General features: G+C 41.2%; 1 long non-coding RNA gene across 1 annotated transcript; it reads left to right on the top strand.

Annotated features, from left to right (window-relative positions):
• The first annotated feature begins 30,829 nt into the window (after positions 1–30,829).
• LOC104670217 lies at positions 30,830–104,341 on the top strand. Its single transcript, XR_004055623.1, has 6 exons — positions 30,830–31,018; positions 33,152–33,240; positions 89,338–89,459; positions 102,500–102,556; positions 103,138–103,166; positions 104,223–104,341. It is a non-coding gene; the product is annotated as an uncharacterized LOC104670217 (long non-coding RNA).
• The last annotated feature ends 39,838 nt before the right edge of the window (positions 104,342–144,179 follow it).

Below are 144,179 nucleotides of genomic sequence, written 5' to 3'. Positions count from 1 at the left end.
ACTATACAGAATCACATGTCCTATAGATGAGACTGCAACCGGTCCTATACTTATTGACTGTGTGGAGATGCCTGGAAGAGGGTGGCAGGGCTGCAGCAGCTCACATTCTCCACGTACCTGCCCTGGCAGGCAGCCTGGGATTGGCACATGCACAATCATATTCACAGATGAAGAAGGCACCAGGACTTCCCCTGTGGTCCGTCTTTTCTGATTTTTTTTTGAGGCAGAGTCTCGCTCTGTCACCAGGCTGGAGTGCAGTGGAGCTATCTCAGCTCACTGCAACCTCCGACTCCTGGGTTCAAACAATTCTCCTGCCTCGGCCTCCCGAGTAGCTGGGATTACAGGCGCCTGCCACCACGCCCGGCTAATTTTTGTATTTTTGGTAGAGATGGGGTTTCACCATGTTGGCCAGGATGGTCTCGATCTCCTGACCTCGTGATCTGCCCACCTCGGCCTCCTGAAGTGCTGGGATTACAGGCATGAGCCACCGCACCTGGCCTCGTTTCTGATTCTTGAAGTCGCTCTTAGCATTTTGCCGAGGCTGCTTGTTAGCTTAGTGGTTTCCTATTCCAATTGTATCTGTTTTGACTTTGAAGGGAAAATGATATATTTGTTTGGTCAGAAAGACATAAACCAAATAGTGGTGTGCAGTTGGTTTCCTCCACAAAGCAGAGCCTGAGATGAAGGCTTACAAGTGGGCTGTTTGTTTGAAGGGACAGGATTGTGGGACAGAGGCATAGAACAGAGAAGGAGGGAAAGTTGCATTAAGGTGTTGTCCAGTGGGGTACCGTGGCAGGCAGCTGATGCTGTGTCCAACCTGGATTTTCTGAGGAGCCATTTGAAATATGTCTCAGAACAGTCTTCTCCAGGGAATTGGAGGCTGGACCCCACGTTATGATCATGCAGGTGCGAATACCAGAATGTGCTCCAAGGTGCCTCCTGCATGGCAGCCTCCATCACGCCCAAAGGCAAGAAAGAAGAGGTGTGCACAGGTGTGAGATTGCACCTGTGAGAAGCTGTCAGCGCCCTCAGAGAGGCAGAACTTGAGCACTGTGAAACGGCATGCAACAGGTGCCCAGTTCAAGTATTTACTCAGGAATAAAAAGTTTGGACATGTTACAAATGATTTATAACCACCTCCTAAATTATTGTAGCATTATTGATGGATTGGGTAGGTGGAAAAATGTGGAAGCTTGGCTAAGCCTGGGAGTAAATAAAGGTGGGTGACGTTTCAGCCTTTATAGTCTATAAAAGAGTATCCCCACTCACACTCACTTTTTATTATCAGTGTGCTACTAGACTCTGACTTTAGCAATTTTGTTGTAAATAATAGTATATTTAGAAATCTATTCTTGAAACTAAGACTATGCATAAAAGGTTCCTGGGAAACAGAAAGTTATCATTTATTTGGCTAATTATGTCTAACTAGGTAGCTAAAATGCATAGTAAGAATTCAAATAGCATTTTCCCACAGAGGGGGATTAATTGAATAATTAATAGCCTTCTCTATTTTGCATGAATAATTAAGAAGTCTAAAGGAAGTACAAGCTGAATTCCATTACAGCAAAAGATTCCCAGGCCAATAGCAATGGCATATTAAAAGCAATATTCTATACAACCAAATTGTAGGACGTACAAACCCTGACAGCATTCTCTTACAGCTTGTTACAACAAGTTTTGACGCTGAGCAATAATCACTGGATTTTTCAACATTGTCATGTAAGAATACATTTTGTAGTCAGTTTGTTTCTTGCCCAGGTGAACAAAACATGCTTTTTCCAGGAGGAAATCAATGGCTTCATTGTTAGTATGGCATTTGGCAGGGAGGGAGAGTTACCATTGTTGGCTTATTTGTCACACATACTTCTGGAGATTATCCACTAGTTTTAAATAGGAACAGGACATGTTAAATGCAAAATACACTGGACTTTCTCGACAATGGACGTTTCTCCCTGTACAAGTTTCTCTTCAGAGATTAATAGCTAAAACTCCCTCCTACAAGAAAAATGTGTTGCAGTAGTGGGGTTCCTATGTAGCATCTTAGGTGGTCTTAGCAGCGCCTTGGAACTCTTCAACCTCTGCTGTTAGCTCTCTGGAGTTTCCACGTAGAGCATCCAAGCCGGCCTCTCCCTCCATGAACACTTTCTCCTTTATGGACTGTTTACTGCCTGCAAGGAAGCAAGAGTTTCTGAGGGGCTGAATTACAAGGCAAGGGCTTTGGCTGAAATCCAAATGAAAATCGTGGTTTCTCCATTGATTACCTATCATTAAAATTGTTTCTTTATTAGAAGATCAACATTTTCCTCCATTTTAATATGCCTTAAATAAAAATGCAGCCTAGATTTGATGTGAATATTTATTATCATATTGTCTGGTGAGTCTTGGAAGCAATCCTAGCATATAACCAAGGAAACCTCATAAAAAGCAGAGAAACTTTACCACATGAATCATTGTATTTCAGTAGGGTGCATAGAGTGAGTTTACAAACAGTGAAGTTTGTTTGTTTGTTTATTTTGAGACAGAGTTTTGCTCTTGTCACCCAGGCTGGAGTGCAATGGCACAATCTCCACTCACTGCAACATCTGCCTCCCGGGTTCAAGTGATTCTTCTGCCTCAGCCTCCCAAGTAGCTGGGACTGAAGGTGCCCGCCACTAAGCCTAGCTGATTTTTGTATTTTTAGTAGAGACGGGGTTTCACCATGTTGGCCAGGCTGGTCTCACCTCCAGTGGTCTGCCCTCCTTGACCTCCCTAAGTGCTGGGATTACAGGCATTAGCCACTGTGCCCAGCCTAAAAACAATGAAGTTTAAGACAGTGGCTCTCAACTTTTTCCCCTCACCCACATCCCTCTAGGATGAGACTATGATTATGTATATTGTAGAAATGTCCCTAGGAAGGACAATTTGCTCTTCCTTCCTCCTTCCCTCCCCACATTTGTGCAACAGCTACACCGTGCCTCACACCAGGCTGGGCTTTGGTTGTTAGAGTGGTAAATGTTACAAAATCTGATCAAATTGCAACTCCCCCCACCCGCCCCCAGCCCTCTGTACTGACCTTCCCCACGTCACATTTTCCATAGCAACTGTCACCATTGTCTGGACGGAGGGAGAGGGAAACAAAGAACAAAGGTGACTAAGATGGCACACTTCCGGGTTCTTCACCACCAACTTTCCCGCGCCCGGGAAGGTGCAGATCAACCGGGCATGCGCCAGGTGACGTCAATCCGAAGAGACCAAGATTTACCTGGCCACACCTGTGGATCGCCCCCAACATGCCCGTGTCCCGCCTATTGCCCTCCCACTCCCAGAAAAGCCACTCCCCGCAGGCGCGCGGCGCAAACTTCCTCGGCCCCTCTTCATATGCGGGACCCAGGAACCTCGCCCGTGATCGCGGGAGACCCGTGAACCTCGCCTCCTCTTCCTATACATTGGCTACGTAATAAAGTTTCCTTTTTTACCTTGTCTACTTGCCTTTTCTCTGGCGCCGGCTCTGGTGGTCGCATAAAACAAATCAACCATTGCACATATTAGGTGTGTTACTTATTTATTATACATTTCTCCTGTCTCTCAGGTAAGGTCCCTGAGTATGAGAAACTTTGTTTTGTTCACGGATAAATCCTAAGTAAACACTGTTCTAAGCACATGGTAGGCTCAATACAAACAGTTTGAATGAATAACTATTAGAATGAGTAAATATTCTAATGGGGAAAGAGAGACCAATGAATAAACCAAATAATTACAGGTGTAACAAATGCTGGGTGATAAGAAAGTAGGTAATTAGGGAGGCCACCCTGGGGAGGGTTTAGAGAAATCCCCTGGGAGAAGTGAAAAGCCCAAATCCAAGGGTGAGAGTGAAATGGCACAGCAAGAGTCAGGAGTTTTGAAAGAAGGAGGGGTGGGGTTTCGTCAGAATTGTCGGGTGGAAGGTGGACAGTGAGCCTCTTCTCATTCAGGCTGTAGGTGAGAGATGTGGCTGGGAAGAGGTTTAGAGTCAATTCATGCACAGCCCTGGAGGTCATGATAAAGAGTCTGGATTTTATTTTTAAAGCAATAGGAAATTATTGAAGGATTTTTAAGTCACTCCATGAGCTATAGGATCTGAAACTTTTTTGATTCTCCCTCCTGGGGATGCATACATTTCCACTTAAGAATCTCTGGTCTAAGTCAGAATCTAGTACCCATCTCACTAATCCTTCAGTATTATGATTCCTCCTTTTCCTCCTTTGTGGCTTCAAAAAGAAAAATCCTTAGCAACATCTCTCAGGCCTTAGCAACAACCCCTAGGCTTATGTATGGCTCTAGGCTCTGTGATTTCACATTGTATGCAAACCCTTGGAACCTTGCTTGTCTATCTGCTACTTGGGGAGGGAGGTTGCTTTCTTGATTGAAAGATCAGTGCCTCTCTCTCTCCTTTTCTTTTTTAAATGACTACCCCTGAGCTAATCTGAAAACCCAGCTTTAATATGCATTGCTGCTTTCTTAGTACTCTGCTTTTTCTAGACTCCCATTCTCCCAGGTGAAGCTGGTCACAACCATTAGGCAGTCTCTATGCTAAACGTACTCCCGAGCCCATTTTTCCCTAAGAAGAATTTGCATTCCTGCCTTGCTTTAGCCCTCAGCTTTCAGGAAAACTCACTTGCTATCATCTATTGAAGCCTGGACCTTGAGGACACCTGAGTATCTCCTTAGCAACAGCTGCAATTCACCTTGCAACCAATCCTACCATAGAACCAAGGAAACACCGTACTAAAGCAGAGAAACTTAGCACACAAATCGTTGTATTTCAGTAGGGTGCATAGAGAGACTGCAAACAATGACGTTTAAGGCAGTGGTTCTCAGCTTTTTCCCCTTGCCCACATCTCTCTAGGATGTGACTATGATTATGTATATATTGGAAATGTCAGCCAGGTCAGGTATTTACTTGTTCTCTTCCTTCCTCTTTCCCTCCCCGACATTTGTTCAACAGCTACACCATGCCTCATACCAGGCTGGGGTCTAGTTGTTAGAATGTAAACATTACAAAGTCTGCTGAAATTGCAAATTTTCAGATAGTCCTGGCATAAAATTCCCCCCAAGAGTGTTCTGAGAGGCCTGGATCTCATCCTGTGAAAGCAAGCAAACAACATTTTTAGCAAGGCTTTCTGAATGCAGATTTAGCTTTATGTCATTCCCACAACAGAATTAGGATTCAGTCCTGCTGGCGATTAACTTTAGCCTATTGCAGAAACTAAGCCCAAAGCCAATAGCCAACACATGATGACAACATTGTCAGTGTAGGTTTTTTTCCCTGGATGGTATTCTAGAGACAATATGTGTAAACCAAAAATAAAATTCTAAGACCCCCAGCCATCTGAATGGACACCTCTTGGCCAAGGGCATTCCAAAGTTAACCTGAAAAACTAGTTCAGGCCATGATGGGAAGCGGGTGTCAGACATGCCTCAGTATACCCCCCTCCCTTTTGGAATTCAGGCCCAGCTGACCAGCGTTAACATTAAAACAGGTCTTAAGACTGACAAAGCAGACTCTTTGTAGCAATAGGACACCAAATTCCAGCCTGACTCTAGGATGGCATCACATAACAGATAGCAGGCCCTGAAAAAAAAAAAATCAAAGCGTATTTCTTTGACATATTTTGAAATGGCCCTGCAAAGTTGTCTCTTGTGCGGAAAATCTACATTCTGTAGAGAATCTCAATTCCTTTCCAGGTCTTTTTCCTGCTCAAGGAGAGAATCATCTCTGATAAGACACATTTACAATCTATTCTCTCTGAAGTCTGCTACCTGGAGGCTTTCTCTGCATAATGGGAACCCTGGTCTCCACAACCCCTTATCTTAACCCAGACATTCCCTTCTATTGATGCTAGGTCTTTAGACAATAACTTAACTCTTTCAACCAATTGCCAATCAGAAAACCTTTGAATCTATCTGTGACCTGGAAGCCCCTGCTTCAAGTTCTCCCCCTTTTCTAGACTGAGCCAACGTACTTCTTACATGTGTTGGTTGCTGTCTTGTGCCTCCCTAAAATAAAGAAAACAGAGCTATAGCCTAGCCACCTTGAGCACATGTTCTCAGGACCTCCTGAGGCTGTGCCACTGTCCATTTGGCTTGGTCACTTACATTTGGCTCAGAATAAATATCTTCAAATATTTTACAGAGTTTGACTCTTTTTGTTGACATGTGAGAAAGTTTCTTTTCCTTCCAGTGAGAAAGACTTTTCCAAATGTAAATAAGGGAAAAATGAGTCCATTATATGTGTAAACTTTATGACAACTCATGTTATAGAAAATCTTAAATGACTGGGAGGCCAATACACAATGCTAGAAGTTGAATGTTTTATGGCAGCATTATTTCTGCGTGATGTTCAGTCCCACTGAAATACCCTCACTTTGCTTTTCCGAAGAGAATGAGTTCCATCCTTCAAATCCCTTGTGGCTTCTGTCACTGTGTATTTACACAGGCCTAAATATCTGTGGTTTAACTGCCCATCCTTCAACCACTCACTGTAATTCTTGTTGACTAACTGTGGGTCGTATATTCATCCCTGAAAAAGTCCTCTCTGTTCAATTCTAGAAGAAGAATCACATTGACTAAGAGGAGGAATGGATTTCAATAGAAAATTGAACTGCTATTACTGAGACACAGCAGGAACCTCTGGGGCCTCCTCTGTACCCCCATCCACAATCATGGAAATAAAGGAAAATCCTGAGTTCCTTCAAGGAAAGTTCCAGGCACCTAGCTAGCCCTGAGAAGCATATGAGCAACCTAACAAACGAAAGGTAATAATAGTTTCCCTCGCTTTGTCTCACTGCAGTCCTGATATCAGTACTTGTCTTTGCTGCATGGACTGGATGGACCCAGGTTTGGTTTGGTGATATTTTCAGAAGAAGGAGGAATGAAGCCTAAGCAACCACACAATTAGTCAAACAGATGGAGAGTACACAGTACAATATCTAGAGACCAATTTAGAGAATTATTACCATTTTTGTAGGGTACCTACTACATGCCAGGCATTGTCTAGATACAATACATACACGTATATATTAAATTTAATGTTAAACTTTTAAAATTTGATCTTCTCTGGATGGGTAACTCAGAATCACAAATATCTTCCTATTCTCCAAATATTCTAGGTTACCACCCACTTGACCTAAAAACTTCATTAACTCAAAAAGATCAAAACATCGTATAATTGGGGGAGCAGCTGAATGATTAACATAATATTACAAAAGACCTGAATTATACTAGTTCTTGGCACTGACTGTAAGGAAGTTCTCTCAAATGCATACCCTCAATACTTTGGATTATAATACTGTATATGCTTAGTTTTTCTCCTGGAGAAATTCCACTGTTCATCAACCATGCTGCATTTTCTTTCATCTGCTTAGAGGACTCAGGTGAAGTTCTCCTATTCTGAAACCAGTTGGCCTGATTTCAGGTCAAAGCCTCGCCATTGATCATCGAGTCAACCACAAGATATTTCACCTCTTTCAGTTCCCTCACCTAGTTTCAGCTCCCCCACTTATAAAATGGTGGTAATGAATAGTATTCACTTCATGAAACTGTGAATCTTAATTGAATTAACACAGCTAAATAACATACAGTAATGTCTAGCACATGGTAAATGGTCAATAGATATTAATCATTACTTGTACAATGAAGATGCTAGTCAGTCAATTTCAGCAGACCTCAGAGAATTGACGAAATAGCAGAAAGTGAGATTATGGACAGAAAGCATGAATTCTCCCCTTGCTTCTGTCCTAATCAGCCTTCTGACCTTGGACACGATACTTACGTTTTCCAAGCCTCCATTTCCTCATCTATAAAATGGAGATAATAATGTCCCCTCTACCTATATCATAGGTTTACTTTTAATCTATAGAGAAATAATAAATGTGAAAGTATTTTATGATATTCACAGTGCTAAGCAGCTTTAACTGTTAGGATTTGGTTTTGCTGCAAATAAGAGAAACCTCTCAAATAGCAATTTAAATAAGAGGAAATTTTATTTATTTATCATGTAAAAGAAGTATGCTTATAAATAAGTAGCCGCAAAGCTGGATTGACAGCTCCATGACATCAGGGATTTGGACAAAGCAACATCACAAATCCTGGTTCCACTGTGTCCAGGGAGCGAACCTTCCTGGACATCAAGAAACATCTACTTACATCTTCTTGTCACAAAGGAAGATTGGACAGTCTCGTAGTTAGATGACAACTGTAAATTAGGACCCACTGACAAGAGAGGGGAACAGATAATGGATGCGTTATGGGCAATGAGGGTTCTCTGCTACAACTCTAGGGTGTCAATACCTTTTACACATAGACATTGCTTTTCACAAGAGTGAATTTGTGTTCAACATTCAGTCTCCTTTTTCTCTTCCTCTTCCCCTTCCTGTTCTCCCTCCTTCTTTCTTTTTTTTTTTTTTTCAATTCATACAGTTTTAAGTTAGTTGGTCAGTGTTTGGGTTATAAGTTGGGATATAATCTATATTTTAAAAATATTTTTCTAGTTGAAAACAAATAATCTCTTTTGGTATCAAAATGGTTACTTTAATTTTTATTAGAATTATCGCGTTAAGGCCAGGCATGGTGGCTCACGCCTGTCCCAGCACTATGGGAGGCTGAGGTGGGTGAATCACGAGGTCAGGAGTTCAAGACCAACCTGACCAACATGGTGAAATCCCATCTCTACTAAAAATACAAAAATGAGCCAGGCATGGTGGCACACACCTGTAATCCCAGCTGCTCAGGAGGCTGAGGCAAGAGAATCACTTGAACCCGGGAGGTGGAGGTTGCAGTGAGCTGACATCACACCACTGCACTCCAGCCTGGGCGACAGAGAGAGACTCCATCAACAACAACAACAACAAAAAGAATTATCGACTAAAATATCAAGCCATATGGCAGTGGCTAAAAGCCCCAAATGTCAGCTGACCACCTGAAAAACTAGTGCTACTGGTCACAACGGGAGTTAGGGGAATGGGGCTCATCAGAGCACAGTCCTCGCTGTTCCTGGCAAAGCAATTGATGGTATTTATCTTATTGATGATCCAGGGCCATCCTCTTTATGAACCAAAGACAGCACATATTGCTCCCCAGATTTGGCATACTATCTTTTTGTTTTCTTAAAGGTACTATTATTTTGCATACCTCTTTTAAAAAGGCCAAAGTCCTCAAAGATTTGAAGAAAATTGACCTCTATGTATCAATAACAACAACAACAACAAAAAAAAACAATCAAAACAATTTCTTCTTTTTCTTCTTCTTTTGAGACAGGGTCTTGCTCTGTCACCCAGGCTGGAGTGTAGTGGTGCGATCATGGCTCACTGTAGCCTGGATCTCCTGACATCAAGGAATCCACTAGCCTAGGCCTCCCAGAGCACTGAGATTACAGGTATGAGCCACTGTGCCTGGCTCAACAATTTCTCTTATCAAAATTTAAGAGATCTCATTGGAAAAAATGTTTCTTTAGTTGTACTTCATCAAGTCTCTTTCCTTTCTGGATTGAGATGCCACCATGCCATGTAACTTGTGTGTGTGTGTGAGCAGATGTCTACTCTGATTTATTCCCAAAAGGATTTCAGGTGACTCCATTGTATCACCTAATAACCAAAAGTATAGCACACACAGTAGATAAACACATGGAGTTAAAGCATTCAAACGGTTCCAGATGACTTTCAAACTAAACTTCATTTGGCTTGTTAATGAGAGAAGCATTTAAGTCAAAATCTTAAGCTTACTATCTTCAAAATGCTAGTGCTCCACATCTTTGTAAAGGGAACTAGTTCTTTCTTTCTTTTTATTTTATTTATTTATTTATTTTAGAGACAGAGTTTCACTTTGTCGCCCAGGCTGGAGTGCAGTGGTGTGATCTCGGCTCACTGCAACCTCCACTTCCTGGGTTCTAGCAGTTCTCCTGCCTCAGCCTCCCACGTAGCTGGGATTACAGGCGTGCACCACCACACTTGGCTAATTTTTTTGTATTTTAGTAGAGATGCAGTTTTATCATGTTGCCCAGGGTGGTCTCGAACTCCTGAGCTCAGGCAATCCGTCCACCTCGGCCTCCCAAAGTGCTAGGATTACAGGCGTGAGTCACTGCGCCCGGCCAGGAACTAGCTCTTTAGCTAGAGTTGTAAGGTCTTCTAAGTGGCCACTTTCCCCTCAAATGCGAACAATGCAGGAAAACGCAGCCTTGAGGATGTATGTACTTAGTGGTATCAGTCACTTTCTAACTTCACACGTGAGTGGGTTCAGTCACATATGTGCTTCTTATCTCCCCTGACAAGTTCCATGGATGAGTAACTTTTCTTTATGAGAAAGTAAGTCTCTGTTGTGTTGACTGTTACAGTGACATGAAATAAAATGGGGAGAGATGGAAGTAAAAACACTGCTTTTTCCCTGCACTAAAACATATTCTTCCCAGTACGTGATGGCCATGTTATAAAGGTTATGCTCATAGAAATGTACACTGAACTACCAAAGTGTGTGTGGTAAGTACAGTTTCTACTAAATATAAATCACTGACAAAAAAGAAGACTCATTTTACCCCGTGACACAGTTCTGATAAGTTAAGAACAGCTTTATCCCATTGAAGCTTTTGACACTCTTTAAATCCTAGGAGTTTTACCAGGGAATCTATTCGTGAAGTATAAAAATTTGTCAGATCATAGCCGGACTCACAATGCCATCAGGAATAGCAAACAGAGCCAATACGTTATGTTTTGCTTGAAGTGTTTGTTCTTAGAATAAGGCTCTATGGAGAGTAACCTGAAACAAAGATAACTACGGGCTATGGCGGTCACAGGGCTCGATTTAGTGTGTTTGCTGAAAGGGTGATTTACTCCTGATAGTTTATAGAATTCTCAAGATATATTTGTTTTTGTTTTGTTTTCCAGGATTGTTTTTAAAGTGATAAGTTAATTTTTTTTTTAATTTTTTTATTATACTTTAAGTTCTAGGGTACATGTGCATAACGTGCAGGTTTGTTACATATGTATACTTATGCCATGTTGGTGTGCTGCACCCATCAACTCGTCAGCACCCATCAATTCATCATTTATATCATGTATAACTCCCCAATGTAATCCCTCTCTCCTCCCCCCTCCCCATGATAGGCCCCAGTGTGTGATGTTCCCCTTCCCGAGTCCAAGTGATCTCATTGTTCAGTTCCCACCTATGAGTGAGAACATGCGGTGTTTGGTTTTCTGTTCTTGTGATAGCAAAGCTGGAGGCGTCACACTACCTGACTTCAAACTATACTACAAGGCTACAGTAACCAAAACAGCATGGTACTGGTACCAAAACAGAGATATAGACCAATGGAACAGAACAGAGTCCCCAGAAGTAATACCACACATCTACAGCCATTTGATCTTTGACAAACCTGAGAGAAACAAGAAATGGGGAAAGGATTCCCTATTCAATAAATGGTGCTGGGAAAACTGGCTAGCCATATGTAGAAAGCTGAAACTGGATCCTTTCCTTACTCCTTATACGAAAATTAATTCAAGATGGATAAGAGACTTAAATGTTAGACCTAATACCATAAAAACCCTAGAAGAAAATCTAGGTGGTACCATTCAGGACATAGGCATGGGCAAGGACTTCATGTCTAAAACACCAAAAGCAACAGCAGCAAAAGCCAAAATTGACAAATGGGATCTAATTAAACTAAAGAGCTTCTGCACAGCAAAAGAAACTACCATCAGAGTGAACAGGCAACCTACAGAATGGGAGAACATTTTTGCAACCTACTCATCTGACAAGGGGCTAATATCCAGAATCTACAAAGAACTCAAACAAATATACAAGAAAAAAACAAACAACCCCATCAAAAAGTGGGGAAAGGATATGAACAGACATTTCTCAAAAGAAGACATTCATACAGCCAACAGACACATGAAAAAATGCTCATCATCACTCGCCATCAGATAAGTTAATTTTTAAAGAAGAGTAATGTCCTGAATATGATGAAACACAAATATTTATGCTGAACATTCTATTGAACCCTAACTGGACAAACAACCTCAAAACTGGACAATTTTCAGGTGGAATCTTCCACTTTGCCAGGGATCATAAGTGAGTAGACATTTTCCCTGTTTGGCAGGCTAGTCCTCTAAAGGCTGTTCACAATGGCAGCTCGGAGGGGCCTTGGTCTCCTTCTAAGGTGAGATGTTTGCTTCTTGTTACTCAGGGAGTGTCTTGCTTCTCCATCTGGTCAAATAATTCTTGTTTTCACACACTAATACCTAATAAGAAATCACTCAGAAGTACTTAGCCAGGATTTTAACTCATCCTTAAGCTCTCTCCCTGTGCTGATGTAGGTTCTGTTTAGAAGATAATTGTGACTAGAGAAAGCTCTTGATTTTGATATATCCAAGAATCACATCATCTAGCTTTATTCTACTATATTAAACTATATTATGATGGAACATTTAAATATGAGTACTTACAAGCCAGTGTTAGCAAATTGAACTGAGGTCCTCCACGCAGTGCAGTAAGGCCCGAACATCCACACTGAGGTTTGCAGCAGGAGAAAGGAAGGCATTTATTTGCAGGGCACCAAACGAGGAGAATCAGGCAGCTAATGTGTAAGAGCCGAATTCTCAGATGGCTTACAGGTAAGCATTTTTAAAGGCTGGGAAGCAGAGTAACCTCTGCCTCAACCAAAGCCATAAATCAATACACAGGAGTTATCCATTGGCTTTGTTACTGGTGGCAAATATCCGAGTCACCTGGCAGCAAATATGTTACCAGTGGAAGGATCCAAGTTACCCGTGGCGGCAAATCCCTTACGGGTCTGCAGCAACCTCAATTCTTATCTCCTCAGAAGAAAGAATTCCACTGAGGGCCATAAGGCAGAAAAGAGACCAAGGTAAGTTTCAGAGCAGGAGTGGAAGTTGATTGAAAAGCTTTAGAGAAGGAAAGTACACTTGGGAGAGATCTAGGTGGGTGACTTGAAGAACAAGGGTGGTGTTTGATCTTGATCCTAGGGCTTTATAGCCCTCTCTTTTCCATGATTCTTCCCTTAGGATGGCTGCCCGCATGCACACTGCCCTCCTAGCGCTTGAGAAGGGAGCACGTGCAGTGTGTTTAGGACGTTGTATGCATGCCCACCTCAGGCTTCCTTCCCTTTGCCAGTGGAGTGCCCCTGGGAGGTCCCACTATGCCATTTTGTCTCTTAACGCACATGCCTGGGAAGTTGCTTCTCCCTGACGTTTGCGTTCAATGAACACTTCAGAACAACAGGTGTGGACCATCAGAAAAAAATGGCCTCTCCCTGGCATCCTGCCGCCAATTTAGCACTTTTAGAGAGGCAATGTGATCATTGCTGAACCATCACCCGACATTCCTAGTGGGTGCGGGAGAGCCCTCGTCTGCCCCTGCTCATGCCTGTCTAACTACCTGTAACAGTTGGACCTAAAAAGGTGAGGCATCTTGAACTGAGGGCCCACAGGTCCCAGATGGATTCAAAGATTTTCTGCCTTGTGATTGGCTCAGAAAGTAAAGCTTTGTCTAAAAGTTTGGGATCAGCAGAAAATGTTAGCTTTGGCCCCTGGGTATGAGCTCCTCCAGGCCTTTCAGGAAGAAAGTTAGAACAAAGAACAGTGCTCATAGTCGGGTCCTCAGTTCTCCCTCATCTGGGGTCTCTGTGCTAGCAGACCCATTTGGTGGGGGTCTCGGTTTCTGAAAAACAGCTCAAGAACATATGTTAAGACTTTAGTTTCTACAGAGAACCAAACATCCTCTGATTCTAACTTTCTTGGCTATTTTGGGGGCTATTATTACTTTCTTGCTCATCAAGTTGCTCGTTTACTTCTCAGCGATAGCGAGGTGCCTGGAGCTTTCCTTGAAGGAACTCAGGATTTTCCTTTATTTCCATGCTTGTAGGAGAGGGGACTCACAGGCCCCTAAGAGGGGCCCCTGCTCCATCTCACTGGTTGTGAAACGGCAACAATAATCCTGCCTGTCTCATGGCATTGCTTTGAAATAGATCATCCATGAAGCCCAGGCCAGGAGTAAGTTAAATCCTTAGCATGTATTTGGTTTTGTTAGCATTGCTAGAGGCAGCATGGCACCAGTCTTTCTGCCAAGAACAACTACACATTCTGCATAATATATAGAAATATGTATTTTAAATTGTGTGGATGAGCTGGCAAGAGTGAAGGAATCCTGAGCCAAAGATGAAAGGAAAGTGGGAACCCAGAGAGCTAAGCAAAGCAGGCAGGTTGGCTTTTGTGTTGAAGGTGTGTGTTCTTCCTTTTTTGCCTGTGTGAGTGTGTGTGTGTGTGTGTGTGTAGGCTTATGAGTACAAAAATCAAAGCCCAGGACTTACCCTGAATGATAAATGGAGGAGTATAAGGATACACCAACCCTCACCCCTGCCTAAATCTGGCACTGTAGAGGGCTAAATTTTCAATGTGAAGGTGAGCCAGAAATGTATCCTCCCCTTCCACCCCAGTAAAGAAATTTGCCCATCTCAAACCTTAGTATATTCCCATAATTCGTAACCACAAACTAGACCCCACATGTTTTGAGTCTGAATTTATATTACTGGGTTGATTTAACAAATCTCAAACCAGGGACTTAAATTCAAGTGATCCAGGATTGAGAAGGAACCCAGTCAACTAGCAAATATAAATACAAACCCTCCAGAAGAGTCCAGCTTTAATCCAGTCTTCAGAGAATTTCCACAGATAAAGGTCTGAAATATATGAGCTCACATTTAAAAATAATCATTATGTGCACACACATACACACACACACATGCTCCTGAAAACAAAGACATGGGGAAGAGTCATGGAAATCATGACCACAACTGGATCTGCACAGATTTCAGATATTATGCTTAACAGGTATAGAATACTTAAAAGTGTGTTAATATGATAAAAAAGAAGGGTTGAAAATGTGTAAACTGTACGTGCATATGTCTGTATCTGTCTATCTTTGTATATACCAGAAAACACGAGTTCATCCAGCATCCCAGGGTTCATTCTGGCCTTTTCCCCCCTTTCCATGTTTGTCACTCCTTTCTCTGACAGTGAGAAACCCAGTTCTCATAATACACATTACATTTACTCGTGTTCTCAATCTTCGTGTACACATAAAATAATTTGAGTCCTAACTCATACCTCTGTGAAAAACAAATGTACTTAGTGCAAGATCTGCGTGCAATGCTTGGAGTCTTGCGTCTTACAGTTTACAGTCAAGTTACTATTTTCCAAAGTTACTAGGTTAGTTCTTTTCCCTCCCTAGCCCACCTTTTTCAGTATAGGTATGTTTTTCATTTGTATTACTATTAGGCTCAACTGTCTGTTGGTATTCCGTTTGAGGTCCTCCCACAGCCCCTTTGATTTTCATTATTTATTTTCAGGATATGTGAAACATTGTCATGAACACATTTTGCTTAAAGCCTGTTAACGCCTGTTATTGCCATTTTATTCAACATTGTATTAGACATCCTAGCTGACATAGGGAGTCTAGAAAAATAAAGTTTACAAGGATTGTGAAACAGAACAAAATTATCATTATTTGCAAATGATATTATTGTCTACATACAGAACTCAAAAGAATCCACAGATATGTTTTTATTATTAATAAGAGAGTTGAATAGGATTATTTTATATTGCTAAAAGTAATATAAAAACCAACCATATGTCTTAGTGATGATGCAGGACAGGCAAGCTCCAAAATTGAGGCTTAGCCAGGGAGGGTTCTTGGCTTTGCCCAGGAGAGAATTCAGGGGTGGGCTGGTGGTACAAAACAGCAACTTTTACTGAAATGACAGCGTATAGCAGCAGCAGAGGTACTGCTCCTTGCAGAGTGGGGCCACTCCAAAGATGGTGTGACCAGTGACAGTTCTGCACTCGTATTTATACCTACTTTTAGTTTTGTGCAAATTAAGGGGCAGTTTATGCAGAAATTTCTAGGATAAGGGTGGTAAAACTTCTGGATTGTCGAATAGTTGCCATGGAAAGGAGTAATATAGTAACTTCTGGGTGTTGCCACGGCAATGGTAAGCTGATACGGTACATTGGTGGGTGTGTCTTATAGGGAGGTGCTTCTGCCCCAGACTTTTTTTTTTTTATTATTTTTTATTATTATTATTATTTTTGAGATGGAGTCTTGCTCTGTCACCCAGTCTGGAGTGCAATGGTACAATCTCAGCTCACTGCAACCTCCGCCTGCTGGGTTCAACCAATTCTCTTGTCTCAGCCTCCCAAGTAGCTGGGATTACAGGCACCTGCCATCATGCCCAGGTAATTTTTGTATTTTTGTAGAGATGGGGTTTCACCGTGTTGGCCAGGCTGGTCTGAAACTCCTGACCTCAAGTGATCTGCCTGCCTCAGCCTCCCAAAGTACTGGGATTACAGGTGTGAGCCACCACCCAGTCCCCAGACTTATTTTAGCTAGTCTTCAATTTGGTCCAGTGTCCAAGCCCTGCCTCCAGAGTCTAGTCCCACCTCCTACCTCAGTGACAAATATAACATATAATAAAATATCATTTTTAAACTATTAAAATACAAACTATATAGAAATAAATCTAGCAAAAGACGAGAAAGAACTTTATGAAAATGGTGTAAAACATGATGGAGAGATGTTAAAGCAGACCAAGATAAATGAAAGCATATCTCATGTGCATAAACTGGTATATTTAATAACATAAGCATATCAGTTCTCCCCAGCATAATCTACAGATTTAATGCTTTCCAGCAAAAGTCACAACAGTTTTTGGCTTTGCTTCCTTTTGATGGAACTTGGTAAGGTGATTCTAAAATGAAGAAGAAGAAAAATTACAAAACACTACTAAGAGAGAAGAACAAGATAGGGGATTTGCCCTAGTAAATATCAAGACTCAATGTATATCTGTAGCAATTAAGACTGAGTAGTATTTGCACAGGAAAAATAATCAAATAGAACAAAATATCAAGGCCAGGAACACTCCCACATGTGTGTGAAAACTTGAGTTATGACAGAGCTGGCTTTGCAAATCGACAGAGAAAGAGTGGCCTTTTCAACAAATGTGGTGTCCAGTGATTATCCAGATGGAAACAGTGAAAATGGAAACTTATTCTTCATCAGACAAAAAAAGATTAAAAACTTAAATGTGAAAGGCAAAACCATACATTTATAGAATACCAAAGGAGACTCTCTTTGTAATCCCAGGGGAAGGAAAGAGTTCTTTTAAAAACATTTTTTTATTTCAATTGCTGTAGGGATGCAAGTGGTTTTTGGTTACCTGGATGAATTGTATAGTGGTGAAGTCTGGGATTTTAGTGCACCCATCACCTGGGTAGTGTGCATTGTACCCAATAGGTAGTTTTTCATCCCTCATCCTCCTCCCACCTTCATCCCTTCTGAGTCTCCAATGTCCATTATACATTGAGCCTATGTGCCTTTGCATACCCACAGCTTAGCTCCCCACTTGTAAGTGAGAACATGCAGTTTTTGGTTTTAGATTCCTGAGTTACTTCACTTAGAATAATGGCCTCCTCTTCCATCCAAGTTGCTGCAAAAGACATTATTTCATCCTTTTTTTTTTGACTGAGTAGTATTCTTTGGTATATATGACTTTATTCATTCATCAGTTGATGGGCATTTAGGTTGATTCCATATATTTGCAAGTGTGAATTGTGCTTTGATAAACACATTTGTGCAGGTGTCTTTTTGATATAGTGATTACTTTTTCTTTGGGTAGATACCCAGCAATGGGATTGCTGGGTCGAATGGTATTTGAGAAATTTCCACACTGTTTTCCATAGAGGTTGTAATAATTTACATTCCCATGAGCAGTGTATAAGTGTTCCCCTTTCACCACATCCATGCCAACATCTGTTGTTTGTTGACTTTTTTAGTAATGGTCATTCTGGCTTGGGTAAGGTGAAATCTCATTGTGGCTTTAATTTGTATTTAGATGATGCAAATTAAATGATTAGTGATGACTAGCATTCACCTTGATGATAAGTGATGTTGAGCATTGTTTCATGTTTCTTGGCCATTTGTATATCTTCTTTTGAGAAATGTCTATTCATGTAATTTGCCCATTTTTAATGGGATTTTTGATTTTTTTTTTTTTTTTTTTGATGATTTGTTTGAGTTGCTTGTAGATTCTGGATATCAGTTCTTTATTAGATGTATAATTTGCAAACATTTTCTCCCATCCTCTGGGTTGTCTGTTTACTCTGATGAGTGTTTCTTTTGCTGTGCAGAAACTGTAATTAATTTAATTAAGTCTTGTTTATTTATTTTTGTTTTGTTATATTTGTTTTTCAGGTCTTAGTCATAAATCATGTGTCTAGACCAGTGTCCAAAAGTGTTTTTCCTAGATTTTCTTCTAGAATTTTTATAGTTTCAGGTATTATTAGATTTAAATATTTAATACAACTTCAGTTAATTTTTGAATGTGGTAAAAGATAGGGATCCAATTTCATTCTTCTACAAGTGGCTCTCCGATTTCTCTAGCACCATTTATTAAATAGGATATCCTTTCCTCAGTTTATGTTTTTGTATATTTTATCAAAGATCAGTTGGTTTTAAGTATTTGACTTTATTTCTGGGTTCTCTATTCTGTTCCATTGGTCTGTGTATCTACTTTTATAACAGTACCATATTGTTTTGGTAACTGTATCCTTGTAGTATAATTTGAAGTCAAGTAATATAATGACTCCAAATTCTTACTTTTGCTTAGGATTGCTGTGGCAATTCAGGCTCTTTTTTCGTCCCATATGAATTTTACGATTGCTTTTTCTAATTCTTTGAAAAATGATATTGGTAGGAATTATATTAAATCTATAGATTGTGGCCGGGAGCAGTGGCTCACACCTGTAATCCCAGCACTTTGGGAGGCTGAGGTGGGATGATAGCTTGAGGCCAGGAGTTCGAGTCCAGTCTGGCCAACATGGCAAAACCACATCTCTACTAAAAATATGTAAAAATTAGCCAGGCCCCGTCTCTAGTAAAAAATACAAAAAACTAGCCGGGCATGGTGGCGGGCGCCTGTAGTCCCAGCTACTCGGGAGACTGAGGCAGGAGAATGGCGTAAATCCCGGGAGGCGGAGCTTGCAGTGAGCTGAGATCTGGCCACTGCACTCCAGCCTGGGCGACAGAGCGAGACTCCGTGTCAAAATAAAATAAAATAAAATAAAAAATTAGCCAGGCATGGTAGCACATGCCTGTACTCCCAGCTACTTGGGAGGCTGAGGCAGGAGAATTGCTTGAGTCTGGGAGGCAGAGGCTGCAGTGAGCCAAGATCACGCCGCTGCACTCTAGCCTGGACATCAGAGCAGGCTGAGACTCTGTCTCAAAACAAACAAATAAACAAACAAACAAACTATAGATTGCTTTGGGTAGTGTGGTCATTTTCATGATATTGATTCTTCCAATCCATGAGCAGAAGATGCATTTCCATTTGTTTCTGTCATCTACGATTTCTTTCAGCAGAGTTTTGTAGCTTTCCTTGTAGACATCTGTCACCTTCTTGGTTAAGTATATTCCTGGGTATTTTTTTTTTTTTTTTTTTTTTTGCAGCTATTGTAAAAGAGATGGAATTATTGATTTAATTATCAGCTTGATAGTTTTTGTTGTATCGCAATGCTACTGTGTACATTGATTTTGTTACCTGAAACTTTGCTGAATTCATTTGCCAAATCTAGGAGTCTTTTGGAGGAGTCTTTAGGGTTGTCTAGGTGTATGGTCATATCATCACAAACAGAGATAGTCTGACTTTCTCTTTTCCAATGTGGTTGCCCTTTATTTCTTTCTCTCGCCTGATTGCTCTGGCTAGATCTTCCAGACAGAGATTTTAAAAACAGACAAAACGTTATAGATCTAAATGGAAAATATTGATATATTTGACTAAATTAAAATTAAAAACCGTTCATTATAAGACATCAAAAGAAAGCAAAAAGATATGCTAAAAGTCTGGGAAGATGATTTCAACACATGAACAATGAGGGTTAAATAAAGAAATCCTATAATCCCCTCTCCCTGCAAAGAGAAATTACCACCTGGAAAAATAGATTTGAAACTTGAATAGACCCTTTAAAGAAAAGAAAATGATGACCAACCACGTTTACAATCAGAGAAATAAAAATTTAAGCAGTGAGGTGCTATTTCACCTCATTTCACCTCAATCAGCCACCTGATTGCCAAAATTAAGAAATCTGATAACGTCCAAGTATTGGGCAGGATGTGGAGCAGCCACAGCCCTATACACTGTTTGTAGGAGTGTCTATCACTACAACCACTCCAGAAAACAACCTGGCATCACCTTCTGAGCCAAACTAAACACTTAAGCTCCCCAGCCAACTGAATGGAACCCCTCTTGAGCAATGGGACCCCAGAGAACCTGAAAATTTTAATTCCTGGTCACGGTGGGGAGGAAGATTGGACACATCTCATTTTACTACTCTCCTTTTGGAGTTCAGGCACAGCTGACCAGTATTCACATTGAAATAGAGATCGTAGACTGACAGAACAGACCCTTTGGCAATAAGACACCAGATTTCAGCCTGACTCTGTATAACATCACAGGACAGATAGCAGATCCTAAAGGAAATCAAAATATTTTACCCCAAAATATATTTTTTTCACATATTTTAAAATGGCCTTGCAAAGTTATGTTTTGTAGGGTAAATTTGCATCTGTAAAGAATCTCCATTAATGCAACCAGTCCTTTCCTGGATCTGGAAGAGATTAATTAAGAGTCTGACATCTTTTAAGGTCCAAAATGGGACATTTACCATCTATTTATCTGGAGCTTACTACCTGCAGGCTTTATCTGCATAGCAAAAACCAAGGCTTCCATAATCCCCCTTATCTTGACTCAAGCATTTCCTTGTTCTTCTGACTTCAGTCCTTTAGCTTAACTGTTTCAACCAATTGCCAATCAGAAAATCTCTGAGTCTGCCTGTGACCTGTAAATGTAAACCCCACTTCCCTTGAGATGTCCTCTCTTTATGGGCTGAACCAGTATATACTTTACATGTTTGATTCATGTCTTTGCCTCTAACTTCTGCCTTCTTAAAATGTACAAAACCAAACTGTAACTTGATTGCCTAAGGCACACTTTCTCAGGAGTTCCTGAGACTGTTCCCTGGGCCATGATCACTCATATTGACTCAGAATATACCTCTTTAATATTTCATAGTCTGCTTTTTTGTTAAGCGAATCTGTTAAGATGAAAATGTGTACACTCATTGACCAGGCAGGACCTACATATATGTTCCAGATAAACTTTGCACACGTACCTTAAGAGATTTGTACAAGAAGATGTATAGCAAAAAATTGGAAAGAATCTAAATTATAGACAATAGTAGAATGTATGCTTCAGTAGTGGTCTAATCATTCAATGGGTTATCATAGAGCAGGGAAAATGAATAAACTACAACTACACATGCAACACACACTGATATAGTTTGGATCTTTGTCTCCATCCAAATCTTACGTTCAATTGTAATCCCCAATGTTGGAGGTGGGGCCTTGTGGGCAGTGATTAGATCATGGTGGTTGATCCTTCATGAATGTTTTAGCACTGTCCCTTTGGTGCTGTTTTCATGATGGTAAGTGAGTTCTCACAAGATCTGGTTGTTTAAAAGTATGTGGCACCTCTCTCTCTTCCTCCTGCTCTGGCCAGATAAGATGTGCCTGCTTCTCCTTTACCTTCTGCCATGATTGTAAGTTTCCTGAGGCCTTCCCAGAAGCAGAAGCTGCTATGCTTCCTGTACAGCCTGCAGAACCATGAGAAACACACACATACATACTAGATTTCATCCCATTTACATAAAGTGCAAAAAATGTGCAAACTTATATAACATATTCTTCAGGAATGAAATACTATAAAGAAAGGTAAAGAAATGATTAACACAACATTCATATGAAAGAGGAGGGAAGGGGATGGAATTAAAGGAACTAGAGAGCTTCCAAATCAAAAGGAATATTCTATTTCTTAAACTGGGTTTTGGATACATACGTGTCTATTGTAGTTTTATTCTGTATACCTTACATACATTAGATTAATTTATATCTACTTGAGATTTAATAAAATATTAAAATATTTTTAAAAAGCAAATTGCAGAATACTATACACACCATAACACCCGTTAAGTAAATACATTCACACAGACAAAACCACATACATCTGTGAATATGTCACTGCATAGCAGAAAGTGTGAAAGCCTCTACACACACTGAAAATGGTAACTGCATCTAAGGAGACAAACTGGCAATGTTGACAGAGCTCAAGGAACATTTGGATATAGTTTTATTTTTGACTTTTCTACTAGAGAGATTTTTTATATTAATTTTGTAATTAAAATAGGTTTTATAAAATTGAAGAAAATTTTGAAGAGAATTTGAAAAGAAGGAAGAAAGAGTGGAGAGAGAGGATAAAGAAAGGAAAGGAGGGAAGTAAGAGAGGAGGAGAGAGGCAGAGAGAAAGGGGGGAGAAGGAAGGGAGGGAGGAGAGAGGAAGGAAGGAAGGATGGGAGGGAGGGAGGGAAGGAAGGAAGGAAGGAATACAGGAGAGAGAAAGAACTTCCCTTCTAACAAAAAGCAGCCCTAGAAATCACTTCTTTTCTAACAAAGAGCTGCTTGAAATATTGAGCTGCAAGCATAGATAAGGAAGCTGGAAGCTTGCAAGACGGGATGCTGACAGTGGCACAGACAGAAGGGGCTACCTGGGACCAGGCATGTCCACCATGGGGGCTCCTCTTCCCCTCTTTTGTAGCAACATGGGGTAACTGCCCACCCTACATAATAAAAGATTGAGGTGGAGGCTGCCAGAAATTCACACCTTATACAGATGACACATCTGGTCCTAACTGGCTTTTTACATCCTGTGTAGATCAGATACTGCTTCCCAACTAGCTTATCTATAAAAACCCTTGCATTTCACTGCGCATCAGCAAACATTTTTTCTGGGACCCCTCTCTGTAACAAAGAACCATTCTCTTTCTTTCACCTACTAAAATTCTGCCTAAACCTCACTCTTTGTGTGTGTCCATGTCCTTGATCTCCATGGCTATGATGTCACCCCAGACAACAAGGCTGGTTCAGAAGGAAGGAAAGGAGGAAGGAGAGAAAGAGGAAGGAAGGAAGGAAGGAAGGAAGGAAGGAAGGAAGGAAGGAAGGAAGGAAGGAAGGAAGGAAGGAACGAAGGAAGGAGGGAGGGAGGGAGGGAGGGAGGGAGGAAGGAGGGAAGGAAGGAAAGAAGGAAGAAAGGAAGGAGGGAAGAGGGAGGAAGGAAGAAAGAAAGGAAAGAAGGAAAGAAGGAAGGAAGGAAAAAAAGAAGGAAGGAGGGAGCGAGGGAGGAAGGAAGGATGGAAGGAAGGAAGGAAGGAAAAAAGGAAGCAGGGAGGAAGGAAGGAAGGAAGGAAAGAAGGAAGGAAGGAAGGAGGGAGGAGGGAGAGAGGAGGGAGGGAGGTAGGAAGGAAGGAAAAAAGAAGGAAGAAGGGAGGGAGGAAGGAAAGAAGGAAGGAAGGAGAGAGGGAGGATGGAAGGAAGGAGGGAGGGAGGAAGGAAAGAAGGAAGGAAGGAGAGAGGGAGGATGGAAGGAAGGAGGGAGGGAGGGAGGGAGGGAGGGAGGAAGGAAGGAAGGAAGGAAGGAAGGAAGGAAGGAAGGAAGGAAGGAAGGAAGGGAGGAAGGAAGACAAGCAGGCAAGCAAGCCATACCTCTGCTGGGCAGGCCTGGAGAACTGCAGAGCTGCTTCAAGTTCCAGCTCTGCCACAGATGACTTCCCCGTAAAGGAAGGATGCTCCAGCCACCTCTTGAAGTGACTGACCTTTTCTGCTTCCAAGGGCAGGGCAGGGTGGGGGTTGAGAGGTGTGTGGAGGATTTGAGTGACACAGATGCTGGGTGAGTCAGCTGGTCCCAGGAAAGGACAAAACCTCCCTCAGACTCTAGGTACAGCCACCATTTTTTTGCTTTCAGGGAGTTTGTTCATAAAGTATGCTAGTAAACTACCATGGTTTTAAAAAAATGTGGAAACTTCAACTTTCATTATCAATTATCTGTAACATAAATTTTCAGAGCACTGAGCCCTTAAAAAATGAATTGTTTTTCTAATGGGTGAGATTACATTTTTGTCTAATATTTTCCTGCGATGAAACTTTACTTCTTCCTGAGCGTTAGGATCTGTCTCTTGACTCCTCTCCTTGGCTGGTAAATGTTTTCCCCCAAGACAGTAATCAAAATCACAAACGTCATGATTTTTAAAGGCACTTAAATATGTAATAAAATAAGTCAGTCATTCACTGTTTCCAAGTACAGTTTTGGTTTCAAGGCAGATGAGACATTAATGAAGTTAGAAAGCTAATCTGTAACCCAAACACTTTAATAAATAAAGAGAACAGCTTTAAAAGAGCAGAGAAAATGCACTGACCTTTTTCAAGCCTATCTGTAAATGCAAGTATTATTTATGACACACAGATTTGTAACCATAATAGAGGATTTCTAACCTTGCAGAGCGTCTATCCTAGGAGCCATGTTCCATTTGGCTGACTTTAAGACAGTGATTTGAAGGGGCAAGGAAGAGTCATCTTTGTTTCATTGTCTGGAACAGTCCATCACATCTGTTAGAAAATTATGACAACTGATTGCTGCGTAGATTCTGTTTTAAATTGTTTTATTAGTGCTTTGTAAATGAAGCAATATATAGTAGGCATTTTAAGAATGAAACACTGTGGGGGTGAGGAGAAAAGAAAGGGAGGGGAAATAAAGAACAGAAATTGATGAGCAAATAAGAGATTCTGGTTAAATTTAAAATTGATGCCTCGACATTAAAAATACTGAATGATTTTTGCTTATTGTGATGTATCACTATAAAGCAACACTTAAAATTTCCTCCTGCATTCCAACTTGACTTTTGTATTAGAGTCCAAGTAGAAGAATTAAAATGTGTGAAACTCTGCCTTATCATTGGTCACCATTGCAGCTTTCATGGTCTCTTCCCTTGACTCATTCATTCATTCGTTCAGTAAATATTTACCAAACACCTACAATGTGCCACCGTGCAAGATGCTAGGTGTGTAGTGGAGAGCGGGGCTGCTCTCTGGGAGCTGCCAGGGTCTAGAATGTTTCTCTACTTCCCAGTTCACCTCTTCTCCATCTTCATATTAATTGTTTCAAGACCTTGTCAAATGCTACTTCCTCGCCTTTCCTGACATATGTTCCAACCTCCACCTCCATCTACCAACCTATGCACCTGTGGTCTCTCTCACCTTGGAAACCCTATAGCTTTGGTACCATCTTCCATCGCAACCCACGTGATATATTTCCTGTGGCTGAGAACATGGTGATCAGGATGGCCAACTGCTCATCCTGCAGATGGGACAAACAGGCGGCCAGGTGGATCTCAACATGCACTTAGAGTACACAGAGCTGCAGTGTTCATTATGCAGCCATTTCTAGGTTAAAAAGCCATTTCTAGGTTAAAAAGCAAGAGCTGAAAACTATCTGTGGTCAATACTAAGTGCCCTGAAGTAAGAAGCAGACACTCCAGTGTATGGAGACCACAGGAGAGGAGGTAAACTGATGATGAGCGCCCGGAGGAAGGATTCTGATCACCAGCATGTATATCCTTTATTACTCATTGTGCATAAGGATACGTGTTCTTGTAACAGGGCATAGGTTTTTTCATTCGAATAAACCCTTTGGCGGGCGCAGTGGCTCATGGCTGTAATCACAGCACTTTGAAAGGTCAAGGCAGGAGGACCGCTTGAGACTAGGAGTTCAAGACCAGCCTAAGCAGCATAGCAAAACCCTGTCTCTTTAAAAATTTGAAAATTAGCCAAGTGTGCTGGCATGCACCTGTAGTCCTGTAACCAAGTACATCCATTTTTCTAAGAGGTAGTTTAATTATTTTTTCTTCTCTTCTGTTCTCCTTTCTCTTTTCCCCCTGCTTCCTACTTAGCCCTTTTTAAAATGCAAAATAACCCCTCACCTCCCTCTCACCAGACATTCCCTAGAGGGCAAGTGCATTTATGTGTCCCAAGATGGGTGTCTCCTCCAGAGCTGACAGTCGATTTGCAGATCAGAGCATGTCTCCACGGAACTCAGACCTCCAGAAAGTCACCTTAGGAGGACATGTCAAAAGCATGGCCACTCGGCCACTTTTACAACTTATTTCTGCCCAGGAAGGCTCCGACTCAACTGCCCAGTAGAGCTGTGTGCCCTGGCTCCCTTCCCCTCTAACCTTATAAAAGTGTCCACTTTTTGCTCCTAAGGCAAAGTGGCACATTTAAGTCAGTGCACCTTGTGTCCTGCCCCCAAGCTAGCTTTGGAAATAAATTCACTTTTCTTGTACCAGGCCTCGCTGTCGTTAATCAGACTCTACATGTGGTGAACAACTAACCCGTTTTCCCATCAGTCTCAGCTACTCAGGAGGCCGAAGTGGGAGGATCACTTAAGCCCAGGAGTTCAAGGCAGCAATAAGCCAAGATGATGCCACGGCACCCCAGACTAGATGAAAGAGCGAGATCCTATCTCAAAAACCAAAACATCCAAACAAAAAACAACCCACTCTTTCATTTTCATGAAGTCCCAAGTTGAAAGAACATTTCTGGCATTAGATAGCTGAACGGGGCGGGCCCTTTGACTATTAGAGTCGGAGTTCTGACGCCCAGAGTGAGCGATTCCAGGTGAGCAATATCCTTTACGTAATTCTGTCTTATTGAATGGGCGTTCCTGAGGGAACCTTCCATGTGTGGCTTTGTGTTATAATTACCTGTGTATTTAGTGTATTTCCCCCTGATAAATGCCAACTCCTATGTAGGCAGGGCTGTGCCTGTCTCCACTTTCTATTTCCAGTAGTGCTCCGTCCCCTAATAATAGTGATGCTGTGGGTGCTGCTGCTGTTGATTTGCTAACACAGGCTTTATTCTAAGTGTTTTTCACTTATAAACAACCTTAGAAGGTGGATACTATGACTATGCCCATTTTATAGATAAGGAAACTGAGCAATGGAGAGGTTACAAAGAATATCCAGATGCTGGTATGTTTTTGGTAAATATTCACTAAATTCAATTAATTGAATTGAATTTTACCTCTTGGAAAGAGGCTCAATGACGTGAGTCTTAATCTGATTTTTTTTTTTTTTTTTTTTTGAGACAGAGTCTTACTCTGTCACCCAGGCTGGAGTTCAGTGGTACAATCTCGGCTCACTGCAGCCTCTGCTATCCAGGTTCAAGTGATTCTCCTGCCTCAGCACTCTGCCCCCGAGTCACTGGGACTATAGGCATGCACCACCAAGCCTGGCTAATTTTTTTTTTTTTTTTTTTTTTTTTTTTTTGAGATGGGGTCTTGCTCATCACCCAGGCTGGAGTGCAGTGGTGCGATCTCAGCTTACTGCAAGCTCTGCCTCCCAGGTTCACGCCATTCTCCTGTCGCAGCCTCCTGAGTAGCTGGGACTATAGGTGCCCGCCACCACGCCCGGCTAATTTCTTGTATTTTTAGCAGAAAGGGGTTTCACCGTGTTAGCCAGGATGGTCTCAATCTCCTGACCTCATGATCCGCCTGCCTCGGCCTCCCAAAGTGCTGGGATTACAGGCGTGAGCCACTGAATTTTTTTTTTTTTTTTTTTTTTTTTTTTTTTTGAGGCGGAGTCTCGCTCTGCCGCCCAGGCTGGAGTGCAGTGGCCAGATCTCAGCTCACTGCAAGCTCCGCCTCCCGGGTTCACGCCATTCTCCTGCCTCAGCCTCCCCAGTAGCTGGGACTACAGGCGCCCGCCACCTCGCCCGGCTAGTTTTTTGTATTTTTAGTAGAGACGGGGTTTCACCGGGTTAGCCAGGATGGTCTCGATCTCCTGACCTCGTGATCCGCCCGTCTCGGCCTCCCAAAGTGCTGGGATTACAGGCTTGAGCCACCGCGCCCGGCCGAATTTTTGTATTTTTAATAGAGGCAGAGTTTGACCATGTTGGCCAGGAGAGTCTTGAACCCCTGACCTCAGATGATCCACCGGCCTTGGCCTCCCAAAGTGCTGGGATTACAGGCTTGAGCCATCACAACCGACCTTGTTTCTTTGTTTGTTTGTTTGTTTGGTGGTGGGGAGACAGAGTTTCATTCTGTCCCCCAGGTTGGAGTGCAGTGGTGCAATCTCAGTTCACTGCAACCGCTGCCTCCTGATTTTAAGCAATTCTCCTGCCTCAGCCTTCCAAGTAGCTGGGACTATAGGCGTCCGCCTCCACACCCAGCTAATTTTTTTTTTTTTTTTTCATAGAGACAGGGTTTCACTGTGTTGGCCAGGCTGGTCTAGAACTCCTGACCTCAGGTGTTCCACCCACCTCAGCCTCCCAGACTGCTGGGATTACAAGCGTGAGCTACACCTGGCCTTAATCCAGTTTTGACATACATAAAAAAGTTTTCTATTTTGACTTTTTTCTTTCTTTTTTTGAGACAGAGTCTCGCGTCGCCAGACTGGAGTACAGTGGTGCGGTCTTGGCTCACTGCAACCTCCGCCTCCCGGGTTTAAGTGATTCTCCTGCCTCAGCCTCCCAAGTAACTGGGACTACAGGTGCCCGCCACCATGCCTGGCTAATTTTTTGTATTTTTAGTAGAGATGGGGTTTCACCATTTTGGCCAGGATGGTCTCGATCTCTTGACCTCATGATCCGCCCACCTTGGCTTCCCAAAGTGCTGGGATTACAGGCGTGAGCCACTGTGCCCGGCCTCTATTTTGACCTTTTGTTTCAGAAATTGAAGTGTTTTCCACAATGTTTATGTGAAGTCTGCACATGATGGTTTCAAAACAACATGAAATAGAGCTCTTGTGCTACGTATTTGACGATTTCTAATGTTTTAGTATCTTTTCAGGGGTTTTGTCTCATCATGATTAATAAAGACATTTCTCCGTTGCTTTTCCACATTCTAAGCATAGTCTGTCTAGTGTTCAATGGTCATTGTATTTTAACAAAAGCCATTAGTCTTTTCTCTGGAATCTTCTTTCTTTTCTTTTCTTTTCTTTTCCTCATGGGCTGAGATTGCAAGGTCACTGTTCTTAAAACTGTCTGCTGTGTCACTTCTGAGTGCAACCCCTGGAGACAGGCTCTCAGAGTCACCTGTGAAGGCAGAAGCCAGTTTTGGCTGCTCCAGTGGATTTAGGGATGCCAAGTAGGTGGCTGCTGTAGCTGAATCTCTTTTATAAGATAAGTAGGCAATGTCCTGCTTGCTGATATATGCCTCAGAGAAAATGTTAAACCAGGTGGGGTGTGGGGTGTATGTGTGTGTGTTTATCTCTGCTATTGTGTCTTCTCTGACATACAAAATTTCTTACAGGACAAGGCACTTAGCCAAATCTCTTCAGCAGATTTTCATAAAGTTTTGTGACTTCTTTGTGGTTAGACCTGTTTGAAAAATGTTTTGTCCCCCACTAGCCTTTGCATAAAATACAGAAATAGCATATCAGCAGGCTTTTTATGCAGCTTGGCTATGATTCAACAGTTCAAAATGTCCTTATTTCAAACTAGCCTGAGGGAAGTCTGGCTAAAATCAAGACTTTTGGGAGACAAGTGACATGACACTAAACGAATTCTGAAGCTTGCTGTTTATCTTTTTTTCCATATTGGTTTCCATATGTGTATTTTTTTCCAGGCTGTCTGGAACCAAGATGATGAATTTTTTTTTTCTTTTGCCTTCAAGGAGACTCTGTAACATGGTACTTGGTGACAACAGCCATCAGGAGAGCAAACGGTGGGCAGACAGGAGTGAGGGCTGAGGCGAGCCAGCCCGATGGGGCTTATTAACCCAGCACACTTTACCATGGCTAGAGGTGTGCCTTGACCTTTATACTAGAAAATTTCCTACAATCCTAGGCATGGAGCAAAAAAAGCCAGACTCCATTTTTAGAAATTGAAATATAAAGAAAATTACTTATTAAAAACTAATCCTAAAACAACCTTTTCTATCATATTTTAATTTCTATTATTCATAGACACAGATGCCACAATGCAGGGGTAAGGTAGCTTTTATTGATTTCAAACAAGGATTATTCTTTCATAGATATCGTCTGTGGCCTATATACATGGCAAACAGGTTTTCACAACCTGAAATGTGACATATAGTGGTATGGGATGGAATTTTTAAAACCGACACTAGCCAGAAAAATCTAAGTAATATGGTCCTTTGATTTGGGTTCCCTCAGAGGCAGATCCTAAGACAATGATCTGTGTACAAATAGTTTATTTGGTAGATGAACCCAGGAAACACTGGTAGGGGAGTGGGGAAGGCAGACAGGGAAGGAAAAATAAAGCCTATAAAGTCCCCCATTCACTGGGAGGCAGCACAGAGCATGCCTCAGAGTTATCCCAATGAGGGGCGAGACATTTGGGGTATATATCCACCAGCTGTTTATCAGCTTTTGAGGGCTGTTTCTAGAAGTTCCTCTTCCTAGCACTTTGACTTGCTTTGTAAGAGAGATAAGAGCTAAGTGTATTCCTGCCATCAGAAAAATAATCCCTCAGGCAGAGTTGCAGGTGTTCACGGTAAGCAGCCTTGTGGTGTGGAGGTGAGGGGTTGGGGGAGCAGGCAAGGCCCTCACGGCAGGGCTGCATATGACTGCTGTGCATAAGATGCAAGTCGTTGGCCAGTTGAAGAGACTGCTTCCTGCGGGCTCTCCTCTTCCCTTTATGTGTTTTGTGTTTACTACAGAACCCCACAGCTAGACCACACCGCGGACTTAGGAGTTCAAACCAAGTTGATGAATGCATGAATGAATGAGTTAAATTGTATATAAGCTGAGAAGACTTTGCTTCTTTGGTTCTTCCCTTTCCTTCTATGGGCAACTCGGATAATACTGGGACTCACTTCAGACTGGTCTAACAGCTACTGGGATGAGTATTTCAAAGCTCTCTGGGTCCTGGGGATGAGCAGTGCCCTCTCATCCTGCAGTAATTGTGGACATCACACACTGACGTACAGACATGGTGCCAGCGCCTCCCTTCTTTGGGGTCTTGGGAAACCCGGTGCCACAGCGGGATCTAAGTATCCTTGGATGAATACAGATTCATGTTTCTCACACCGAAGTTCGGGGTAAGTTATGCTCACATGTTTCTGGGGTTTATAACTGGAGCACGCAGAAATGCTCTTTGGTGGTGACATTCAGGTCTCATCTGAACCCCCAATGAGAACCCACGGTGTGCTGAGCAGTGTTCTGGGTGCCTGCACATTGATGACAGCATGCAGCTTGTGAGGTTGCACAGGAATTTCCGTTCATGGGAAGGAGAACCATTCTCAGGGTCGCTGCTGCTTGCTGGTTGTTTGGAATGAGCTATGAAGACCAACAGGGTCTTAAGATGGGCAGTTAGGAAACATATTTTGATAACACAGAATTATCTTCATTGAATGACATCAGGCAGGGCATACCAGCTCCAGCTGGCCATGCTTCTCCACCTCCCACAGCGGGTGGAAGCCCAGTAACTCCCTTACCAAGGCTTCTCACCTGGACTACAGGCAACTGGGTTTGCATCCTCTGACCTACAGCCTCCAGCAGTGTATGTCCACAGCAGTCTACAGAGGGATGTGTGTTGTTTTGATCAACTCTCTCGATGTAAACACCCTCGTCCTTTGCTGGGAGTAAAGTGGAGGGAACCTGGGGGATGAGTGGGAAAAGGGCAAAGTGGTGGGAAAAAGAACCTTGTAGCTCGTCATCCTAGCTTGAGGACCAGCCTAAGCACACTATGGGCCCAGATTTCATATTCCTTCTAGGTCTTGCAACTTCCACCCTTCCCCTCCTATCACTCCACACTTACCTAACTCCTAGATACACCTCTCAACCTCTCACTCCTGAAACTCTCCTCTTTGCTCTGTCCTGAAATTTAAAACCCAGTCTTTTTTTTTTTTTTTTTTTGAGACGGAGTCTCTCTCTGTCCCCCAGGCTGGAGTGCAGTGGGCAGATCTCAGCTCACTGCAAGCTCCGCCTTCCGTAAAACCCAGTCTTTATTTTGCTCCCGATTAAAACCCAGACCCAACTCTTACCCTGAACTCTACTCCCTGAGCAGCAGCCTGTTAATCACAGGAGTGTACTAGGGATATTTGGAAATAAATAAGTAAATATATATACACACACACACATATGTAAACACACATGTGTATATATATGTATATACATAGTGTGTGTATATTATACATATATATGTACATATGTGTGTATATATGTGTACGGCCAGTGGAGGGGCGGGGAGTCAGTTCTGGCCCTGTCTGCAGGGGAGGGGAGACTGTATGGGTCAAGAAAATCGAAGGGACCTCCACCTCTCAGGGATGGAGTGCGTGCCCTTCTCTGTAGAATAAGAACACAACTTGTACCTTAGTTTCTGGATTTTAATATATCCTAACTGAAATACAACAAGTCGTGCATTTGAGAAATTATAGGACAGCTGATGGGCAGTGGCAGGAACTGGGAAATCAACTGTATGTTTTGTTTTTGTCTGTTTTTAGTGCAGTTGAATGTGAAGAGGGGTATACGATTAATATAGGGATAAAGAATTAGAGAAAGGAAATATTTTGTAAGCATTGTCTGAAAGTAGCAAACAGCCATGCAAGCCTGTGGTGATCTGATCCTAAACAGGGAGTGTTATATATGTCTTCACAATATGGAAGAGTTTCCTCAACACTTGAAACTTTCCAACCAGCATGAGTTCATCCCCAAATCTGCTAAAGCAGCATTTCCTTTGGAGGGGCACATAAACCCTAGGATGCTATCATCAGGAAAGTGAGGGTATTAAAACCCAATCCCCTAAAGACCTGTAGACTACCCTGCATAATTGGGGAAAGTAATCCAAGTGGCACACACGGGTGTCTGAACAAATTACCCAGAAATAAACTGCCTTTTCTGCAAACTAATTTAATCTTCTCAGAATTTAGCCTTTTTGGCTAAGCTATCCTTCCCCAGGGGAGAAAAAGCGAATTAAATAGCAGTTTTCACCAGGTACCCCAGCCTCCTCACTCCAGGAAAGAATCTATGGCTGATCAGCAGAAATAAAGGGATCCGTTTTACTTGTCTGGCAAGGGGCTTGGTGTTTGTGCTAGCTTCCCTAAAGCAGCCGTCAGCAGCAGTTGGCTTTATAGAGATGGTTAGTGCAGAGAAAAATGACATCTGGCTGCAGGCAGCCAGCCACCTTTGAGACCTGGAAGGTTGTTCCTGAAACGCTCATTATGCTCCTCCAGACTCTGGCAGCTCCCAGGTCCCCTGAGGCCCTGTGGAAACAGTCACTTGAAGCGAGGTGGACCCTGGTACTACTTGCAATCCCTCCAAGGTGACATCTACTTTTCTTTTCTTTGTGCACGAAAGACATCCAGAAATTAGCATTATGCCTTATCATATTCTCCCAGAAATTGACACAAAAATATGAAGTAGCTAAAGAGTACTGGATTGTAGCAGTTGATAATAGATTCCTCGGTAACCCCAAAAGATGAGAAACTAAGAAAGTCAGTGGAAAGTCAACTAGTAGCTGATAAAGAAACGTTGGGCACATAGCTGTTTCAGAAAACATCTGCCCCTATTTTAAAAAATATTTTTAATATATATATTAATATATATAAATATATATATATGCTTTTTAAAATATATTAATTATTTTTAGACAGAGTCTTAACTCTGTCGCTTAGTCTGGCCTTGAACTTCTGGGCTCAAGGGATCCTCCCACCTCAGTAACTGAGATTACAGGGGTGTGCCACCACAACCAACTAATTCTTAAAGATACAGAGTGGCTTTTGTATTTTTTTTATTGTGGTAAAATATACACAACATTAAATTTACCATCTTAACTGTTTTTAAGTGGATAGTCTAGTAGTGTTAAGTGTATTTACATTGTTGTAAAACAGTCCTTCAGAACCTTTTCTTCATGCAAAACTGAAACTCTGTACCTACTAAACAACAGCTCACCATTCCCCATCCCTCAGTACCTGGCACGGTACCATTTTACTTCCCATGAATTTGACGCTACCAGGAACATACCTCATATAAGTATAATCATACCACATTTGTCTTTTTGTGACTGGCTTATTTTGCTTGGCATAATGTCTACAAGGTTCATCCATGCTGTAGCATGTCCATGCTGTAACATGTGTCAGAACTTCCTTCCTTCTGATGACTGAATAATACTCCATCATATGTAGAGACCACAGTTTGACTGTCCATTTATCTGTCAACAAACATTTAGGTGTTTTCACCTCTGGGCTGTTGTGAATAATGCCGCAATGATCACAGGAATGCTAATATCTCTTTGAGCACTCTCTTCAATTGTTTGGATATATACTTGAAAGTGGGATTTCTGGATCATATGATATTTCTATTTTCAGTTTTGGAGGATTTTCCATACTGTTTTCTATGGCATTTGCACCATTTTACAATCCCACCAACAATGCACAAGGGTTACAATTTTTCCATATCCTCACAAACACTGACTTTCTGTGTTTTAGAATAGCCATGTTAATGGATGTGAGGTGATATCTCATTGTGGTTTGGATTAAAATTTCTCTGATGATTAATGATGTTGCATATGTTTCCATATGCTTGTCAGCTATTTGTATGTCATCTTTGGAGAAATGACTATTCAAGTCCTTTGCCTGTTTTTTGAATTGTGTTTTTTTTTTAATTGTAGGAATTCTTTATATATACTGCCTATTAACTACCCATCAAATGTATGATTTGCAAATATTTTCTATGATTTGCAAAGAATTGTAGGTTGCCTTTCACTCTGTTGATTGTATCCTTTGATATACAAACGTTTAAGTTTGATATAGTTCCGTGTGTCTATTTTTGCTTTTGTTGCCTGTGTTTTTGGCGTCATATCCAAAAAATATTGCCAAATAAAATGCAGAAAAGCTTTCCCCCTATATTTTCTTCTAGGAGTTTCATAGTTTGGGGTCTTATATATGTCTTTAATGCACTTTGTTAATCTTTGTATGGTATAAAATAAGGGTCAAACTTCATTCTTTTGCAATAGTTTTCCCAATATCATTTGTTGAAGAGACTGCTTTTTTCCATTGAGTTGTCTTGACACTCTCATCAAGGATCATTTGACCATATCCATGAGTTTTATTTTGTGGGCTCTCTATTCTATTCTATTGGTCTGTGTATCTGTCTTTATGCTGGTACCATACTGTTTCTGTTACTATAGCTTTGTAATATGTTTTGAAACAGAAAATGTGATTCTTCCAACTTCCTTATTTTCCAGAATTTTTTTTGGCTATTTGGGGGGTCCTTGGGATTTCATATAAATTTTGGAACAAAAATTTCTATTTCTGCCAAAAGTGCCATGGAGATTTTGATAGGGATTGTGTTGAATTTATAGCTAATTTTGAATAGCACGACTACATTAACAACTAATGTTAATCTTCCAGTCCATGAGAATGAGACACTGTTCCATTTATTTTTGTTTTCTTTAACTTCTTTAGCAATGTTTTATAGTTTTTACTGTATGAGTCTTTCATCTCCCTGGTGATGCTTATTCCTAAGTATTTTATTGTTTTTGATGCTATAGTAAATTGAATTGTTTTCTTAATTTCCTTTTCAGATTGCTCATTGTTAGTGTATAAAAATGTATCTGATTTTTGTGTATTGCTTTTGTATTCTGCAACTTTGCTGAATTTGTTTATTAGTTTTAACAGGTTTTTTGTGAAATCTTTTGAGTTTTCTACATATAAGATCATGTCATCTGTGAACACATCATCAGAGATTATTCTACTTCTTTTGTTTCAATTTGGATGCTTTTAATGTCTTTTTCTTGCCTAATGCCATATCTAGGACTTCTGATACTATGTTGAACAGATGGTGGGAAGGGAGGCTGGACATGGTGGCTCACTCCTGTAATCCCAGAGCTTTGGGAGGCTGAGGAGGGAGGATCACTTGAAGCCAGGAGTTTGAAACCAGCCTGGGCAACATGGCATGACCGTATCTCTACCTTAAAAAAAAAATAGCTGGGCCCAGTGATGTGCACCTGCAGCTAGCTATTTGGGAGGCTGAGGCAGAAGGATCACTTGATCCCAGGAGCTCAATTACAGTGAACTGTGATTGAACTGTTGCAGCCCAGCCTGGAAAACAGAGTGAGATGCTGTCTTAAAAAAAGAAGAAAGAGGAGGAAGAGGAGGAGGAGGAGGAGGAGGAGAAGGAAGAGGAGGAGGAGGAGGGGGAGAAGGAGAAGAGTGGTGCGAGTGGGCGTCTTTGTTACTAATCTTAGAGGAAATGCTTTCAGTTTTGTACCTTAAGTATGATGTTAACTTTGGGCTTTATCATGTTGAGGTTGTTTCCTTCTAGTCCTAGTTTGGGGGGTGTGTGTGTGTGTGTGTGTGTGAGAGAGAGAGAGAGAGAGAGAGAGAGAGAGATTGTGTGTGTGTTTGTGTGTGTGTTTCATGAGTGTGCCTTGAATTTAATTTACTAGTTTTTTTAGAGTATTTTTGCATCAATATTCATCGGAGATATTAGCCTGTAGTTTTCTTCTCTTGTAATGTCTTTGTCTGACTTTGATAGAAGGATAACACTGGCCTCATAAAATGAGCTTGAAAGTGGTCCCTGGTTTTCAATATTTTAGAAGAGTTTCTGGAGAATTGGTGTTAATTCTTCTTTTATTTTTATTTTTTACTTTTTGAGACAAGGTCTTACTCTGCCACCCAGGTTGAAATGCAGTGGTGCAATCATGGCTCACTGCAGCCTCAACCTCCCATGTTTAAGTGATCCTCCCACACAGCTGAGAGCACAGGCATGTGCTACCACACCCAGCTAATTTTTAATTTCTTGTAGAGATAGAATCTCTCTACGTTGCCCACACTGGTCTCAAACTCCTGGGCTCAAGTAACTCCCCCACCTCAGCCTCCCAAAGTGCTGAGATTATAAGTGTGAACCACCACGCTCAGCCTAATTTTAAATGTTTAGTGGAGTTTTCTGCAAAGTATTCTGGTCCTAGGCTTTTGTTCATTGGGAGGGTTTTGATGACTGATTCAGTCACCTTCCTAGTTATTAGTTTGTTCAGATTATGTTTCTTCCTGATTCACTCTTGGTAGGTTCTGTGTTTCTAGAAATTTACTCATTTCTTCTAGGTTAGCCAATTTGTTGATACACAATTGATCATAATACTCTCTTGTAATTCCTTTTTATGTTGGTAGCATTCCCTGTAATATCCCATATTTTATTTCTGATTTTAGTTTTCTCATTTTCCCCTCACGATTTAGCTAAAGATTTGTGAATTTTGTTTATCTTTTCAAAAACACAACATTAGTTTGATTGATTTTTAAATTGTTTTCCTACTGTCAATTTTATTTACCTCTGCTTTAATCTTTATTATTTCCTTCTTTCTGTTAGCTTTGGTTTCAGTCTGTTCTTCTTTTACTAGATTCTTGAAGTGTAAAGTTAGGTTTGATTTAAGACCTTTTAATTTTTTGATATAGGTGTTTACAGTTATAAATGCCCCTCTTAGCACTGCATTTGCTATATTTCATATGTTTTTGTGTGTCGTGTTTTTGTTTTCATTTGTCTCAAGGTATTTGCTAATTTATCTTGTTACTTTTTTTGGGACCATTGATTGTTTAAGAGTATGTTTAAAATTCCACATATTTGAGGGTTTTTCTAATTTTCTTTGTGCTTTTGAGTTCTAGTTCCATTGAGATCAGAAAAGACTGTTGAAAATTTTTTCCTGGATTTATTTTTTTTCTTTTCTGTTTTTTATTATACTTTAAGTTCTGGGGTACATGTGCAAAAAGTTCAGTTTTGTTCCATAGGTATACACGTGCCATGGTGGTTTGATGCACCCATCAATCCATCACCTACATTAGGTATTTCTCCTATTGCTATCCCTCCCCCAGCCCCTCAACCCCTGACAGGCCCCTGTATGTGATGATCCCCTCCCTGTATCCATGTGCTCTCATTGTTCAACTCCCACTTATCAGCAAGAACATGCGGTGTTTGGTTTTCTGTTCCTGCTGTTAGTTTGCTGAAAATGATGGTTTCCAGCTTCATCCATGTCCCTGCAAAGGACATGAATTCATCCCTTTTTTATGGCCGCATGGTATTCTATGGTGTATATGTGCCACGTTTTCTTTATCCAGTCTATCACTGATGGGCATTTGGGTTGGTTCTAAGTCTTTGCTATTGTGAATAGTGCCTCAATAAACATACAGGTGCATATGTCTTTATAGTAGAATGATTTATAATGCTTTGGTTATACACCCAGTAATGGGATGGCTGGGTCAAATGGTATTTCTAGTTCTAGATCCTTGAGGAATTGCCACACTGTCTTCCACAATGGTTAAACTAATTTACACTCCCACCAACAGTGTAAAGGCATTCCAATTTCTCCACATCCTCTCCAGCATCTGTTGCTTCCTGACTTTTTAATGATCGCCATTCTAACTGACGTTAAGATGGTATCTCATTATGGTTTTGATTTGCATTTATCTAATATCCAGTGGTGATGAACATTTTTTCATGTTTGTTGGCTGCATAAATGTCTTCTTTTGAGAAGTGTCTGTTCATATTCTTTGCCCACTTTTTGATTGGGTTGTTTGTTTTTATCTTGTAAATTTGTTTAAGTTATTTGTAGTTTCTGAATATTAGCCCTTTGTCAGATGGATAGATTGCAAAGATTTTCTCCCATTCTGTAGGTTGCTTGTTCGCTCTGATGATAGTTTCTTTTGCTGTGCAGAAGCTCTTTAGTTTAATTAGATCCCATTTGTCAATTCTGGCTTTTGGTGTTTTGGACATTAAGTCTTTACCCATGCCTATGTCCTGAAAGGTATTGCCTTGGTTTTCTTCTAGGATTTTTATGGCTTTAGGTCTTACGTTTAAGTCTTTAATCCATCTTGAGTTCATTTTTGTATAAGGTGTAAGGAAGGGATCCAGTTTCAGTTTTCTGCATATGGCTAGCCAGTTTTCCCAACACCATTTATTAAATAGGGAATCCTTTCCCCATTTCTTGAGTTAAGACCTGGTAGAAATTAAGGAGTGAGCCAGGCACCTGTTTAGGGGAGAGGCTTCCAGGCATGGGAGTAGAAAATGCAGAGCTTCGGCCGGGCGCGGTGGCTCAAGCCTGTAATCCCAGCACTTTGGGAGGCCGAGACGGGCGGATCACGAGGTCAGGAGATCGAGACCATCCTGGCTAACATGGTGAAACCCCGTCTCTACTAAAAATACAAAAAACTAGCCGGGCAAGGTGGCGGGCACCTGTAGTCCCAGCTACTTGGGAGGCTGAGGCAGGAGAATGGCGTGAACCCGGGAGGCGGAGCTTGCAGTGAGCCGAGATTGCGCCACTGCACTCCAGTCTGGGCAACAGAGCGAGACTCCGCCTCAAAAAAAAAAAAAAAAAAAAAAAGAAAATGCAGAGCTTCTGCAAGGGGAGCATGCCTGGTGGGTTTGAGGAACAGGGAGAAAGTTAGTGTGGCCAGAGATGGTAGCATAGAATGAGAGCAGTGGGCAGTGATGTCAGAGTCGGGAGCAGATTATATAGGACCTCGTAGGCTACTGCAAAGATACTGGCTTTAACTCTGAATGGGAGTTAGTAGAGGGTTTTATTTATTTATTTTGAGATGGAGTCTCACTCTGTCGCCCAGACTGGAATGCAGTGGTGCGATCTTGGCTCACTGCAACCTCCGCCTCCCGGGGTCAAGCGATTCTCCTGCCTCAACCTCCTGAGTAGCTGGGATTACAGGCCTGAGCCACCACGCTGGCTAATTTTTTTGTATTTTTAGTAGAGACGGGGTTTCACCATGCTGGTCAGGCTGGTCTTGAACTCCTGACCTCGTGATCTGCCTGCCTCAGCCTCCCAAAGTACTGGGATTACAGGCATGAGCCACCACACCCGGCCTTAGTAGAGGGTTTTAATCAAAGGAATGAGATGTATTAACCATTATGTTGAGAATATAATATAGAAGGCAATGAAGGTAGTGGGTGAGGATGCAAGTAGGGAGACCAGTTAGGAGCCTAGTCCTATAATATAGTGGCAACAGAAGGCAACTTGGACCATCATGGGAACAATGGAAGGGATGAGAGGAGGTGCTTCAAAGAGGACAGAGTGAACCACCATACTCAGTACTGCTGATCAGCCAAGCAAGTTGAGGCCTGAGAATTCACCATTGAATTTGGAAATGTAGACATCATTGTTGACTTTGACAATAGCAATTTTGTTGGAATAATGGGGCTTGAAATCCTAAGGGAAAGACAGTTAAGACAGAATGGAAGGAGAGAAATGAGAAAGTGTTGTACCACTTTCAGGGAATTTGCTTCAAAAGGAAGGAAAGAACTGAAGCAGTAACTAGAGGAATTATTGGGATCAGGAAAGGTTTTGTTTTGTTTTAAAATGAAATGATTGCTGGCCAGGTGTGGTGGTTCATGCCTCTAATCCCAGCACTTTGGGAGGCTGAGGCAGATGGATCACCTGTCAGGAGTTTGACACCAGCCTGGCCAATATGGCGAAACCCTGTCTCTACTAAACATGCAAAAACTAGCCGGGTGTGGTGGCACACACCTGCAGTCCCGGCTACCTGGGAGGCTGAGGCAGGAGAATCACTTGAATGCGGGAGACAGGGGTTGCAGTGAGCCGAGATCGCGCCACCACACTCCAGCCTGGGGGACAGAGTGAGACTCCATCTCAAGAAAAAGATTGCATGTTTATGTTTATAACAATGGGAAGATTCAGTAGAGAGAGAAAAAGATGATAAAGGAGATTATATATTAAGGAAAAGGTTTTCCCGAAACAATACCTTTGGCCATGCCATGCTAGGCGTTCTGATGATTTCAATCCTTTATCAGTCTCTTCTATTGCATTCTATGCTGGTCATGCCATACTACACTGATTTCACAACTCGAGATTTGAAAAAAGCACTGGACCCATTATGCTGCTTAATTTAAGTTCCCTCCTCTTCCTTAGGATAGCCTTTCTTACCATGGAGGAAGCCTTTGCCCAGAAAAGTCAGGGCAGGATGCTTTACAGACACTTGGGAAACTCAAGAATTCTGAAGCAATGTCATCTTGATGTCTCAACCTCAGGAGGAATGAAATCAAAGATGATAGTGTTGGCCAGGCGTGGTTTCCTTTACAGCCTGACTGTGCTGACAGCCTGAAGCTCAGGAGCTGCAGGATTGTTCAAACAGGACTTTTCAGATGATGAAGTGCTAACGCTGCCTCCACTGACTCCATTTGTCCAAAGCCGGCCATATACATAGGCACTAGCCACATCTAAAAGACCAAGAAAACAAATAAGAATTGATTAAATATTCATCTGCCTGATAATAGTGTTTGTTTTGTGCAGCTTTAGTGTGTGCTTTTGCCTCCCTAATATGAATCTTGGGCATTTTAACACACTAAATTGCTGTTTCAAGATGAGTGGTAGGGTGAAGCGTTTTTCCTAAGGGAATGAGATTTTCTTGATTTTTATATGTGTGAGAATGTTAAATTAATTGTTCCTAATGGTAAAACAATAAAGAATAATGCATGCATAAAAACTATAAAATAACAGATATGTTAACAATTATAAGTATTTTTAAAGTATATCCTTCTCATGTACACGCACACGCACCCCAACCAAATTATTTCATAATTGAAGCCTAGCACTCAACAAATACTCACTAAATACATGACGAAATGAATGAATGAATGAATGCGTTACTTACCTCAAGAAAGTATAACACTTGACTTAACTTGTTCAGTTTAGGTTTTCTTTATTCCCTCTCACCCGAATCTATATAGAGAAAAGAATATTGACACATCTCAAATGGGCTGTGATGTGAATATATATTATAAAAATTAGTATTAACTTTAAAGAAGGTGTTTTTAGGATGCTAATACGCTTTTGCTACATTTTTGCTTCACCCCAAACCATCTAGTAAGGTGGCTAGTGATAACAGCAATGTGCATGAATTCTTATCTTAGACAAGAAATAAAACATTATTATTGAAATGGAATTGAATTTGGAAATGCAAAGATGTTGAACTTGAGTAAACTGGGTTATTCAAATTTACATCAACACTGTAATTTATTTATGTATTTATTTTGAGACAGAGTCTCACTCTGTTGCTCAGGCTGGAGTGCAGTGGTACGATCTTGGCTCACTGCCATCTCTGCCTTCTGGGTTCAAGCAATTCTCCCTGCCTCAGCCTCCCAAGCAGCTGGGATTATAGGAGCCCACCACCATGCCTGGCTAATTTTTGCATTTTTAGTAGAAACAGGGTTTCACCATGTTGGACAGGCTGGTCTTGAGCTTCCATCCTCAGGTGATCTGCCCACCTCGGCCTCCCAAAGTGCTGGGATTACAGGCATGCGCCGCCACGCCTGGCCAACACTATCATCTTTGATTTCATTCCTCCTGAGGTTGAGACATCAAGATGACATTGCTTCAGAACAGAAAACCAGGTACACAAATAAGCACCAAAAAGTTTTACTTCCTGGGAGAACGCAAATATGGGAAGGGCTCCTAGGCTTGGACTTCCAGATTGCAGATTGGATTTCCTTCTTGTGTTTAAGGAGGGCTTGAGGTAATGCCACTGGGCCACCCTTGGTTGAACACCTTGAATTAATTTTCCAAGGAGGGATGTGTCTACAACGACCTGTCTTGCCCAGTTGCACTTGGGACAAAACCCACAGATTTCTGACATGACCTGGAGTAAGAAGTTCAGCCTACGGATACTGGGTCGAGTAAAATAAATGGATCAAAGTCGGCATCAAATGCACTCATTAAGCTCCATAAGCACCAACCTATCATCAGCTAAGTTAATTTGGGAGACACTAATCTAATTGTTACCTACACCTACAGGCCTATGACCTGGGAGAAGGTCAAGCCTTGCAGCTGGGAATGCAAGAAGGGAAGCAGGAATAGGAGGGATTCTGGATGAATATGACTGTTATCTTAGTTTATTGTGGCCAAGTGACAACTTTCCAGTTACTGCAGAGAACTGGATAGTGAACAAGGGCACATAAAGTCAAAACCACCATCATGTGGACACCAGACCTCTGGAGGGGGAAACACCAGTCTGCACTGGTCACTATTTTACAGGCAAAGCTTGATTGCCCCATTCAGGAGAATGCCTTTCAAAGGCAAAGTACTTGACTGAATAACTGGGACTTCAGTTCAGCCTAGCCAAGCACACCCATTCCAAAGCCTTCACAGACCTTTATAAGTATCAGCCAGTTTGACTTTTGAAGATGAAAATTGCAGTTGGAATGAGAATTTTATTTCTTTTATTTGTTACAGCGTGCAGCCAGCTCCACACATTTCATAGGGTCAGCAGTGATCCCCAAATTAAAATTTTACATCAATACCAGCAATAGTGGGCATACAAGGAAACATAATGGAGAAGGCACGGCCTTCAGATGAAGGTGAAGCTTTATTCAAATCTGCCTTGACTGCTTTTAGCAGTGTGACTTTGAACACATTATTACAATTCCCGGTTCTCACTTTTCTCATATGTAAAATAAAGACAGTATCTACCTGGTATGACTGTTGTGAGGAGCAAATAAATCATAAAAACACTGAAACAGCTCATGACTCCTGACTGGAAGCTTAATAATGGCAGGGCTGTTATCATGACCCTGTACTTGTGAGTATTCCTTCCTCAAAGCGAGGCCTGGGGACTCTCCCACACCATCAATCTGGATCAGTGAGTCTTAGACCTGGCTGTGCATGAGAATTGCCTGGAAGCTTTTACAAATACCCCTGACAGGTGCCCACTCCAGAATGATAGAATCAGGATCTTTCTGGGTGGGGCCTGCATAGCTTGTAAAGCTGCCCAGCTGATTCTCATGTGTAGTCAAGATTAAGACCCTCTAGTCTAGGTTAATTAGCAATACTCCCCCCAACACACACAGACACTTATGTCCATTTCTTGAAACTATCCCTAGTTGTCTTAGGTATAGAATCATATCCTCTGTGAAGGGAGATAATTTGACTTTCTCTCTTCCTATTTAGATTGCTTTTATTTCTTTCTCTTGCCTGATTGCTCTGGCTAGGACTTCTAGTACTATGTTGAATAGGAGTGGTGAGAGTGGGCAACCTTGTCTTGTTCCAGTTCTCAGGGGGAACGCTTCCAGCTTTTGCCCATTCAGTGTGATGTTGGCTATTGGTTTGTCATAGATGGCTTTATTATTTTGAGGTGTATTCCTTCAATGCCTAGCTTGTTTCTAACAAAGTAGGGTTTTGAACTAGGGTTTTTAACCTGAAGAGATGTTGCCTTTTAATCGAAAGTCTTTTCCATTTATTAAGTTATTGATGTGCATATATTTAATCAACATTGCATCTCAGGAATAAAACCTACTTGATCATGGTAGATTAGCTTTTTAATGTGTTGCTGCATTCAGGAGAGGATTTTGGCATCTATGTTCATCAGAGATATTGGCCTGAAGTTTTCTTTATTCATGATGTCTCTGCCAGGTTTTGGTATCAGAATGATGCTGGTCTCATAGAATGAGTTAGGGAAAAGTCCTTCCTCCTTGCTTTTTTGGAATAATTTTAGTAGGATTGGTACTAGCTCCTTTTTGGTAGTACTAGCTCCTTTCTGATAGAATTTGGCTGTGAATCCGTCTGGTCCAGGGCTCTTTCTGGTTGGAAGGCTTTTTATTACTGATTCCATTTCAGAGCTCAGTATTGGTCTGTTCAGGATTTCAACTTATTCCTGGTTCAATCTTGAGAGGTTTTATGTTTCCAGGAATTTATCAATTTCTTGTAGGTTTTCTAGTTTGTGTGCATAGAGGTGTTCATAATAGTCTCTGAGCATTTTTTGTACTTCTGTGGAGTCGGGGATAATGTCACCTTTGTCATTTCTGATTCAGTCCATTTGGATTTTCTCTCTTTTTTTCTCTGTTAATCAAGCTAGCAGTCTATCAATATTATTTATTCTTCTAAAAAACCAACCTTTGGTTTCATTGATCTTTTGTACGAATTTTTATGTCTCAGTTGCATTCAGTTCAGCTCTGATTTTGGTTATTTCTTTTCTTCTGCTAACTTTGGGGTTGGTTTGGTCTTGGATGTTTTAGCTTCTCTAGATGTGATGTTAGGTTGTTAATTTGAGAACTTTAACTTCTTGATGTAGGTATTTAGCACTATAAACTTTCCTCTAATGCTGATTTAACTGTGTCCCAGAGATTCTGGTATGCTGTAGTTATTTTTTTAATTTTTCATTCATTTCAAATGATTTTTAAAATTCTGCTTCAATGTTATTATTTATCCAGAAGTCATTCAGGGACAAATTGCTTAATTTCCATGAAATTGTATAGTTTTTAGAGATCTTCTTGGTATTGATTTCTATTTTTATTGTGCTATGGTCTGAGAGTGTGGTTGGTACAATTCTGGTTTGTTTGAATTTGTTGAGAATAACTTTATGGCTGAGCATGAGGCCAATCTTAGAGTATATGCCATGTGCAGATGAGAAAAATGTATATTACGTTGTTGGGTGGAATACTCTGTAGATGTATATTAGGTCTCTTTGGTCAAGTGTCGAGTTTAGGTTTCAAACATCTTTGTTAGTTTTCTGCCTCCATGATCTAACACTGTCAGTGGGGTGTTGAAATCTCCCATTATTATTGTGTGGTTATAGAAGTCTTTTCATAGGTCTCTAAGAACTTGTTTTGTGAATGTGAGTACTCCAGTGTTAAGCACACATAGATTTAGGATAGTTAAGTCTCCCTGTGGAACCCTCTATCAGTATGTAATGTCCTTGTTTGTTCTTATTGAATGTTGTTGGTTTAAAGTCTGTTTTGTCTGAAGTAAAAATAGCAGCCCTGCTCTTTTTTGTTTTCTGTTGCTTGACAGATCTTTCTCCATTCCTTTACATTAAGCCTATGGGTGTCATTGAATGTGAGATGAGTCTCTTGAAGACTAGCTGTCCTTAGCTTCTAAAGCACTCTATGTTGCAATACTTTTTTTTTTTTTTTTTGAGACAGAATCTGATCCTGTCACCAAAGCTGGAGTAGTGGCATGATCATTGCTCACTGTAACCTTGAATTCCTGAGCTCAAGAGAACCTCCTGCCTCAGCCTCCAGATTAGCTAGGACTACAGGTCCATGCCATCATGCCCAGGTAATTGTTTTTATTTAGGTTTTTTTTTAGAGATGGGATCTTACTATGTTGCCCAGGCTGGTCTCAAATTCCTGGCCTTAAGCAATCCTCCCACCTTGGCCTCCCAAAGCACTAGGATTACAGGTGTGAACCACTGCACCCAGGCTTCCAATGGTCTTCTTATTTTTAGTAATATTAGTTTCTAGAATTCTCTAAAACAAGCAAAACAAAATTCAACTTGAAATTTTGAAGTTATCATTCCTTTCGCCTCTTAATGTAATACTAACATAGGTGCCGCTTATAGCAATCAAAGTTCATTAGAAGTACCTACACTGCTGAAAATTTGATGAGACTAAAAATTATTTTCTAGGCTGGGTACCGTGGCTCATGCCTGTAATCCCAGCACTATGGGAGGCTGAGGTGAGTGGATCACTTGAGCTCAGGAGTTCGAGACCAGTCTGGGCAACATGGTAAAACTCTGCCTCTATTAAAAATACAAAACTGGCAGGGCATGGTGGCGCATGCCTGTAATTCCAGCTACTCGGGAGGCTGTAGCACAGGAATCACTTGAACCCAGTAGGTAGAGGCTGCAATGAGCTGAGATTGTACCACTGCACTCCATCCTGGGTGACAGAGTAAGAATCTGTCTCAAAAAAAAAAAAAAAAATTCTAATGATGATATTTACATTTTAAAGGCAGGATTTCTTTTAATGTGATTTTTAAATGGAATGTTTTACATTTTTATAAATATCATTATTTTTGTGTATGTTCATAAAAGACGAAATATTTTGAAGAATTTGTACCTGTTTTTAATGGTGGTCTAGCAGTTTATGTACACATGTACCTATATGGAGTAGGTGGGGTGTAGAGAAGGAGAGAATTAATTGGAAAATATATAATTATAAAATATATCAACCTTCATCATAAGGACAAACAATATTACACTATATAGTATCTTCTTTTTATTTGACTCATCCAGTTCTACTTATTAGTACATGATATATTTTCATAATTTGAATTTAGAAAAAGACAAAAAAGAAAAAATGATAAAGACAATTGTATCAAGTTGTGTTTGGAATCATATAGCAGAAGACATGACAAAAAACGTCATAAGCAAGTATGTTAGTTTCCCAGGGCTGCCATAACAATTTACCATAAATTTGAGAGCTTAAAACAACAGAAATTTATTCTCTTATAGTTATAGAGGACAGAAATGTGAAATCAATGTGTCTGCAGGGCCATGATCCCTCTGAAGGCTCTAAAGGAGAATCCTTCCTTGCCTCTTTCAGTTTCTGTTGGCTTCAGGTGTTTCTTGGCTTGTGGCTGGATCACTCCAATCTCTACTTTTCGTCTTTACTTGGCCTTTATTGTCCTTGTGATAGAGGCAGGAGGCAGACAAATGCGTAGGCAGATAGGGAAGGGTCCCTGGTGAAAACCCCACCTTCAAGCCTAAAACAGCCTGAAGTCTGAAAGACCAGACTGCTGGTCCCAGATGAAACCTGCGATCCAGAGGGAGAATGTCTGCCCAAGTTTGCCTGCCCTTTCCCAATTGATTCTTTCTGAATAATGCCTTTTAGCCAACTGAATGTTGCCTTTCCGAAACTACCTATAGCTTGCCTGAGCATGCCCACGTGTGCACTGAGGGAATGGGGTGGAGCCACCAGGAATCCACACCTTGTGCAGGGAAGAGCCTGGCCTCTTCAGCTTGTGTATGGTGACCCTGATATTCAATTAGAGAGGTGGAAATCTGTTGGTGGGACTCCCTATCGTTGGCGAGAGCTTTGTTTTTGCTGAACAGATTCTGCCCTTTTCACCCTTCAGTGTGTCCACATGCCTAATTTTTCCTGGTTATGAGACAAGAACCCAGATTTAGCTGAACTAAGGAGTAAAAGTCCTGCATCACTTGTGTCTTCTCCTCTTCTGTCTCTTATAAGGGTACTTGTCATTGCCTTTAGGGCCCACCTAGATAATTCAGGATGACCTCATCTTGAATTCCTAAATTTATTACATCTGCATGAAAAACCCTTAAAAAATAAGGTCACATTCGTAGGCTCCAGTGTTCAGGATGTGGACTTACCTTCTTGGGGGCCACCGTTCAACCCACAACAACAAGTAAAAGGTTTATGTATTTCCAGTAACAAGAAGTTCTAGAAGGGCTGCCTCTTTCCTTCTTTCTTCCCTACTGGAGTGCAAAGACCTTCTTCTCAGGTTTTGTAGCCTCATGATTGAATGTCATGTCCTCATGACTTGCATGATTGCGTGTCCAGCAGAAAAAAATGGGGAAGGAGCAAAAATTCTAAAGGATACAAGTGAATGGGGTCTGGCCTTTTCATAAAAGATTTCCTGGAAGTATAACCCAGTGACTCCAACTTGCATTTCATCGACTAGAACCAGATCAGGTAGTCACCTCTTGCTACTGACATTCTGGAAAAGTAAACATTTTGTCTTCCGAACTCCTGTAATAAAAGAAAGCAAGAATAAAAGCAATTGTGAATGGCTTTGGGTGATCAATCCTCAGTGTCTGCTGCAGCTGTTCAAAGGGAGAACATAATATTGGCTCAAGACCTAGATCTTTCAGAAATTTCTCAAATGACGTGCTATCTGGGACTGGACTAGACTATCCCCCTTCCATATGTCAACACTATTTAAGTTTGACTCTTGATATGCTTTGGCTCTGTGTCCCCAGCCAAATCTCATCTTGTAGCTCCCATAATTCCCTTGTGTTGTGGGAGGGACCCAGTGAGAGATAACTGAATCATGGGGGTGGGTCTTTCTCATGCTGGTCTCGTGATAGTGAATAAGTCTCACGAGATCTGATGGTTTTAAAAATGGGAGTTTCCCACCACAAGCCCTCTCTCTTTGCCTGCTGCCATCCTTGTAAGATGTGACTTGTTCCTCCTTGCCTTCCACCATGATTGTGAGGCCTCCCCAGCCACATGGAAGTGTAAGTCCATTAGATCTCTTTCTTTTGCAAATTGCCCAGTCTTGGGTGGGCCTTTACCAGTAGCATGAAAATGGATGAATACAACTCTCTTGTATTGATGTTGGATGGTTACATATTTTCTGAATGTTGATGGCACGTTTTGAGACGTTAGATCAAGAGTGCAATAGTTGCTAGATTTGCAAGTAAAATGCAAGACACCTAGTTAAATTTGAATTTCAGATAAACAATGAATAAATTTTTAGTAGAAGCATGTCCAAAATATTATACTTATATAGAAAAATTATTCATGGTTTATTAAAATTAAAATTTAACTATGCATCTTGTATTTGCTCTGTGACAGGCCAGAGCATTCAGCCATGGGCTAACTCCCCAGAAATGACATTATTGATTATTCTTGTCATTGTAAAGTACAAATCTTAAAGGTGTTAACATTTACCATACCACGCATAAGAATTGTGCTTAGATAGGAAGAGACAACTGATCCCTGTAACAGAAATATTTGGTATTCAGAAATATTCCTTTTAAACTTTAGTCTTGTCCTTTGAGGGACAAGCCACAGCCTATGTAAGAAAGCAAATTCTATAGAGGATGATCTATTCACCCATGACTATTCACAGTCTCAGGCTGTGGTGGAAGGTGTAGGTTTATGAGTTTTAGACTGTGAGCCTAGTGTGTAGCTGCTAAAGGCTATAAGAATAGACTGTTATAATTAATCTGTTCTAATTTTGCAACACTTTTAAAAACCTCCTGCTGGAAATTAAGGTCCAACCTTCAGGATAAATAATAGTATCCGGTGGCAGGCCTCCCACTTTAATTGTTGTTATCCTTGGTCTTGGGACTCATTTTATCTTCAATGCATCATTGGCACTTGGGGTCTTTGTTTCTAAAAAAATGACTTAAAGCCTGGCAGAGAAAGCCTCTGGAAATAAGTGTAGATGAATTTCATCTGCTGCAGGGTTCATTTAACAAATAAGCCACCCTCATTCCCCTCTCCCATGAGTTTTCACAGAGAGAAGGGAGAAAAATGGGGCAATCAATATTACTGGAAAGAAAAAAATACATATAAAATTAGACAAGACTATTGCCTCACTAATTTGTGTGCTACATCAGGAAAAGGGAGTCATAACTCTTTCTCAGTGATTTTAGAAAGTGTATAATTAAGGCCAAAGTTGATCATGAAATTGACTACAAATAAACAAACAAACAAAAAAATGCACCTGGAAAGAATCACTTGCCTTGAGACTGAACATGGGCAACTGTCAATGCCAACAGGTCACTGCACTGTTGAAGGCTAGCGAGTGGGCAAAAAATCAGAAACAGAAGTTAGAGATTTGATGTGTGGATCTCAAATGCTACAAAGGAAAGGATCATTTTATTTTAAAATTACTGGTCCACGAAAGTGACAGTAATTGGAATAGATTTCTGTATTTGCTTCAAAATTCATGTAAAGTTCAGAGACAGTTTTATTAGCATATACTTTTTGCTTTCCAAATAATTTCTTTGTATTTTTATTAAATCTTCATATCACCAAGATAGAGCTCCCCAGATTTCTTTGTCGATGGCTTTGTGTGCATTTGCATCTGATGACAATAAGAATTCTATTTGTGCCTGGAGAAACTTCAACCTAATAATGGCAGAGTCAGGCGATGCATCTGTCATTGCTATGACCAAAGCTCCCACATCTACCCACGGGAGGGTCATAATACTCCTTCCTTCCCATTGCATGACCACTGAAAACACCCTAGCTACGTAAACTGGGGATTTTTCCACCACACAGAAGAAGTGAATAAAGAGCTTCAAATGCCATTAAATTAAAATAGACTTTAGCTATGAAGTGTAATTCACAAAGACTGTCATTGACTCTAACAGGGGGCACCTTTTTTTGTTCATTGCTGTAATATTTTTTCAGTAATTGTAGATCGTTTTGATCACAAGAGACTTCAATTTCATTTTCTTTTCCAAAATTTAAGGCTAAAAATGTAGCCAGCACGGACTGGTCAACCGGAGGCCCACTGAGTGAGCTGCGTCTAGTGAAAACTCTTTAATCCCGCAGTTTAGAAATTCTCCCTTACATAGCAAGCAGGAAAAACATTTTGGCTTAGATATTTTTCCTCCTTCTCTAGTATCACTCTAACTTCCTGGAAAAGGCAACAAAGACCTTAAGTAAGGCAGCCAGTTAGGAGCTTGATTAGCTTCAGGAAAAGCTTTTAGCTGTGGACAAAAACAACCACTGGAACATGAAGGCAGAAATAGTGAAAAACAAAATTTAAAGGTATATTTCCTGAATTGTGAGGGGCCCTATTCCTGGGGCTCAGATGTACCAGGCACAAGGGATAGCCAGCAGCCAGATATGCCTGTCCCCAACCCCCATCTTGGTTGTTTTGGAGCATGGGCTAAAGAAGAAGAAATGGCAAATTCTAGAAGTGAGGCCAGAGGAAGTTGAGGTGAGTAATCAATTCTTGTATCAAGGCAGGCTTTTCCTTACAGCAACAAGAGTAACAATGGTGGCTACAACATATTTTTAATTTTTTTAGAGACAAGGTCTTGCTCTACCACCCAGGCTGGAGTGCAGTAGTGTGATCACAGCTTGCTGCAGCCTTGAATTCCTGGGCTCAAGCCACAATCTCTCCTCAGTCTTCCAAAGTGCTGGGATTACGGGCATGAGCCACCCACCGCGCCCGGCCCGTGGCTACCATTTATTGACTACCTTCTATGGGCCAGCCTTTTTTAGATGGAGAATCTGAGGCTTCGAGAAGTAAAGGACCTTGCCGAAAGCCATGCAGTCATTCAGCTCCTGGCCTCTCTGACTCCAGGACTGTTCCAGGGGCATGAATAAAATGTTTCCCAGTTTTAAAATACTGTCCCCGCAATTTCTTCAGTGTTTTTTTGCTGTCCTCTCCCCTACCAAATATGCCTCACAACTTTGTCCCCTTAACTATGGGGATACTGAGAGCACTCCCAACGGCTCCATGAGTGAGTAGCTTGACTTCACTGTCACAAAAGATTGTACTACACCCAGCAGTGTTACAGAAGTAGCATGGTCTTTGGATTTTGGAGATTTGGTTTTGAGTATTGGATATTGCATATTCCTTCCTTCCTTCCTTCCTGTATTCAAGAAATATTTATTATTGAGTGTCAAAAGTTAACTTATTACGAAGCTAATGGAAATGATCTTCAAGGCTCTGCACTTGCACAGATCCTTCCCAAAGCCTTGAGAGACGCTCTATCAATGTACTCATTTGGTCAGACATTTTTGTGAAACTAGTCATAATAAGACTTTTTCCCCAGAATCAGTTAAGACCACTGTCTCTTTCCTCTCAGACTTTCCCTTGTGTTTTCTGGGAATGGAGGACTGAAGGCGTTGCTGGGGTTCTGGCTGAAGGAAAGCTGATTGAGGATGCATTTAGTCTGGGTTTCATGGGTTCTGTGTGTAACCACCCTGGGATAGGAAGGTTTCCAGCAATACTCCTACTGTCTGCTCCATCAATCTACCTAGGGTTTTGCCATGATATTGCAAGGCCAGAGGTCACAATGGACTGTGAATATGTCCTACAGTTAACATGGCTTGGCTGTGTCCTCACCCAAAGCTCATCTTGAATTGTAGCTCCCATAATTTCCACGTGTTGTGGGAGGGACCTGGTGGGAGATAATTGAATCATTGGGGGGTTCCCCCATATGGTTCTCCTGGTAGTGAATAAGTCTCATGAGATCCTATGGTTTTATAAGGGGTTTCCCCTTTCAATTCATTCTCATTCTTTCTCTTGCCCGCTGCCATGTAAGACGTGCCTTTTGCCTTCCATCATGATTCTGAGGCCTCCCCAGCCAGGTGGAACTGTGAGTCCATTAAACCTCTTTTTCTTTATAAATTACCCAATATTAGGTTTGTCTTTATCAGCAGCATGAAAACAGGCTAATACAACAGTGCTTGATACCATAGGCATGTAGATAGTAGAGGGGAAACTAGCCAGAGGCAGCCTTTGGAGAATTCTTCCAACCACCAGTCATGTAAAACTGCAAGTAGAAAATTCAGCTTTCATTGACTCCTGGTCAAAACAGAAGTTCACTTTGAGTAGGAATATGCTGAAAAACCAACAGATACAATTGTAAAGGCACAAAACAATGTTTTCTTTCTGATAAGAATACATGAAATATGTTTTAAAAGATTTCCTATTTTTGTAGGGCATAAAGTTGTGCCCTAACAAACAGTGAGTTTGTGTGTGAAGCTGCAAGTTTTATCCTTATGAAATACTGTTATTGACAAAGATAATATGAAACTCCTATTGGGCCATTACAATGAGGATGTCAATGACAAATTGTTGAGTGTCATCAGTTCATAGTATTTAAGACTGGTCACTTCACAAAATACTTGAAATGACCTGAATTCCTACAGCTCTGCATGAAAGAAACCTGGTGATCATGTTTCCAAATTAGACAACAATCCTAATAACATATGTGACATTACCAGTAACAAATTGTAAAGCTGAGCTATTAATACAAACTAAGCAATGAATTAATCAATTCCAAAAAAAGCAAAACAAAACAAAACAAAAAAAAACTTTCAACTATGCTAGAGGGAAGATTGAGTTGCATTTTAATTCTTTGTATAGAAAAAAACTGTAAAATTATTATCATAGAAAGAAGTGATTAAAGAGGATATAGCCAAAAACGTGGAAAAAAGGGTATTGTAGAAATGAATAGGCAGTTGACTAATGAACATCTTATGTCCTTTTTCTGGACTTTGTGTGTGTGGGGTTTTTTTGTCAGTGTTGGCTATTTAAAAAATAATTTGGGGCTGGGCAAGGTGGCTCATGTCTATAACCCTGTCTATACTAAAAATACAAAAATTAGCCAGGCGTGGTGGTGGGTGCCTTAATCCCAGCTACTGAGGAGGCTGAGGCATGAAAAATGCTTGAACCTGGGAGGCAGAGGTTGCAGTGAGCTGAGATCACACCACTGCACTCCAGCCTGGGTGTCAGAGCAAGAGTCTGTCTCAAAAATAATAAAAATAATAATTTGGACTGGGCATGCTGGCTTATGCCTGTAATCCCAACACTTTGAGGCTTGAGGTAGGAGAATCACTTGAACCCAGGAGTTCACAAGGTCACAGTGAGCTATGATCACACCACTATGCTCCAGCCTGGGCAACAGAGCAAGACTCTGTCTCTAAGAAAATATTTTTTAAATAAAAAAAAAAATTATTGTGATTTCTAATTCTAAGTATTCACTTTTATACCTAATTTTGTATTTGTACATTTGTGTTCTCTTTTTCTTTCAGCAGATCCTTCAGAGATGTAAGCTTCCCTCCTCATAAACCTGGATTCAACCCTCTTACCTCTTACAAGGCACCAGTGATAGAGCACTGGGAATACAAAAATTCCCTCCACTTCTGGAAGTTTACATTCTAAGACTGTGAGCTGTTAGACACCTAAATAAGACAGACAATAAATTTGACGATGATAGATGCTCCAAAGAAAAGCAGAGTAAGGAGAGGGATGAAATAGTGCCGAGAGAGTGGGTTCTGCATCTTACATACCTTGAGAGAAGATAGGTACCAAAAGAAAGGAGCAAGGAGGGAATGAGCTGTCTGGAGCAAATTGGGTCTCAGGCAGGGGGAAAAACTGGTACAGCCCGTGGGCAAGGCTAGTGTGTTCCAAGTGTCCAGAGTGGGGAGAGAGAGGAGGAAAGCAGGAGAGATGAGTTCGGAGAACTAAGGGAGCAGGAACCCAGTGATAGCACAGGGCTTTTGGCCATTTCAAGGAAGTTGGCTGTTACTGAGCAGGAAGGGAGATGTTGGAAGATTTGGGGGAACAGCATGACATGACCTGTCTTAACACTGAAACCAAGTCACTCTAACTGGTGGTGTCTTTTTTTTTGTGGCTTTTTTGTTTTTGTTTCTGAGACAGGTTCTCCCTCTGTTGCCCAGGCTGGAGTGCAGTGGTGCGATCATAGTTCACTGCAGCCTCCACCTCCCAGTCTCAAGCAATCCTCCCTCCTCAGCCTCCCAAGTAGCTGAGATCACAGGTGGTGCCACCACACCTGGCTAATTTTTTTTATTATTTTTTATTTTTTGTAGAGACTGGGTCTCGCAACGTTGCCCAAGCTGGTCTTGAACTACTGGTCTCAAGTGAATCTCCTGCCTTGGCCTTCCAAAGTGTTGGGATTAGAGGTGTGAGCCACCACTCCCGGCCCTGACTGGTGTTTTGAAAACAGATCAAAGGACAACAATTGCGGAAGCGGGTGACCAGTTGGAAGGCTGCTGCAACGAGCCAGGTGACTGTGACACGGGGGGAAAATGGCCGGATTTAGGATCGATTTTAAAGGCAGAGCTGACAAGTTTTGAGGGAAAGAAAGGAAAGAAGGATGATTCCAAAGCTTTACACCTGAGCAGTTAGAAGAATGAAGTTGTCATTTGTTAACAATGGGCAGGACTGTGACAAAAGTATATTGGTCTGTTCTGATTGTGTAAGATTTGAGGTGATGTGGGGGGCAGGGTGAAGATGAGCTGAGGAGAGACTTGTGAGCTGGAGATACAAAATGGGACTTCTTATGCACGTGGAGAGAGAGAGAGGGTGTGTGTGTGTGTGAGACAGAGAGAGAGAGAGAGAGAGTGAGAGAGTGCTTTTCTCCAAGGCTGGAGAGGGTGGAAAAAAGAAGGAAAGAAAAGCTAAACAGAACACTAAGGCTTAGTTTCTGCCATTTCTCTAAAATGTTCACAAAGGTTTGTAAAGTTCGAAACATTTTACAACAGTACCTCGACCCTCACATTCTCCTGGTGACAAGTACTCTGCTATTCATGTGCTTTCCTAGGCTTCCAATAAACCAGTGAACTATTAGGAATGTCTCAGACATTGCTGATTTCATCGTTCTAAAAGATTTTCAAATATTGTTAGCGTGTGGAACTCCGTGGAAGCCACAACCTGATTTTGTTTTTTTTTTTGTTTTTTGTTTTTTTTGATTTTCATCTCACCATTTCCTGTACACACTGTAGGTTGGGAGTTTACTTTTTATGACTTTTTCTTTGCACAGTTGGTGAGTGCTGGCATTTAAAAAATATTTTTAATAAAAAAAATGGAGGAAGTCGCACTGAATCCTGAATAGGTTTACGCCCTGGTTCTTTAGAACTTTTGCCGTTTTCTGAGAGCTCAATGCTGAATTGATTACTGACTGGCTCCCGAGGAAACCCCAGTCAAGCAATTGGTATATGAAGGGAAATTTTCCAAAGGATACACCTAAAATTTGTCACGCTGGATTTTCCAAACTATCTCCTTAAAACAAGCCAGATCACCTGAAAATTATGCATGTATCTATTTGTCATCCCATAGCACAGCCTCCTGTACGTGTCATGAGTAAATACATCACGAAACTTTAAACCTCATCCAAAGCCTTGCTTTTTAAAGGGTTCAGATGCAGTTTATACAGATCTGCGGAACTGTAGAAATGATTTTGATAATTTTATTACTTTAATTTTCCAAACAGACAAAGGGCCGCATTGTGCGCTGGCCTTCCCTACATGAGAACTTCCTGTTTCTCTAATGAGGACTTAGATGTTTCAGGAGTAAGTCGGGATGTAGTCGGTCTTCACGAAGAGTGGAGCAATTGTCCCTTGTCTGACACAGGCTGCTACGAACGGCTACCTTCCCGTCTGTTCCCAGCCTCGCACACTGCCTGAGCAATGGTTCCAGAGCCCTCTCCAGGGGAGCGCTTTCCTGTTGCCAATTATTGGGGCTTTCTGCTCTGCACTGAGTCTTGCCCTTTATTGCCTTTGTTCTTTTGGGGCCATCACATACCCAGAGGCAAAAATAAGGAAAGACATTACTCCTGCATTTTTACCTACGTTTGGATGGAATGAAATCTGTGAATGTGATCCCATGAATACATGTTTGAACCAAAGCAAGACACCATCACAATTCAGAACTAAGAGACCAAGAGGCATGAGGGAAGCAGGCCAAGGGGAAAAAGAGCAGAGACAAGGGCATCAGCTATTATGAAGTTGTGATAAGCATTGTGAAGTTTAAGGGCTCTAATTTAAAAAAGAAAATAGTTTAAGGGCTCTAATTTTAAAAAAAGAAAAAGAAAAAGGAAAAAAAGCCAGTTTACTGGCTCACGCTTGTAATCTCAGCACTTTTGGAGGCAGAGGTGGATGGATCACTTAAGACAAGGAGTTGGAGAAAGCCAGGACAAATGGTGAAACTCCGTCTCTACTAAAAACATAAAAACTAGCCGGTCACAGTGGCGGGCACCTGTAATCCCTCTACTCGGGAGGCTGAGGCAGGAGAATCACTTGAACCCGGGAGGCAGAGGTTGCAGTGAGCCCAGGTCGCGCCACTGCACTCCAGCCTGGGAGATAGAGTGAGATTCCATCTCAAAAGAAAAAAAAAACAAACAAACAAAACCCAAACCTTAGGCTCCCCTGGCTTATGGCGGCCCCTCATCACATTCTTGTAATTAAGGCAAATAATTGACTTCATTATTTTTTCTAAGTCACATAGTGTTAAAATAAAGTAATTTTTTAAGGATCTGCTTCAATTTAGTATTTTAGTATTCCATCCTAACAAGACCCGCTGTTTAAATAATAGGCAATGTGTAACAGAAGACTCACATGACCCTGACGTTCATGTGTTATTCACGTGCTATTCCTCCCAACACGATTGGCCTGCAAGTACAAGGCTATGCATTGCTCACCAAAACATTTTTAATCTCAAAGCAACTTTGACATTCTTGTTGGCCCCTTAATAGGTATTAAAGGTTGATCCCAATTTATCTGAGAGGATGTTTTGGTGTTAAGAAGCTCCCAGTCTATGACATCTGAAACCAGCAAGCTGGGGAGTGTCTTCGGGATTTTAGTCCTGTTTTATTACAATCTCCAAACATACTGGACAGACTCCCTTGCACTGCACTCTGTGTGTCACCTGAACTGCAGTGTTGCCAATCTTTCTCCTCTAGGTTCTAAGCAACTGGGCCAAGAAACTGCTGAGTCTATATTCGAATCTTTTTTGGGACTTTCCAGAAGCTCAATAAATATTATTAAACTGAAATACACTAAATAAGTACTTACAATGCCAAAAACCTTTTCTTTTGATGTGCATATTTTGATTTCTTTTGTCTGAACTTCAAATTTATAAATCATATTATTGTTACCAAAGATGAATGAGAGTTTGTCTGTCTTGGAGAGGAACATATGTAAATGAGGATATGAATGACTACTTTTAATTTCATGAAGAAAATGTACATTGCAACCAACAATTTGCATTGTAAATATTATAATTAGAGCAGAGACAATCCCTGGCAATCTTTGAAAAAAGGCTGGTGAAATCTTTTCAGAGAAAGCTTTTATTTTCCTAAGCAGCCTACATAGAGATTTAATCTGATTATTTAGTTAAGTTCGTAAAGATGAGCTTTTACAAAGCCTTAGCAAAACCCATTCATCTTGCTAGTCCCTTACCTGAAGAATAGAAAAATAAAATGTACTTTATTTTATAAATATTTACTTAGATTAGTTTCCTTTTTCCTGCACATCTTGTTTTTATTTATTTTATTTTATTTTTTACGACCTCTAAGGACCAAATCTTCAGCCTGTTAGAAATGATGCTACGTCATCCTAGCATTTTACGTAAAACTGCTACTGAAATTACCACTAGATGGCAGTGAATTGGCATAAAAATGTAGGTCTGGCAAGAAGATGCCCACTATTAGTTCAAAAGGTCAACAAGACAGGCTCTTCATAGATGCTCAACACCTTCCTTCCCCTCAGCATCCACGTGGCCCTGGAGATTACGCGAAACCATTGCTCACTATCGAGACCGTGGCTTGACAGGGCCAGTGGATAGGAAAATGATGAGCAGGGTGCAGCTAGCAAGCCCTAGATAGAGTGAAATGAACTTGAGCTTTGGAATGAAGCAGACCTGAGTTTGGGTCTTTGTTCCCTCACTAGCTAGGTATGGGATCTTGGATGAATTGCTTGGGATCTTGGATGAATTTGCCAGGCCTCAGTTTCCTGATTATTAATGCAGCAATAGTAATAATACCTCCTTCATGGATCAGAATGGAATGAGATGCTGTGTGTAGAGCACCTTGCATATAAAAGGTGCTTCAAATGACTGCTAGTACAGAATTTTCCAGGTCATCCAGAATTTTTCAAATGTTCAAATAATAAAATAAAACATAAATCAGATACTTGGGCTGAGTGAGTGTGGGGCAGTACTCGATAATAAAACACATTTATATTTCGGTAGCAAAATATATTCATACTAAACGGAATACATTATATATCCAAATATCAGTTCAGGTCAAATGTTACCAAATGAGTTAGAAAAATTCTTGGTGTTTAGAGTTTTGGAGATTTGGGGATTGTAGATAAGGGATTGTGGGTCGGAACTCTCTGTCTATAAACCATGTCTACATGGCCCTGTGTGCATGGTCCTGTGTGCATGGTCCTGTGTGCATGGCCCTGTGTGCATGGTCCTGTGTGTATGGCCCTGTGTGCATGGTCCTGTGTGCATGGCCCTGTGTGCATGGTCCTGTGTGCATGGTCCTGTGTGTATGGCCCTGTGTGCATGGCCCTGTGTGCATGGTCCTGTATGCCGATAAGCATGAATCCCCCAAGTAGGGGTGGGGAGAACATTGAGCTACCCCCTTTTATTTCCACATCATTCTCATCATCCTGGGTAAACTGCTATGCTGACTACTCCCTCCAGATAATTTTGCTTTCAGAACTTGCGTCTGACAAAATGACTGCATAAAAAGCAGGGGAAAATAGGTAATTTTCTGTACCCAAGCATAACTCTTGATGAAGAAAAAGGCTTATATTAGAGCAGGCATGATGAGCTCAAATTTAGAATAATAGCATTTACCAAGTAAAATCATAGTTAAAATTTTTCTCCCAGGCAATTTTATCTTAAAAGCATTGATAGAGGCGCAATGTTCTAGGAAAGATAACACCAAAAAGATGTGGAAATCTTGTTTTGGGGAACTTGTTTGTTCCAAGTATGTCACCTTCAAATTTCTTCTTAATGTATCTTTAGCAAAGTATTTTCAATCATTTTATTTATGATTATGCAGCCTGTCCTCCTAGATTGTCAATGCTCAGGGACAGAAATCAACCTTTCTCCTGTTTTTTCTTTCTTCGTAATCTTCATGAAGCTGATGACTTGCATAGTAAGTGCTGTGTTTAAAGATGTTAAAAACATGCAGGCTTTCTTAGCTCTAAATAAGAAAGATTCTTCTATGGTAGTTCAGATATTCTCAGGGAATAGGTTAGACACATTTGGGAGTTGTATGAATTCTTTCAGAAAACAAATACATTGGATATGACCCAAGAAATGAAATTAATCTTGATGGTTTGAAAGAGCTGGAGGCAGGGATTATACAATGAACAAATCTTTCTACGTATAATCTGGTGGAGGATTTCTTCACATTTTGTGCACATAAGTTCTAAAATAAAAATCCATCCTAAAAAGTAATTGCATAAACTAAGATCAACCTTAGCTATATTTCGTCAAAATTAGTAGCATGGGGGAACCATGCCCATGGTGCTCTGTAAAAAGCTGCCTACTTTGTTTCTGAGTGGGAAAAATAGGGTCATGTTGGCAAAGTGGCTGGCAAGAGCAGATGATTAGTCAATGAAGGTCAATCAACTGATCAATCAATCAGCCAATTGAATGGAACAACAAACTGATCATGGACTTCCCTTGTGGAAAAATCTCTGATAGTCTCTAAGAGCCCACAAGACAAATCCCAGTTCTGCAGCAGGGTGGTCCTGGCCCTGTACGGTCTCTTGCCAACCTACCCACTTTCAGTCTCATCTCCCTATCTGTAAACCACTTTGGGATACTCATTAAATATCATCAGATTTTTCTTGAATTCTGTCTCTCAGTCTTTCCATTGCCTTGAATATCCTTTCTCCCCACCTCATCCTTCTCTGCCATTGTCTGCTGGTTAACAGTCTGCTCATTCTCAAAGGCCCAATATAAATAAACACTACTCCAAGGAGACTTTCTGTGCTGTCGTAACACATTTTCCATGAGACCACTTGAATCATTCTGTATTTTTACCATTCTCGTTTGTGAACTCTGATGGGTTTCAGGGAAGGATTATTATCTCTTTTATTATTTTTGTATTTTTTGTAGAGATAGTCTGTCCATGTTGCCCATGCTGGCCTCCAACTCCTCTCCGCAAGCAATCCCCCTGCCCCAGCCTCCCAAAGTGTTGGGATTACAGGCATGAGCCATCACGCCCAGCCAGGAGTACTTCTTACTTATCTTTGCATCCTAGTACTTTGCATACACAGTACTTGTAAATTCATGGGCATTTAATAAGTGTTTCCCATTATTGATGAAAAATTGAGTCAAGCATGGTTGAACTCACTGGCATAAAACCTGTGGCAAACATTTAAAGAGAAATAACAACTTCGTTTATTACTCTGTTCTTCCACTCCTGGAGTCCTAAGTTTATAAATGAGGCAAGTCAGAACAGCTCAAGGTTGCACAGCTAATAAGTAGTAGACTCTTGGCCTTATATCAAGTATCCAAATGCCAATTCAGTGTGCTTTCCATGGTTCTGCTCTTACAAATGAAAAAAGCATAAAGGCCACTTCACGTGGCCATGTCATCATCCCCACACGGTACCACTTAATGGTTTTCCAGGTTACTCTGTGGATGAATGTAAATTGTGGTATGGTATCCTCTTCTTTCTTCTTTCTCATAACTGGGTAAGTTGATATCCCAGGGGGAATTATTGAGGCATGTGGAAGAACTATTAAAAGAAGTTTAGTTTGCCAAATCTCAGTAGTGATGCAGAGAACTGTTTCAGAGGTTTGGCTTTATTAGCTTCATGCACTTCTAATGGCCACTTTTCAAGAGATTGGCTGGCTGACCGAGGCCGGGTGAATCAATGACTCCCTTGTATCTGCAGAAATGCAATAGCTTCTCTTGACTTAGAACACATTTATATCAGGGGTTCATATTTAAATTTCTTTGTGTATTCTCTATTAATTTAAAAGAAAACCGTACAAATAAATGTATCCATTTTCTAAAATGTTTGATGGTGCAGATGTAACACAAGACGTCACTTTTTTTTAATCTATTTGAGTGACTAGCTTAATTTTCCAGTGTCAGTTTGGCTACAGTGAAGATTGTACATCTTCTTTAGGCATGTCTAACCTGGTAAAAGTCCAGCTTCATAGTTTGTCATACATTTTGGCATATTCAATTCTCTAGTTGCTTTGTGAGGATTTTTCTAAATGACTTTTTCAAAAAGGCACATGGTTAACATAAACAAAGATTTCACTGTCTTCCTTAGATGCATAAATCTTGTGCACCATATGGTTTATCACTTCAAAACTCCCATCCTGAAAATCCATCATATTATCCTATCACTATTCTAGGCTCTGTTGTCATTTAGTTAACAATTATTTGTAGTTTATTTTTGGAATGCTTTATGTATGATATTTTGGTTTTGATTTAAAAATTTTTTATGGTAAATTCCAAATGTGTTCAAAAGTTGAAACAATAAACCAATATGTATTCATCTCCTAGCTTCAATAATTATCAACTCATGGCCAATCTTGTTTCCTCTATCCTCCGACACACTACCTGCCTCCTCTCTGAAATATTCTGAAGCGAATTTCAGGTATCCTATCACATTATACTGTCTGTGAACATTAGAGAAATATTTGTGCATCATATGTGTGCTTATGTATGTTTCTTTAAAAAAGTACTTCCCTTTTTAACATAAGTACAATATCAATAACTACCCCCCCAAAGAGCAATTTCACAGTATTGTCAAACATCTTGTCAGTATTCAGACTTCCCTTATTGTACATATATGTCTTGTATAGTTTGATTGTTCATACATAGCCTCTGATGAATGAGTCACTGAAGTCTCCTTTTGTTTATAGGATCTCACACTCCTCCCCACCTCCACTCCGTCTCTCATAAACTGGATTGTTTGTCCTGTAGTTTCCCACAATGTGGATTTGCTAATTCCATCCCATGGTGTCATTGAACAGACCTGCTACTCCATCTCTTGTACTTCCTGTAAAGTGGTATTTACATCTAAAGTCTTGATTAGATTTCAGTTTGTTTTCTCCCCAAGAACTCTTCATAGATAGCACTGTATACATCCATCTGGAGATAAATAATATCTCGTTGACTCTCTATATGATGTTAGCTACATTGATGATTATTGCCTGGATTTTTTAATCTACTAGAGTTTACAAAATGATTATACTTTATCATTCCATCATTATTTATCAGGTGGAATAGTTCTGCAAAAGAGACATTTCTCTCAACAACTATTTGATTCTTTGAGGTAAAGCTGATATTGGAAAGACAGGATAAATTCTTGATTATTTCCCTTTAATTATTAGTTTTCAGAATAAGCAGGTTCCCTAATGTCTTTAAACACAACCAAACACTTAACATACTTGATATGTTTTGATCCAGTGCATTATAATTATTGATGCTCAAAGTGTGCTATAGTTAGCCCATAAAGTTTATTTAATTTATAAACTGAGTCCTTTTGGTGTGATCCTAGTAATATTCAATAGATTGTTTGATATTTGGTTTGAAAAAATGTTCTGGCCACGCACAGTGACTCACGCCTGTAATCCCAACACTTTGGGAGGCTGAGGCAGGTGGATCATGAGGTCAAGAGATCTAGACCATCCTGGCTAATATGGTGAAACCCCATCTCTACTAAAAATATGAAAAATTAGCCGGGCATAGTGGCAGGCTCCTGTAGTCCCAGCTACTTGGGAGGCTAAGGCAGGAGAATGGCATAAACCCGGGAGGCAGAGGTTGCAATGAGCCAAGATTGCACCACTGCACTCCAGCCTGGGTGACAGAGCAAGACTCCATATCAAAAAAAAAAAAAAAGAAAAGAAAAGAGAAAAGAAAAGTAAACAAGAGAAAAGATGTTCCAAGCCCTGACTCCTTTCAGTGAGATGTGATACTTAGAGAACACAATCTGGGATCTATGAGTGTGCATTGTTATTGGATTGATCATTGTTTCTAAGTCTTTCAGCAAGCAGAACTGGGAAATATGGTTTGTTTTTTTTAAAGATACAATATATCAGGGGTTCATACTGACACTTCCACTTTAAATTTAGCAATTAATCAATCCTATATTTTTACCTTCTGTCTCCCACACCAAAAATCTCAGTATTCAAAAATAGAAATATAATTACTCATTTACCGTGTCTCACATTATACATACAATAACAGAACACCACCACCAACAATCACACCAACAATATGATTACTAGAAAAAGTTTTTAAATTATTATTATATTATTATTATTTTACTTAAAGTAAGGCCTACTAGAATTATTCAAAGAGAAATCATTAAGTATTGTTTTCTGTGTGGTTATGCCATGAACTAGAGTCTTAGTTCATTGTTTAGTATTATATATAACTGTATTAGTCCATTTGCATTGCTACAAAAGAATGTCTGAAACTGGGTAATTTATAAAGAAAAGAGGTTTATTTTGACTCATGGTTATGCAGGCTGAACATAGGTTCAACATGCTGAACAGGAAGCATCGTATCAGCATCTGATCCTGGTGAGGGCCTCAGGAAGCTTCCAATCATGACAAAAGGAAAAGGGAGAGCAAGCATATCACATGGCAAGACAGGGAGCAAGAGAGAGAAGGGGAAGGTCCCAGGCTCTTTAAACCAGTAGTTTTTGCATGAACTAACCAAGCGTGAAATTACTCACCACTAAGGGTATGGCACTAAGGCATTCATGACGGATCTGCCCCGTGATCCCATACCACCCACTAGGCTCCACCTCTATCATTGGAGTTCACATTTCAACATGAGATTTGTAAAGGACACACATCCAAACCATATAATTCCACTCCTGCCCCCGCTCCCCGACATTTCATGTCCTCACATCACAAAATACAGTAGTCCAAAATCCAAAGTCTTACCTGAGACTTGGTAAGTTCCTTCACCTATGAGCCTGTAAAATCAAAACATGTTATTTCCAAGATACAGTTGTGGTACAGGCATTGGGTAAACATTCCCATTCAAAAAGGGAGAAATCAGCCAAAGGAAAGGAGCAAGTTCAAAACCCACACAAGTCCAAAACCCAGCAGGGCAGACATTAAACTTTAAAGCTCCATAATAATCCTTTTTTCCTGAAAGATTTTATGAAAGAAGGAAAGAAGAAAGAAAGAAAGAGAGAGAGAGAGAGAGAGAGAGAGAGAGAAGAAGAAGAAAGAAAGAAAGAAAGAAAGAAAGAAAGAAAGAAAGAAAGAAAGAAAGAAAGAAAGAAAGAAAGAAAGAAAGGCGGGGGGAAGGGAGGAAAGAGAGAAAGAAGAAAGAAAGAGAGAGAGAGAGAAAGAAAGAAAAAGAAAGAAAGAAAGAAAGAAAGAAAGAAAGAAAGAAAGAAAGAAAGAAAGAAAGAAAGAAAAGAAAGAAAATGCGTATGAAAAAAAACCCCAAAAACAAAATAATCTGTGACTCTATACTCTATGTTCCTTATCCAGGACACACTGGTACAAGGAGTGAGCTCTCAAAGCCTTGGGCAGTCTGCCCCTGTGGCTTTATAGGGTGCATCCCCTGTGGCTGCTCTTGTGGGCTGGAGTTGAGTGCCGACAGTCTTTCCAGGTACAGGCTGCAAGCTACCAGTGGCTCTGCCATTCTTGGGACTGGCAGGCAGTGGCTCCCCGCAAAGCTCCACCAGTCAGTGCCCTGGTGAGGATTCTGTGTGGGAGCTCCAACCTCACACTTCCCCTCAGCACTGCCCTAGTAGAGTCTTTCTGTCCTTGTGGCAGGCTTCTGCCTGGGCTTTCTGATGCAGCCTCTGAAATCTACAAGGAAGCTGTCAAGCCTCTTTCAGGCTTGCATTCTGTGTGCCTGCAGACTTGACACCACGTAGAAGCTGCCAACTCTTATGGCTTGGGCCCTCTGAAGCAGCAGCTTAAGCTATATCTGGGGTCCTTGAGTGAAGGCTAGAACCAGAGCTGCTGGGATGCAGAGAACAGTGTCTCCAGGCTGAGCAGAGCAGCTGAGATGAGGCCTGGCCCCTGAAACCATTCTTTCCTCTTAGGTCTCTGGGCCTGTGATGAGAAGGGCTATCTCTAAGGTCTCTGAAATGCTTTCCAGGCCTTTCCCCATTGTCTCCGATATTAGTACTTGGCTCCTTCTTAGTTATGCTAATCTCTCTAGCAAGTGGTTTTTCCACAGCCTGCTTGAATTCCTTCCCTGAAAATGCTGTTTCCTTCTCTATCATATGGCCAGGTTGTGACTTTTCTAAATTTTTACACTTTGCTTCCCTTTTAAATATAAGTTCCACATTTAAGTCATTTCTTTGCCCCCATATTTGATATTAGGCTGTTAGATGCAGCCAGATTACCTCTTGAATGCTTTGCTGCTTAGACGTTTCTTCTGTCAGATACCCTAGGTCATCACTTGTAAGTTCAAACTTCCACAGATCCCTATAGGGGAGGGACACAATACAGCTAAATTATTTGCTAAGGTGTAACATGGGTGATCTTTGCGCCAGTTCCCAGTAAGTTTCTCATTTCTACCTGAGACTGTCAGCCTGGCCTTCACTGTCCGTATCACTATCATCATTTTGGTCACAACCACTTGACATGTCTTTAAGAAGATTAACATTCCTTCATCTTCCTGTCTTCTTCTGAGCCCTCCAAACTCTTCCAACCTCTGCCTGTTACCCAGTTCCAAACTGCCTCCACATTTTCAGGTATCTTGTAACAACACCCCACTCCTTGGTACCAATTTTCTGTGTCAGTATGTTTGCATTGCTGTAAAGGAATACCTGAGGCTGGATACTCTTATAAAGAAAAGAGGTTTGTTTGGGCTCACAGTTCTGTAGGCTGCACAGGAAGTATGGTGCTGGCATCTGCTTCTGGTGAGGCCTCAGCAAGCTTATAATCATGGCAGACGGTGAAGACGGAGTTGACGTATCACATGGCAAAAGAGGAAGCAAGAGAGAGAAAAGGAGGAGGTCCCAGACTCTTAAATGACCAGATCTTGTGTGAACTAACTGAGCGAGAACAGGAGAACCCACTTATCACCAAGGGGGTGGCACTAAGCCATTCATGAGAGATCCACCTCCATGACCCAATCACCTCCCACTAGGCCTCAGCTCCAACACTGGTGACCACATTTCAACATGAGATTTGGAGGGGACAAACCATCGAAACCATACCATTTACTTTGAGGATTTATATTTTTGCTTTGATTGAGCTAAATTTAGTGTAATAGTATATAAAATATGGCATGATTCCAAAGCATATTTAAGAAATTTAGTATTCATCTCCATCTCCTCCAATTGTTTCTTCTCTCCTCCTATAGGTAACCATTTCAACTGTTTTGTTTTATTTGTATTGGTTTACGTTGTCATTGTTTTTTAAATATAGGGAGACACTGTTTACGTACCTTTATTTTTATGTCAAATATAAATATATGTCCTTGACAGTTTATTCTCTCTCTCTCTCTCTCTCTCTCTCTGGTGTATCTTTTGGTATTTAGAAAGATGTGAATTAAAAAATTTAGTTATCTCTTACTTTAGTCCTTATTTTCACTGTTGGCAAACTCTGAACAAAAAATTTCCCTTAATTTTTGTGGCAGTTGTATTAGTAGTTACTAATTATTTTAGAATTAGTGTAGACTTTTGCAAAATAATCTATCAATCCTTTTAAGACTATCCATGTAGCCACCTGTAAGCAGCATACCTTTTCTTTCTAATGAGACAAACATTTATTAACAGCAGGAATGAAACGAACAGAAACAGAAAAGCCATCTGGTACTTGGATCTCCATATTATTGAGGATTAAGGAAGAGTTAGCAGACTTAAAGTAAGAGCTACTGGATTTAAAGAAACACTACTAAACTTTTTTCTCTAGCATCCTAGTCACTGGCATATGTTTTTCCTTATTGAGTGAAAAATATGCTATTGCCAGGATTCTGCGAGGTAGTGTTTTCTTAGTCCCCAACTTATCTTCATAACTTTCACTTCGATAATTTACAAGCCAGAGTTATTTTCTTAATTGGCAAAGTTAGTCACACCACTTTGTAAGGTTTTCAGCAGACCAAGGAAATATTGCCTGAAGAACCACAGCAATTGTGTGAGAACAATATTAACAGGAGTTCACTGACTATCGCATCGGTTTGATGTATCATTTACTACGTTTTGTTTTATTTAAAATTGTTTCCACACTCACATTTTTGGCTAGTGATAAAAACACTAGGTAACATTTCTAGAATGTGGTAGAGTTTTCTAATGCTTTCAACAACAGCTACTATATTTTATCTTCACAATGCCTTAACCCTGTAAGGTGACAGAGTAAATGAAGAAGGCTTTGTTATCCAGTGTGACCTGTATGGCTATGGAGTCCCCAAGAGGGTAGGACAGTGGCAGGAGCTTTTGAATTCCCCCACTCACAGCTTCATTTTTCTGCTCTTCAGGCATGTATGGGGTGGGTGGCAGTTAAGTTGAAGGGTTAGAAAAGTCTTGCAATTTCATACATAGCAAATTTAATTTAGTTTTTATTCACTATGCAGCACAGAAGAAGCCCTTTCGTATTTAAAGGATCTAGCGTTCTGCATTGTGACTTGCAGAGTCCAATTTAGGCAGGGCACCAGTCTGAGAACAGTGACTCTCAACAGAAGCTATATTGACCCTAGGAGCTGCTTTAGAAATATGGGTGGGGTCATTTTTAGTTGGTACAATTGGGGGTAAACTGACATTTGTGGGACAGAATGGTAGGCATTTGGCCATGTATGGGAAAGTGCCTCATACCAGTGAAATTTTTATTTTCTGTTTTTTAAAAACACTATAGCCATCCTAGGGGGTGCAGAAGAATACATTTTATAAAATGATTTACATTTTAAATTACAGCCTAGTATACACACATGCAAAGAAAATTGAACTCAGGTACTTCACAAAATAATATTGCACTCTGGTATCTTCTATTCTATCTTATTTCAGGTTTCTTTAAAAATTCTCGTTATAATATACTAAATTGATTTCATTATCCACTAGAGGATGGCGGCCCACTGTTTGAAACTCATGGCTCTACATGGATGCACAAATTCTTCTAGGAGCCTTTTCGTGTTTACAAGAAAAATAGTAATAATTTGCCTTTGTGAGTCCTAAAAGATATCCTAGAAGACTCTAAAGCAGATAAAATTTAAAATTATAATTTACATTAACAGCAGCATGTTCGGGTGCTGAAGACTTCAGTATGATTGGAAGAGTGCTGGTCCAAAGACTTCAGTGTTATTGGAAGAGTGCTGGTCCAAAGGTTATGACTCAGAAATTTGCTTCCTGTCCATGAACAAATAAGTTATCTTCTCTGAGATTAATTTTCTGCAGTGAGTAGATGCAGATCCCATGATCAGCTCACTCGTTGGAGGGCTGTGATAAGGATTTGAATAGGATAATGGGTGTGATTAGAGTTTGAAAATATTGAAATGATACAAACAGTGAATTGTGACTCCGGCACGCTGGCTCCTGCCTGTAATCCCAGCACTTTGGGAGGCCGAGGTAAGTGGATCATTTGAGGTCAGGAGTTCAAAACCAGCCTGGCCAATGTGGTGAAACCCCGTCTCTACTAAAAATACAAAAGAATTAGCCGGACATGGTGGCATGCTCCTGTAATCCCAGCTACTCAGGAGACTGAGATAGGAGAATCATTGGAACCCAGGAGGACGAGGTTGCAGTGAGCCGAAATGGCACCGTTGCACTCCAGCCTAGGCAACAAGAGCGAGACTCTGCCTCAACAAATAAATAAATAAATAAAAACAGTAAATTGTGACTTAAGTGTGTCTACAGGAGCCTGCTTGTAGAGCACATTAGTCAAAAATAATAATAGTAATAGCCTGGACAGCAACATTCATTAGCTACTTACTATGTGCCAGACACTATTCTAAGCTGTTTGTCGATATTAACTCGTTCAATCTTCTTCTTATAATAGCCCTATAAGATAAGTACTGTTAATGCTAGCCCCTTTCCAAAAATGAGAAAAAAAAAAGGCACAAGGTAACTTGATAACAAGCAGGTTGGCCAAAATTACATCTTTATCTCTAGTAAATGGCAGAATTAGCTTTGAACCCAGAGTGTCCAGTTCTTGTTCCTAGTTAACCCCTATACTACACTTTCTATTTAAGACTGAAATCAGAGTTTTTTATTAGTGTGTTTGAGCATTTATAAAGCTTCCTGTAGCATTAAGTACTTTTGCAAATTACATGCTTATTTGAGAATAATCAATGGAAAAAAAATGTACATTTGTAATACATTTTCAAGGAAACAAGAATGTGATCAGCAAGCCCCTGCAATGAAAGATCAGATATTAGCTTTGAAGACTGTAGACTAGCAGAGAGTTTTCTGAACGCGTATGTGTACGTGTAGGAGTGTGTGTGTGTACACGCAGGTGTGCAGGCATTTACCCGCCGCAGCTTCAAAGAGAGATTGCCAGTTTCCTAGAGGCGCAATTGCTCAGGAACATGAATGAAAACCCTAAGACAGAAGAGACCAGCGGTTTAGCTGCCAGAATGCAGTGGCTTGCCCTCCTGACCCCTTGCTGACATTAAACAGCCCCCGCCCTGGAATGCCGCTCCTGGCCTGGCATCCTGGGAGCGTGTGTCCAGCCTGCGGGGCAGAGATAAGCATAAACCTAGCCTCTGATTCTGAACAGTAGCTAAGGCTCCCAACAGTTGACGAGATTGATGCTTTTCAGCTGGTATGTCTCCGGAACTGAGGAGGCCCTAGCTTTAATTTATTGGTCAGATCAGTTTGGTTTAAGTACCCCAGTAAACGAATGCAAATGACTTAAGGAACATTTTAACTCAAAAGCAAGCCATTAATCCACGTCTTTCAGACCAGAAGCGGAATCATCCGAAGGAGGTGCAGTGTGTGGAGACAGGGGTGCTTGTCTCCTCTGTTTTCTCCTTCGGAAGACTTCACTGTTGGAGACCTTTCTTCTGAGTGCTGCTCTGGGGTGCTGTCCAAAATCCATGCGTCTCATGAATTATGCTGCCAGATCTAGAAGGAGCCGGAGTCCTCTTTGGAACTAGGTGAACTGGGCTAATCAGAAACAGGCCCCTCTCACCCACCAGCCAGTTTGCACCAGGGCCAGAGGAAAGCCGGGGCCTCTGGCTCCCACATCCCACGTGGCAACCAGCCCTCCGGTTATGCTTGACTTTGCAACCATCAGGAAAGGCCTCACGTCTGCCTAACTGCAAAACGATTTGGTTGGCTTATAAATTGCTGCCTCTATCATGTGCTTCTGAATTAAAAGGAACGGATGGTTTTAAAAGGTTTATGTTTCATTTTTAATGCAGAATGACTTCCTGCTGACAAATTTCGATTTTTACACGATTTATTTGCTGATGCAGTATCTCTGCCACCCATGCTCTAGGGCAGCGTGGAGCCACATCAGAGCACGGCTTTTGCGACTCAGCACCTAGCAGGGTGTTCTTTTCTGAGTGCAAAAAGAGAATCCACTGACCTCATTTGCTTCCATCCTGTGAACCTCTCTGTGGGTTTCAGAACACCAGGGTCTGAACAGAGAAGCTTCAGAATACTTTCTCCGACTAAAGAACGTTTTTATTGTGGGAGGAAAAAATGTTGCCAGTCTCATTTCACAGATACCTGGAATTCATGAAGTCTGAGGGCTTCTTTCATTTTACTTTCAACTAAAAGCTCCAGCACGAAACAACAAAGGCTCGCAGAGCTAAAGATCAGGAGGTGGCCCTGTGAGAGGGTATTCGGCCTGGATCCCTGGTGAAACTCCATCACTGAGCAGGTCTGTGATAGCCCATGTGGTCTGCTTTCTGTAGATAACACTCAGAGACTGTGCTGCGTACATTCTCAGATTATTCAAAGATGAACAAACAGTTCAAATGGGCAGATTTCTGTGAGTGTTTCACTCTCAACCCCTTCCTTTTTTCAGTGTCGCCCTATTTTTTTCCTCTCAGGCGTATCTACTTCAGAAAACGTGGAAAGAAAAGAGCCTGGAAAAGTCGATCAAGTGACAACGACGTGCCCTTATGGAAAAAACTCCGGGGTAAGCAGACTTTGGGTTTTACTCTTAAGCTAACATGAGATGAGATTACTCTATCCCAGCAAGATTTAAGCATCTTATTTTTCTAAATGTTTGGTCATTTGTGCTAAAACAGAGGAAAATATGACATCGAACCTGTTTTTCCTGAGAAAATAATCACTGTCCTCCATGCTTTGCCAACAACAATCCTTTTCCCCCCATTGATTGTAGGAGCTACAATATCTGCAATTTGGCAAAACCACTCCCCTCGCTGGGGTGTTTGATTTTGCCCTTTTGTATTTGAGCTCTTGGTGTGTGCGTGTATGTGCGTGTGTATGTGCGTGGGTGTGTGTGTGTGTGTATGAACGTGGGTGCATGTCTGTGTAGGTGTGTGCTGTCTGTGTATTTGTGTTAAGGTAAGGACACTCTGCGAGATGTAAGAAAGCACTACAACTATTTTTAGGGGATGAGTTCTTCATTTTTATTCCCCAAGACCTTTTATGATTTTGGTTTTTCAAGTTTGCATTACAGAATACCATACTACTTTGTAAGTTTGTGTAGATGTGTTCACTAGAAAGATCAGATCTCTTAGTACATGCCATTAACCAGTTTTCTCTTAAGTTTATCATCCACATATAACTCTCTAAAGAATAGATTTACTTTAGTTGTGATTTTTTCAAAGGCTGTTTTTGCTTTGTCTGTTAAAAACGAATAGAAAGAAAAAAGGAAGGAGGAGATGAGAGAGAATCCTGCCCTTTTAGCATATAGAGTTCTGAAATAAAAGACTGAGCTGTACAGAAAAGCCGCCAACACCATCATTTGTTTTCTGTGGTTTCTGATGATTCTTTGTGGAGCAGTTTTCAAATGGAACATTTTCTTGCTATCACAGGAAAACAGCACACTCCAGGGTGGATTCTGATTTCTGTGGCTAAAATCACTATCTCCTATTTCCAGAAGCAGAAACACAAATGCAGTCTGATTTTCTTTTGGTTGAAAACTTAATGGAAGAAAAAAATAGAACATTTATGCATAGAAATAAACACACACACACAAAGGAATACAGGAAAAACTGGGAAATCTGAATAAGATCAGTGGATTACATTAGTGTCAATTTCCTGGCTCTGATATTGTACCACAGTTTTACAAGATGTTATCACTGGGAGAAACTAGGTTAAAAAGTGCATGAAATACCTCTGTATTATTTATTGTAATTGCTTGTGAATCTACAATTATCTCAGAATAAAAAATTAATTTTTAAAAAATGGAAAAGTAACAAAAGGAAAACTAAATAGTACCTTAAAAATAAAAAATATTTAACTTTGTCTTTTGAAAATAGTGAAAAACACTTGAAAGAGATTGTGGCTTTTCTTGTTCATTCTTTTATAAATTATTGGCAACTTATCATAGTACTTAAAACATGAAAGGAAACAGGTATAGTGTACTTCAGTCTGTAAGTTCAGGGGCTATTTTAGATGGATTAAACCAATAACCTAAATTATCCTGAGAATTACGAAGCCAAGTTTTTACCTATTTTGTGATAATTTAGGTTGAAGACACATTATACTCTGACTGGCAACATCTAGGCAGAATTAAAACTTTATAACTTTGGTTAGTAAAAACGATGGAATTAGATAAATCCATTATCTTTTATGGCTATAATAAAGACCTTTGCCAAAACAAAGAATATGAGTATGCTTGCTTTTCAGGGATGGGAAAAGGAGGATTCTAGGAATAGCCATGAATATTCCGAATGAAATGTGGGTTGAGATGAAAAGATAATGCTTACCCTTTTAACAAACCATGTAGGCTATTACAGTGGATGAAGAGGTTTAAAAAAAGCACAATCTCTTATCTATCATCTATTTATCTATTAACTCTTTTTTTTTTCTTTTGAGACAGAGTTTTCCTCTTGTTGCCCAGGCTGGAGTGCCATGGTGCGATCTTGGCTCACTGCAACCTCTACCTCCCAGGTTCAAGCAATTCTACTGCCTCAGCCTCCCAAGCAGCTGGGATTACAGGTGCTCGTCACCTTGCCCAGCCATTTTTTTTTTTTTTTTTTTTTTTTGTAGAGATGGGGTTTCACCATGTTGACCAGGCTGATCTTGAACTCCTGACCTCAGGTGATCCACCCGCCTCCACCTCCCAAAGTGCTGGAATTACAGGCATAAGCTACCGCACCCAGCCTGTTTTAGATACTTTCTGATATACATTTATGTCGTTATAAAACTGAGAGACAGAGTATTTGTAGCAAAAATTTTAGAGACAGACTTCACAGAAAAGAAATAACTAAATCCCTTCTGAAAGAAGGGAAACATACTCATATTCTTATCTAACCACGTGTCAAAGCCTGTGAGATTTACTAAATCCCTGCTACAGCACAACAAAGCTCTACAGACAACTTGAACTTGAGATTTGGTTTTGATGTGTGATTTTGTCATGTTTGGAGAAAGTGATGATGTTGAAAGAAAAGTGTCTCCCCTTTAAAATATTTTCCTTAAGTGACTGTTGTGGAGCGGGAGATTAGGTCTCATTTCCATTCAATTGAAATTGAACTTAAAATGTAATTCCAGGCCCTGGCAGCTACCCCAGGATGATATGCTCCACCAGTGAGAAAAAAACTTGGCACTTGAAGCTGTTGAGGAGGCCGGGTGTGGTGACTTAACACTTGTAAATCCCAGCATTTTGGGAGACCGAGGCTGGAGGATTACCTGAGGCCAGGAGTTCAAGATGAGCCTGAGAAACATAGCCAGACCCTGTCTCTACAAAATATTTTAAAATTAGCTGGGTTTGTTGGCACACGCCTGTAGTCCCAGCTATTCAGGAGGCTGAGGTGGGAGGACTGCTTGAGCCCAGCAGTTTGAGGCTGCAGCAAGCCATGACTGTGCAACTGCATTCTAGCCTGGGCAACAGAGTGAGACTCTGTCAAAAAACAAAAACAAACAAAACAGAGATCTTTATGTTTCTTATTTGCAAAAGTAGGATTAGCTCAGGCCACTGCGGTGGGGCAGAGCCCACAGATACGGATTATGTCAGCTTGGCCTCTAAGGTTGAGGAGTTAAAAGGAGATTGAGCAAGAGATTTACAGCTGGCTGCCAGAGGAACACTTCAGGTCACCGAAGCTTATGGAACTACTCGAGTCACGGTATATGAAACGCAAACAGCTGTCTGCCTTACTGAAGCCAAACCTGAGTGAAAACGCATGGCTGTGGAGTGCAGGGCCAGGATCTTCAACACACACGCAAGGTGAAGGAGGGCCTGCAGAGAGCCTCATGAGCGGCCAGCCACTTCTCTGTTAGCTAAAAACTTCAAACACCCTTTTTCCTATTTCTGGTACTGCTTGGGGAGAATAACCAGGCAGTTGGTCTGTGTCCAGGCTACTGGAATAACAGGATTACCATTCACTTGACACCTGATTACCACATGCCAGCCATTTCATGGGGCTTATCTCAATGTCTGCTAACACAACCCATAGGCCATAGGTACTGCCACTATTTCCATTTCACAGATGAGTAAGCTAAGGCTTACAGAGGTTAAGGAACTCGTCTCAAGTCACATTCTTTGGAGTAATAGAACCAGCACTGAAACTCAAGCAGCTGGCCTCAGCGCATGCGCTCACTACACTCACTACAGTATACAGCGTGCTCGCTCTCTCTCTCTCTCTCTCTCTCTCTCTCTCTCTCTCTCTGTGGCAGCTGATGAGGCAGGAGCTGCTGGTGGAAATTCTTCATGGGTCTCTCATGTTTCTGAATATCTGCATTTTGCTAAAAGAGGCACTAGCCATCTGCGTTCTGGGCTATATCTTCAAGAATGCTTATACAGCAAATAGTCTTGGAAGACAGAGATGACACTATCTCTGAAGCAAAGGGCAGGCATACTTACTGCCTAGTTTAAAAAGTCCAAGTTCCCTACATTCAAGTTTCCCCTACCACATCGTGACTGCTGTGTCTGCACACGTCTTCTGGCCCTCTTTACATTGTCCTGTGGGAACTGGGGAATGGAGAACCAACAGAAATGCAGATGTCCCAACTATTGTATTGCTGTGAAAAATAAACCATCCTTTTGTCTCTCCCAGTAGTCTCATGTCTTCTACCAGCTTCCCCGGGATGTGGCCTGCTAACTTAGTTTGCATTTGTTCTACTTCATGACAGTAGGAGGGACTAGATTAGAAAAGGGGCTAAAATAGGCCGGGCACAGTGGCTCACGCCTATAATCCCAAGACTTTGGGAGGCCAAGGTGAGCAGATCACTTGAGGTCAGGAGTTTGAGACCAGCCTGGCCAACATGGTGAAACCCTGTCTCTACTGAAAAATACAAATATTAGCTGGGCATGGTGGTGCACACTTGGAATCCCAGCTATTTGGGAGGCTGAGGCAGGAGTATCACTTGAACCCAGAAGGCAGAGGCTGCAGTGAGCCAAGACAGCGCCAGTGCAGGCCAGCCTGCGCAACAGAGTGAGACTCTGTCTCAGAAAAAAAAAAAGGGGGCTAAAGGAAGGCAGAGAAGAGTTTAATGCAGCGCAGTGAATCTCCTGGGCTTATGAACCAAACCACTTGTCTACCCAGTTGTTTTCCTTTGAATGTTAGCGTGGAGACTGGGGTGCTCCATTCAGATGTTACCTTCAGAGCTGGGACACTCATTTCCCAGCTGCTGGGAGCATTGGCAGTCAAAGATTCTCGTCTGAGTCCTTCTCTGTGAATTATCTTAGGCTGCCTTGCCCAAGGATGGCCTCCTTCTACGAGTCTACGGGACAGGGCTGTGGGTGGGTTGGGGGAAGTGAGGGAGTGCAGAATGTTCTGCCCTTGCTTCAAAGCAGGACAGTTCTGATCTTAGCTCCAGAGCTTCCTTTGGGAGAGGTTCAGTTTTCTGCCTTGTTTTTTGTGCATTGTGCAGACATCACAGTTCAGCTCCTTCCTCTGCTAAAATGTACTCCCTTCACTCACTGCGCTGACTTACAGGGGCCTCCGAAAGCAATTTCCAGTGCACAATCTCAGTGCACAAATCTTGGAGAATGTTTCCCAGGGAAGTGACCAAAGACAGATCTCTTATAAATCATGATTAAAAAGTGCTTCCCAAGATATTGTGTGCTTTTAGTCACCATTTTTTGGTATCCATAGGCTTAAATAAGCCATTCAAATATTACCTAGAAGCTTGACAAAATAATGTAGTTAACTCAAATTCTGATAGTTGCATTAAAGAAATTGTGTTTTTTAAGCATTAAAATTTTGATAATTTTGTAGTATATTCACCGAATTGCTATTTCTGACACACTATTATACTAATAAGTAAAAAATAATAGAAAGATCTTTAACTTATTATAAAATGCCCTGATGGAAATTTTGGTATAATTGAATTTCTGTTTTCACTTGAGATACAAATACTTTGAATGCTTCATAGATTATCTAAATGGAACAGTGGGAAGCAAGTCACACCATTTAATGTGTCCGGGAAAAATAGAATAACCTCCTTTCCTATAGAGGGGGGCAAAAAGACCGTAAGCCTTGTTGGAATGGAAAAGTTGGAGCTTTGCACAACCTCTGAAGTATAGATTTGGAGGGGAAAGTGGTAATGAATACACTGAAACTACTTCTTCGCTTTGGAATTGACAAGAATAGACCAGTAAGAGCAAGGACAAGATACAGGGCAAGCAGGTCAGTACCAGGCTGATGTGATGTCAGTAACATTAAGGAACCCAACCTTTTGTTAAATGATGTCATCGGCTTTTTTTTTTTTTTTTTTTTTTAAACAGAGTCTCACTCTATTGCCCAGGCTGAAGTGCAGCTACTATCTGGGATCACTGCAACTTCCACCTCCCAGGTTCGAGGGTTTCTCATGCCTCAGCCTCCCAAGTAGCTGTGATTACAGGTGTGCACCACCACACCCGGCTAATTTTTGCATTTTTGCTAGAGATGGGGTTTCACCATGTTGGCCAGGGTGGTCTCAAACTCCTGACCTCAAGTGATCTGCCCACCTCGGCCTCTCAAAGTGCTGGGATTACAGGCGTGAGCCACTGTGCCCAGCCAAATGATGTCATCAGCTTTATTCTACCTGCTCGAGGTTGTACAAATACCACATCTAAATCATGACTTTCCAAGGGCTAAGGGGTTAGCATAGTTATTGGTTGTTTCTGACTCCAAAACTAAGTGTGGAAATAAGACCTCCCCAACTCCTGCAGTTATAAGCTTTGTCCCATTTGATGCACAAATCAGACTTTTTTCATGCTGGGAGTAGTTTAATTTTCAAACTCTGTTGCAGGGGAGACTATTTCTTCATTATATAAAGGTAAAAGCAGCACTGAACTATTTTAAAGTTTTATTTTTTTAAAAAAAGTTTTATATGAAACATGAACATTTCTCATGAATAAATGCATTATATTTACAAGTTTCATTCTTGTCATGCAACAAGTTGAACCAGTTACTTTTAATCAAAATAATGTTATGCAAGATTTTATAGTCCAGTACTCAACTCAGTTATGTAAATAGACAAGGCAAGCTAAATGCTTTGTAGTCTGCTAAACATTTCGCTTAGTTAGAATGCATCTCTCACATAAGGCACAATCTTTACATTGAAAAAGGAGGTCCTAGCGATAACAAATATACAAACAAAAAGGAGTGTTAGTTTAAATCCTTGTTTAGTTTATCTGAAGTTGCATACAATAAACAGAGTTGCATTGTGTTCCAAACAACTCATATATTGCTTCATAATCCTGGTATCTTATTATTCTAGACTTCAGACCAAAAATGAGGTAACAGATTGAGCAAGTTTCTGTTTCATCCCTAGAGATACTTAAGGTGACACTACAAAGAAATTTAGGGCTGGGCACGGTGGCTCACACCTGCAATCCCTGCACTTTGGGAAGCTGACGCCGGATGTCGCTTAAGGCCAGGAGTCTGAGATGAGCTTAGCCAACGTGGTGAAAACCTGTCTCTACTAAAAATACAAAAAGTAGCCATGTGTGGTGGCATGATCCTGTAATCCCAGCTACTTGGGAGGCTGAGGCATGAGAATCACTTGAACCCAGGAGGCAACGGCTGCAGTGAGCTGAGATCGCTCCACTGCACTCCAGCCTGGGTGACAGAGCAAGACTCTGTCTCAAAAAAAAGAAAAGAAAGGAATTTTGTTCTACAAAGGTGACGTTACAAAGAATACACAATTTTAAGGGAATCATCTTCCCCATGGGTATGAATAGTTTTTAAATTTTTGGAATTAGAGATATACAGATTCCTTTTAAATTGTTATCTAAAATCATTATTGCTCAATAATTTTCTAGCAAGGGAAACAGACACAAAGTTTAACCAACTGAAATCTGGGTGGTAAAAATGCAGACAAGGGGTTATCTCGAGATCAGCATTCAACTCAAAGGCAGTCCAGTCCAGTGCCTTTTGTGTGTGTTTGTGTGTGTGAGTATGCATGCATGTGGGTAAATGATCAAAGACTCTTAATGAGACCTAAGATTTCAAAGTTCTCCTAAGCAAGCAAATGTACATGAAGTGCCTAATGCAATGTCTGGAATACGAAAAGTCCTCAATGTATGTCAGTCTATGACTCTGCATGGATGGAAATATTGTCTGTATGTCTGGATACCTCAGATAGATTTACTCAAGTCAGGCTTGCATTGCAGCTATAGAAAATTCCAGGCAGTTTTTTTATTCCTACCTGATTGCTCTTCTAGTCAATACCCCTTACTGACAAATGCTTCAGAAGTCACCCTTTCTGGCAGTTCTGGGCTATGCTCAGGGATCACTTGGGGGTCTTAAAAGCTGGGCAGAATCTCCCCAAAGCTAAGCCATTAAAACAACGTAGGAAAACATGGAGGAGAATGGGTATGGACTTCTTCCACGTGGGCGAAACAAGACAGTCGAGACAGTCATGAATCAAATTTTAAAATCAGGTCTACCCGATTTCGATGTCTTCATGACACATTCTATTACTCAACTTTGGAAAAGAATATCTTGAGTCGTGTGAATAAGCCTAGTACTTGCATTTTGAATGGGTCCTTCCTTTGGTGTTTACAGTTCAGAAACAATGGAGATACCAAACAAGATAAGACTAAGCCACAGAGATATCTAAAAAGCTGCCATCAATCAAACCTCTTTGTGAAGCTGGTTAGTTCAGCTTCCATTGTTCTAAGCAGCAGGCAAAAGAAACAAATAAAATCCAGCTGTTTCTTCACTCTTGCACCAGGTGAGTCCCAGTATCAATACTTTATTCATTGTGGATTAAGGGGAAAGTGGCCTTCATTTCCTTTCTCATTCCACTTTGAAACCTCAGATTTCTTTCTTTCTACCAGTGATACCCAGTTGGTGAGTCATAGCCACCTGGGCTCTAGTTCTGGCATTGCTTGCAATGTAATCATGAGAACCTGATAGATGGTGTTAATAGCAGAGTTAATCAGGGATCAAGAAAAAATACTTTTAGATTGCTTACCTTTGGAGGGCTTTGCTATGTTTAAAGAAAGTCAGTTTTTGACACTCAAATTTAATTTGCTGTCCTATACAGCAGTCTTTTCACATGATAATTCTTTTTCACAAAATAAAGGAATTTAGTGCGCTATAAGTTTCCTGAATGGTGGGATGTTGATAAAAGTAAAGCTATGAATTGGGGAGTCATGTGAACCAGAATTTAATTGCATTTGTGCCACTTGGTGTTAGACCCTTTCTCTACTCATATTAACTCTACCTCTGTTGTTCATAGTTTCCTTACTTCAAATTAAAATTAGAATACATTGGTCTCTAGAACTGTATGATTTTTGTGAACTCTAGAAAAACATCTTTTGGGATGGATTTCTAGATTTAGAAATGCTTTTTGCATTTATTAACATCCATAACCCAGGAAATGAAAATAATAAGAAAAATATTTTGGTAAGACAGAAAATCTGTTTTCATTTCTCCTTTTTGATATTTGTAATTGGTCGGAGCAGAAAGTTCTTGTGTGTTCTTGTGTGGGCATATATGTGCTAATGAATTTGAGATGAGGAGCCAATGTCTTTAAGGAAACTCTCCCTTATGATGTTTTGCAAACATGTATATTCTCTTCCCTCTAGATTCAACTTTGAATAAACACTGTGCTCTCAGCCAAGGAAGAGTAAATCTAGCATTAGTCATGACTGTCCTGTTTCGCCCACGTGGAAGAAGCTCACTTCCATTCTTCTCCATGTTTCCCTATATTGTTTTCAATCTTTCATCTTTGAGAGATTCTTCCCAGCTTCTAGAACTCCCAAGTGATCCCTGAGCATAGCCCAGAACTACCAGAAAGAGTATTTCTCCAACAAGTTTCCAAAGTATTTGTTGGTATGGGGTATTGACTACAAGAGCAATCAATAACTGTGCTGGGAGTTTTCTATAGCTGCAATGCAAGCCTGACTGTAATAAATCCATCCAAGGCACCCAGACAGGCAATATTTTCATCCATGTGCTGAGGCCTTTGCATATTCTGGACAATGTGGGTTAGGCACTTCATGTACCTTTCTTTGCTCAGTCTTCATTAACAGCTTGGTGAATTAGGCAATAATATCGTAGTCTCCACTTTGTTGAGAGTTTAGGTAACTTGCTCAAACATTTGCCCCTGGTTCCAAATGCTGCAGTCTTAACTATTTAAAACATTGTTGGCCAGGCAAGGTGGCTCACGCCTGTAATCCCAGCATTTTGGAAGGCTGAGGCAGGTGGATCACCTGAGGTCAGGAGTTTGAGACCAGCCTGGTCAACAGGGTGAAACCCCATTTCTACTAAAAAGAGAAAAATTAGCTGGGTGTGGTGGTGCACACCTGTAATCCAGTTCCTCGGGAGACTGAGGTGGGAGAATTGTTTGAACCCAGGAGGCAGAGGTTGCAGTGAGCCAAGATCATGCCACTGCATTGCAGGCTGGGTGACAGAACGAGACTCCATCTCAAAAAAAAAAAAAAAAAAAAAAAATTATCATCTGTACTGACAGCCCAATGGCCTGATAGATGATTAATTAAGAGTATTTTAACCCCTTTTACCTAATAAGAAGATTTGAATTCTTCTCCTGATGTGCTTACGTCATGTGTTTTCCAGATAAATACCTCCAAAACCCCCCAAGGTGAACCTCTCAACAACCAAAACCAAGACATGAGCCAGAGCCTAAACAGAGGAAAGAAAACAGAAGAGAGGATTCTAGTGACATATCTGGTCATCATTCCAAGCAACCTAGCTGAACTTTTGCATTGACAACAATTTTCTCCAGAGCATGTTTAAATTTACAAGTTGGTTTGCAACAAAGCTTTTCAAAAAGAAGTCTTTATGATGGTAAATCTTTAAAAGAAATGTGTTCTAGACCAAGAAAGGCAAACCTTTCATGTCTTGTTTAGTCTCTAGCATGCTTGTTTGCAAAACACAAGCTCCAGTCTGGATGTTTCCGCAGTCAACTGACTGTCTTAGAGAATATCTCAAAATCAATCTGTCCCCGTGCTTGCTTATGATTCTGCGGTAATCCTCTGTTTGTAGTCACAAGTTGTCAGGAGAATGTCATGTAAGGCATGGTATGAAGACTTAAGAAATCTTGAAATCAGAAACCTCAATTTTCTTTCTCTTGAAGTGTTTCTAAGGGATGAAAAAGGAGAAAGGAAATTAGCATCTACTGTTACCTCATTTAATTCCTTCAACAATCTTAAGGGTATTATTGTCTCCATTCCTCAAGAAAAGAAACCAAGGCTCAGAGAAAAGGACTCACCTGCCCTGTGACCGATGACTGGGGGTCCCGGGTTGGGACCCAGAATTCTGACTCGCACCAGTGCTGGCTCCCTTGTGTCCCAGGGATGGGCAGGACAAGAACATCTTCTTTAAAACTTTCTGTTTGTTGGGCACCTCCAAAAACCCTTATAAATTATTGCTTAAGTTATTTTCACATAATAATTTCACTAAGTCCATTGAAAATTAAAATTTTAGAATCTCTGTTATATGGCTAGATCAGTACTATACTACCCAAGTCCCTGGAAAAAGTGAAATTATAAGTTTTGACTACATGGGAGAGCTTTGGTGCCTCATACACTTGCATTAAATGCAGTATCCTGTAAAATAATAGAATATGTATTTGTGAGAGTAAAAATTATACATGCAGCAGTCCATAAGAGAATTAGATCCAGAAACTATAATTTGAAAGAGTTCTAAACTCTTAGAACAAATTGATTTAAATTTGAATAATACTTACTAAATATGAATTGATGGAAAGTGAATATTTATAACCCCCTTTTGTGAATTGCAGTAAGCTGACATTTGTTAGCTCCTGACGCATTAGCTTTTCTGAGTCAAGAGCTAAAGGTCCCTTGAATTACCTGACAGTTAATCATACATAGATGTGAAGTCAAACGTCATATTCCACTAAGTCTAATTTGCAGTTGCAGGAAGGGTGGACAATTTTGCCTAAACATTTGACAGATTTGGAATGTCTCTTGCCATAGACATTTAGCATGAACCAGCTTCATTGTCCTAGTATCTGTCACACAGAAATGGTCCCTTGCGTGGCTTCTAATGGATTTACTGCAAAGGCTGTGAGGAATGAGTCACACTCAGGGACACGATGACACAGGAACAGCTTCTACAACACAATCCTCTGCAATAGAGAAAACTGTGCCTCTCCCCAGGGACCTGCCTATAAAGTTGGTCTCCTTTCCACTAAGGAGGCATTCCTGAGAGCCCCACATAGATTAAGGACAACTTCTCTAGGTAACTACTAAAAAATAGGGCCAACAAACGAAATCTTTGGGATATGAAATATTAATGTGATGGGAATTACCATAATAAGAAACAATTGAGTATACACTGTATTACATAAGTGAGGCTTAAAAAAATAACACTTGAGTTCCGGGCCTTTTTTTCTTCCTTGGAAAATGCCTTGAAATCTTTTCCATCAATACAGTCTAACTGTACAGGTTATGGGTGACAAATAGTTTCAAGGTAAATTGCAACTTAGTTGGTCAAACTGTTTCAGTAGGAAAAAAAAAATGACAATTTGAAAGAGTTCTGGAAGAGCTAATGCTAAACAGTTCCATCTTGACCTCAAACCAATGCAATCTGCAAACAAGTCAATATGTGAACCCAAAGGAAGAAGTCCACGCCAGCCTAAGAAAGAGACAACTTTTCCTTCTCTGGAATCAAAATGCTCCATGAAATTAAATCACTGATCAAACATTGGGGAGGCAAAGACTGTTGAAATGTCAGTTAAGATTCTTTAACCGCAAATCTGATTCACCATGGGTTCAATGATAAGAAATGGTATCTGCCCAGCTGGAAGTCCAGTGTGGAATGGCTTCAAGGTTGGCTCTATTCAGGGACTGTCTCTCAATTTTCTGTTTAGTGGGTGTTGCCCGAGGCTGGCTTCACTCAAGGGGGTAAAAATAAGTATGGTCATTCCAGGCCTCATATCCATTTACACAACATCCTGGGGAAGAGGTTTCTGGAACCTCTAGTACTAATCCATATACCATGGGAATGACAGGTACTGATTGGCTTCAACCTGAATTCCTTAAATTAATCTTTGTGCAAAGGAGGCTGGGATGACCTTGATTGAGTTAAAATAGTCCGGGCTCCACCTGTGGAGTGGAGGATGAGATCAGTTTCCTACAACCCACATCCTACACAATGGGTGAGGGATAGAAGGAATGCTGGAGACTATCACATGCCCGCCGATATTCATGAAATCTTGGTCTTTTGTGTTTCACAAACTCTTAGGAACATTGTGAATATTTTATGTATGTGAAGGTTTTTCAGAGAAATGTATTGTAGGGAAAACAAAAGGATCAGTGAGTTTAAGCTTTCAGGATAACTAAGAACAAGTACTCTCTGCTCCCCTGCATTACACTTTTATTCTTGTGCTGTGACAGCAGACCGTCCTCCCCTATTGGCCACTCCCCGTGCCCCTGCTAGTCCTCTGGGGGGTCTGTCATTCCCACTGTGGCCACTGTTGAAGTGACTTGCTTCCTACAGGGACTGACCAGCTTTGAGCAGGTGGCACCTGCCAGCCCCTTTGCTGCAGGCCACTCCCTGTGCTTCTGGCTTCCTGCTGTAGGGTTCACTGTGGATGCCTAAGGAAACCTGCCAGGCAGTGTAGGAAAGTTCACACCTACAGAGCCCCAGAGGCATCTTGTATCAACTTCCCTTCCTTTCTTCTTCCACTCCCTCTGCCCCTCATCCCAATCCCTCCTTTACCAAATAAATGCCTGCCTCCAGGGTTGGAATCAGACTGTGCTTTCGGGGATGCTCTGGACGGCCTTACCTCTTAGGTAACATTTGTGTAGCATACGTCTACAGCGGCGAATGTAAATGTTTCCTTGCAAACACATACATGAACCAGCTCCCAAACTTCTGAAGACTAAAGCAAATTCAAGTCTTGAATTCTGTGCAAAAAGACAGATTCCCTATTCATTGGAATGTCCTATGTAACACCCTTCTCTCTCCACATCCCATCATCTTTCTCCCTAGACAGTAGCTGTCTCGTCATTTTTATCATGTCTGGCCCACAAGTTACCTATATATGTGCATTCTCAGAGGGTTAAAGTGGCTCAGAAGAAGTTTAAAATGAAAGTGGAGGTCAGATACAGTGGCTCATGTCTGTAATCCTGGCACTTTGGGACGCAGAGGAGGGCAGGTCACTTGAGGTCAGGAGTTCAAGACCAGCCTGGTCAACATGGTGAAATGCCATCTCTACTAAAAATACAAAAATTCTCCAGGTGTGGTAGCAGGTGCCTGTAATCCCAGCTACTTGGGAGGCTGAGGCAGGAGAATCGCTTGAACCCAGAAGCCAGAGGTTGCAATGAGTCAAGACGACACCATTGTACTCCAGCCTAGGTAACAAGAGCAAAACTCATCTCAATCAATCAATCAATCAATCAATCAATCAATCAATAAAGTGAAGGTAGAGATGAAGCTATACTGAAGGAACAACCAAAGTGAAGGAACTGGAGAGACAAGCTCACGCCAGGGATGACCCATGTGAAAGGAGACGACCGCTGGAAGGCTCGCATTGTTACACCCAGACTCAGCCCTGTGAAGATTTAGCTTTCGTCACTGGCCTGCTGCCCAAGATAGGTAGTAATATCACCTGAAGGGAGGCTATGGGAATCAGATAAAATAATGTATTTAAAGTCCTTATTGAGCAGACACTGTACAAATAGTTCCTATGCTTATTTGGTTGTTTTCTTTCTTTCTTTTCTTTTCTTTCGTCTTTTGAGACAGAATTTTGCTCTTGTTGCCCAGGCTGGAGTGCATTGGTGCAATCTCGGCTCACTGCAGCCTTTGCTTCCCAGGTTTCAGTGATTCTCCTATCTCAGCCTCCCAAGTACCTGAGACTACAGGCTTGCACCACCAGGCCTGGCTAATTTTGTAATTTTAGTAGAGACAGGGTTCCACCATGTTGGCCAGACTGGTCTCAAACTCCTGACCTCAGGTGATTCGCCCGCCTAGGCCTCCCAAATTGTTGGGATTACAGGCGTCAGCCACTGCGCCTGGCCTATATTTGGTTGTTTTCTTACTTAGGTCTCTCTTACTCCCCGAAGAGTTTAAAGCATCTCTCCTTGAGAATCTCTCAGCAGTCTTACACTCCAGGCTGATATTATTGCATGTGAAGCTGGACAAATACCTGCAGTGATCAGAACCTCAGCTGGAGCTTTAGGTGCAGAAAGGTAATTTTTACTTCCTTTATCTAAGAAAATTTAAGGAAAGTACAAGCCACCGAGCAAACGCTTAGTTGCTCCTGAGCACACAGCACTGCCTGTGTGCTGGACGGTGGAGGGGAAAGAGAGGGAGGGAACAAAGAACAAAAGCAGCTCTACCCGCAACTGGGAGAGTTGTTCTGGTTGCTATAGATGCTATAGAGGCAACATTCAAAGTCATTGACAGTCTCTCTAAAGTCTTTTTGTGATTTTTCCAAAGGTTTTAACTCATGACTTCAATGGTATACTACACACCAGGGAATATGAGAACACGACATACTAACCAATGCTTTCTCCCCGAGAGGCGAACATTGAAAAACCACAGTGAGACATCAGGTATCCAGAAGTATTTTTTGCAAACATTTGTTTCTACTGAGGGTCATTTGAGCTCAAGTTTGACCAAAAGTATTTTAGATGATTTTACATTTTATTGATTTTTTTCAGATCTTAAGCCACATAAATATGTTTTTAATTTGAAGAGAAAAGTTATTCATTAGGCTTGCGTGTACTTTCTGCTAAACTAATTGTCGTGTTTAGTGATTGTGTTTATAACATTCATAGAAATAAGTGATGCATGCATTTCTTATGATGTAGTAAATTTTAGCTGAAGGCCTTCAAAATCTGACAGACACCACTGGCAAAACCTGAGGTGCTGCAATTACAGGCCCAAGAAAGACCCATTCTATTTTATCTGTATAGCAAAAATTGTAGGGAGAATTTCTATTGATTTAGCTACGCATTTGTTTTCAAAGCCTCTCTGTGGTTTAAAAATCCCTTGAGTGGAGAAGGAAGTTGTATGGAAAAGCTCCTTATCTTGGGTGGTCATTAGTGGGATCAAAGCAATGCCCAAAGTCTGCTTTGTTAGGGGGGAAAAAAAGACAGTCATGAGCCGCACACAGATGACATGGGACTTCAGCATTGTTAGTCAACCCTTGATGTTTGTCACTCTTAAACCTTAGTAGGAAAGGTGAGTTAGTAAATACATGAAAGGAAGTAATGATTCGTTGTTTTTGTTTCTATCATTCAAAGAGAAAACTACTAATGTTAGTGTTTCAGGTACTTTTCTCTTATTTTTCCTTTAATAAATTACCTAGTGGTAAGCTTGAAAGAGTAAGCAAGAGGCTCTCCACAGCACAAAGTCACCCAGCAGAATGGGAGCAGCTTTGCAGAGAGAGCAGGGCTCCTTTCAGAGGCACCTGGGTGGACTGGCTCACTCCTGCTGGTGGCAGCCAGGAAAAGGGGCCACGAGTGCTCGGGGTTGTTGGATCTTGTAACCTTCCTGGTCACCATCACCAGTCCTGAGCTGGAACTGTAACTTAGGGTGTGGCATAGGAGTATAGAAACTTGAGCTTTACAACTGGACAGGAAGACATTCCAGGAACCAAAATTGTATAAATCAAAAAGAAAAATGTTTTGGTATGACAAAGCAAAGTCATATGTAGTACACTCTTTACAATTAAATGTCAAATGTCAACAAAATGTGGAACCAATGGTAAAAACAAATGGATATACCTCAGCATATACTGTGACATATTGCACATTTATTTGGGCCTTTCTCCGCTGCACAGCTGTTGGTTTGTTTTGTTTTGTGATCTGATTCTTAAGTCTCTGTCCTCTCTCTCTCTCTCTCTCTCTCTCTCTCTCTCTCTCTCTCTCTCTCTCTCCTTCTGATTGTTGAATTGTGGAAAATACCAAAACCTATCCATAGTTCTAGAATTCCAGGATAATTGCTTCTCATCTATTCATGCAGATCATCTGTTCGCACAACTTATTATTAACATACATGTAGTGAAAAATATTTCTGATTTACTACTTTCTGACACTCAGCCTTCTGTTCCTGAAATAATCAAGCTAATCATTTCTTTTGAAGCATCCCCTATTCCCTTCTTCCCTAAATCACTGTGTGTTTACGTTACCTTTCCTAGGCCAGTGCCTCTGCCTGGAAGTCCCCAGGCAGCCTGGACTCCACACCATAGTAGTAGCACTGCAAGTTACTAATGCTCCCTAGGCCTGGGTCTCCTGGTCTTTGAAATGGAGAGAACAATAACAGTAACAGTAATAGCTACCTCATGAATTACTAGGATTGACAGATATATAATAGCTAATATCTATCATGTTAGGCATAGTCCTAAGTGCTGCTCATATATTGTCTAGTTCCTTCCTCATAGCTATCTTATTTACCACCAAATGGGATACTGTTATTATCCCATCAAACACATGGCAAAATTGACATTTAGAGAAGTGAGCTAACTTACCCAACTACACCCAGCTATTAATAGTAAATGTGGGCCAGGTGTGGTGGCTCATGCCTATAATCCCAAAACTTTGGGAGGTCAAGGCGGGTGGATCACCTGAGGTCAGGAGTTCGAGACCAGCCCGACCAACATAGCGGAACCCTGTCTCTACTAAAAATACAAAATTAGCCAGGTGTGGTGGCAGGTACCTGTAATCCCAGCTACTTGGGAGGCTGAGGCAGGAGAATCGCTTGAACCCGGGAGACAGAGGTTGCAGTGAGCCAAGATCGTGCCACTGCATTCCAGGTTGAGCAACAGAATGAGATTCTATCTCCAAAAAAAAAAATTAAATGCACAGCTAGGTATGAACTCTGGAAGGCTGCATCTCAGGTCTGTCCTAATATCAGTGTATTCCTATCATGAAACTATATTAATTATATTTGTAGCAGAGTATGTGATGCATGGTACTTGCTAAGTCAATGTTTATTAATTTATCTTTTTCATAACTTTATCTTATTCCTTAGAATTCAACCCTGTCAGCCAGACGGAGGGTCTCCCACATGCTGCAATCTGCTCCATGCTCTGTGCTGCTCTGCTGGGCTGTCACTGCTCCCTGTGTGTCTCTGCAGGCGAGGTCTTCTCCCCGGTAATTGCTAGTTTACTTGTCTCTCCCACTAGCCTGTAAGTCTACTGAGAACTTATTAAGAACGGCATCTCTCTCAGCTCTGTGCCCTAAATGCCTAACACATTTTAGGGATTCCATAGAAATCTGGCGAACAAACGAGAGGACATGTGAATGTCTCCCTTTGATCTTTCCCCTGGAGCAAGCAGTTTTCCCCACATCTCTCCCTGAAGCGAGGCTTCTGTCTGAGCATTGGCCTGCTGTCATCTCCTAGAGATCAATGGTGATTTTAGAGATAATAAAGATAACAGAGCTCTGGGATAGTATTTTTTTCTAACCAACTACAAACAAACTCAACATTTTACTAGCAAAGCTCTGCATGTTTTTTTTTGTTGTTGTTAAAGAACCAAACCATTTTAATGATTTTTTAAATAATGTTAAGGAAAACAAAATAGGTCTCTTTAAATGTTTTATCTAAAATGAATCAATTTCTGAAAGTTCACAATCTTCATCCATGCTACAATGTCATCAGGATATTGGTTTTATTGTGTGTTTTGTAGTTTCTGGTTATAACCCTCCCATGTTCTAGTGGTCTATTTTTACAATGTATCTTAGAAAAAGAGGGAGAACTGTATGTTTCTAGCAGGCAGAGTTGAATAGTGTCATATTCCCTAAAAATTTTTCATTCTGTTGAAACAGTTCTGAGGTACGCACTATTAGATAGATTTATTATTACCTCAACTGTTAGTCATTTGGATGCATGACACCATTGAGCTTAGTGGGAGTGGGATGGCCAAAAATGACTCAGAATGAATTTGGATGCAGCCAATCACAAGCCAGGTCTCAAGAGCACTGTTGCCTGCTCTCAGTCTGCCAGCCTGAACCACATCACCTCAGTCATCCCTCAACTCTGAGATCCCTGTCCTACTCAGTGGCATGCAAAGTCAGCTGCCCAGATCCCAGCAGGAATGCAAGAAAGAAAATATTAGAACTTCTATTTATGGTTATTTTAATACTTCATTAAAGAACAAAATTTCAGCAAACTGAGTTTTAAAGATCAAATTGGCTTTTGTCAGTGATTCATGAACTGGGCAGCATTTGGTCTACAGAATAGGCAGGCACTTTGCTGGGTGTGGCATAGCAGTCATGTTTTGTGTGGTAGTTTGAACAGAAACAAGGAAACAGCAAGTACAAAAAGCGGAATGGTTAACGTCAGGTTACGTTTCTTGAATAAGTTAAAGCAGAGGGGACTGCATCATAAAATGAGTGAGTCCATTTTGGGCTGGTTCATTGGGGCCTAATGCAGGAACTCAGTCCAAATCAATGGCTGTATTAGGCTATTTTCTGTTGCTTATAACACAATACCCAAAACTGGATAATTTGTGTAAAAAAAGGAACTTGCTTCCTACAGTTATGGAGGCTGAGAAGTCCAAGGTCAAGAGGCTGCATCTGGTGACAGTCTTCTTGCTGGTAAGGTCTCTTTGCAAAGTCCCCAGGTGGTGCAGGGTATCACATGACATGGAGCTGAGCATGGTGATGTGCTGGCTCAGGTCTCCCTTCCCCTTCTTATAAAGCGACCACTTCTCTCCCTGTGATAACACATTAATCCGTGAATAAATTAATCCCTTCTTGAAGGAAGAGCTCTTATGATACAATCACCACTTAAATGTCCCATGTTTCTTTTTTCTTTCTTTCTTTTTTTTTTTTTTTTTTTTTTTTTTTGTAGAGATAGGGTCTTGCCACATTGCCCAGGCTGGTCTCAAACTCCTGAGCTCAAGCAGTCCTCCTGCCTCAGCTTCCCAAAGTGCTGGGATTATAGGCATGAACTGCTGCAACTGACCCCATGTTTCAATACTACCACATTGGGGAATAAGTTTCATGAAATATAGGGGACACATTCAAACCATAGCAATGACCTTTCATAAATTTTATTTAACAACTTTTTTTTTTTTTTTTTTTTTTTAAGATGAATCTTGTTCTCTCTCCCAGGATGGAGTGCAGTGGCATGATCTCGGCTCCCTGCAACCTCCGCCTCCCAGGTTCAAGCAATTCTCCTGACTCAGCCTCCCAAGTAGCTGGAATTACAAGCACCTGCCACCACACCTGGCTAATTTTTGCATTTTTAGTAGAGATGGGGTTTCTCCATGTTGGCCAGACTGGTCTCGAACTCCTGACCTCAGGTGATCCACCCACCTTGGCCTCCCGAAGTGCTGGAATCACAGGCGTGAGCCACCACACCAGGCCTAACAAATTTTAAAGTTCTATTTTTGTGTGTATTTTTAAATATACACAATATATTCAGAGAGTAATATATATTTATAGCTTATAAATGAATATACATGCATTAGAGATTCTCAAAACATTTCTATAAGTAGGGTGCATCCCCAATAGAAGAAAAAAGCAGGTTTCAAGCAATAAAGAATGTATGAAAAGCTAGAGGTCAACCAGAGAGCCCAATGCATTTTATTGGTTAGGTGTGATGTGTGTAATTTTTTTGCCACAGGCTCAGGCAGAGTGTGAGACATTTGCAAGTGGAACAGCAGGAGATGGTGGGGCTCAAGTGACTAGGGGAGCAGGGGACTGGGCACTTTGAGAAGTAAGAAGACTACCTAGGCAAGGCAACTGGGAATCCACCCAAGTTAGTCTTTCTGAAAGATAATTCTGCTTCAATTTAATTTCCTTTGAAAAAAGAAGAAAGGTTTTCTTGGAAAATCACAGCAGATTATCCATGGAATTAGTAAATCTTTGTCTTGAGTCCTATCTCTGTAAGTAAATTCCGAAGTGGTTTAAATTCCCAAGCTTAATCTTTCAAGAAGATCTCCTGTATTGTCATCACACTGCAGAATGTGTCTGTAAGGGGAAGAAATGAACTTGAAAAAAAAATCCTTTTGTAACAATAATCTTGAAACTCTTTATCTCTATTTGATGCCAAGGAGAGAGGGGGTGACTGCTTCCCAGGAACCTTAGGGAGACGAGAACTCACAGGTTGTTTTCGGGTTCATGTCTGCTGACCGTACATGAAGACCTAGCTCTCTAATCCTGCCTGTGTGGGGGTGGGGGAGGGAGGTGTGCTGCAGAGAACGGGATGAAGTGAACTGGATCAGAATGTCACTGGATAGATTGGCTTCCCATTTTCTTTAGAAATAATCATTTGGAAAGCTAGTTAATTGATGTATCAAGTATTTTCCCCCGAGACTCAGACTCTCAGCCACTTATGTATTTCCTTCCTTTTATGCAATCACTTACCTTGCCTGAAATTCTATGACCTAAGGCAAAATTATTGAATAATAATTACTTACTCAATCCTTACTTTTCAAATAAAATAAGGAAACCAGAAGGCAATTGTTTTCATTTAAGATTTCTGTTCGAAGTGGAAATTGTCTAGGTATATGAAACTCGGTATATTTTTTATTTTAAAATTGTGTGGTTTATTTTTAAAGGATGGTTCAGTGTCCCAAGGCCAGATATTTTGAACCTGGTTTCCCGTATTAAGCAGGAAGGAAATCTGCAGTTTAACCTCAAGTTATGCAGCCTCAGAGGTTTAAATTGAAATCAGGGCTAAAATAATACATATTATAAATGACAGAAACACCTCAATTGTCAGGGAATAAATCTAAGGGAAAGAGGAGAGAAACAGGGGGCCGAATCAACTGAAGAACAATTTCCTCCCAATCTGTTGGGCTATCAAAGCTATTTAACATGAAATGGCTAGGGACCTGATCATAATTAGAGCTATTCACTGCTAGGAAGCTTGCGTCATAGTTTAGGACATGAATAAATGAGTCTTGGTATAATACCATGCAAAGAAAAATTTTAAAACCCAGACAGCATTTCCAGACAATTAAATTTACATTTTACAAATGGACAAAGAGGAAAATGTTAATACAGAAAAGGCCATGGCTGTGCATTCACATTTGGGTCCACTTAGCATTCTACTCATCAAGACACTTTTCTTTGGAAGATGGATGACTGGTTGATATAACTTCAAATAAAATAAGATTTACTGCTGGAAAAACCACGATTTTATTTGTCTATTTTCTCATACTTAAACAAGATAGTTAAAAAACAAAAGCCTGCTATGATAGGATGAGAAGGAAACAAGCAGAGTCTGTTGAAACTTTCAAGTTAAACATTCTGCCTTTACGAGGGTAAGAGTGTTTAATGGTCTTCCAAACACAGGGGCTACAAGGAGAATTGGCTAGAAATGATTAAACTGGATGTCTCTACTTTTCAGTCTTAAGAAGAGACCATCCACACATACTTTCCCTGATTTATAAATTTTATTTTACCTTCCTCCATTTCCTAAGGCTTTGATCTGTCCTCTACACCTCCCAAAAATCATTTAATATGTATTGAGGAGCATGCAGGTACAAAAACGAAAGGGCTGAGTGGCAGAGAGATGATAGCAGCTCCCAGGAGAAATGGCTCTATGCTTTCTGAGATCAACATTTAACACACGAATAAGAAGGCTACAACCCATGACAGGATGAGTCTAGAGGGAATAGAGGCTTTCACTTACCCTGTTCCATCATGCATGGGCAATTTTATAGCCACAGACTGTGTTTAAAACTTCTAAGCTTATCTCCACATCAGTAGTTAGAAGATCCATTATTTGGCTGCTTCTAAAAATAGGTGTTTTGTTGCCCCTTAACTATAAACAGGTTAGCCTTTACAGGGGAAAGCACTGTGATGGAATGACCCTCTCTGAACTTCGCTGGTGTAGAACTAGAGCAGCTGAAATAGAAGAAAGCACCACTTAGAACCACGTGCCAGGAGCACGTCAATATTCTCTCCATATTTTCAGAAATGCAGCTTGCCCTCTGACAAGCTAAGGAACTCAGCTGCGTGTTTTTACTTAAACTCTGTCCTGCAAGCCACCTTTGTTCCCTCTTTCTTCCTCTCTGAACAAAGATTTATTGAGGGTATATTATATCCCAAACAATGTGCCAGGGGCAAGAAAGGTCATATGCACTAATGCCAAGTGAATGGGAGCATATTACAGGTCGTCCTTATTGCCATCTGATGCTCCACATCACTGGGGGATAGGTGTGTTCGTCCTTGTTTACATGGAAGGACATAGTTCCAGCCTTTTTGCTGAAGTTATAGAATAGGAAAGCATTCTGATGCCTGGGCTCTTACTACCCACACCTCCTACTTTATCCCCTCCTCCTATCAAGTCAGGCATCAAAGGCTGCCTATTCACATCCCTTAAGTCTCCCTCCAATCCATTCTCTCTTCCCTGCCAGCCTTGAGTTTCATTTCTTATTATTGATTCTGGAGACTGAGTATCTCCAGTTCCATCTCCTCTCTCTCCTTTCATCAGCCTTGCATGTGACCACCACAGTAATATCCCATCGGCAGTGATGGAGGAGGCATTTCTTTTCCGGTTGTCTAGATTCTCCTTGATGTGGCCTAATTTATCATTCCAGTAGAAACTCTGACTACCCTCTAAGAAGCAACACAATGCTTTAATCTTTAATCACATTGTCTTTTTTCCATTTTCCATGCCTCTCTTCCTTGGATTCCTATCTTCCCGTGACTTGCCCATCCAAGTAAGGGTATGGCTTCTGGTCTCCCAGAATCCTTCATACAGACCTCTCTTACAGCACTTATCACAAAGAATTACAAATGTTGCTCATGTTTCTGTCTCCCTATTAATGCAATATCAGATTCTTATGAATAAGAACTTTCTATTACCAGCCAATGACAGAGTCCCTGGTTTAGAGCGGCATTCAGCGTATGTGAAGAAATCCCCCAATAAACTAACTGAGGAGTCAGAACTACAGTCAAAACAGCATTGTTTTTGTAACAATGGATGCTTTAAAAAATACCATTTCTGAGGACAGGGGACAAGATGGCCAACTAGATGCAGCCAGGAAGTGATGTTCCCACCGACAGAGACCAAATTATTGAGTAAACCACCATAATTTGGGCAGATCTTTGGAGAAAGATATTGAGAGTGGATGGGAAGGCAACGCTGAAGGTGAGGCTAAAAAGGAAGGAAGATGGGAACTCTGCACGAGGTACCTGGATGCCAGGGCCAGTTCCCAACTCCGAATGGATCCTGGGTAATGGGGGGAGTGAGGGAACTGAAGGATGACTCACTCTCATCACAGATCTTTGGGATCCTAGCTGCAGGTGACCCTGCACCCCCTATGGATGTGTAAGCTGGCAGGGGTTTCTCCCAGGAAGCAGGCAGAGACAGGCCTTTGGGTGGCATGGAACCTGGAAGCTTTTGTGCACTGGGAAACTCCAGGGGAGAGTGGCCATAGATGCTCATCCCCTAGGGTTTCCCACTCCCCTCAGGGAGTCATGGACCCCAGCTGACCTCAGAGCCAGGAGACAGTGGGGCTAGCTTCCCTGTGGGACTGGAGTACATCTGCTCTGAAGGCCTCCTGCCTGCCGGCCCCTCCCAGGGTTCATACCTAGCCACCTTGCAGAAGCAGATGCACAGTGCAGCTCCTGCAGCTCAGCCTGACTATGTTGCTGCACTTGAGTACTTTCCTGGTGGCCCAGAAGCACGTCAGATTCCCTAGTGCAGCCAGAACCCAAACCCAAGCTACAGGACATCCTGGTGCCTCCAGGGCTGCAACTCACAACGTGGGAGTACAAAGAAGAGATCTGTGGCTGGCACTTGAGCGAGAGAGGAGCTCCCCACCTTCAGAGCACTGAGAGGAGTGAGATCCACCGGTTCCTGGGCCGGGGCAGGAGCAGGGCATGCCTATCTCCACATGGTGGTCCAGAAAGAGTGCTGCATATCTCCCTGCTGCAGCCTCTGCCTAAGGGGGGCCTGTGGCCCAGAACACCTAACAAAAGAAACAGAGGCATAGTGTCAGAGATCAGAGGGGCTCCCCAAAGGCTCAGGAATGGACCTGGTGAGCACATCTGTGAAGGTAAAAAGGACAAAAGAGCTGCATGGCTGGGTATTAACCTAGCTACTGGCCACTATTCTTAAGCTCCATCGACTAGATCACAGGCCAAACTACAACACGAAAAATTTATCTTGCTAATATATACAGCTATGAAACCAAGTGCAAAAATTTACACATACATGAAGATCCTGTACAGAGCCATGATCCTCTGAAAGCATCCAGAAATGAAGCCAACAGACTATACTCAACTTACACCACAATTAAAGGAACACCAATACCCTCTACCCCAGATAATAAAGAATCAGCACAAGAACTCTGACAACCCAAAAAGCCAGAGTGTCCCCTTACCTTCAAGTGAGTCCACTGGCTCCCTAGTAATGGTTCTTAACCAGTCTGAAATGACTGAAATGACAGATGTAGAAGTCAAAATCTGGATGGCAAGGAAACTTACTGAGATTCAGGAGACTGTTGAAACCCAATTCAAGGATTCCAAAGAACCCATTAAAACAATCCAAAAGCTGAAAGATGAAATAGCCATTGTGAGAAAGAACCAATCTGAACTTCTAAAGCTGAAAAACTCACTATAAGAATTTTCTGGCCGGGCGCAGTGGCTCAAGCCTGTAATCCCAGCACTTTGGGAGGCCGAGGCGGGCGGATCACAAGGTCAGGAGATCGAGACCATCCTGGCTAACACGGTGAAACCCCGTCTCTACTAAAAAATACAAAAAACTAGCCGGATGAGGTGGTGGGCGCCTGTAGTCCCAGCTACTCGGGAGGCTGAGGCAGGAGAATGGCGTGAACCCGGGAGGCGGAGCTTGCAGTGAGCTGAGATCTGGCCAGTGCACTCCAGCTTGGGTGACAGAGAGAGACTCCGTCTCAAAAAAAAAAAAAAAAAAAAAAAAAAAAAAAAAAAAAAAAAAGAATTTTCTAACACAATCAGAAGTATTAATAGCAGAATATACAAGCTGAGAAAAGAATCTCAGAGCTCAAAGACGAGTTATTTGAATCAATTCAGTCAGACAAAAAGAAAAAAGAATTAAGAGAAATATGGGATTGTGTAAAAAGATCAAACCTATGATTCACTGGCATAACTGAGAGAGGAAAGGGAATAGGCAACTTGGAAAATATATCTTAGGATATAGTCCATGAAAATTTCCTTAATCTCACTACAGAGGTTGATATGCAAACCCAAGAAATACGGAGAACCCCAGCCAGATACTATAAAAGATGACCATACCCAAGGCACGTAGTCATCAGATTCACCAAGGTTAATGCAAAAGAAAAAATCTTCAAGGAAGCTGTAGAGAAGGGTCAGGTCACATACAGAGGGAATTTCATCAAGCCAGCAGCAAACCTCTCAGCAGAAACCTTACAAGCCAGAAGAGATTGGGGGCCTATTTTCAACATCCTTAAAGAAAAGAAATTTCAACCTTAAGAAGTCCATATTCTGTCAAACTAAGCTTCGTAAGTGAAGGAAAAATAAAATTATTCTCAGACAAGTAAATGCTGAGGGAGTATATCTTAACTAGACCAGCCTTACAAGAGGTCCTTAAGGAAGCACTAAACATGGAATCCAAAAAAGAAATACCTGCTACCACAAAAACACACCTAAGCACACAGCCCACAGGCACTACAAAGCAACTATGTAATCAAGTCTACATAACAACAAGCTAACAACACAATGACAGGACCAAAATCACAGATATAAATACTAACCTTGAATCTAAATGGGCAAAATTCCTCACTTAAAAGACAAAGTGTGACAGATTGGGTGAAAAAACAAGACCCAACCATCTGTTGTCTTTAAGAGACCCATCTCACATGTAATGGCACCCACAGGCTCAAAGTAAAAGGATGAAGAAAGACTTACCATGCAAGCAGAAAAAAAAAAAAAAAAAAAAAAAAAGAGCAGGCATTGCTATTCCTGTATTAGATAAAACAGACTTTAAAACAACAAAAATTAAGGACAAGGAATTCCATAATGATAAAGGGCACAATTCAATAAGAAGCCTTAACTATCCTAAATATATATGTCCCCAATATTGGAACACCCAGATTCATAAAACAAGTTCTTCTTAGCCTACAAAAAAGACTTAGACAACCACACAACAATAGTGGGAGACCTCAACACCCTACTGGCAGCGTTAGACAGATCATCGAGGCAGAAAACTAACAACAAAAAAAATGGGACTTGAACTTGACACTTGACCAATTAGACCTAATAGACATCCACAGAACATTCCACCCAACAGCCACATACATTCTTCTCATCTGCACACAGAACGTAGTCTAAGGTTGGCCGCATGCTAAGTCACAAAGCAAGCTCAATACATTCAAAACAGTTGAAATCATACCAAGCACACTCTCAGACCACAGTGTGATAAAAATAGAAGTTGATATCAAGACTATTTCTCAAAACTGTAAAAATACATGGAAATTAAACAACATGCTCCTGAATAATTCCTGGATGAACATTGAAATTAAGGCAAAAACAAAGTTATTTGAAATTAATGAAAATAGATACACAACTTACCAAAATCTCCAGGATGCAGCCAAAGCAGAGTTAAGAGGAAAGTTTATAGTCTTAAACACCTTTATCAAAGAGTTTTGTGCACCTGAAGGAACTGAAACAAAAAGAATAAACCAACTTCTAAGCTAGAGAAGAAAATAACTAAAATTAAAGAACTTAATAAAATTGAAATGCAAAAATCTCTGCAAAAGATCAATGAAACCAAAGTTGATTATACAGAAAAAGGTTGATAGACTGTTAGCTAGATTAACAAAGAAAAAAAGATAAGATCCAAATAAGTACAATCAGAAATGACAAAGATGACATTACAACTGATTCTACAGATATACAAAAGATCCTCAGAGAATACTGTGAACTCTATGCACACAGACTAGAACATTTGCAGGACATGGATACATTCCTAGAAACACACAATCTCCCAAGATTGAATCAGGAAGAGATTGAAATACCGTATAGATCAATATTAAGCTCTGAAGTTGAGTCAGTAATTTTAAAAAAACCTACCAACCAAAAAAAAAAAAAAAAAAACCGTGAACCAGACAGATTCACAGCCTAATTCTACGAAATATATAAAGAAGAAGTAGTAACAATACTCTTGAAACTGGACTCCTCTCTAACTCATTTTATGGAGCCAGCATCAGCCTACTACTACCAAAATATGGCTGACATGACAAAGAAAGAAAACTTCAGGCCAACATCCCTGATGAACATAGATGCAAAAATCCTCAACAAAATGCCAAAATGCTAGCAAATTGAATCCAGTAGCACATCAAAAATTAATTTACCATGATCTAGTAGCTTTATTACTGGAATGAGAGGTTGGTTCAACATACACAAATCAATAAATATGATTCACCACATAACAGAATTAAAAGTAAAAACCATTCAATCATCTCAATAGATGCACAAAAAGCTATCAATAAAATCCAATATCCCTTCATCGTAGAAACCCTCAACAGACTGGCTACAGAAGGAATGTACCTCAAAATAATAGCAGTCATCTATGCCGAACACACAGCCAACATCATACTGAACAGGCAAAAGCTGGAACCATTCCCCTTGAGAACTGGAGTAAGGCAAGGAGCCCACTCTCCCCACTTCTATTCAATATTGCACTGGAAGTCGTAGCCAGAGCAATCAGGTAAGAGAAAGAAACAAAAGGCATCCAAATGGCAAAAGAAGTCAAACTATCTGATATGGTTCTATACTTAGAAAACCCTAAAGACTATCAAAAGACTACTAGAACCAATACATGATATTAGCAAGGTTTCAGGTTTCAGGATACGAAGTCAATGTACAAATATCAGTAGCATTTCTGTACACCAAAATGTCCAGGCTGAGTCAGATCAAAAACACGATTCCATTTATAATAGCCACACAGAAAATGAAATATCTAGGAATACAACTAACGAAGGAGGTGAAAGATCTATACAAGGAGAACTACAAAACACAACAGAAAGAAATCAGAGATGAAACAAAAATATGGAAAAATATCCCATGCTCATGGATTAGAAGAATCCATATCTTTAAAATGGCCATAATACTCACAGCAATGTACAGATTCAATGCTATTCTTATCAAACTACTAACGTCATTCTTCACAGAATAAGAAAAATCTATTCTAAAATTCATATGGAACCAAAAGAAGAGCCTGAATAGCCAAAACAATCCTAAGCAAAAAGAACAAAGCTGGAGACATCACACTACCTGAGTTTACTCAAGGCTTTAGTAACCAACATATCATGATATTGGCATAGAAACAGACACATGGACCAATGGAACAAAGTAAACAACTCAGAAATAAAGCCACACACCTACAACCATCTGACCTTTGACAAGACCAGCAAAAAGAAGCAATGGGGAAAGGACACCCTATTCAATAAATGGTGCTGGGGTAACCAGCTAGCAATATGCAGAAGAATGAAACTAAACCCTTACTTTTCACCATATACAAAAATTAACTTAAGATCGATCAGGCTGGGCATGGTGGCTCACACCTGTAATCCCAGCACTTTGGGAGGCCGAGGTCAAGAGATCGAGACCATCCTGGCCAAACCTGGCGAAAACCCATCTCTACTAAAAATACAAAGATCAGCCAGGCATGGCGGCACGCACCTGTAGTCCCAGCTACTTGGGAGTCTGAGGCAGGAGAATCGCTTGAACCCAGGAGAGGAGGAGGTTGCAGTGAGCCAAGATCACACCACTGTACTCCAGCCTGGGCGACAGAGAGACTTGGTCTCAAAAAAAAAAAAAAAAAAAAAAAAAAAAAGATTCAAATTAAATGTAAGACCTCAAATTATAAGAATTCTAGAGGAAAACCTAGGAAATACCCTTGTTAACATTGGCCTTGGTTATGAATTTATGGCCTTATGGCCAAGTGCCCAAACGCGATTGTTACAAAAACAAAACTTGACAAGTGGGACCTAATTAAACTAAAGAGTTTCTGCACAGCAAAATAAACCATCAACAGAGTAAACAGACAATCTATAGAAAGGGATAAAATATTCACAAACTATGCATCTGACAAAGGTTAATACCCAGAATCTATAAGAAATCTAAACAAATCAACAAGCAAAAGACAAAGAACTCCATTAAAAAGTGCTCAAAAGACAAGAAAAGACACTTCTCAAAAGAAGACATACTAGCAAAGAGCAAATGTATGAAAAATGCTCATCATCACTAGTAATCAGAGAAGTGCAAATAAAAACCACAGTGAGATTTTATCTCACACCAGTCAGAATGGCTATTATTAAAAAGACAAAAAAACAACAGATGCTGGCAAGGCTACAGAGAAAAGGGAAGGTTTATACACTATTGGTGGGAATGTAAGTTGGTTCAACCACTGTGGAAAGTATTGTGGAGATTTCCCAAAGAACTTAAAACAGAGCTACCATTTGACCCTGCAATCCCATTACTGGGTCTATACTCAAAGGAGTATATATAGATCATTAAACCAAAAAGACGTGTGTACTTCTATGTTAATTGCTGTGATACTTGCAATGGCAAAGACATGAAATCAACCCAGGTGCCCATTGATGGTGGATTGGATAAAGAAAATGTGGTACATATACATCATGGAATACTATGCAGCCATAAAAAAGACTAAAATCATGTCCTTTGCAGCAACCTGGATGGGTCTGGAGGCCACAATCCTAAGTGAATTAATGCAGAAATGGAAAACCAAATACCATATGCTCTTATTTATAAGAGGGAGCTAAACATTGAGCACATGTGGATGTAAACATGGGAACAGTAGACACTGTGACTCTCAAAAGTGGGGGGAGGGAGGAGGGCATGGATTGAAAAACTGCCTATTGGGTACTAGGTTCAGAACCTGGATCCAATATACTCAGTAGCAATCCTACACATGTACCCTCTGTATCTATAAGTAAAAACTGAAATTTAATTTTAAAAACATTTCTTTTAATAGACTTACCCATTCATAAGAACTCACAGGAAGTATGGCATCATATGGTACAGAAAATCAATAGTATATTTCCTGAAAACATAGAATTATTCATCCTGGCTCCTAGACTAAATATCACTTGAGTTTTGGCTCAAATAAATTTCTCTTTAATCAATAACAAGCTATTGGAAAGAAAAAATGGATAAATGAATGTGTGGAATTTAATTGAATGAGATGTTTACTTTCCTCAAATTAGAAGCGAAACAATGAACAGGACGGTAGTGAATTCATTGGCCAGACCCTCAAACTGTTGGTGAGTATCACCACCAAAGGTCTGCAGGCAGTGTGTATTGGGGAATGTTTAATAACCAGCTCTCCAGGATAAAACAAAAAAGCCCAATTTGTGGTATTTGCCAATTTCCAAAGTGTAAATACTCCTATTATGCTACCAATGCAAAGTCACTGAACATGGAGTTGGGAACTGGATCCAGTTGACTCCAGCATACCAGGCCTAGTACTGCAATGGCCAGTATTGCTACAGTCTGCCATGCACTTATAGGAAGCTCCAGAAATCCTGTTTCTCTGTGTGTTGTCATTGTCATTATTTGTTTGTTTTGGTTAAGAGGATGGAGTTTAATGTCAGACCAATCTGGCAGGAACATGGGCTCTGCCATAGAGGTTTGATGCTGGGTAACTTGCTTAAACGCTCTAAACCTAGGCCTCCTCATCTGCAGATAAGACTGGTAAGTCTAGTGGCAACCTTATAAGGTTGTTAGAGAAATACATAATATATGCAAAGGGTTCTACTAGTACCTGGTACTTAGTGAGTGTTTAGCGAATATTATCTGTTGATGATGATGATGCTGATAATAATATTCCTTAGTTCTCATGTAGGTGAAGAGGAATGTTTCCTTGGAATTAAGGTACTTAGTTTTGGTGTTAGTGTCATTTGTGGCTTCCTGGCTTGTTCCTTTTGGCCTCTCCATGCTGCCTGTTCCTGTTCGTCAGACTAATTCTGAGATCCCTTTTGTCTCATTCTTCATCTCTACCTTCTGTGGATCTCTGGACACTGATTTGTTGCACCGATTTTGTACAATAAACTTTTGCTGTATGTTTTCTTAGTTTTGATTTTCATTCACTTGGCTAGTCTCATCACTGCCCAAATCCCTTGATTTGGAAGAGTACTCTAAACATTTTGTCAAAAATATACAGTTGATCATTTTTTACCGAAAAAAAATCATTCTCGGTGGTTATCATCATTTTCCATTTTTATCAGTTCTAATCTTTAGAGTTTGTATGTTTTCTCATTTAATCTCTAGGTAGGTATGACTATTCTCAATATATAGATGAAGACACTGAGGCACACACATGTTAAGTACTCTGCAGTAGGTCACACAGCTTGTGGGAAGTTGAAGTGTTTAAAATGAGATCAGAACCTTGGAGTACTTGCCTCTGCAGCCTGCACCTACTTCATCTGAGCTCTATTCAGCCCCCATTTATAACTACATTAAAATAATTCTGTTCTGAAATATGCTTAACATTATATGGATTCAATTAACTGCAACTGATGTAATGCTAAAATCTTCTATTATGATATTATCCACTTAGAGTTTGTTCTCTAGCATTTTAGTACAGTAAGAATCATCAAGCAGCTTATTAATGATATAATGAGTGACTAAGTGGTGAAGGAATGTTGAATAGAAAGTAAAAAGAAATTGAAACCATGTTCCCATCAGTAGACATCAAAGGTCTGTATCTTATCCATAAATTGAGCTGAAGATGCAATAAGAGTATTAGCCACAGTAGACATTAGTTAGACTGAATTTAAGATGTTCTTGTGCTAGGTAAAACATGCTTCCTTTCAAAACTCAAAAATTGCCTAATGAAAAACATAACCAATAAGAGGTGGGGAAAGTCCATTTCTATTATTGGAGAGGAACAGAATACAACTATTAGCAATATTCTTGTTTTCTTTGCAGCTGCTGCTAAGTAAACGTCAAGGTACAGGGCAGCTGAATGTCTGTATGGATCCTGCAAATGGAGAGGCTCTGCTGTGGAAACAGAATGGAACTTAACCTCAGCTAAAACAGTGGTGGAGAGCAGAGTGATTTTCTAAATAATAAAGTTTTTTTCTTTTACATACATTAAGCCATACACACAGCCTGAGGCACTGACATTTTAATCATTTTAATCAGTCTTTGATGACCTCCTAGGGTTTGAGCTTTTTTTTTTTTTTTTTTTTTTTTTTTTTTTTGAGATGGAGTCTAGCTCTGTTGCCCAGGCTGGAGTGCAGTGGCACAATCTCGGCTCACTGCAACCTCCGCCTCCGGGTTCAAGCAATTCTCCTGCCACAGCCTCCCGAGTAGCTGGGCCTACAGGCACACACCACCACGCCTGGCTAATTTTTTGTAGTTTTAGTAGAGATGGGGTTTCACCGTGTTAGCCAGGATGGGCTCGATCTCCTGACCTCGTGATCCACCCACGTCGGTTTGAGATTTTTTGAGGAACCCAGTCATAAGCTCCAACTGCTCATCTTCACCTGACCCTCCAGTCAAGGGCTTGCTGTGCTAGTTCTTTTCCCCCTACGCTTTCCCCATAAGACTCAGAGCCTACCGTGTAGCAGCACTGAACCAGGCACTTTGCTGTTTCCTCATTAAATCTTCTCAATAACCCTGTGAGGGAGGTCTCCTTTTACAGTAGAGACAGCAGAGGTACCAAGAGATTAAGGAGGTTGCTTAAGGCCAAAGGCCAAAGAGCAAGGACCTGGCGAACTTGAGATGGCTCTCTGGATCTGTACATCTGTGCACTTGTCTTTGCAAAAATGTTCACTCCCACCACCAATTTTCTTGCCTGACTATAGGCCAAAGAATGCACCTTTTGCATGTTCTGCATAGAATTTACATTCGATTTCTTTTCCAAATTTGTTTTTTAAAGACTTTAGGGAGACATCACAAATTGTATTTCTTTTACTATTTTCTCAAAATCGAATCTCTTTCTTTCTCTCTTTGACAGCTTTATTGCACAGGTTTTAGTAGTCTTACTACCTGTGAGAATTTGGTAAGAAATCAGAGAGAATAAATCTCAAATTGAGAAAGCATTCATGGCCCATTAGTCATTTTCTAAGTAAATAGTTACTCTTGGAAATGCCATCATTCTGGAACCTACTTCTTCACAGATGAGACGCATGTGAGTGCATCCATAAAAGCATTTTTGGCCCTGAACACTCAGAGGAGAAGTATGATGGGGTCTTGCAGAAATGTTCTTAGAACTATCAACATTTGTTACTGTACAATAGCCATTGTTTTCTACATTGGGAATACTCATGAGTCAGAAGAAAAAGAGTGGTTATTCTTGTGTGCAACACAAGAAAGATATTTAAAATAGAAGGGGATCTGACTATGTCTTCTATACATTATCTTGGCTACTAATGCAACTTCATGGTTGGGTTGTGAGAAGTATGCTTGGTCTTGGTCTTTAATATTTAATAGAACTCTGATTTTTAAAACTGAAAAGTTAAAATGGGTCCAAGTAAAATAAAATCAAATAGAGTAACATCTTTATTGCAAAAGATTATTTGTAGTGTAGTCGCATGCTCATGCACGCATACACACACACACACACACACACACACACAAATATATATTTTTACAGCTTTATAAGAGGGAAATGTTATCAAGGCATGACTAGATCCTTGTTGTGACTCTTTTCATTTTAATCTTACACTGTTAAACTCACAGGAATCTCTCTCTATGCCCCCATTTTAAAGGAGGGGCAGTGGTAAAGGTGACAGGGGTTGATAGTCAGGGATTGCTAACTGGCAAAGTTGCTCAGATTCTCTTTGTTTACATTTTCTAAATGCCAGCAGTGTGCCCAATTCCCTGTTCTGAATGCTGCTCCCAACTGGCTGCTCTACAAGCACAGGGTGTACATGAGTAACAGAGACAATCTCAGAAAACCTTGGGAAGTCCAGTTCCTCCAGCTGGCCCTCAGGGCCACTGAAAGTGAAGGCTATAGAGCCAAGGGCAGAAGGCAAGGGATGGAGAAGGTTGATGCAATGCACCCTGGGAAATTCACTGGGGTGACTTATTAACTGTGGTACTCTGTCTTGTAGGTGCCTTACCAAAAAACTTAAGTAAATCCAATCCCCGCCACCTCCAAGGTCACCAGCTTATTGTAATGCCAGTCGCCTGTACCTGTGTTTATTTACTTCCTTTTTTCAAGTGTTCCCATGTTGAACAGTGTACATATCTTGACCATGCATTTCCTCACTGGTTTAACAAGCAGGTGTTGGGAACCAGGGGCTACATGCCTTTTATTAGGTTGGTGCAAAATGAATTGTGCTTCTTGCCGTCACATTTAATGTCAAAAATCACAAAATTACTTTTTCACCAACCTAATACAATCTTGCAGTGTAAGTCCAAGGTAGCTCACGTTCCCGTGTGTGTGTGTGCATGTGTGTGTGTTGGGGGTGCATGTGTGTTTACCTACAAATATAAGAGTATGCTAGTACAGCTTTGGAACAACCAAAGAGAGTTCTCAAGGCCATTTAAATCTCAGGGAAGTGAATTTCCTCTGCAAACAGGTAACCAAAACAAATCTGAACTTCCAGAGCTGCAAATGTGCAGAGTGGCAGGCAGCAATTTAGTTAAAAATTCAAGCCATTACCTTGTGTTTCTGTTTCCTAAGGAATGTGTGCTCCGGAAGAGAAAACATTAGTATCCTATCCATCAAAGTAGGTAACACATTGTTTTATCTCTTTCCCTAGAAGTTTCAGGAATTTCCATTACATCCTGTGGGAATTGAAATACCCTTCAGAGATAATCTGCTGTGTGTTTCATCCTCTATCTTATCGACCATACATTCTTTATGCATTTGATTGTATCATGAAAGGCATCTTTATTTAAAATTGATACTGTTTAGAAATGAATAGTTGGACATCAGTTGACATCTCTTCTCTCACTTAAAATATTTATAGCCAGAAAAACTTGTGTTTCATAACATCTGCTTGGACTTCTGATTCATAATGATTTAAATGTGTGATTACTACAAGATTAGCTGCAGAAACTAATGGCTTATCCATCTGATTTGATGTATTTTAGGCATGAATGGCTCCCCTCCCCCAGTCATGTGTACATCTGACTTATACCCTTTTATACTTGATGAGACAGATCTTATGTGTGTGTTAAAAGTGTGGGTTTGGGGGATGCTGGTGTGAGGACTGCAAATGCTAGTCAGTCAAGAGTGGATTAACAATAGGCAGAAAAGGGATGGGACCCTCATCCTGTGGTCACATGGGACTGGGTGGTCAGGAGAAGGAACAAGAGTCAGCGTGAGTACAGAGCAGAGAGAATCTGGAGTTAATCAGAGTAGAAATTATCTGGGTAGTCTGTGGATATCTACCTTGCTGGGGGCAGTGTTGGGGGTGTTACACTCAGGGAGACAAAGAGTCCAAAAATTCTGGTTGTGGATTACTTTCCTTTGTCTTGTGCCTGCTGGTATCATCTTTGGCTGACAATATTATGTATTAGTCCATTCTTGCATTGCTATAGAGAGCTACCTGAAATTGGGTAATTTATGAAGAAAAGAGGTTTAACAGACTCACAGTTCCACAGGCTATACAGGATGCACAGTTGGAGAGGCCTCAGGAAACTTACAATCATGGCAGAAGGCAAAGGGGAAGCAGGCACATCTTACATGGGTGGAGAATGAGGAAGAGAAAGAAGGGAGAAGTGCTACATACTTTTAAAACAACCAGATCTTGTGGGAACTCACTATCATAAGAAGAGCAAGGGGGAAATCCATCCCCATGACCAACTCACCTTCCACCAGGACTCTCCTCCAACATTGAGGATTATAATTTGACATGAGATTTGAGTAGGGAAACAGAGCCAAACTATATCATTCACTGGAGATCACTAGTTTCAAAACAAGCAACTCCCTTAAAAAATAAGTATCTGTCTTAGTCTGTTTGTGCTGCTATAACAATATATCTGAGACGGGGTAATTTATAAATAATACGTATTTATTTCACTGATCTGGAGGCCAGGCAGCCCAAGATCAAGGCATTGGCAGACTTCATGTCTGGTGTGGGCTGCTCTCTGCTTCCAAGATGGCTCCTTCTGGTTGTGTCTTTGTGTGGCAGGGGTAGGGGGTTGGATGCTATGCCTTCACATGGCAGAAGGGGCGAACGCTATACCCTCACATGGGGAAGGCAGAAGGGCAAAAGGGGCCAGTTAGTTAAGGGTACCAATCCCATTCATGAAGCTGGAGTCCCCATAACTTAATCACCTCCTAAAAGCCCCTCCTCTTAGTACTACTGTATGGGGCCTTAGGTTCCAACATATGAATTTTGGTGGGACACACACATTCAAACCGTAGAAGTGTCCATGCTCAGCATTTTCAAATCTGTATAATGCATTGTTGAAGAGTTTAAATATTCTAGATTCATTTTCTTTTCAAAACCTGGAAAAATTGCTCAACATACTATTGGGTGTTTTGCCATTTCTATTATCCAGAATGATAAATTCAATGAATATGCCTCAGTATATTGTTTTGGTATCACAGGCTAAGAAACACTAACTGAGGAAACCTATCTTTCAAAAAAAAAATCATGTTCACTTATAGGATGGTCTACAGACAAAATATGGCCCATAACACTTGGCAACGTTTGTTCTTTGACCACTCGGTGGTTTCTTTCTAAACATTGACTATGAATGTCTCTAGGCAAGGCATGTTTTCTCCATTGTTGCAAATGTTCCTCTGCTTCCAGTCAGTTTAATCTTTGCAGAGTCACACATATATCTATATCTATATATCCAAATCTATCTCTCTAACTCATCTATGATGTATGTATGTATATATCTATATATCTATTATCTATCTATCTATCTATCTATCTATCTATCTATCTATCTATCTCTATATCTTAACTCTCTGGCTCCAGGACTTATAAATGTTCAATAAATGTATAAAAACAGCTAACAGGTATTGAAGGCTTACCATGCTGCAGACACAGCCCTAGGATGCAAGTACTATTTTTACTTGCATTCTAATATACAGAGGAAATCTAAGGAAATTGCCCAAGGTAACACAGATGGTAAATGGCAGAGTCTGGGATACAAATTCAGGGGGTCGGCTCCAGAGTTGTTACTTTCCACAACCTTCTCAGCACAGTAAATAGCCAGTGGCGAACTCTCCTTTCACTGTGTCAAACACTTCCACATCCAGGGTGTGATCCCAGGACGGCCCAAGATTTATCTACTTCTGAAGTTCAGATGCAGAAACATCTGAAAACCCCACATGTGCGTGTGGGGGCACAAGGACTGAGTGTTCTGGGATCTGAGGGACTGACAGGAAAAGACCGTCGCTAATAAGCCAGTCTCTATAGCCAGGACCAGCTAACAGATCTGCAGGGACCAATGCAAATGGAAAAGGTAGGGCTTTTGTTCAAAAGGCAGAAACAAAGTGCCGTTAAAATGCAGAAATATGCAATGTTTTCCTTTCTTCCCAGCTACTCTTCATCTGTGATGGCACTTTTTGTTTGCTATGAAATGTGCTCCCTCATGGGCTCAGAGCCATCCAGAGGCCAGCACAGGCTGCTGGTGCCCATGGCCCTGCCCTGCAAGGCTTGCTCATATCTATGTCTATACACAGGTGTGTTATGTACATTTCCTCTGCCTCAGTTCCTTCTTTATCACATCAGGTTGGAGTAGAACAACCTCAAAATGTTATTGTGAGGATTAAATAAGTAGACATACATAAGAACGCTCATGGTAGTTTCTGACACGTAGTAAACAATGTTCAAGGGCTAGGCATTTTTACATTTATTATTTATTATTTTTTTTAACCCAAACTAACACTTGGATGTCTAGTCAATATTTAGTAATCAGGAACTAATTCAAGGATTTCAAAATGTCTGAGACTTTGCAAGGCAAATAAAAGTGTTGACTCAATAGTGTGTCTATCCTGTGTAAGGCATGGGGCTAGGAGCTGCGAGGGCATCCAGGATTCCACCAAGTGGTCTTTAGGATGATGGTCTATTGGGGAGGTAATGCAGAAACAAAGATGCTAGGATGAAGCCATGGACCTAAAGTGTTGTAGGGACAGTAAGAGCTTCTGGGACTCAGTGAATGAAACCGAGGAGGCTCCCTCCAAGAAGTTCATGTGAGCCAAGCTCTGCAGGGTAGGAGGTCTCTAACGTCGAAGGAAAAATTTTTTTTTTTTTGAGACAGAGTCTCACTCTGTCGCCCAAGCTAGAGTACAGTGGTGTGATCTCAGCTCACTGCAACCTCTGCCTCTCAGGTGCAAGTGATTCTTCTGCCTCGACCTCTTGAGTAGCTAGGATTACAGATGTGTGCCACCACCTCCAGCTAATTTTTGTGTTTTTAGTAGAGATGGGATTTCACCATGTTGGCCAGGCTGGTCTCCAACTCCTGACCTCAAGTGATCCATCTACCTCGGGCTCCCAAAGTGGTGGGATTACAGGAGTGAGCCACCCCACCCGGCAAAGGATAAACAACTTTTTGAAAAGGTAAAATCATAACTATCTTAAAAATATTTAATGAACACATGCCCAAGATTTTATTCCACTCATTAACTAATGATAGAATCATTACAATATTTTTAAATGATTCCAAAGAAGATCCAAAGGATATATTTAGGCAACCAGGAATGTTAATATAGGTTTGCCAATGGATGCAAAAGCAGCCTCTCCCCCAGGTGGGAGTTAATTGCCCCCGCACCCGGACAAGATTCATTTGCACCATCTCTATTGATGAGAATCACTGGAATTACTATGAGTTTTCTACAATTTACAGAGGTATAAAGTAACTCAAAGACAAGGAGAGCACAGACTGTATACAGTCGAATAATCTCGTAGAGTGCATCTAGCATTTCATTGAAAAACCTTTCTTAGTAATCTTTTATGCCATTTCAAAGTTTTGCACAAATTTTCTGGACACCTCTGCAGTAATGAAGGGTGGGAGTATGGGGGAGAACTGCATAGAGGCCGTTTGTCATCAGAGATGCAGAGGGAACAGGGACCTCAGAGGTGAAGCTGGCGGCATCACCTCTCCTGGGATTCTCTTTCAGACAGCTGGTAGGTCCCAGCAGGGCTTGGAGCAGCTCAGGGCCTGCCTGGTGCTTCAGGGCTTCAGGGAAAGAGAGCCAACTCTTTCTGCTAAGGGGTCTTAACAGCCTCTGGCTATTCAAACACATTAAGCTTTATCACTTATTTGCACCTTGCTGAAGGTCAAACAGGGGCTGTGAGTTCTTTTATCACAGTCATTTCCTACTTAATAATAACCGAAGGCAAGACAATGAAGACGTGGGATTTGGTGGAGGAGGGGAGGCGCTGCCTGGTATTTATCTACAAAGTCATAGGAAATTCTCTCATTTCATTTCTTGTGGACAGCAGCACAGCAGCCTTACAAGGTTAGTAGCATTATTCCCAATTTTTCAAAGGAGGAAACTGAGAGATGAAGGAGTTTTCCCAGGGTGAAGCTTGGAGAGGCAGAGATTGAACTCTGTGCTTTGTCCTTGGACAAGGAGCCAGAAAAGGAGGGCAGTGTTGGGCCTCAGGCCAAGGACCCTGATCGGGGCTCTGGGGGCTTGGGGCTGGAGGTGGAGAAAGATGAGGAAAGGTGGTAGAACCTGAAGGCTATGCCTCTCCTTGGCTTTCAAGCAAAGATACCTTATATCTAAGTGTGGCTTCAACCCTGGGTGACAGATGGGGTTAATATATTCATCAGAAGGCCCATGGACCATTCCTAACTGTCGTCACTTACAGGCCACAGAGTGAGTGCTTCACATTGCTGAACTTCTGCTACCTTATCTACAGGACAAGGGGTTTGGGGAAGAATCCTTCTCAGGTCTTCTCCACCACCAGCGCTATGTGACTAAGAAACTCAGAAGGCAATTGACAATAGTAACATGAGGGGAAACAGCTTGTTACAAGCACTAGAGAGGGCAAAAAGAAAAAGCAAATTCTACCCAAAGAGAAATTCAACTAAAATGTAGGTAAATCTACCAAATAACTCTGCTTGTTAAATGCAGTCTTTCTGGCCTCTACTACCCCTGGTCAGTAAACATCCAAGATTGTGATGCTGTCGGGCTGCAACTCTTTCCTAAGCTTTTTAAGGACATTAGCTTTGGTCCTTTGCATGACTGAGAGATGAAAGGGTGAAAGGGTTATGCCCTGGTTCTGTGGATGCCGCAAACCTAGGGGTTATTTACTGTTCTGCTGTCTTGTATGGTTACTGGGACCATCTGTATCCTGGGTGCCATTAGCCTGCCTTCCTCTGTCCCTGCAGGTTTGCTCAGGCTTTTCACCTTCTCTGTTGATTACAGAACCTCAGCTGGATGCTGCTGAATGTAAACCTACAGCTCAGCCTAAAATAAAAGGAAAGTCAGTTCAGGAGATGGGGTGAGCACTTGAAACACCTGGGGCTGGATGGGGGCTGTCTTTTAACCACATTTCTAGGAGTAAACCCTCCAGCCAGCCCTGGCCAGTGTCACACAGTGTGACTGTTCCGGCCATCCTGCCCCACCCCGATCAGCTCTGGGTCTCCATTCCTGCACTCTTGTGCTTAGGCCGTTGGGGAAGGATGGACGATAAATGCATCAATTGACAAGCCCAAAGCTCCAAGGCAATCCCTACTGTTCAAAGCCCTCTCCCAAGTCACAGTCTACTCAGGGCACATTATCTAATAATCCCAAGGCTTTTACCAAACAGAGTTAGTCTTATAAAGTGAATACAATACTCAATGAGGAACTGGAGATTCGTTTTTCCATTCAGTAAATATTTAAGGAGCACCTATATGTGTCAGGCACTATTCTAACAGCATTAACACAATAGCAAAAGTCCCTGACCTCATGGAACTTACATTCTAATGAGCAGAGAGTAGCAATAAACAAATAAGTATATGATATAAGGAAATATGCAGAAAATAAGATAAGGAAAAGGGATAGAGAGTAACGGAGGGATATTATTTTATTTAGAATGTCATGAAAGGTCTCTCCTATAAAGATGTCATTTGAACAGGCCTGAATGAAGCAAAAGAATAAGTTGTCCATATCTGGGGAAGAGGTTCCAGGGAACAAGGGCAAAGATCTGAGGTTTGTGCATTTTCTATCTAGTAGGTGGGATAGCGGAGGTGTCATGGAGGCCACCATGGCTGAAGTGAAGTGATCAAGGGGAAGACTAGTAGGAAATGAGGTCAGAAGGTAGGGACATGGATTAAAGCAAAGCTTAGGGGCCATTAAGAGCATTAGCATCCCGCCTGCCCCCCTACCCCCCACCCACCCCCAGAAAGGAAAAGCCACTGGAGAGCTTGGGGCAAAAGAGTGACATCCTCCAACATAAATGTATATATATTTTTGTTGTTGTTGTTTTTGTTTGTTTGTTTTGAGACAGAGTCTCACTCTGTCACCCAGGCTGGAGTGCAATGGTATGATCTCGGCTCACTGCAACCTCTGCCTCCTGGCTTCAAGTGATTCTTATGCCTCAGCCTCCCAAGTAGCTGGGATTGCAGGCTCGCATCACCACACCCAGCCAATTTTTGTATTTTTAGTAGAGATGGGATTTTGCCATGTTGGCCAGGATGGTCTCGATCTCCTGACCTTGTGATCTGCCCACCTTGTCCTCCCAAAGTGTTGGGATTACAGGCGTGAGCCACGGCACCTGTCCCCTGACTTTTACTTTTTAAAGATCGCTCTAACTTAGAAAAACTATTTTTTTAAGTATCAGTCAGAAAAATAGAATAAAGAGTGGCAAGGACAGAAGACAATCGCAGACTGTCACAGTAGTTTAGGTCAGAGTACATCTCACTGTAACATACACATGAACCACCTGGGCATCAAGAGAAAATGTCATTCTGATTCATTCTGTTGGAGGTGAGACTGAGATCTCGCATTTCCAACAAGCACCCAGGCAAGCTGGAGCTGCTGGGCCACAGACCACCCTTTGGCAAGGGTATAAGTGGCATAGAACAGTGGCTTGCAAGATAGTGGTGAAATGCATGAGAAATCCTCAGATTTTGAATCTACTTTGAAGGAAGAGCCAACAGGATTGTTGGTGAATTGCAGGTGAGGTATGAGATAAATCAATGAGGTTTTGGACCAAGCACTGAAACACACAGAAGCACCATTTTATGAGGATGTGATCTCAGAAAGAACTTGCTCAGGAGTTAAAAAGAAAAGAAAAGAAAACAACCAAAAGTTTAATTCTGGATATTGTAAGTTAGAGATGCCTGACAGAAATCCCAGTGATGGCCTTGAGTCATCATCTGGGAATATGATTCCAGAATTCAGAGGTGAAGTCTGGGCTTGAGATATAAACTGGAAAATTGCTAGCTTGTAGTTTATTTGTAAAGCTCTGGAGCTGGACAGTGTTACAGAAGGCATGAGGGTAGTTGGAAGACAGCACTGAGTCCTGGAGTTCCAGTATTGGAAATTGGGAAGACGGCCAGGTGCAGCAGGAGTCAGAGAAGCAGCCCCAGTCAGAGAAGACAGGAAAAGAGAGAGTCCTCTGGAAGTCAAATGAACAAAGCATTTCAAGAAAGAGGTTGATCACTTACAATCAATGCTGCCAGTAGATCAATGATGAAGACTGAGAACAGAACATTGGATCTGGCAACATGGAGGCCACCATGGCCTCAATGAGAGCAGTGTCCGTGGAGTGATGGTGATGAGAATCTGTCCAAGAGAGAATGGGAAGAGGGGAAGTGTAGACAGAGTACACATTCTTTAAAGCAATTTTGCAGTAAAATGCAACAGAAATTGGACAGTAGTGGGAGATAGATTTTTTTTAGTGAGATGGGTGAAGTGTTATTAGTATTCTATTATTCTGATGGAGATAAGGAGAAAACCTGATGATTCATAGGCAGGGGTGATTTTGGAAATGTCGTCCTGTAGTAGATGAGAGGGTGTGGCCATAGATAAGCCCATGCTTTCAAAGTATTGGGAGAAAAGGCAGAATAGAGTTGCAGGTGGGTAGTTTAAGTTTGGTCAAAGAAGCATGTATGAGTTCTGCTGGGCATAGTGGCACATGCCTGTAGTCCCAGCTACTTGGGAGACTGAAGCCCGAGACGGGTTTGAATCCAGGAGCCCTGGGCTGTAGTGTGCTATGCCAATCAAGTGTCTACACTAGGTTTGGCATCAATATGGTGACCTCTCAGGAGCAGAAACCATAAGTTGCCTAAGGAGGGGTGAACCAGCCCATGTCAAAACCAGAGCAAGTCAAAACTCTCACACTGATGGATCCTGCCTGTGAATAGGCACTGCACTCCAGCCTGAGCAACATAGCCAGACGCTATCTCTCTCTCTCTCTCTCTTTTTTTTTCTTTTGAGATGGAGTTTTGCTCTTGTGGCCTAGGCTGGAGTGCAGTGGTACAATCTCGGCTCACTGCAACCTCCGACTCCCAGGTTCAAGCGATTCTCCTGCCTCAGACTTCCAAGTAGCTGTGATTACAGACATGCACCACCATACCTGGCTAAGTTTTGTATCCATAGTACAGATGGGGTTTTGCTATGTTGGCCAGGCTGATCGGGAACTCCTGACCTCAGGTGATCTGCCCACCTTGGTCTCCCAAAGTGCTGGGATTACAAGTGTGGGCCACTGTGCCCGGCCTGGACCCTATCTCTTAAAATTTTTTTCAGAAGCATCTATAAGCTCTGTCCTAACTGTTTTTGTTGTTTCCAGTAAGAAACAAGATCATCAGCTGAAAGTGACAGAACCAGTATTAAGTAGAGTAACATCTCTGTCCTCACAGGATCACTGTCAGACACATGAGGCAAACCTGCAAATAGACTCCCTATTGGAATAGAAAGTGCCGTGGGCTGAGGTAGAGGGAAGCGGAGGACTGCATGGGAGGCCCACTAAAACCAGGGGAGGCACTCTGGGCAGAGCCTCCAACAGCAATGACCCTGGAGTTGAGGCAATGAGAGTTGGCTGAGTGTGGGTGTGGTGTTCCTGGAAGAGAGACCTGCTGAGGCTGAGAGAATGCAGCACTTCCAGAACTCAGTCTGTCTTCTGGAGTAATGTTTCCCACTAAAGCAAGAGAAGCCAGGGCTGCCACCCAGGGGGATGCAGTTTCTGTGCTGCAAAAGGTACCAGCAGAAGAGAAGCTGGGGCTGGAGTCCAGCACATGGATATTAGGCTGATGTGCATCCAAGAGGCTGCATACACCCACCCCAAATGGGGCACAGGTGTCTAATTCATTTACCCAGAGGGAGCCTTTTGCTTTTTCTAATATAAAGTTGCCTGATAGGCCAGGAGAACCCAGTTACATGTCATTAGCCCTTCAGTATACTTTAGGTTATTTCCTGTAAGAGATGCAAACAGTTGTACTGAGTACTGTATAAAAGAAAGCATTTCTTAAGCCAGTTTAACCTAGCTAGCATAGGTGAGAAGTCAGCCCGCTCGATCTTGGGCTTAGTGTTTAGTGTAGCTAGCAGCTGGGTTCTGAACTGGAAATTGGAAGGCTACCTGGCTCCTGTGGCACTGGAGGCCATGCCAGCTTCTCTTGGTCCCTGCCTGGTCCGTGGTCCTGAGGTTGGGAAGTCGAGAGCCAGGGAGAGAACACAGGTTTGCAGCTGGAGGTATTTCAGGGTATTTCAGGCTCAAAGCAGCAATACAAAATCATCAGTTCTCCACTTGACCTTTGCAGTGTCCCTCAGACCTGGTAATGGGCACAGGAAGAGGAAGCTGAGCAGCCACCAGACTGGATGACTTAAGAGTACCTGCATTGCATTGTAAACGCCACAGAGTCAGAGACCAGGGAGTTGGCATGTGGTAGATGCTCAATAAATGTCTGTTAAGTGAATGTGTAAGTGAATGAATGAATGGTGGAGCAGATAGCAAATGGTCTCCAAAGAGAAGGCCAGAACCTCCACAGGTTACAGTAAGAGGGAAGAGTGTAGTGTTGGGGATGGGGGACACAGAACTCCTACTCAGGGTGGGAAGTTTAAAGTTCCAAAAATTCTGCAGGACTGTTTTTATTGTTGTTATAATCACCTGCACATCTTCCCTCAGGGGAGTATTCCTTTTTTTTTTTTTTTTTTTTTTGAGACGGAGTCTTGCTCTGTCACCCAGGCTGGAGTGCAGTGGCCGGATCTCAGCTCACTGCAAGCTCTGCCTCCCGGGTTTACGCCATTCTCCTGTCTCAGCCTCCCGAGTAGCTGGGACTACAGGCGCCCACCACCTCGCCCAGCTAGTTTTTTGTATTCTTTAGTAGAGACGGGGTTTCACCGTGTTAGCCAGGATGGTCTCGATCTCCTGACCTCGTGATCCGCCCGTCTCGGCCTCCCAAAGTGCTGGGATTACAGGCTTGAGTATTTCTTAGAAAGCAGTTCTTATACTGATAGCCAGCATATAATTAAGTTGTTCAGAGCTTGAAAAGTTTGTTCTCTGACTAATTAAACTTTATGTATCTAGCTGTTCATTGAACATTATTCTAACATTGCACTATGAATATTACCATGTTATGGACCTTAGGTTCCATTAGATTGGCATTAGTACCACTCAGGAACATTTTATGATGTGTGCTGGTAAACCCCCACGACAAATGAACCTGAGACATATGTAAGCATCTCATAAAACAAACCCTGTTGGACTTTGATTTTGTATGTTTTGTGTTCACAGCTAACATGATAGCATAGCACCCTTTTGCCCAGAACGTAAAACTTGACAAATAGCCTATGGGAATGCCATCATTTATCAGCATGTGATGCACTGGAAAAATGTAGCTATAATATATACAGTGTGGCAGTTGAACGTAAATAGGTTTTATAGCTGCAGCTGTGACACATCCTTCAGCTGAAATCCTTTGACAATTTTGAAAACTTCAAACGTCAGTTTGTCAGTGTCATTTAAGAAAGGGTCTTTGAGAATTTACATTTATTTAGAGAACTGATAGTCAGATAATATATGAGTAATGAGTCTTTAAAAAAATAAACAGGCTCGCACTTGTAATCCCAGCACTTTGGGAGGCTGAGGTGGGCGGATCACCAGGTCAACAGATCAAGACTGTCTTGGCCAACATGGTGAAACCCTGTCTCTACCAAAAATACAAAAACTGGCTGGGCATGATGGTGTGTACCTGTAGTCCCAGCTACTTGGGAGGCTGAGGTAGGAGAATCACTTGAACCTGGAGGGCGGAGGTTGCAGTGAGCCGAGATTACGCCAGTGGGCAGCTGAGTGAGACTCCATCTCCATCTCAAAAAAAAAAAAAAGAAAAAAAGAAAAGAAAATAAGCAAAATGTGCTATGCACTTTCAAATGTCAAGCATATACTGTAAAATAGAATAATATCTATACAACATATGTACAAGTGTCATACACTTTCAGAGCCAGTCGAGAGGACAAGCTGCTTTCCTATCCTTTCTGTTAGAGCTGGCTGATAATGCATGTCATTTTAGCAACTTTCTTCTGCATTCAAGCATTTCCTGCATCCTTGGAAGGCTGCCAAATACCCTTACCTGACCGTCAGCCCAGTCCAACACTCTCTTAAGGCAAAAAGACTCATTTGTCATATTTCAACCTGTCAAATTTCCTGTCCTGGGTTATTTTTAAACAATTGAGGGTGGGTGCAGGTGCAGTGGCTCATGGCTGTAATCCAAGTGTTTTGAGAGGCCAAGGGAGGAGGATTGGTTGAGGCCAAAAGCTTGAGACCCTTCTGAATTACATAGTCAGATCCTGTCTCTACAAAAAAATTACAAAATAGCTGGGCATGGTGGTGCACGCCTGTAGTCCCAGCTACTAGGGAGGCTAAGCTGAGAGGATACCTTGAACCCATGAGTTCAAGGCTGCAGTGAGCTATCATTGTGCTACTGCATTACAGCCTAGGCAACAGAGCAAGACCCTGTCTCTAAAATAATAATAATAATTTTTAAAGGATGAGATTGGTGGAGGTTACCAAGGAATTTTGAATAATTGAATCATAATGTACTTTATAAAATATAATGAGGAGTCACCAGAAATATTTGTTATATTTCCACCTAAGGGTTTGAAATTAAAGAAGCTTCCTTGGCACGGGCTATCACCTTGAGAGTTGCAGTGTGACAGTCAGGTGGTGGCCAGTGCACTGGGCATCCCTTGGCAGCGTGGAAGGGTGGGGCAGAGTGGCGGACCTACAATCCTTGCCCATACGTCACCCACATCTATGTCTCTGAAATCTACACAGTAGCTATATATTTCCCGAGAGCAAGATTTATTTTTCAGATGTCAGAACTGTAGTTTAAAAAATAGATTTTTGGATGCATAAGTCATAATATAGTAGTTAGAGTTGGCTAGAATCTTGCCTTCCTATTAAAAAAAAAAGTCAATTCTGAAATACAAGCTAACATAAAAATATACAACGCTGTGTAAACATGGTGTACTGAAATCTGGGTAACTGGATCTCTTGGCTGCCTGCAAAGCACAGAAACAACTTCTCTCTGAATCATCCAGTGCCTCATGAATGTGTGTGCTGTAGACAAGCCAGAGTCATTTGGGGCAACCGGCGTTTTAAAACTCGAACGGGAAAAGCTGTAGCTGCCACAAGCCAATCTCCCACGAAGGGGTAAGCGGAACTGAGGATGGAAAGGGATTGCCAGCGAGAATGACGGGGGAAGAGAAGGAACACAGACTGAGCGCTTAGTGCTCAGAGGCTTTAAATACCTTATCTCATTTCTCTCCCCTGATAACCCTACAGGCTAAGTTCTGTTATTCCTAACTTACAGATTAGAAAACTTTGCCTTGGAAAAGTTGAATGGGTTGCCCAAAGTTATTTTCACAGCTGAACTGGGCACCTAGGTTTGAAGATTTCTCTTATTAACGACTCCGGAGTGTAGTCCATTTGGCCGTCCTATGTCGACAGAGAAGAGGAATCTCTGTACATTTGGGGTTAGCGAGCACTTCCTCAGGACCAAGCTTTGTGTTAGACAGCAGAATTTAAATGAGGGATAAGGCTTAGTCCCTGAAGAGGCCAAGAGATTGCTGCAGCAGTTCTTCATCCTAGCCAGAAACCTCCGAATCAGACCCATCCTTCTTCCTATAGCTATAACCATTGTCCAAAGACATCTAAAGTCACAGCTTAGATGACTGTGTAGTCATAGACTTAGCTGCCATGGAGTCAGTGTTTAATTTGTGCCAAGTGTTAGGTTCTTTAGAGACCCCAAAGGAAATAAGGACAAATATATCCAAAAATTGAACCACGGGGCATTTTGGAATTTACTGCAGTATAATCGGAAACATGTTTTTATTTTTTAATGATAGTTTGGTGAATTTCCTTATGCCCGAATATGCAGCATCTAGACAATGAACATCTTCAATTGATCTACACCGCCAGGACATAACTTCCTGCCCAGCGTGGGGCTTGGGAAAACCAAAAACCCCCAAAGGAGGCACCATGGAGAGCTTTTCATCCACCTACTACAGAGAAAAGAAAACAGCTTCTGGAGTTACCATGGATATGGCCCAGTCGCTGTTTTGGATAGCAGATTAGGTTGATAACAGATATACTGAACACAATTGTCAATGATTTCTGGAGTTTTCTGCTGGCTACCCTTCAAACTCTGATTTCAAGGGGAAAAGTAATTTCACCTTTTCAATTTTGTTTATTCAACCAGGCCAGGCAAAGGGATTAGGAGGCAACTTGATATTTACATTCTAACTGCTCATTGTGTTAACAGTTCCCCCGTTGTGTTCTGGAGCTACTGCAACTGCTTACTTTCTAATCAATGTTTTTCCTCTAGGACTGTTTTCTCTTCCTATCTACTGAGAAATGATATTGGTTTCTCTCAATAAGATTCTGTTACCTCAAAGTCACCAAAGGCAAGCCAAAGTTGTACTTTCATGAAGCCTTTAAAAATATTCTGAGGATGTTTCAAAAGACTGAAGAGATGGGGTTGAGAAAGTGAAGTAAATATAAGATTGAAACATGAACAGAAACACTTGTGCCTGTGAGAAGGGGGACTTTGCCAGACAGGGCCCCCACACCGGTGAATATTCCTTCTATTAGCTGAAGAAGGTCCTTATCATAAGACCTCCGCCTTCTAGCCTGCTTGGTTAACTGAGATGTCATTAATCCACCCAAGAAATGATCACCAAGAGTGTCAGCAACCAACCTTCCTGTAGACAATGAGAAATGCTGGGGAGGAAGAGGCTACTTAAATATACAGCCTTACTGTGGGCGCCCCGTCCTCTGCTTCCCAGGACCCCACCTGGCACAGACACTACCTGGCAGCCCTCCTGTGCAGCTGCTTGGCCACCTGGTAGCTGAGGGCTTAACCAGCAACCATTTGTTTCCACTACATCCCGAGGTAACAAGGACAGCAATGCCCAAGGGCTCAGTGCCAACACAGAAACAACACAGAGAGAAAGAGAACTGCCAATTTGTCAGAAATGGAAGGCCTCCCTGGAACTCCTGAACTCCGTCGGCACCTCCTGAGCAACACTGAGCCCATTCTCCTCTGTTATTTGAATTATTTGTTGAGTTTATAAATTCTTGTCTTACCCCACCCCTGGTGCCCCTTGTTGAACAACTACTTATTAACATTTTTTCCTTATGCCAGTCCCTCTACTGGGCTAGTGACAGAGGAATGAGAAATAGTCCTTGTCTTGGAAGATATTCCAGTTGATGAAACAGATGCTATAAGCCAGCAAACAGTACAATATGATGGCAGTTGGGGTGAGTATCAAGTGCTTAGAATCAGAGAGGAGGACGGGAATAATTGTTCATTGGATTTCATGGAAGCCTGAGCAAGGATGGGAGGTTGCTCTCCCACTGGTGTGTAATGATGGCTTTCCTGGGATGATAAGCAGGCCAGCTATGCCTTAATATGAAGGCTAGGTATATCATAGATTAGTCAGAGTTCTCCAGAGAAACAGAACCAATAAGGTATCCACTAAGAGATTTATTATAAGGTATTTGCTCACACAGTTATCGAAGCTGAGAAATCCCATGATTGGCAAGCTAGAGAACCAGAAAAGCTGGTGGGGTCAGCCTGAGGAGTTTGAAGGCCTGAAAGCCAGAGAGCCAATGGTGTAGATTCTAGTCTGGCTTGAAGGACTGAGAACCAGGAGTACTGAGGGTAGGAGATCAATGTCCCAGCTCGAGCAGTCAGGCACCTGCTCCACCTTTTTGTCCTGTTCTGGCCCTCAGTGGATTAGATCATGCCCATACACACTGGCACAGACAATGCATTTCCTTGGTCTACCCATTCACATGCCAATTTCTTCTGGAAACAGCCCCACAGACACAACCAGAAATAATGTTTAACCAAATATCTGGCCATATCGTGATCCAGTCAAGTTGACACATAAAATTAACCATCTTACTAGCAAAGCTCAAGTTCTTATCTTAGCGTTGCCACTGTGTAGTGTTAAAAAAACATAAAGTGGCAAACAGGCTTAAAGAAATCCCCTTGCACAGAAGCCAGTTATACCTGGAAAGCTTGACTTGCAAACACAACTGCAACTTAACATGGGCTATTTCTTATAATGCCCATCTCAGAGAAAAGTGAAACTTAAGCTCAATCAGTTGGAAGTCATCAACTAACCTATAATTATCCAACTTGGGATTTCCCAATGAGATAGACCAAACAAGGCAACTATACATATATATATATATATATATATATTTTTTTTTTTTTTTTTTTTTTTTTTTTTGAGACGGAGTCTCGCTCTGTCACCCAAGCTGGAGTGCAGTGGCCGGATCTCAGCTCACTGCAAGCTCCACCTCCCGGGTTTATGCCATTCTCCTGCCTCAGCCTCCAAGTAGCTGGGACTATAGGCGCCCGCCACCTTGCCCGGCTAGTTTTTTTTTTTTTTTTTTGTATTTTTTAGTAGAGATGGGGTTTCACCGTGTTAGCCAGGATGGTCTCGATCTCCTGACCTTGTGATCCGCCCGTCTTGGCTTCCCAAAGTGCTGGGATTACAGGCTTGAGCCACCGCACCCAGCCAACTATACATATATAACCAATCAAATATTTTCTTTGGCTTACTTCTGTGTTCACCCTATAAAAACCTTCTCCCCACTCCTTCTATGGGGCCCTAACCACTTTCTGTTTGGTGCTGCCTGATTCATCAATCAATGTTTGCTCAAATAAACTCTTAAAAATTTTATTGTGACTCAGTTTATTTTTTAACAATGACCTTACATTACATTCAATGTCTCAGCCTCTGCTCTCTTCTGTAACAGAGGCATTGGACACAATAATCCTCTGATCCCTCCCAGCTAAAAATGTTATGCTTTCATCAAACATTTGTATTTGTCTGATATGTGCAGATAATGTTGACAATTGTGTGGCTGTAGTGGGTGCCTCTGCTCTGAAAGGGTCACAGGTCTTACCCTGAGATAGGAACCGCACTAAACACACTTTGCTTACATGAAACACCTTTAATTCTCGAAGGATCCTACAGGAAAGGCACTGTTACTATAATCTTCTATTTTCAAATGAAGACACAGAGACGCGAAGAGGTCAGTTCACTTGCCCACGGTCACACAGTCACAGAGGAGCAGAGCTGAGAACAGAGCCGGTCAGCCCCCGGGCCTGTTATTGGCCATTACTTTATATGGCTTCCTCAGGTTCACCGTAACTGGCCATGGATGGGCGCTGTTAGCTCCCTGCAAAGATGTGGCCCAATAGGAAGCTTCACTCTAAAACACCCATAAGGAGAAAGTAGGAAGACTATTAGCTGATAGGGTTGCCTGGAAATATTTTATAGGAGCTGGAATAAAACCTAAAGAAAAGATGGAATCAGAGATAAAAAGAGTGTTGGAGTGCATGAAGTAGAAATATCAGGAGAGAGAACTGGTGGAGCAGGCCTAGAACTGAAATATGGCTTCAGATCTCAATTTGAAAGTGCCAACTTGGTAGCTATGGGACCTTAGTTTCAGGAACGGGATAGCAACCTGCACCCAGCTGTCTCTGATGTTGGAGTGACTAGAGGAGGGAAATCCACCTGGGCTGCAGCAGGGAAATGAGGTCCCCTCATTGTAAAGAGAGCGTTCCAGGAAGGGCAGGCTCAGCGGAGCTAAGATGACCCTATTTTCTACTGACTTTTAAAAAGCGCTTAAGAAGCTTTCCCTTTCCCAGTGGTAAGTGACAAAATCAAGCCTGATGCCCAGGTCTGTGTGATTCCAAAACCCACATTCTCCTTCAAGCTCACGAGTAGCAGAGATTTGTCAGTTTTCGCCAATTTGACAATTTTGATGCAGCCATGTTAGAGCATACAACAAGGAACTTGGAAGCTTATGGCATTTATTTTCAAAATTCCAACAAGCTCTTCTATTTCTGTAGACTGTATTCATTTTAAAAGTCATGTGGATGATCATGGAGTTATTTTGCTATGTGTGTACAATAAGACTTGCAATCGTGACTACTTAGGAGGGCAATACAGTCCTGTGAGCTGACAGTGAGCCTGAAGGAGACTCAAATCTCATGCCTGCTTAAGATTTTTTAAATCAGAGACAGCGAACTAAATTCAGGTATTTTAGCAACACACTGTTCAGTAATACTCACCAAAAAGTATAGAACAAATTTGAGGAGGAAAATATTGGCGTTTCATTTTGTCAGAGTCCTAACATAGCATGAAGTTTCAGCACAAAGCTTGGTGACACTGACATCCTTTGCATCGTAAATCGCAGAGACAGGTCCTGACACATCCTTCCCAATAAAGAAGTCCTGGGTCCAGGCTGTCTTCCAACATTAATGAGGCTCGTCACCACATAGCCGCAGGAGACAAAAGCAGATGTTGCATCTGGTGGGAATTGAGGGAGGGCATCCACCATCGGGACATGTGGAACACCAAGATCATTGTGCTTCTCTTCTGAAATGGTCTCAATCCTTCAGGAAAGAAAAATTATCTTGCTGCACCATCTGAGAAACAATCTTTGGCAAACCAAAAGGACTAAGTCTAAGCAGAACTTCTTAACCTTGGCTGCACCTCAGAATAACTTGAGAAGCTTTAAAAACTACCAATGCCTGAGTTTTACCCTTAGGGCCTCAGTTATCTGTCAGGTGTGACTGTGAAGTTGCACTCAGAAGCTCCATGTGTAATTGACCTCTGGGGGAAGTCACTGTCAAATTTTTCAGGGAAGAGCTTTGTGGAAATTCACCAGTCTGAGACACAAATGAAAGAAGTATTGGTGTCTGGGTGAAGTGATCTGCCTGGACCCCTTCTGTCAATGCACATTGAGATCACAATCATGGTTAATGTCTTTAAAAAATGACGGACACAAGCAGCTTTTTTTTTTTTTTTTGAGATGGAGTCTTGCTCCGTCATCCAGGCTGGAGTGCAATGGCGCGATCTAGGCTCACACTTCAGGGTTGCGTGCATCCTCACCAAGTCAATCTTGTGTTGGATTTTATAGCTTTCTCTCTATCTTTTCCACTGTCATGTAGAAAAGGCACCAATGTGGGCCAGATGGTTCTGGGCTGAGTTTCTCCTCTACCATTCATTACCTTGGTGACCTGTCATGCATTTCCTCACTTGTACATTTTGATGCCACAGTCTGACTCTTCCAGGATGGGATCAACCTAAGCTGAGTGTTGGGGAGGGTTCTCTGTAATTCTAGCTTGCCTCTCATTCCCTTCTCTTTGCTTCTCTCCAAGCCAGAGCTCGTTCTGAGACACCCCGGTCATTGTACGTATAAGGTCTTTTGGGTATAGTTTCTCCAGCTTCACCTTAAAAGTCCCACTGCAATACGTGCCAGGCAGTGCTGTCAGCCTTACTGGTAATACACTTGATTTGCGTTTGCAGAAATCACTCCAAATTCGCCCATTCCCTACACGTGGTGGCCCTCCTCACATTCTTTAAGCTCTTCCAACTGAAATGTGCCCTCTTGGGCACAGCATGTCCTGTGGAGCTGCATGCATTCTTACCATTCCAACCCAAAGCAAATATCCCATTTTATAAGCCCTACTGTGCAACTCCCCAGATTCCCCATTCTTGCCTTTCCTCCCTTCCCTTTCCCTAGCATGATAAGAAGTGTGTATTATTTTCTCACACATACTTCTCTCCCTGTCCCCATGCCTGCCCCTTTCCCCACAGAGAGCTACACCAAGACTGTCCTTCCCTGAGGGACCTTGCATGCTGGGCCCCTATCGCAGGCACATGGAGGAAGAGGCTCTAGGAGAGGCCTGCATGGAAGAAGACAAAAGAACTCCCCCAGTGCTTTCTCCATCCTTAGTTTTGGTACAATATCTGCTTCTCTTCCCAGCAGAAAAGATAAGGAACATCAAAGTAGACAAACTCAATCTCATAGCAATTGATTTTTGTTGAACTCACTTTATCCTTGGTCTTACTATATCATCTATTAAAAGATTTTACCATTTTATATCAAAAGATCTAGTGACTTTCAGGCAATTATTTGGGCCTAGGTATTTCTTCTACGGTAAAGACAATAGCACATTCAATAGTGCAAACCAAAACAATCATAATACCATTTCACTTGTCAGCTACAAGGTCATCATCTTAATCTATATGCTTTTCACGTATGTAAATAATGACAAGAAAACATTAGGAGCAGGGTGGATAGCAACAGATTTTAAGCGCTTTCCTCAAGCAATTTTTCATGAGGAATATTCAGTTAGATTTCCAAAGGAAATGAGAAAATAGGATTCTTGCTCTCCAAAACTAATGGCATTACACAATGGTTTACTTCTTAATGTTTTTCATGATGATTTATATCTCTCTTCTTAGGAAATATGCAAGCTCCCCAAGAAGAAAGGCATAGAACACAAAAGAGCTCATATGGATGACTCTTTCAGTCAGATTTCATGATTTCCCAGCAGGCAATATTTGGTTGCAGGCTTCCTGTCCTCTACACAGCTCAAATTACTTTTCCATGTTCCCAAACCTCTAGTAGCACTAACTTACTGAGCAAACCCCTTGACCTTTCCTTTTCCTTGACTTTAGACTCCCTTCATTCTCACCCTCCCATGCCATTCATCCCTACTTATGAGCTCCCATCAGAAGCACTTATCTCCCAATCAACATTTCTTGAGCATAACGAGGGCCATGACAGTGATGTCATTCTTTGGACTCTTGGGGTACTCCCCTAAACAGACCCTAAGACCACCATTTGAATGCAAGTAGTTCATTTGGGAGGAAATCCCAGGAAACACAATAGGGGAGTAGAGACATAAAATAGGAAAGCAAAAGAACCAAAAAATAACATTCATTATCAAGCAAATTACCACTTTGAGTAACTGGAGCATAAATCCTTCTGTTGGAGTACTCTAGGAGCTACATTACACAGTTGTTACATCTGAAGGATGACGGAGCTGGGGTATTTATACACCCAATTCTCACAAGCCATTCAACCTTTTTATTATTAATCCCCTAGCATTTCTAGATTACTGTGTAGAGATGGCAAAGTGGATTCCTTTAGCTGTTGAAGACCCTCAAGCAGAGAAGCTCAGGGACTTGTAGATGGAAATCTAGCAAGTATGTACTAACACTGTAAGAACAGGGGCATCTGGGCAGGACATTGCAGGATCTGCTGCTGCCACTGTAGGCTTACTTGCATGAATGGGTTCCTCCAAATGCTTTGCTTAAGCCCAGCTAGTGATGGCGAATATATTTCATTTGGTGTGTCAATTTCAATTAGATTACTAGAGGCTTGGCTGGGAAAGATTCTAAGGTTATGTTAAAGGTTAGCAGGAGAGAGGATCTATGATTGATCAGAGATCTCTGTGAAAAGACAGTTGGATGAAGACTGGCAATATCTTGCCAAATATTTGGCATCCCAACTCTGGAATTACTCCCGAAAGTAGTGGGCAGAACCAAGTGTGCTGAGGGTCTAAAGAAAAATGAAAATGCCAAAGGAGAAATGGGTCAGTGATCAGGTTTGTCTTAATCCATTTGAGTTGCTACAACAAAAATACCATGATCTGGGTGATTTATAAACAATAAACATTTATATCTTGTAGTTCTGGAGGCTGGGAAGTCCAAGATCCAGACACTGGCAGATTTGGTGTTTGATGAGGGCTTGTTCCTCATAGATGGCACCTTCTCACTGTGTCTTCACATGGCACTAATCCCATTCATGAGGGCTCTGTCCCCATGACCTAACTGCCTCCTAAAGGCTCCGCCTCCTAATACCGTCACAATGGAGGAGCTGGGGGAGGTTTCAACATATGAATTTTGGGAGGACACAAACATTCTACTGAAAATAGAAAATACTCATAACTTGTTGGAAGTATGAGACCAGATTAGGAGGAGTAGAACAACAGCAAAGACTCTGTTGAACTCCCGCCCCCAGCCCCACAAAGCAAAGTCCCTGCTCTCCTTCAGAGAGGTCAGAGGGAGCTTTGTCCCTGTTCCCCCATTATTATGCTTGCTGAGCTTCATCGTCTGGGCTTCTGAATACCAAGTCTGGGCAGAAGTGGGAAAGCTTGCCTGGGGGAAAAAGAAAATGAATCAGCCTGAGCAATAGAATATTTGACATGAAGACTGAATATTTCATGTGATTTTGAAAAGTTCAACCTAGGATTTTCCCAGGTTGAATATTAATGTATTCATTTAAGCAATACTTAGTGATCATCTGTTATAAGCCCCCCATTATTGCACAGTCTTGAAAACTAAAAAGATGAACAAGGTATCAAGGCATAGTCCAAGCTAGGGGGAAAAGGCAATAAAAACCTTACCAAGAAGGCGAAGGAAGGGTAGTCTTTTTTTTTTTTTTTTTTTTTTGGAGACGGTCTTGCACTGTCGCCCAGGCTGGAGTGCAGTGGCACCATCTCGGCTCGCTGCAACCTCACCTCCCGGGTTCAAGCGATTCTCCTGCCTCAGCCTCCCAAGTAGTTGAGATTACAGCTGCGTGCCACCGTACCCAGCTAATTTTTTGTATTTTTAGTAGAGACAGGGTTGCACCATATTGGCCAGGCTGGTCTCGAGCTCCTGACCTCATGATTCACCCACCCCGGCCTCCCAAAGTGTTGGGATTACAGGCACGAGCCGCCACCCTCGGCCTGTGAAGGGTAGTCATTATGGGCCCAGACTCTCTGGGCATTAATCCTAAACCCACCATTTACCAGCTAGGTGACCTGGAGACATTTATTTCATTTCTTTATGCCTTGGTGTCCTCCTTGGTTCCTCTCTCATGGAAATTGTTTTGGAAATTATATCTGTGCACATATCTGAAACTAGAATAGTGCCTGATGTGTAGTCAAACTCAATACATTTTATCTTTTTGCTTTTCCTATGAGAGAATGGATTAGGAACATCTCATTTCCTAGCTGAAGGATCAGGGAGGCTACGAAGAGTTACTGTGTTTAAAATGGGCACTGGAAGACAAACGTTTAACCAAACAAAAATGGGAGGAAGGCTCCTCGGGGCAAATAGCAGGCCATGTGCAAAGAGACAGAGGAGGGGAGGCGGGGACGCCCAGGGAGCAGCATCTGGCTGACTGCCACATGTAGGAGAAGTGAGTCTCACACTTGCTTTTTCAGAGATGGAAAATAACCAAGGATTTTCAGCTGGACAATGGACAGGACCAAAACTGTACTTTTTTTTTTTTTTTTTTTTAAGATGGAGTTTCACTTCTGTTGCCAGGTTGGTATGCAATGGCACAATCTTGGCTCACCACAACCTCCGCCTCCTGGGTTCAAGCAATTCTCCTGCCTCAGCCTCCTGAGTAGCTGGGACTATAGGCATGCGCCACCATGCCCAGCTAAGTTTGTATTTTTAGTAGAGATGGGGTTTCGCCATGTTGGTCAGGCGTGTCTCGAACTTCCAACCTGAAGTGATCCACCCACCTCGGCCTCCTAAACTGCTAGGATTACAGGCATGAGCCACTGCCGCCGGCCAAAACTGTATTTTTAAAGTATGATTGTGGCAAGAGAATCCATGAGTATGTATGAATTGCTATAAAATCCTCTCACCTGTTTCGTTCTTTCTAGGTTTATCAAAAAGTACTGAATCTAAAATGAAAGCATACTAACTCGTACTGCCTAATTGAGTCAATTCAATCTGAATCCATGCAGCATCTATCCCATAATATCTCTGACATGGCTGGGAGCCACTCTGGACCCCAGCTTTTTCTCTAGGCTGCAGCATGACAGTCACCTGGGTGGATGGAGCAGAAGGCCACATACATGGATTCCACCCTCTCTTTGTCTGCGGACACATGCAGAAAAATCAGCACTTTCATGTACAAAGTTAGTGAATTAGTTTCACTAAAGCCCTGACACTCTTTAAGGTCATGAAGTCGGGGATGACTTCTCTGAGGTTGTAATTGCTAAGCCCAAGCTTGAAAGAAAAGAAGCCAATCATAGGAGGAGCCAGACAGGGGAAAGCCCTTCAGCATGAGCAAAGGACCTCAAGGAAAACACCAGAAAACAAGCCAATGTGGCTGGAGTGAAATGAGGGGAGGGTCCTGTGGTTTTCTTCCCTGCTTGTTTACATGTTAGAGGAATGAGAATATTCCCCGCATTGTTCATTTCTCTGCCGAAAATAGAAAATACTCATGATTTCATGGAAGTATGAGACCAGATTTGGAGGGGCGGAACAATGGCACAAGGTCACGGGCAATTCTAAAATAGAGTGGAGAGCCCAGCCCACCCCAAGGCCAAGGCTATCCTTCAAAAGCATGACGGGTCTGAACATAAACAAACTAAACATCAATCACTCAGGCCTATTTTGGGGCATGGCTCCCTCTTCCTAGGAGGACCCCCACCCCATCATTCAGCATAGCCTAAGACACCAGAAGAGAAATATCCTTAGGGTTGCATGAGAAATTACCCCCTAGATCTCTGCTCATATTAGTGTGGAATCTTCTGACCTTAGGACCAGAAAAGGCCATAGGCAAACTTCTAGGGGTCACTTATCATTAGGAACAACCACAATAAAATCATTTCAGAGAAATGAGTTGTCTTAACCACCAGAGAAGAGAGCAGGGAAATACGAACAGACTTCCATCCACCCTTTTAGGCTCTTTGGCGGGTTATGAAGTAAATTAACGTAAGGCAAATAAACAAGAGGAAAAAGACAATTTTAATTACATATCCCTGCTCAGGAGGCCCAAAAAATATGAGACTCAAAGAAGGGTCAGATGATTGAAGCTCATACTGTATCCTGAGCTATAGAAAAGAATAGGAGCTTGAGGCTCCTCCTGGTTTTTGGGGGGCAGGGGTAGGGGTGACAAGTTATGGGGAAGCTATGGGAGGGTAAGAGGAGGAGTTGTATAGTGATTAAGGTTGTCCTGTTATTCAGATAAAAAAATATCTCAGGTAATAACTGTTGTCTCAGAGCAGCCTTTGGAAGAATAAGTGACTGCCTAGGCATAGTGTCAACCTCTGGCCAAGCTTAGGCTTCTTTAGCATCTATTATCAGCTTTGGGAAATGTCCTCTTGCTCCTTCTCACGCTGCTGATCAGACTGGTAATCAGAGAAGAGGTGGGGACTAACATTGGTCGGACATCTACTACTGTGCCAAGGACTTTACTTGTATTATTTCATTTATACTTTATATCACCTTTATTAATTTAATTTTATTTTATGGCTAAAGAAACTCAAGTTCATAGAGCTTTAGTAACTTGCTAAAGCATGCACAACTGATAAGAAGCAGAGTCAAAACTGGATCCAGATCTGTGTAACCCACCACGTCAAGCTCTTTCCAAAAATGTGCACAGGTTTTCTGCCAATTTAAAAACATGGTGTTGGAACTAATAACAAACTCAGTAAAGTCATAGGATATAAAATCAACATTTTTCACAGAAACAGAAGAACAATCTTAAAATTTGTATGGAACCACAAAAGACCCCAAATAGCCAAAGCAATCCTTAGCGAAAAGAACAAACCTGGAAGCATCATATTACATGTATTAAAAATATACTACAAAGCTATGTTAGCCAAAACAGCATGGTGATGGCATAAAAACAGATACATAAACCAATGGGATGGAATAGACAGCCCAGAAATAAATTCACGTACTCATGGCCAATTGATTTTTATGAAGATGGCAATAAGAACACACAGTTGGGCAAAAGACAGTCTCTTCAATAAATATTCCTGGGAAAACTGGATATTCACATGCAGAAGAGTGAAATTAGATCCTAATCTCACACCATACACAGAAATCAATTCAAAGTGAATTAAAGACTTAAATGTAAAAGGTGAAACTGTAAAACTACTAGAAGAAAACATATGGGGAAAGCTCCATCACAAAGGTCTAGGTGAAGATTTTTTGGATATGATACCAGAAGCATAGGCAACAAAGGCAAAAATAGACAAATAGGATCAAATCAAACTAGAAAGCTTCCACACAACAAAGGAAACCATCAACAGAGTGAAGAAATAACCCATAGAATAAGAGAATATATTTGCAAACCATGCATCTGATAAGGCACTAATATCCAAAACATTTAGGAACTCAGACAACTCAACAGTAAGAAGACAAATAACATGATATTAAAATAGACAAAGAGCCTAAATAGACATTTCTCAAAAACAGACGTGTAAATGGCCAACACGTATATGAAAAAAATGCTCAGCATCACTAATGAACAGGAAAATGCACATTAAAACCACAATGAGGGCCAGGCACAGTGGCTCACGCCTGTAATCCCAGCACTTTGGGAGCCCAAGCCCTGTGGATCATGAGGTCAGGATATCAAGACCAGCCTGGCCAACACAGTGAAATTCCATTTCTACTAAAATACAAAAAAAAAAAAAAAAAAAAATAGTGGGGTGTGGTGGTGTGCATCTGTAGTCTCAACTACTCAGGAGGCTGAGGCAAGGGAATAGCTTGAACCCGGGAGGCAGAGGTTACAGTGAGCTGAGATTACACCACTGCACTCCAGCCTGGCAACAGAGCGAGACTCCATCTCAAAAAAAAAAAAAAAAAAAAAGACACCACAATGAGATGTCACCTCACATCTGTTAGAATGGCCATTATCAAATAGATGGAAGGTGACAAATGTTGGAGAGAATGTGGAGAGAAAGGAACCCTGTACGCTGTTGGTGAAAATGTAAATCAGTAGAGCCATTATGGAAAACCGCGTGGAAGTTCCTCAAAAAAGTAAAAATAGAATTACCATACTAACCAGCAATCCACCTACTTGGGTATTTATCCAAAGGAAAGGAAATCAGTATATCAAAGAGATGCCTGCACTCCCACATTCATTGCAGCACTATTTACAATAGCCCGGATATAGAATTAACTTAAGTGTCCATCAGTGGATGAATGGACATAGAAAATGTGCTGTATATACACAATGGAATACTATTCAACCTTTAAACAGAAAGACATTTTGTCATTTGTGACAACATGGATAAACCTGGAGGTATCATGTTAAGTAACATAAGCCTGGCACAGAAAGACAAATGCCACATATCCCCACTTATACATGGAGTATAAAAAAGTCAAACTCATAAGAAGAGAGGACAAAAATGATAGTTACCAGAGGTTTGGGGTGGGGAAGTTGGGAGATGTTGATCTAAGGACACAAAATTTCAGGTAGGCAGGAGGAATAAGTTCAAGAGGTCTATTGCACCTCATTTGACTGCAAAAAATAAGAACACATTATGTATTATTACCTTGAATATTTCTGAAGAGAAGACATTAAGTGTTCTTACTGCAAAAAAAAAAAAAAAAGAACTGATAAGCATCTGAGGTAATGCTCATATCCAATGGCTTGAGTTAACCATTCCACAATGTGTACATCTATCAAAATGTCATGTTGTACTCCATAAATACATATATAATATTTACTTATCATTTGAAAAATAATATAGAATAAAAGAAAAACATGGTGGTAAGAGCACAAACTGTGGAGCCAGGCAGCGTAAGTTTGGGTCCCTACTCTGTCATCTGTTAGCTGAATAGACTTGGGCAAATAACTCAGCCTTCTGTGTCTCAGAGGTGTTATCTATGCGTATCGATATGGGGCTGTAAATAGGGCTTTCCTTAAATAGGGGGGGATAAAATGAATGAGCTAATATTGTAAAGCACTTAGACTACTGCCAAACACATAGTAGGTGATCAATAAATATAGCTGTTTGTAATTTCTAGTAACTTATGAAAGAAAAACAGTAGTTACCATAGAAGGATTCCATGGTTTTATTTTCATAAGCATTTCTGCACTGGCTGTCTAGCATAGCTAACAAAAAAGTTTTTGGTTTCTACCTTAAAGTCACAATGTCTTTTTTTAATGTCACAAATATTATTAATCAAAATTTGCCTCACCTCTTAATTTCCAATAATAGAATAGTTAAGAAAAAGATGTAGCTACTTAATGCTATATTAAGCATTTTTAAATGATAACATGAGGACTATGTAGCCAAATGGAACCATGCTTTCAACATAATATGTGAAAAAAGGAGAAGTGTAAAATTATGCAAATACTATGATGACATGTATATGAAAAAAATAGACTGGAAGGAAAAGACCAAAATTATAACAGTCTTTATATTAGTAACTTGAAGTTATTAATATTTCCCTTATTTTCCAACATTTATTGTTATGTGACGTGGCTACATCATAATAAAATAACGCACCATCCCAAGACATTGCTTACTACACATTAAAACAAACAAAACACCCATCTATAATCTGTTATAACAATTTCAGTTTCACATGTATGCGAGAGGGTGAACTTTGTATAAAATAAAAGGCTAAGCATGTTCAGGAATATCACAAAAGATGAACAAAAACCTTTAGAAAGAATAAGAATCTAAGTCCTTCCATTAAAATAAAAATACATTTTCCTTAACAGCTAAAATTGGCGGTCTGTGTTAAGAAAACACTAGAGAAGCCAGGAGGAAACCTGAGGCTGCTTACAGTTCCACTGTGGAAGCGCTTCTGACAGATGGAGGCTTCCTTTCCCCCTCTATTTCAGGCCTGCAGGAACTCTGAGCAAATCAGGGCCAAGGTGCCAATGTGAACCTCAGCCTGCTCCCTTCCCATGGCTGGGTCCCATGATTCTACTTGACCCTTACACTGAACAGGGCCCCAGCAGATCCCAAGATACCTGCAGTCTCTCACTCCAGCTATTCTTGTCTCATCCTTGTCATGCCTTCTGCCGTCCCCATCCTTCCATCTCCTCCTCTGTCTTCCTGTTTTTGGACATCAGTAGGTCAGTTCATGGATGTCACTGGACATAGACAAAAATGGCCACCTACCATTGCTGGGCCAACCAGTTGCAGAGGGACTGAAGGCACTTTGGGGTGGCCGATCATTGTCCAGCATGGCAGCAGGGCAGCCGAGAGCTCAGACATCTGCTTGTCTGATTTGAATTCACAGCTTCACCATTTATGAGCAGACTGACTTTAGACATGCCAGTTCAACTCATGAAGCCTCCATTGCTCCATATGGAAAGCTGGGATGATCACGACAATATCTATTGCATCGTGTTCCTGTGAGGAATCAATGAACTACTATATGAAGTATTGGCATGGTCAGTGCTCGATGGAAACTTTTAACGGCAATTTCAGCTCAAGCTTCACCCCTGAGATATTATTCTCTGCAAGTCTTTTCTGAATCCTTTCATAGCCTTTGAGCCAGTTCCTTCCCTCCTACTCATCCTCCGCTTCCACTGAACAGCAGAAAAAAAGAGAGCCTGATAAACTTCTCTATTTTCATATGTAGAGAATGACACAGCCTTTATCAGGAGCCTGGTGAGAACCACCATTCCGTCCCATCTCAGCCTGAGTCTTTATTTTCATCCAAAGTGATTAGGCAACTGTACAAAGTCTTTGCTACAAGTGGTGGATCAGAAATACAAACCGTATTTGTCAATAACACCAAAGTCCACATATATTCCAAATATTTATGTTAATACATTTTTTTGTTTCCTTTTCTTTTTAAGAGGATTGATTGAAGCCTCACGGAATGAATGAGGCACCAGCAGAAGAGGAACAAAAGTCACATAGGCTGCTCCTAAATCCTGGGACCTCTCAAATCACACCACCTAAGAGAACTTTGAGTCATGGAGGGGCAGAGTGTTCTGTCTTCCTTTGTCCCGTGTGCAGCCCTGCACCTCCAGGGTACAAAGTGGAAGGCACACCCACTGTGGGAGGGCAGGAGCAGGCCAGAGAAAAAGTCCAGGCATCTCTTGGCCACCTTGACTAATGCAAATAAAATTTCTGTGGAAATCTAGTATAAATCTTTGTAAATTGGATCATACTGTCAATTGACATTTAATTTCAACAATGTGTTCCACGAAGAGAAAATAAATTGGCCCTGAGATCACAAAGGAATTCAGTAAACCACTCACAATTGTAAATTTAGCCAAAAAGTATTAGAAAATATTTTAACACATTCAATTGAGTAAAATAATGATAAAAAATAGAGCAGAGCAGAAACCACCAGAAACTATAAATGAAAAGGAATAAGACCTCATTTCACTGGAACAGCTCCTGGGATTTAAGGGTGTAGATTTTTTCTTTTAATGAAAATTACTCTCAAAGTTCTATTCTTTGAACAACTCTTCTCTACCCGCAGTTCTCAGTGGATCTCTCTCATCCATCAGGCTCTAGAAACATCAGCTCCTCCGGTGTCAAACTCTTTTCCCTCCTGTGTGATCACAACTTATTTTTTTAAACAGTTATTTAACCTGCCACCCATTAGTAGATAAGTATAACTAAAGATGTGCATTTAGCCATGCTGATTTAAGTCAGTGTCGCTGAAATATTTTTGCCGAAGTCATCAGAAAAGCATCTCTAAGCAAACCCCCTGAACATTATTATCATTCTTGCAGCCTGTGTTCTATTAGAGAAAGTGCAATTTCCTCATTCCACTTGAAAATATAACCATTGTGCTTTTTGTTACAGAAACATTTTAAGTTACAAGTTATATTGCTTTAATTTCTCCCCCACCCTCCCACATTTTTGAGGAAAATTGATGCCATTTATCCTATGGACTGCTTCATATCCCAGAGGTCATGTAACTAAATTTGAGACGTACACACTACGGAAATGAAAACAGGGCAATAGGCAGCGAGTTCAGTGTCAGGAATGTCAAGCACAGAGGATCCTATCCTTCCAGCTATGTTCTAACAGTCCGTTGAAAAGTGGAGACTTATTTATTTATTTTGAGACAGAGTTTCGCTCTTGTTGCCCAGGCTACAGTGCAATAGCACGATCTCGGTTTACCGCAACCTCCACCTCCCCTGTTCGAGCAATTCTCCTGCCTCAGCCTCCTGAGTAGCTGGGACTACAGGCATGCGCCACGACCCCTGGCTAATTTTTTGTATTTTTAGTAGAGATGGGGTTTCTGCATGTTGGTCAGGCTGGTCTCGAATTCCTGACCTCAGGTGATCCACCTGCCTCAGCCTCCCAAAGTGCTGGGATTACAGATGTGAGCCACCATGCCTGGCCAGTGGAGACTTATTTTAAAGGGGGTAAATTTAAAGGGACATCCTTTAGATGTGCCACCTGCAACAGCATCAGGTATAAAGGTGCAGGTCCTGAAGCACTGTGGCTGTGCCCACAGCGACAACACAGGGGAGGAGCAGTGTCCCCGTTCCACGAGAAGATCGTGGGAATGTCACCAGGACAGAACTGCTGAGGAAGGTATCTCACTTCGTCTACGTTAGCCTCCTCGGGGCTCAAAGCAAAGAATGAGCAATATGCAAATGGGGACAAGGAATGATTAATCCTCAAAGCTCGACTGCCTTTTTCCGAAATTGTCTCATTTCTTGGATATTTGCCCATTAGACCTCTGTCTTTTTTTTTTTTTTTTTTTTTTTAAGGGTTTTCCATCTTCCCTCCTTCATCTCTCCCTTTTCTGTGGGAGCTCTTCCCATGCTAGCCAAACACACAGAAAACGCGCTGGAGAAGGAGAACGTTATGTCCTTCTAGAAGGATCCATGAATTTGTCTCTTTTTTAATCTCAAATACTGCAGCTAGATTTGCAAACCTTTTCAAGGTCATGGAGTTCTATTGGCAATATTTGATCAGCATGTGGAAACACCCACTAGGAGCAAATGGTATCAACCGAATGGAATTCCAGCGACGATGATATTTCAGCTCTGACGAATAAAGAGGTGGGGGACGGCAGAGCGGGGAAGAGTTCTTTGGGGTCAGTAATTACATGATAAGCCTGGGAAAAGGCTTACTCACATCTAAGAATCATTCAAGGGAGAGCTATAGTTTTGGCCAAGAGATATAAAGATTTGAAAAAAAAGATATTAACTTGAAATCCTTTACTTAAAATGAAATAAACTGTACTTGACATTTGGAAACTGCTGCTCCAGCAAAGATAAAGGCACTAAGGTTTCCAAATGGAAGGTTGAGATAGAATGTGGAGGCTTCCTGAGATTCTGAAGTATCATTTAGAAACTAGGAGCAAAAACTCAGATTCTTGGAAGATGTTCAGTAAAGGAAATATTTTTCTTGGCACAATGTGCTTCATTTTTCTTAGAGAAAAATTAGAAAAAAGAACAGGCAGAGGAGGGCCAGTTTGCATAAATGAGGCAGAGGCTGTAATAAAAAATAAACAGTCCAAACTCATTTCTTTTGGGCCTCAACAAAGCAGGAGACAGCAAACAAATAAAAATGAAGAAAGGTCATTTGATCGGAAAATATTTGTTTATTTTAAATCAAAAGCTGTATGAATACTTTTTAGATATTAAAAAATTATTTCTTTTTAGATTCACAGGGCACATGTGCATTTCTATCACATGGGTGTATTGCATTGGTGGGGATTAGGCTTGTTACATATCTGTTACTCTAATAGTGAACATTGTATCCAAGAGGTAATTTATCAGCCTTCATCCTCCCACCCAACTTCCTCCCTTTGGAGTCCCAGTGTCTGTTATTTCCATCTTTATGTCCATGTGTACTTTCCAGTGAGAACATGTGGTATCTGGTTTTCTGTTTCTGAGTTAATGCACTTAGGCTAATGTCCTCCAGCTCCATCCATGTTTCTGCAGAGGACATGATTTCAGTTCTTTTTTATGGCTACAAAAGCTGTCTGAATTCTAATCAAAAGAATTATGAGAAGGCTTAAATGTAGAGTGACCAGCAGCAGCAGTAGCATGTACACAATACTGACCCTGGTAAGACACCCAAATCCTAATCTCCCCAAATCCTGAAATGGAGAATAGAAAGTGTTTAACTGGAGAGAGACAGAGCCCATATCTAAATCAGCCAAAGGGCTCTGAGAAACACAGCAGCCTCGAAATCCTCCATCTCTGATTTATGGAATGTTCTTCACCACAGGCTGCTCTGGATGGAGATGGTGGATGGGAATCATGTGTGTGACATGTCTGCTTGCCTGCATGTAAACACGAGTATCCCAGTGTTCCTAGACAGACACTCTGTGTTTCTGCAATCTCTAGCATTGTTTTGGTTTGGTTTGGTTTTAGCATGAAAATGTGTACTAAATCACGACTGGCTGATTCTCCTTCACATTTTCAGTTTACACATAATGGGGAACCTGTTGGTCAGGTTTGGGTCAGAACAGGCCTCTAGAACAAAATTGTAAACCTAACAATGGAAATTAATAACAGAAACTCTGCCAGAAATTCAACTCCAGTGTTTGGAACCACCAGTTCTGGTAACGCTTGCGGACAGTTTCAAGATATAGTCTTGTTTTTAAAATCTTTTTATTTGACTTGAGACAGAATTTTCATAGACTCCTTATGAAACTGAAAAGTGAAATGATATCACAGAGCAGAATTATAGATATCATAGGGTGTTGAGTTTTCTCAGACAAACTTCTCTCTTCAGCCTAAATTTGAATCCCAACATGCTTATTACTTTAATTTGGGAGTTTCCAAATTCCAGTGATTCTCTGAGCCACACTTAAACTACCACACCCTTCTGAGGAGATTGGAGAGCGATGTCTGACTCCACCATCAATCCAGTCTCTCCTTTCCCTGCTTAATAAACATGCTTTTGATGTTACTAAACACATAGCCATCAAGTAAAGCACCATGTAACAGGGTACCTGATGTCTATCTTTCCAGACAGATATATGAAACTTTAATTATCTAGAGTCTCAGTGACAAGAAAGTTCAAATAACTGAGTATTTTTCTGTTTACAGAGTAAAAAGCCAAGGGTGACAAAACACAAGAACTTGAGATGTCGTCAAGAGAACATTTCTAGTTTATGTTTCAGACTCCGCAAACATTCAGGTCATCTCCTAGGTCTTCTGTGTAGACATGGGTTTCAATTCTCACTCACCTGTATTTCCTAGTGTGGTGTTGAATAGTAAATGGAAGCACGTATATTGAGTTTTCACGGCTGTCAGACCCCAGCACCGTGTGTTTTCCCAAATGCTTTCTCAGCTGCCACTCTCAAACAACTTGGAGGCAGGTACCATCATCGCGGTATCAAACTCCAGATAGCTTCTCCCTGGGTCATTGTTCTTTACCATGGGCACCTCTACCTCCCAAGTAATATGCACTTTGAGCGGCCAATAAAATGAGGATATGCACCACATCAAGGTTTCTCATTCAGTCTTTCTTTGGACAAATGTAGTAAAGTCACTATCATCTCCACATATCTCTTGAGCTACATTGTCAGAAATCATATGAAAATAATATAAAATTATACATTGATGCATCCAACGTTAGAAAAGAAAAAGATATTCAATGTAAAGCAAATTCAATATTAGAATTTTATGTTAAAAAAATTAAAATCATACCCATTATGATCGTACCCTGAGCCCCCAGAAGAGAGACAAGCAGTCTTCAACCAGCCAAGAAACAATCAAAAAAGAAAAAAAGAAAAGAAAAGAAAGGAAAATAAATGTGTAATAAAGTAGAAGGCATTTACAGATCCCCTCTTGTCAAAACATTCAAGTACTCATTTCTGTGGGAATATATCAGCTAGTAACCCCTCCAATTCCTATAGATTCCCCTGTGAAGCATTTGAGGTCAAATACTTACATGACAATTTAGAAGTATGTTGCCCTGTCTAAGATTTTTCACCCTGACTCATTGATTTGAGAGCTGGGACTCTAGCAACAAGAAACAGAATGTCAGCAGATATTCCAATGGACCTTGGCACATTCCTTCCAGAAGCTTCCAGCTGCCAGCCGAGGAGCATGGCAGAGATAGCTGAGGACACGGGGGGTTTCCAGTGACATAGTTACCACGAGTGCAGCCGGACAAAAATAGATGGAGAGGTGGCAGGGCAAGTGATCTGAAATCTCCTCAGGACTGCTCTGTGACTAGGAGAATTTTTCATAGCATCTATTCTGAACTCCATCTGCCACTGTTTGACTGTAGAAACAGGCATTCCTCTATTCAGAACATGATGTCAACTGGCCATGATGAGCTGGGTCCTTTGCAGGTTCTGGGCTATATCCTGTGGCTCTCTGAGTTATCAGGATGCCCTGCTTTTATCACTTATGTGCCATTTTATTAAAGGTCATGCAGAAAAAACCTTTGCTTAAATTTTTTAAATATTTAATTATTAATGAGATCTGACCTTGAGAGCAGCTATTCCTCCCCGGAGTGTTGGGGAAAATAGGCGAAGTGTTTGCTGTCATTCTGCCAGGCTCTGGGTGTTCCTTCCCAACCAGCACACTGTGGGAGTTATATGCTGAGCCATGGGGGGTGCTGTTTACTTGAGCGGTGTTAGAATGTAAGATGGGGGTTGAGGGTCTCCGTGTGAGAACGTGCTTGTAGCTATGATAATTCAAGAGAGCCAAGTTTTTGAAACTACTTTGGTCTTACAGTCAAATTTGATTCCAAATGCTTGAAAAGTCTGTCCTGAATCAGGCCATGAGTTGATGGTAAATTGTCTTTTCTTTAATCTTTGGAAATAATTCCTGATAAACATGATATTAAGAACCATGCTCATATGTCAACTTTCCTCAAAATCCTTCCATGAATTTAGCAATTGTCTTTACACTAGAGCATGTGCGTGTGTGTATGTGTGTGTGTGTGAGAGACAGAGAGACAGAGAAGCAAAGAGAGACAGAGACAAAGAGAAAATGAGATTTGGCAAGTGTCATGATTAATACCATTTTAGTAAGATGATCCCTACAACCAAAATCACTCTATGTAAAACCATGATGAGAACTTGACTCCTAGCTTTAACACCACTAAATTCCAACTTAAACTGCCTCCATTTTCTTTGCTATTGGGACACTTCTATTTTATTTTTTACTTTTTTAGAAATAGGGTCTCACTATGTTGCTCAGGCTGGACTCGAACTTCTGGGCTCCAGTGATCCCCCAACCTTAGCTTCCCGAGTAGCTGGGACTACAGGTATGAGCCACTGAGCCCAGCTGGGGCAATTCTATTGGTATTTCACATTGTTGAAGAAAGTCTCAATAGAGCTGACAAGACCCTGTTGAAACAGTGTTCTTTTCAGCAGGGAACACTGCTGATCGAAGTACTCATCCAGCATGACTACAATTCCACCTTTCTTTTATACCACCTCAAATTTGTCCTACAGAAGTACTGGCGTCTTTATTTGAGAAATAGAAAAACAAACCAAACTAAGATGAATTGAGTACTTTCTATGCACCAGGTATTTTATTTTCATCCTCTCTGTAATCCTCCCACAAAAGCTATGTTATTACTGCCAATGTACAGAATATGAAAATGAAAGAAGTTATAATGCTAGGTTTTTCTAATCCCATTTTCCAGCATATTGTGCTTTTAATGTAGTAAAATATGGTATGGGATGACAAAAAACCATTATTTTTGTGAATCATTCTAAATTCAGAATCACATAATTATGTGAATGTATACCCCCCCAAAAAAAGACTATATGCTGTGCAAGTTGAGATAGGACTGAGGCTGCATGAGCCCCCAGAAAATTGTCTGATATGATGTTACAAAGCTTCTGTTGCAAGCCTAAACCTCACTGTAGTTCAAAGACTTCCAAAGAATTGAATCATCAATGAGGCAATGTTGAAAATGCTGCAGCTGACAATATATTGGAAATTCCATCCCTAGTTGATGGAATTAAATAAATCAAAGATGAATCAGAGATGGACTGCAGTTTCCAACTCATGAAAATATCGCAGGCTCTGCTACCAAAAAAAAAAAAGTTGTTGCAAAATGTCTCCTCTATGTTAACAAGATAGAAGTGTTTGAAGTTGATGGTGTCGATAGAAGATATCTGGAATGCTGTTTGCTCACCATCCCAAGACTGGTATGAGGTCAGAAAGAGCTTTCTCAGCAGCTGAACACATTTGCTCAATATACCACTGATGACTCAACAGTGGTGCTGTGATTCACTTTCTTTCTTAAGATCATACATGAAAAGATTCAAGAATATATTTGCATTAAAATGCTTTCAAGATTAATTACATGCTTCTAATTTTAATGTTATTTAATTTCTTGAATAACACTTTACAATTTTAGCTGTACCTAATATGACTTTACACTAGAGTAATAACCTATGTCTAAGTACATATTTACGTTTTGGAGGGACATGTTTATTTATTTTTGAAATTTATAAATTATTGTTTTAAATGTATTTAAGTTTCAGTTAAAAATGAGCTTCACCTTGTCTTTAAAAAATACAAGCCACAATGCAATTTTAATTAGCATTTATTTCATGATGAGTGAGGCTGAGAATCTTCTGGTGTGTTTAAATGCTATTTGCATTTTTTTCCTGCAAACTTTTTGTTTATAACTTTTGCCTGTTTTTCTATTGTGCTGTTGGTTTTTTTCTTACTGATTTTCAGCTCTTTGAGATATATATTACACATTTTTACAATTTGTGTCTTCCTTTTGCCATGTAGAAGTTTAAAAATATTATGCATGTTTGTCAGGGTAAGAAATGCTAACTGCTGTTGGCCAGGTGCAGTGGCTCATGCCTGTAATCCCAGCACTTTGGGAGGCCAAGGCAGGCGGATCACAAGGTCAGGAGTTCGAGACCAACCTGGCCAACATGGTGAAACCCTGTCTCTACTAAAAATACAAAAAAAAAAAAAAAAAAAAAAAAAAACTGGGCATGATGGCTCCCACCTGTAATCCCAGCTACTCAGGAGGCTGAGGCAAAAGAACTGCTTGAACCTGGGAGGCAGTGGTTGCAGT

The sequence above is a fragment of the Rhinopithecus roxellana genome, chromosome 21 (genome assembly GCF_007565055.1).
Source record: "Rhinopithecus roxellana isolate Shanxi Qingling chromosome 21, ASM756505v1, whole genome shotgun sequence".
Taxonomy (NCBI): Eukaryota; Metazoa; Chordata; class Mammalia; order Primates; family Cercopithecidae; genus Rhinopithecus; species Rhinopithecus roxellana.
The sequence above is the reverse complement of the archived record's forward strand: the minus strand, read 5'-3'. Positions and strand labels throughout refer to the sequence as shown.